The 144,179-nt window shown below is 45.6% G+C and overlaps 2 protein-coding genes and 1 pseudogene across 5 annotated transcripts; 1 reads left to right on the top strand and 2 right to left on the bottom strand.

Moving 5' to 3' along the window:
* Positions 1–6,934: 6,934 nt before the first annotated feature.
* atp23 (ATP23 metallopeptidase and ATP synthase assembly factor homolog) lies at positions 6,935–35,327 on the bottom strand. 3 transcript variants are annotated; one of them, XM_086009407.1, is made up of 6 exons: positions 35,056–35,324; positions 28,466–28,511; positions 26,457–26,538; positions 16,297–16,434; positions 12,189–12,272; positions 6,935–10,637 (listed from the first exon to the last, which is right to left on the bottom strand). In XM_086009407.1, the coding sequence occupies exons 1-6, from the start codon at positions 35,204–35,206 to the stop codon at positions 10,434–10,436; spliced, it is 705 nt and encodes a 234-aa protein (XP_085865533.1). In that variant the 5' UTR covers positions 35,207–35,324; the 3' UTR covers positions 6,935–10,433. The 3 variants fall into 3 exon arrangements, with proteins under 3 accessions (XP_085865533.1, XP_085865535.1, XP_085865534.1); XM_086009409.1 differs by having other exon boundaries at positions 35,084–35,163; XM_086009408.1 differs by lacking the exon at positions 16,297–16,434 and having other exon boundaries at positions 35,056–35,327.
* A 5,825-nt stretch (positions 35,328–41,152) lies between these two features.
* On the top strand, positions 41,153–95,057 carry rpap3 (RNA polymerase II associated protein 3). Of its 2 annotated transcripts, XM_086009404.1 has the most exons (16): positions 41,154–41,362; positions 48,309–48,449; positions 51,112–51,213; positions 55,363–55,490; positions 58,706–58,827; positions 59,072–59,142; positions 61,699–61,827; positions 63,349–63,476; positions 64,774–64,895; positions 65,775–65,845; positions 67,416–67,523; positions 79,612–79,865; positions 86,030–86,231; positions 89,875–89,972; positions 92,860–92,960; positions 94,502–95,057. In XM_086009404.1, the coding sequence occupies exons 1-16, from the start codon at positions 41,201–41,203 to the stop codon at positions 94,585–94,587; spliced, it is 2,025 nt and encodes a 674-aa protein (XP_085865530.1). In that variant the 5' UTR covers positions 41,154–41,200; the 3' UTR covers positions 94,588–95,057. The 2 variants fall into 2 exon arrangements, with proteins under 2 accessions (XP_085865531.1, XP_085865530.1); XM_086009405.1 differs by lacking the exon at positions 48,309–48,449 and having other exon boundaries at positions 41,153–41,362.
* A 4,304-nt stretch (positions 95,058–99,361) lies between these two features.
* LOC147106360 (G protein-coupled receptor 61-like) lies at positions 99,362–100,651 on the bottom strand (annotated as a pseudogene).
* Between the last annotated feature and the right edge of the window lie 43,528 nt (positions 100,652–144,179).

Raw genomic sequence — 144,179 nt, 5'->3', positions numbered from 1 at the left:
CCACTGGTTCCCCTTTATCCACCCTATATGTTACTTCCTCAAAGAACTCCAGCAAATTTGTCAAACATGACTTCCCCTTCATAAAACCATGCTGACTTTGTCCTATTAAATGATGATTATCCAAATGTCCTGTTACTGTCTCCTTAATAATGGACTCCAAAATTTTACCTACCACAGATGTTAGGCTAACCGGTCTATAGTTTCCAGCCTTCTGTCTACTGCCCTTTTTAAATAAGGGTGTTACATTAGCAGTTTTCCGGTCTGCCGGGACCTTTGCTGAGTCCAGGGAGTTTTGGAAAATTATTACCAATGCATCCACAATCCCTACCGCCACTTCCCTCAAGACCCTAGGATGTAAGCCATCAGGTCCAGGTGATTTATCCGCCTTGAGTCCCATTATTTTACCGAGTACCACTTCCTTAGTGATTTTGATCGTGTTTAGCTCCTCCCCCCCTATAGCCCCCTGTTTGTCCAGTGTTGGGATATTCTTAGTGTCTTCTACTGTAAAGACTGATATAAAATATTCATTCAGTGTTTTTGCCATCTCCATATTTCCCACCATTAATTTCCCCACTAAAAATTTGGCGGAGAAATGGGAGAAGCCCCGAGGAAATTTTCCCCCTTGGTATCCAGCGGCAATGTAGAGACACTGGGGGCAAAATTCGTCTTGCGCAGTAGAGCAAAATGGGCAATAGCGAATTGGCTGCCCAATTTAGACTCCGCCCTTTTTCTTTTCCCTTGTCGGGGGAGTCAGGGAGTATGCCATTCAGCCCGCCCCATACCACCCACTCAGCAGAAAGTCGGTGCCCGGGAATAAACAATAACTGTCACCTCCTCCTCCACCCCACTACTGAGCAGATAATCGAACCCTGGGTAAATGTCAATTTTCTCTCCTTGTCTTTTTTCCACCCCCTGATCAGGGAGCGCCAACATGGATTTGCAAAGGATCAGTCATATCTAACTTTATTGAATTTTTTGAGGAAAGTAACTAAAGTAGTGGACGGGGAAATGTCTATGGATGTAGTTTATATGGCCTTCCAGAAGGCATTCGATAAGGTTCCGCAATAGCTAAAATTAAAGCTCATGGAATTGAAGACAAATTGTTGACCGATTATAATCAGGGATGCTCAAGAGGGCAGAATTAGAGGAGCGCAGATATCTCGGGGGGGGGGGGGTGGTTGTGGGGCTGAAGGAGATTACAGAGATAGGGAGGGGTGAGGCCATGGAGGGATTTGAAAACAACAATGAGAATTTTGAAATTGAGGCGTTGCTTAACTGGGAGCCAATGTAGGTCAGCGAGCACAGGGGTGATGGGTGAACGGGACTTGGTGCGAGTTAGGACACGGGCAGCTGAGTTTTGGATGACCTCAAGTTTAGTAGGGTAGAAAGTGGGAGGCCAGCCAGGAGTGCATTGGAATAGTCAAGTCTGGAGGTAACAAAGGCATGGATGAGGGTTTCACCAACAGACGAGGTGAGGCAAGGGCGGAGACAGGCGATGTTACGGAGATGGAAATAGATGGTCTTAGTTATGCCATGGATATGTAGTTGGAAGCTCATTTCAGGGTCAAATATGACACCAAGGTTGCAAACAGTGTGGTTCAGCCTCAGACAGATGTTAGGGAGAGGGTAGGAGTCAGCGGCTAAGGGACGGAGTTTGTGGCAGGGACCGAAAACAATAGCTTCGGTCTTCCCAATATTTAATTGGAGAAAATTTCAGAACTTGATGTTGGACAAGCAGTCTGACAATTTAGAGACTGTGGAGCGGTCGAGAGAAGTGGTGGTGAGGTAGAGCTGGGTGTCATCAGCGTACATGTGAAAACTGACGCTGTGTTTTCGGATGATGTCGCCAAGGGGCAGCATGTAGATGAGAAATAGGAGGGGGCCAAGGATAGATCCTTGGGGGACCCCAGAGGTAACGATGTGGGAGCAGGAAGAGAAGCCGTTGCAGGTGATTCTCTGACTACGATTAGATAGATAAGAATGGAACCAGGCGAGTGCAGTCCCACCCAGCTGGATGACGGCAGAGAGGTGTTGGAGAAGGATGGAGTGGTCAACCATGTCAAAGGCTGCAGACAAGTCAAGAAGGACGAGGAGGGGTAGTTTACCTTTGTCACAGTCACAAAGGATGTCATTTGTGACTCTGATGAGAGCCGTTTTGGTACTGTGGCAAGGGCAGAAACCTGATTGGAGGGATTCAAACATGGAGTTGCAGGAAAGATGGGCATGGATTTGGGAGGCGACAATACGTTCAAGGGCTTTGGAGAGGAAAGGGAGGTTGGAAATGGGGCGGTAATTTGCAAGGACGGAGGGGTCAAGGGTTGGTTTTTAAGGAGAGGAGAGATGACGGCAGATTTGAGGGAGAGGGGACAGTACCTGAGGAGAGAGAACTGTTAACAATGTCAGCGAACATGGGAGCCAGAAAAGGAAGTTGGGTGGTGAGCAGTTTGTTGGGAATAGGGTCAAGGGAGCAGGACGTGGGTCTCATGGACAAGGTGAGCACCGAGAGGTCATGAGGGGAGATCAGAGAGAAATTGGAAAAAGATGTGAGTTCAGGCTTGTATTCCATGGAATATAGGTTAAGGAGTGATTTGCTTGAGGTTTTTATGATTTTTAAAGAAATTGAAATGAGAGAGAGAAACTTTTTTCCGCTGGTGGGGGAGTCAAGGACAAGGAGACATCACCTTAAAATCAGAGCCAGGCCATTTAAGAGAGAAGTTAGGAAACACTTCTTCACACAAAGGGTAATAGAAGTGTGGCACTCTCTCCTACAAAAATATAGCTCAATTAACTATTTTAAATCTGAGATCGATCGCCAAGGGATATGGAGCCAAGGCGGGTGGACAGAGTTAGGCTCTGGATCAGCCATGATCTAATGGAATGGCAAAACAGGCTCGAGGGGTTGAATGGCCTACTCCTGTTCCTATGTCTATTCCTGCCCCTTTTCCCATTTAATTTGCCCTCTCCCATCCACCTTCCCCTTCCTCTCACTCTCCGTTCTTGCCTCTCCCCTTCCCTTCCTCTCTCCATCCTCCTCTCTCCTCTCCTTCTGTCTCTCCGCTCCTCCCACTCTCCTCTGGTCCTCATCCTTCCCATCTGCCTTCTCCCCCTTCCTCCCATCTGGACCCAATTATTCCTCACCCTCGAACTGTACCTGACCTAAATATTGCATTTGGTCTTGACCCCTCCATGCAATGACCTGGGAGATCGACTAATATTCATGTACAGTAAACTCTTGTTTAAATGGCACTTTATCATCCGGAATACTTTAATAACCGGGAAAATAGATATATCTCAATACAAAACAACACCTCAATAACCGGTAATCTTGCCGAATCCATCCAGCACTCGTTTTGCTGAGTCCGAGTCTCCCGCGGTGGCCGAGTTAGTCAGTGGTGATGGTGAGTGGAAAAGCAGCACCGTGGTAGGTATACCTCTCTGTTATCCAGAATTTTTCATCAACCGGCACCACCCTGGTCCCATAGGTGCCGGATAAGAAAGAGTTTACTGTATATATCACATTATTCGAATATATTTTGTCTGTCACACCTGTCTCTATGAAATTTTCTTTCTGTTTCACACAAAATTTTAAAAATAGATAGAAAGCCAATCATTTACAATGTACAGAACAGAAACCTTACCGATGCTGGAGCCAGAATGTCTGTACGCTCTGCTTGACCTTAGCAACCACACTTAAAAAAAGAAAGTAAGTCAGTTAATTAATGCTATGTGCTTCTGACCTGTAGCTAAGTACTTTCCAATCTGCAAAGTTCTCTAACCAAAGAACGGTGGCACAGTGGGGGCAGCATGGTGGCACAGTGGTTAGCACTGTTGCTTCACAGCGCCAGGGACCCGGGTTCGAATCCGGCCTCGGGTGACTGTCTGTGTGGAGTTTGCACATTCTCCCCGTGTTTGTGTGGGTTTTCTCCGGGTGCTCCGGTTTCCTCCCACAGTCCAAAGATGTGCGGGTTAGGTTGATTGGCTATGATAAATTGACCCTTAGTGTTAGGGGGATTAAATATGTGGGGTTACGGGGATAGGGTGGGATATGTGTTGGTGTAGGGGTTACGGGGATTGGGTGGGATATGTGTCGGTGCAGGCTCGATGGGCCGAAATGGCCTCTATCTGCACTGTGGGGTTTCTGTGATTCTGTGAATAATTAAACTCTGACCTGCAACAATTAGACATGGCCTGGAATTTGCGGTCAGCGACAGCGATCGTCACTGACCTCGAAGAAAGCTGCCTGTGGCCTGTGGCAAAAACTTTGGCTTTCTCGACGTTAATTTGGTTGTAGCGCTGTCTATAGGGAATCTCCAGCGTCCAGTGATGTCAACAAGCTGGCTAAGTAGCCAATCACATTGAAGAATTCTTACCGACAGCAAACCATGAAATAAAAAGCAGGTTTTATCATTCACTTTAAAACAGTTTTTACAGAGAGCAAAATAAAGATTGGAACATACACATGGGGTTAAGGTAGAAGCTGAAACATCATAAAAAAACTTTTAACATTAAAAAAAATATATTTATAATTTTAAAAATCTAATCATTTTTATCATAATGAAGAAATTTGACATTCCACAAATATAAAATTCATTTTCCAGGGCCAGAACAGTTGTTCAGCAGTAGTTATTACTCAGTACACCACTAAAAACCCAGTTACACCTCATCGAACAAGGCTTAACTTTTTATGGAGTTTTTAACGATCTTAGAATGGAAAAGGGGAAATTTTCGTCAGTTCAAGTGATTTCACTGATTGCCGGCTCTGGCGGAGCAGGGAATGACTGACCGCAACTTCAGGATTTCGGCGTTTATCTGCACATGTGCAAAATCCTGAAGTTATGGTCAATTTCAGAGGGGTAATGATGGCAAACGCTGACAATGTGTCATCATTACCACCGCAAAATCCAGGCCACATTGTGTCTTAAAGGGATATTGTTCCACTTTAGCGTCAGAAAAATAACATTATACATTACACGGTATAGCATTCTTGTACTTATAAAACAACAGACAGTCTGATTTACTGTGAGCAATGCTGCAAACCCATTAGTATAGAAGATTAGATGGTTTTTATTTTAACTTTATAGATGACCATGTCCTACTCAAGACTTCATTGCTTGTGATTTACTCGGTTATCTCACTCATTGAAAGAAGATTCACATAACAAACCACTATACACCACTAAATATAGCAACTTTTAGTCTTCTCCCATCTCCTTGATTCAGATTCATAATTATCCATCAGGAACTGATTGATCAGAAGTTCAGAAAATGACAGTTTTAATTCCTTCAAAAGCTTCTGTGCAGTGTTCAATTGAACAGCCCAGTTGAGAATTGATAAAACTCATTCAACAAAGTTAAGTTTGAAGTTCAGACTGTTGGAACTCCAAATTCAAAGCCTTTTGGTCAGTAGTCGAGCACTTAATGAGATTCGTTCACCACTTGAATTGCTGGGCCAGCTTGTGTGCAGTTGCTTTTAGAATACATTAAAACTCAGCCATCAGAATATCCTCTAGGATTCTCAAGAAACATTCAGAATTGGAACTATATGAAAAATATTATTCATCTCAAGCACATTACAATATAAAATGAAAAGTTAAAACTTTGAATTACTAGGTATACTATATATATAGCACATGTAGAGCGAGCCTCTGTCTCAGTGGTAGCATTCCTGCTCGAGGCAGAAGATGTAAGATTCAAACCTCGCTCCAGATAGTCCTGGTGAGCAAGGACTGGAGCTCCGGCTCTGAATTCTGGGCTGACATCCAGCAGGATACTCATGTCTAGTGGGTATGAGTAGCTCCCCCTCATTGTATGGATCGTGGGATCCCATAAAACCCTCCGGCTGTATAGGACTTACCACCCTAGTGGCTGGTATACAGATGACTATGGCCACGGAAGGAGTGTTCATGTTGTGGCCTGTCAGACTGTTATTCAGCCTGCAAATCCTTCCTACTGCTTCACACTATCCTCCAAGGGAAGAGTGCGAATATATGAAAACAACAATAAGGTGCTTAATAAAATCCAACAAGAAGAAAATCTGGACTACACTTCTGCCAGTTATATGATGGTATTATCTTTCACTGATTACATCAGGAAGCCTTTTAAAGTTCTGAAATCTCATCAATAGTGCTTGTCACAGAAATTAAGGCAACATATGATCATTCATTTCAATCATTATCCATTAAAAACAGTTTATAGTCTGCAAGAAGCAGGTGTCGAGGTGTCAGTGAAAGCCGTTAGGATTCTTAAATTCGATCTTTCGTCTTGTGCTTTATGAAGCAATCTGGAATTGACAGAAGAGTATGGGAAAGTGACCAAAGAGGAAGTCAATTTTGAGGAGGCTTTTGAAGGTGGGGAGAGACAAAGGGGTTTGGGAAGTGAGCTCCAGCAATCGGAGGTGTGATGGCTGACGACTCTGCCTTGATGGTGAACCATAGGGATGAGGGCAAGGGAACGAGAGGGTGCTGCACAGTAATCCACAATTAGAATTGCAGAGGGTATGAGCGGAGATAAAAACTAGAGGCGATTGCAAAGTAAGAATAGAGTGAGGCCCTGCAAGGATTTATAGATGAGGAAGATTATTTTGAAACCAAAAAGTTTGGGAGAATGGGGAAACTATTGGAGGTTACTGATGGGGCTAAATGTAGAGCCCTAATGGCCATCCCTGCTGGATTGGGTAACTCCATATAAATGAAGATCCAACTTGGGATGTTCCTGCTCTGAATAATCATAGTACTCATTACAATTTCAAGGATCTCTCAATGATTTTAAGAACAGTTTCTTATCCCCTTATGATCACTAAGGTGTACCTTTTAATTTATCCTTGCAGGGCTGGCTAACCCCAAGGATTGTAGTAATCTTCTTACTGGACTAAATGTAGTCTTGTACTACACCATTGCACTCCCTTGGAGTAGGTGGATATAAAAACACATGAGGTATTCAGGCTAAAAGTGCTAATTTTTTTAATACAATTTATTTACAATTAAACAGTTATGAAGCACCAGACATAAAAAGCAAATATAAAACACAAGACAACTACGAATTTCAGAATGGAAAAATCAGCTTTTCTTCCCCAGAATACAGGAAACCTCAGCTATTCATATTAATGTGGCCGTTAGCAATTTACGTCATCAGACAAAACTGTTCGACAATCAAAGGAAGCTATCAGGTCTTTTAATTAAACCAAGGAACAAAGTAAATTAAAATTTCTAACAGTACATTTACCCACTGAGCTATAAGGGTGACCTGCACAGCATAGGACCTATTTCTTTTACCTCCTTACATGCCTCCCATGCACCAACTACAGCCAAGAGGGAGAACAATAATCTGCTCCTCAGTCTCCATTAACGGCAGTCTTCAGGAACTGTTAAGAATGTCCCACTGCAGTGCAGACTCCCCTCCTTCACCTTGTGGGAAGATGCACCTCACCACAGCAGTATGGTTGAAATCAGTGAATCAGCAATGTGGTGGATTGTTGCTGCAAACCCACATCCTACCACTTTAATGTGGAGATATATCAACTCCTTGGATATCAGCACCAATTATTGTTCACTTTTTTTTTAAATTCATTCACGGGACGTGGGCATCGCTGACAAGGCCAGCATTTATTGCCTATGCCTAATTGCCCTCGAGAAGGTGGTGGTGAGCCGCTTTATACAACTGAGTGGCTTGCTAGGCCATGTCAGAGGGCAGTTAAGAGTCAACCACATTGCTGTGGGTCTGGAGTCACAGATAGGCCAGACTGGGTAAGGACGGCAGATTTCTTTCCCTAAAGAACATTAGTGAACCAGATGGGTTTTTTATGACAATCTAGTAAGTTCATGGTCACCATTCCTAGCTGATAAGGGAATTAGGGGTTACGGGGAGCAGGCAGGGAAGTGGAGGTGAGTCTAGGTTCGGATCAGCCATGATCCTATTGAATGGCGGAGCAGGCCCGAGGGGCCGTGTGGCCTACTCCTGCTCCTACTTCTTATGTTCGTATTACTGATACTAGCTTTTTATTCCAGATTAACAGGATTTAAATTCCCCAGCTGGCGTGGTAGGATTTGAACTCATATCTCCGGATCATTAGTCCAGCCCTCTGGATTACTAGTCCCGTATGCTACCATAACCACTATGCTACCGTACCCCTCGATGACAAAGGTTTTGCTCCAGAATCTTGTGAAGCTTCACCAAGCAAAACTTTTGTCAACAAGTGAGCAACGACTGGTGCGGATGTCCGGGGAGGGGGGGGGGGGACAAAAATTAATGTTTTTTAATGTGTGGGATTGGGGAAGATCATGACTTTTAAAGAGTATCAAACCTCCAAAAGAGTCAATTTTTCAGTGATTTTTCTCAGTTACATGATGAGCATATCTTCAAGGTATGAACGATGATCTTATCCTGGTCCCAATGGGTAACTGCAAGGTAGTTCATTTCCAAATCACTGTGTAATTTTCTACATATACGGCAGATACAATGATAATGGCCTTTCTATGCTGCTACCTGTATCATTAGAAAAGAGAAATACCATATACAAAATTGATCAACATTTTGGGAACCCATAAATGAGAATAAAATAGAACTGCACATATGGAATGGAGTTTTATAGTAGAAGTGGTCATGTTTACATTTAAAAAAATTAAATTGCTTCTCTCTCCTGTCCAACAATTAAATGTGAAATGGAATTGCCGGAAAAACATGTATGCAAATATATTAATCATGGCTACATATAAAAGTCAAGGAATATTAGTTATGAAGTTACACGTTTTACCTGTCTAACATTTCAAATAGCCACTGATTACAATCTTATAGAGATATACACAGGTAGCCTAGTTGCACGATACAGCAATAGATCAATACATGGTGACTGCAAAATACACTTTAATATTGCTGTAGTTCTTTGAATCGTACATGTGCTTGGTCATATATCTCCTCTTCTCTTCTTAGGCAGTCCCTCGGAACCGAGGATGACTTGCTTCCACATTTAAAATGAGTTCGCAGGTGACTGATGAGTCCAGCGCGGGACCTACAGTCTCTGTCACAGGTGGGGCAGACGGTGGTTGAAGGGGCGGGTGGGTGGGGTGCTTGGGTTGACGTGCGCTCCTTGCGCTGCCTGCGCTTGGCTTCCGCTTGCTCCCGGCGAAGAGACTCGAGGTGTTCGGCGCCTTCCCGGATGCTTCTCCTCCACTTTGTGCGGTCTTGGGCCAGGGATTCCCAGGTGTCAGTGGGGATGTTGCACTTTTTCAAGGAGGCTTTGAGGGTGTCCTTGAAGTGTTTCCACTGCCCACCTGGGGCTTGGTCATATATAGCGTTACCAATACCTACAACTTCTCATACAGCAGACTTGTTGTACAACTTGCTTGTCCATGTTTGCAGTTAAATTATTTAAATTTTTCTGGCTCTACATAATGTAGAAGAATGTCCAGATTTAACTTAAAATATGGACAAATAAGCTGGCAGCCGGCAATTCACAGTATTAACATGGGGGCGAGTAGTTGCTCCCTCTAAGTTGGTGCCTATGTCCCCAGGGTCTTATTCACTATTTATACTAAAAATAAATTCATCCAAGTTTTTACACTGGTTTACTTTTTCCTTTCTCGGTCGAATCTTCCTCTCTTGAAGACAGCCACTCCTGGTGGAACGTTCTTTATGGACATCGGCAACCCTCTGGCGTCTTGTGGAAGTTGTCATTCTTCTTTGGTGAGCCTACACATGGAGTGTTGACAGGCTATTTGACCGTGTGCAGCATCACATCCAAGTGAGATTTCTTTTTTCCCTCTACCCATCCCGCCCAGGTCCACACGCTTGGCATACAAGCACGCAGGAGTGAAAACCCTGACCAACTTCAGGACTGGTACAAATTTTTGTCTGCCCGTTGCTGCCTCAGAGTGAGCGCAGTTAATTCAGCCAGCCCAGGGAACCAAACCCAGGACTTCCCTTCCCTGTATGGTTCAGTATCACACCTTGTAATACTTTTGCTCATTGAGCTGTCACAGAGTTGTGGTTTGACATTTAAAAGGGTCAATATAATGACTGTTTAAGCTTATATTAACAAGGTTAAGCAAATATCAGTTTGCTTGGATTGGCACTTTAAACAATGCAAGTCCTTTGAAGTCACTTTCAATTATATTACGCTATTTAATTTAGATTATTTTGTGGCAATTATAGTCGGAATATGCAAAACTGGGACATGAGCACCACAAAGTGGAACTACTTTAGTGAAACCAAAAGATTAAAATGTGACATGGTCAAAATAAACTGAATTCACACCCAGTCAAATACAAATGTTTTGCTTCTTTCTATTAACAAGTTGATTGAACAAGTAATTCAGGGAAATTCTCTCATTTGTAAAACACAACAATAATTGATTTTACCAACTATAGCTTGTGTAATAAGGTTCGTAGACTTTTATTACAAATTAATTGTAACGCATTTACCAGGAGGTCTGACATCTTCTCAAAGATTCGAGTAATATCGATTCCGGTTCTGAAAATCCCGATGGGCATATTTTGCGTCCTTTTTATTGTGTGGAATCCTTCCAAAAGGTTCGTGGTCATTAAAGCAGCTATCAAAAACGTCATCAACAGCTTTTTCTGCAGTTTCTTGACTGACTTTGCGAACAGCTAGTATGGAACGACAGGCTCGCTCACGCACGCATTTCTGGGTGAAAAAGCACAGGCTAATGTCGGGAGTCTTATTGCAAACCAATTACACAGCACAATGCAAGCAAAATACTACGCACAAACAAAAAGGTGAACTGGATCCCTTTCCGTAGGGACTAAATGGTGTGTTCTGTATATTATTTTAGAAGATATCTCATCACTTTAAACAAATTAAGTTTGTGGATTCGTGCTCCCTCCTCCCCCAGCACATTGCAAGTTACACAACTGTAACGAGCGCAGGTTCATGCCCACTCCTCCACAGCATGAAACTTTATCTGGTCAAGAGGAATTGGCCTGCGCACAATGCTGCTTTTCTACCTGTCCCTCGGAGGTGTGCAAGAGTGGCCAAGGGTGATGAACCTGACATCCTTCTCTCCATCAGAGAGAGCAAGCACCCAGTCTCTACAGGACACCCCTTTCCCAATCAGGTGATAATAATATTCACAATATTGTGCCACCAATTTTAGTTTGAAAATACAGGTGTAATGTAATACAGGTAGACTATCCTTTATCCGAAAACCTCGGGACCAGCCGAGTTTCGGATAAAGGAGAATTTCGGATTTCGGAAGGTGGGTCGGCGGGGGTCCGCGGGGGGTCGTGCGCACGACTTACGCTGACGCTCAGCGTAAGTCAGTCGGGGTCGGCGGGGGTCGGGGCCGGCGGGGTACGCGGGGGGGGGGGGGTCGGCGGTTGTCGGGGCCGGCGGGGTCCGCGGGAGGGTCGGCGGTTGTCGGGGCCGGCGGGGTCGGCGGTTGTCGGGGCCGGCGGGGTCGGCGGTTGTCGGGGCCGGCGGAGGGGTCGGCGGTTGTCGGGGCCGGCGGGGTCCACGGGGGGGTCGGCAGTTGTCGGGGCCGGCGGGGTCCGCGGGGGGGTCGGGGCCGGCGGGGGGGTCGGCGGGGGGTCGTGCGCACGACTTACCCTTTATCCGAACTTCCAAAACTGGAACCCTCTAAAAACCCGTTCGTACGCACGACTTGCGCTGAACGAAAAAACCTTCGGTTTTTAGAGGGTTTCGGTTTTCGGAAGTCCGGATAAAGGGTAGTCTACCTGTACATATTTTGTTTTCCCATATACTATACATTGGCACGTAACAGTCTAATCCATAATTATCTTGTTAAACATGGATCAACCATTAAACTTTGTTACCAGATGACGAAACAAAAGTGGTCTTGAGTGTTTTTCTTCCCTCTTGCCAAGGCTAAATACATGTGGTAGAATAAACAGAGCAGTCTAAATGTAGCTGTTGAATACAGTTACATTTAGAATATGATGTTTATAAGGGGAAGAATATACACAATTAACCTCTTGCAATTCTCTCATCACCGAGTGCAAACACCTTTAAAAGCTAGACACCAAGGATTCTATCTAAATATCATCGCCAGGAATCTCCACAGGGATTTTCCCCGATTGGCTTCGTCAGAAGAGCAGTGGAAACCCCAGGCAGATGTGTAAGCGGGATTTCTGCCAAAGTTACTGTGGTCGTTCGGGGAAATCCCTGATGAAATTTCTGGCACCCGTGTGAAATGTTACACAGTATTTTCGCACTCACTTGATGGTGTTGCTTTAGACCAAAATGGAATCTGCTCAATTCGTTCCCAAAGGTACATTCGCCACTGAGATTAGCAGCTCGAATCTGTTGAAAATGTAAAGGTCAATCCATATAATAGAAGGCTAGCATCTAGCATGACTGTCATTGCTCAAAAGTATCACACATGCAAAATGCATTTCACACTTGCACCTGCTCGGTGCACATATACTCAGAAAACAGCCACAAATCAGCAGGTAAGGAAGCTCACAACGAACAAATAACAGGTTTGTTTTTTAAAACGAAGAGCGAGTCCTTTCTCATTGGTTTCTTCTGATTTAATAATCTGTCCGCCGCCCAAGAGAGGAAGCCTCGAAATTCCAAGTAGTTGTCAATCTAGAGCATCAGGAGACCAATGAATCATTGGTAGCGGGAGGAAGGGTGCTACGTCACATTTTATTTAACACAAACTTTCCTGACCAATAGTAATTAGCCTCTAATTAACCTCAGGATGTGCCTATTTATAGGCCTAGAAATTGGGTTGGGGCGCCAAAGTGGCGCAAAAGTCGCCTGGGCGCAGAATTTAGCGCAGCGTTCGAGGCTTTAGCGATTGTCAGATATTCAGTTCCATTGCCCCTAGAGGGAGACGGGGCGAGGCTCGAGGCGCTCCGCGTCCCTCTTAGGGCGCTGAAACTGAATATCGTAGCGCAACGTGCCGCAGCGTGTGGCACGCTGCGGTACTGCAGGCCTTCCTCCCATTGTTAAGTGGGAGGGGCCTGCAACAGCGCGATCCCCGCTCGCGAGTGCCGGCAAACGAGCCCGGCACCAAGGAGAAGTGCCGGGCTCTCGGGAAACAGCCGGCAATGCCGCGGGGGGGGGGGGGGGACGGAGGTGCTGGCAGGCGGCCGCCCCGCACCTCCACCTTAACTTGCGCCGCTGCCGACACAGTAAGGCCCCGTGAACCGGGCGCGGGTAGCGAACGGCGCAACTGCGGCATTCGCTACCAAATATCGCGAACGGGGCGCTGCGCACACCGATGACGTCATCGGTGGCGGCGCAGCGCAAATGGCTAACGCCACCATTAGTGCCCCTGCTGAATATCGCGGGAGGCGCAGCCAGTGGCGCTACAGCCACTGACTGCCTCTTTAGGCACTAACAGGTGGTGCTACTCACCCAATTTTTCCCCCATAGTATTTTCCCACTGGAACCAGTTGAGCAGGCAGCAGATCAGATTTCTGTCTGGCCTAGTTAGATGTTGTGACTTTCAATTGACAGGTCAGTTTAAACACAACTCCAATTCAGCAGGACACAACCTTCCTCAGGGCAGTCGGGAAAGAGATAGCTGGATATAAACATCTCAACAACAAATTGCATTTATGATGTAGAAAAACATCCCTGTATTATTTCATATATATTTGAATCCAATTGTATGGTCCTGCCAATATAAACCAGCATATGCTCTGACATGCCATAAGCAACAACATAGGAGATCCGCTAGTATGAGAAAATGGGCCTGAATTTGCGATTGGAGGCTTCCCGCGGGCGGATGTCTCTGATCATCAAAAAATCTATGCATTTACCTGGCGGTCCAGGGAGATGCGGAGGTTTGCGATCCTGGGCCTCTCCTGGTAGAAATGTGTAGAGGTTCACATATCCCAGGGGTGCAGGCGGTTCGCAAGCATCCCTGGGATCATGTGGGCCGGCCCAACCAATGAAAGAAGGGAATCCCCCTTCATACTTATGGGAGTTCTGTACGTACCGAACTGTCCTAATTATGAATGGGGACGACTTAAAATATACACGAACACATGAAATAAATTTTTAAACATCACATATATAAAATTAATTAAAATGGCGTTTTATTAAATATTTAAAACAAAAATTTAATTTGTTGAAATTTTTTAAATTATGTTTTAACGGTGCTAAATATAAATTTACCTTATTAGACAGGGTTTTTAATGTATAAGTGACTGATAACATTTAATTTATCTATTTTTTGAAACTTTTATGCTGGTAAAAGCAGGTCTTACGTCTACTTTTACCAGGCGTAAGAATTTCACGGCCTTTCAGCGAGCGGAGGTTGGGCAAATAGCGCAACTCTCCACCCGCAGAGGCCCATCTCCCGGGGATACGGAGGATCTGTCAAGATTCTTGACAGATCGCAAGTGCCGGGTTTCAGCACATGTGTTTCGCATGCCCAAACCCGGAACTTGCGCGGCCCCTACGGGCGCATGCGCACCTCGTATGTACCCGTAGGGATCGCAAAATATGGCCCACTATGTTTACTTTAAGGTTCAGATTTTTTTTTTTTTTTTTTTTTTTAATATCCTCCTCAATTTGGGGCTTCTTGGAGCACTCCCAGTCTCTCAGAGAATGCAACAAATCTACTTCCTTGTCTCCTGGATTCACTGGGATGAAGAGTAAATAAAGAGAAATTGTTTCCAACGGTTGAAGGATCGATAACCAGAGGGCAGAGATTAAAGGTGACTGGCTAACAAGAAGCAACACGACAACGAGTGGTTAAGATTTGGAACGCACTGCCTGATAGGGTGGTGGATACAGATTCAATAGTCGCCTTCAAAATGGAATTGGATAAATACTAGAAGGAGAAAAAATTGCAAGGATATGGGGAAAGAGCGGGGGAGTGGGACTTAGTGGATTGTTCTTCGAAAGAGCTGGCACAGACTCGATGGGCCAAATGGCCTCCTTCTGTGCTGTACGTGACGGGAAGCTATAGTTATTTGGAGAGACTTGAGATACTGGGACTATGGAGCAAGGAATGCCAAGAGGAAATTTAATAGATGTTTTTAAAATTATAAAGTGTTTTGACAGAGTGAAGGCTATTTCTTCTGGTTGGAGAGCCTCCAACGAGAAGTGATCAATTTAAAATGGTTACTGGGAGTGAGGAGTATAGTTAGAAGAAATGTCATTACAGACGCTTGTTGCCAGGTGGAATACTTTGCCACAAAGAGTAATTGAGGTGGACTCCATGCCATATTTTAAGGGAAAATTAGATAAATATTTAAAACAGAGGAAGATACAGGGCTATGAAGAGAGCAGATTAGTGGGGTTATTTTGGTTTGCTCTGGTAAAGAGCTGGCACCGACATGATGAGCTGAATGGTCTCCTTCTGTACTGTATACTTTTCTGGTCCTTCCAATGTTGCTCATGGCCCAGTTAACAGAAGATGTGCAAAAATCCCCAAATATCTGAGATTTTGGAAGAGTAGGAAGAGGAGACCTAATGGAGAGATGCCAGACAAGTCTGGCTACACCACCCTCACACCTGCATCTATGGACCGAGGTTCACACACCTCGCTTTGGCAGAGGATTAATGCATGCAGAGGCTCCAATTACCGATGGAGGCCATGACAGCAGAATTGATGGACAAAATTCTGTCTAGATTTGCACCAATTCTTAGCCATTGAGGACTAAATTATGATAGCAGATGAAAACCGGCCCCTACGTATCCTAAATAATACAAAAAGCAAGCTTACACCACCTTAAAAAACATTCACTCCCTCCACCACCGGCGTACCGTGTCTGCAGTGTACTATCTACAAGATGCACTGCAGCAACTCGCCAAGGCTTCTTCGGCAGCACCTCCCAAATCCACGATTTCTACCACCTAGAAGGACAAGGGCAGCAGGCACATGGGAACACCATCACCTGCAAGTTCCCCTCCAAGTCACACACCATCCTGACTTAGAAGTATATCGCCGATCCTTCATCGTCGCTGGGTCAAAATCCTGGAACTCCCTCCCTAACAGCACTGTGGGAGTACCTTCACCACACAGACTGCAGCGGTTCAAGAAGACGGCTCACCACCACCTTCTCAAGGGCAATTAGGGATGGGCAATAAATGCTGGCCTTGCCAGCGACGCCCACATCCCATGAATGAATAAGTTAAAAACACCGAAACCAATGCCAGGCAGAAGATATGTACTTAGCAAATATAACTAGAGCACGCCCGCTTCACCGTTCTTCCGAAAAAACGGGAGTGTTACAAATTGAGGATTTCAAAAACAAGGAAAAAGAAACTGTGAAAGAAATCCCGCTTTAAATAAGGTACCATTCATAATAGCTACCAAACCCTGAGAATTTTATCCTCCCCTCCCACAGGGTAATCTTACCTCTGAGCAGGCCAGGTGCTTTATATTGTGGAACCAATCCACATGTGCGCGGCAGTGATCAAAGGTATGTATTAACTCATGGGTCACCACCCGGTTCATGTGCTGTTGCTGGTGGATATTATTCTGGCATAGAACAATCTTGAATTCAAAAACACAAGAAAGGCATGATAGAAAGTCTTCAACTGTACTGTAAAATGGTGCGATAACTTGGTCAATTATTACAGCCCTCCGGTAAACGGTGTACAACATCCAGGACTTTTAAAATGTTATCCATCACAACATAGAAACATAGAAGATAGGAGCAGGAGTAGGCCATTCGGCCCCTCGAGCCTGCTTCGCCATTCAATGCGATCATGGCTGATCATCCAAATTCAGTACCCTGTCCCTGCCTTCTCCCCATACCTCTTGATCCCTTTAGCCTTAAGAAATATATCCAACTCCTTCTTGAATATATTTAATGAATTGGCCTCTACTGCCTTCTGTGGTAGAGAATTCCACAGGTTCACCACTCTCTGGGTGAAGAAATTCCTCCTCATTTCTGTCCTAAATGGCCTACCCCTTATCCTTAGACTGTGACCCCTGGTTCTGGACTCCCTGACCATCGGGAACATCCTTCCTGCATCTAGTCTGTCCAGTCCTGTCAGAATTTTATAAGTTTCAATGAGATCCCCTCTCATTCTTCTAAACTCCAGCGAGTACAAGCCCAATCGACCCAATCTCTCCTCATACGTCATTCCTGCCATCCCAGGTATCAGCCTGGTGAATCTTCGCTGAACTCCTTCCATGGCAAGAACATCTTTCCTCAGATAAGGCGACCAAAACTGCACACAATACTCAAGATGTGGTCTCACCAAGGCCCTGTACAACTGCAGCAAGACATCCTTGTTCCTGTACTCAAACCCTCTCGCTACGAAGGCCAACATACCATTTGCCTTCTTAGCCGCCTGCTGCAGCTGCATGCTTACCTTCAGCGACTGGTGCACAAGGACACCCAGGTCTCGTTGCACATCCCCTTCTCCCAATCTATTGCCATTCAGATAATAATCTGCCTTCCTGTTTTTGACACCAAAGTGGATAACCTCACATTTATCCACGTTATATTGCATCTGCCATGCTTCTGCCCAATCACCCAACCAGTCCAAATCATCCTGTAGTTTCTCGGCATCCTCCTCACAGCACACATGCCCACCCAGCTTTGTGTCATCTGCAAATTAGGAGATATTACATCTAGTTCCCTTGTCTAGATCATTAATATATATTGTGAACAGCTGGGGTCCTAGGACCGATTCCTGCGGTACCCCACTAGTCACTGCCTGCCACTCGGAAAAAGACCCGTTTATTCCAACTCTTTGCTTTCTGTCTGCCAACCAGTTCTCTATCCAAGTCAATACCTTGCCCCCAATCCCATGTGCCTTAACTTTACACGGTAATCTCTTATGCGGGACCTTATCGAAAGCCTTCTGAAAGTCCAAGTACACCACATCCACTGGTTCTCCCTTATCTATTCTACCAGTTACATCCTCAAAAAATTCCAGTAGATTAGTCAAGCACGATTTACCCTTTGTAAATCCATGTTGACTTTGTCCGATCCTGTCACTGTTTTCCAAGTGCTCTGCTATTACATCTTTTATAATGGACTCTAGCATTTTCCCCACTACCGATGTCAGGCTTACCGGTCTGTAATTCCCCATTTTCTCTCCACCACCTTTTTTAAATAGTGGGGTAACATTAGCTACCCTCCAATCCATGGGTACTGTTCCAGAGTCCATCGAATGTTGGAAGATGACCAGCAATGCATCTACTATTTCTAGGGCCACTTCCTTAAGTACCCTAGGATGTAGATTATCAGGCCCTGGGGATTTATCGGCCTTCAATCCCATCAATTTCCCTAACACCGTTTCCCTACAAATACTGATTTCTTTCAGTTCCTCCCTTTCATCAGACCCTATGTTCCCCGACATCTCTGGGAAGTTATTTGTGTCCTCCTTTGTGAAGACAGAACCAAAATATGTATTTAATTGGTCTGCCATTTCTTTGTTCCCCATTATAAATTCCCCTGATTCTGACTGCAAGGGACCTACGCTTGACTTCACATATCTATATATAAAAGCTTTTACAGTCAGTTTTTATGTTCCCTGCAAGCTTACTCTCATATTCTATTTTCCCCTTCTGAATTAATCCCTTTGTCCTCCTTTGTTGAATCCTAATCTGCTCCCAATCCTCAGGTTTCCTGCTTTTTCTGGCCAATTTATATGTCCTCTCCTTGGATCTTATGCTATCCCTAATTACCCTTGTTAACCACGGTTGAGTCACCTTTTTTGTTTTATTTTTATGCCAAACTGTGATGAACAAATTCTGTAGTTTATCCATGCGGTCTTTGAATGTTTGCCATTGCCTATCCACTGTCAACCCTTTGAGTGACATTCCCCAACACTTTACTGTGCTTCAAAACTGTGGGGAATAAAGTGTAACACAATATGGCAGAAGCTTCAAGGTTACTTGAGTACAAAACCATGTAAGTTAGAATGTTTTCAGTTTATATGCAATGAAATTATTACATAAGAAAGACCAAGTTATCCGCAGGCATATTTTAATAATCAAATAATCTAACACAAAGGAAGATGGTTGTGGTGGTTGGAGGTCAATCATCACAGCCCCAGGACATCACTGCAGGAGTTCCTCAGGGCAGTGTCCTAGACCCAACCATCTTCAGCTGCTTCATCAATGACCTTCCCTCCAACATAAGGTCAGAAATGGGGATGTTCGCTGATGACTGCACAGTGTTCAGCACCATTCACAACTCCTCAGATAATGAAGCAGTCCATGCCCGCATGCAACAAGACCTGGACGACGTTCAGACTTGGGCTGATAAGTGGCAGGTAAAATTCGCACCACACAAGTGCCAGGTAATGACTATCTCCAACAAGCGAGAGTCTAACCACCGCCCCTTGATATTCAACGGCATTACCATTGCAGAATCCCCCACCATAAACATCCTGGGGGTCACCATTGACCAGAAACTTAACTGGACCAGCCACATAAATACTGTGGCAACAAGAGCAGGTCAGAGGCTAGGTATTCTGCGGTGAGTGTCTCACCTCCTGACTCCCCAAAGCCTTTCCACCATCTACAAGGCACAAGTAAGGAGTGTGATGGAATACTCTCCATTTGCCTGGATGAGTGCAGCTCCAACAACTCAAGAAGCTCAACACCATCCCAGACAAAGCAGCCTGCTTGATTGGCACCCCATCCACCACCTTAAACATTCACTCCCTCCACCACCGGCGCACCGTGGCTGCAGTGTGCACCATCTACAAGATGCACTGCAGTAACTCGCCAAGGCTTCTTCTGCAGCATCTCCCAAACCCGCGACCCTCTTCTACCTAGAAGGACAAGGGCAGCAGGCGCATGGGAACACCACCACCTCCAAGTTCCCCTTCAAGTCACACACCATCCTGACTTGGAAGTACATCGCCGTTCCTTCATCGTCGCTGGGTCAAAATCCTGGAACTCCCTCCCTAACAGCATTGTGGGAGTACCTTCACCGCACGGACTGTAGCGGTTCAAGAAGACGGCTCACCACCACCTTCTCAAGGGCAATTAGGAATGGGCAATAAATGCTGGCCTTGCCAGCGATGCCACATCCCATGAACGAATAAAAAAAATTATTAAGCAGACTAGCTAGCAGCTTGCATTAAAAGCCTGCATTCTTTAAGTGAGCTCACCAGATCAGCAGAAAACACTGTGAAAGCGCCTAAACTGGCACAGTTCGGACAAGAGCAAAAGTGAGTCATCTAAAAATAATTACACTGGATATTCCACCTCATGGGGCCTAAAGCAGTTGATTCTCTGCACTGCCTACAGGACCTCAAAGGTAGTAATCTCCGGCGGGAATCCTGAGCGGCAGAGCCGGGTATAAAAGTCCCAGAGACCAGGTAAGGCCTCACAGCGTCGGCGGGAATCCTGAGCGGCAGAGCGGGGTATAAAAGTCCCAGAGACCAGGTAAGGCCTCACAGCGTCGGCGGGAATCCTGAGCGGCAGAGCGGGGTATAAAAGTCCCAGAGACCAGGTAGGTTTACCAGTCTCCAGTCTCTGAACTCGGAGGGAAGGAGAGAGGTAAAAAGTAATCCAAGTGTGACGTCACCAGGAAGCGGGTAAGTGATTGGTTGGTGAGTATTTCTCCCTTTTAAGCTTAAATCTCTTTGGTTTATAGTTTCTAAGGTGTGATATACACCATCTAGAATCGGGGCAGAGGATATTTAAGAATAATATTAATAAATTTAATTAATTACATAGAATGGGAGATCAGGCGATGTGTTGCTGCTGCAATATGTGGGAGCTGGTGAACACCATTGATGCTCATGGTGATCACATTTGCAGTAAGTGTTGGCTGCTCGAGGAACTCCGGCTCCGTGTTGAAGAGCTGGAGACCGAGCTTCAAACACTGAGACACATCAGGGAGGGGGAGAGTTACCTGGACTCTGTGTATCACGAGGTAGTCACACCAATTAGATTAATTAATTCAGATGTAGTCCGTGGCCAGGGTCAGGACGGTGTGACTAGAAGTGAGGCAGGTACGGGGATCCAGGAGGTAGTGTTGGAGGAGCCGCAGCCCTTGCACTTGTCCAACAGGTTCGAGGCTCTTACTCCCTGTGGGGACAGGAGCAGGGACTGCAGGGAGGATGAGCAACCTGGCCACAGCACCGTGGAGCAGGGGGCCATTCAAGTGGGGGGAGTTAAAAGAAATGTTGTAGTGGTAGGGGATAGTATCGTTAGGGGGATAGATAGAGTTCTTTGCAGCCGAGAGCGAGAGTCCCGAAGGCTGTGTTGCCTGCCCGGTGCCAGGGTTAAGGACATCTCCTCTGGGCTGGAGAGAAACTTGGAGTGGGAGGGGGAGGATCCAGTTGTCGTGGTCCATGTTGGTACCAACGACATAGATAGGACAAGGAAGGAGGTTCTGCTGAGGGAGTTTGAGCAGCTAGGGGCCAAATTAAAAAGCAGAACCACAAGGGTAATAATCTCTGGATTATTACCTGAGCCACGAGCGAATTTGGCTAGGACAAATAAAATTAGAGAGTTAAATGCGTGGCTCAAAGACTGGTGTGAGAGAAATGGGTTTTGCTTCCTGGGACACTGGCACCAGTACTGGGGCAGGAGGGAGCTGTTCCGTTGGGACGGGCTTCACTTGGCCAGTGCTGGAACTAGAGTCCTGGCGGATCATATAATTAGGGCTGTAGAGAGGGCTTTAAACTAACTAGTGGGGGGGGAGGTTCCTAGAGAGCAAATAATAAAAATGACAACAGAGAAGGTAATAGACTTAGGTAGCAGTGGGAAAATTAAAAACCAGAGCGTGTCAGGAAGGTATGGAGTAAAAGGTAAAGTAATAAAAAGGGCAAAAGCAGGAACTAAGTGTCACAAAACATCTTTGAAAGTTCTCTATCTGAATGCACGTAGCATTCGTAACAAAATAGATGAGTTAATGGCACAAATAACTACATATGGGTATGATCTTGTGGCCATTACAGAAACATGGCTGCAGGGTGACAATGCCTGGGAATTAAACATACCAGGTTATTTAACGATCAGGAAGGACAGGCAGGAAGGAAGGGGAGGTGGGGTGGCTATGTTAATAAAGGAAGGAATCACTGTAATACAGAGAAATGATATTGGGTCAAAAGATCAGGATAATGAAACAGTTTGGGTGGAGGTAAGGAATAATAAGGGGAAAAAAACACTAGTGGGCGTAGTCTATAGGCCTCCGAACAGTGGCAACTCTGTTGGACGGAATATCAATCAGGAAATAGTTGAGGCTTGTAATAAAGGGAACATCTATAATTATGGGGGATTTCACCTATCATATTAAGTGGACAAATCAAATTGGGCAGAGCAGCCTTGAGGATGAGTTCATTGAGTGTATTAGGGATGGGTTTCTTGAGCAGTATGTAACTGAACCGACCAGGGGGCAAGCAACCTTAGATCTGGTCCTGTGTAACGAGACAGGATTAATTAAAAATGTCCTAGTAAAGGATCCCCTTGGAATGAGTGACCATAACATGGTTGAATTCCATATTCAATTAGAGGGCGAGAAGGTTGGATCTCAAACAAGCGTGCTAAGCTTGAATAAAGGAGACTATGAAGGTATGAGAGCGGAATTGAGTAGAGTGGATTGGGAAAATAGATTAAAGGTTAAGACGATACATGATCAGTGGTGTACATTCAAGGAGTTATTTTACAACTTCCAAAAAAAAATATTCCACTGAGAAGAAAAGGGTGTAAAAGAAAAGACAGCCATCCGTGGCTAAGTAAAGAAATTAAGGATAGTATTCGACTAAAAACAAGGGCATATAAGGTAGCCAAATCTAGTGGGAGGATAGAGGATTGAGAAAACTTTAAAAGACAGCAAAAAATAACAAAAAGATTGATTAAGAAAGGGAAGATAGATTATGAAAGTAAATTAGCAAAAAATATAAAAACAGATAGTAAGAGTTTTTATAGTTACATAAAAAGAAAAAGGGTGGCTAAAGTAAATGTTGGTCCCTTAGAGGATGAGACCGGGAAATTGATGGTGGGAAATATGGAGATGGCAAAAACACTGAATGAATATTTTACATCAGTCTTTACAGTAGAAGACACTAAGAATATCCCAACACTGGACAAACAGGGGGCTAAAGGGGGGGAGGAGCTAAACACGATCAAAATCACTAAGGAAGTGGTACTCGGTAAAATAATGGGACTCAAGGCGGATAAATCACCTGGACCTGATGGCTTACATCCTAGGGTCTTGAGGGAAGTGGCAGTAGGGATTGTGGATGCATTGGTAATAATTTTCCAAAACTCCCTGGACTCGGCAAAGGTCCCGGCAGACTGGAAAACTGCTAATGTAACACCCTTATTTAAAAAGGGCAGTAGACAGAAGGCTGGAAACTATAGACCGTTTAGCCTAACATCTGTGGTAGGTAAAATTTTGGAGTCCATTATTAAGGAGACAGTAACAGGACATTTGGATAATCATAATTTAATAGGACAAAGTCAGCATGGTTTTATGAAGGGGAAGTCATGTTTGACAAATTTGCTGGAGTTCTTTGAGGAAGTAACATATAGGGTGGATAAAGGGGAACCAGTGGACGTAGTGTATTTAGACTTCCAAAAGGCATTTGACAAGGTGCCACACAAAAGATTATTGCTTAAGATAAAAAATCACGGGATTGGGGGTAATATTCTGGCATGGATAGAGCATTGGCTATCTAACAGAAGGCAGAGAGTTGGGATAAATGGTTCATTCTCAGACTGGCAATCAGTAACTAGTGGTGTTCCGCAGGGGTCAGTGCTGGGTCCCCAACTCTTTACAATCTATATTAACGATTTGGAGGAGGGGACCGAGTGTAACATATCAAAGTTTGCAGATGATACTAAGATGGGAGGGAAAGTAGTGAGTGAGGAGGACATAAAAAACCTGCAAGGGGACATCGACAGGCTAAGTAAGTGAGCAGAGATTTGGCAGATGGAATACAATACTGGAAAGTGTGAGGTTATGCACTTTGGCAGGAAAAATTGTAGAGCAAGTTATTATCTTAATGGAAAGAAACTGGAAATTACTGAAGTACAAAGGGATCTGGGGGTCCTGGTGCACGAAACTCAAAAGGTTAGTATGCAGGTGCAGCAAGTGATTAAGAAGGCCAATGGAAATAGTTCAGGTACAGTTGAGGTACATTCCCACTAGGGGGAAAGGCAGGGCAACTAAGGTCAGGGCTCCCCGGATGACGAAAGAGATAGGGAATACGATGAAGCAGAAAAAGAGTGCGTATGACAGATGTTAGGTTGCAAATACATCTGAGAATCAGGTTATATATAGAAAGGTCAGAGGAGAAGTGAAAAAGAAAATAAGAGGGGCAAAGAGAGGGTAAGAGAATATAAAAGGTAATCCAAAAGTCTTCTGTGGGCATATAAATAGTAAAAGGGTAGTAAAAGGAGGGGTGGGGCCGATTAGGGACCAAAAAGGAGACCTACACATGGAGGCAGAGGGTATGGCTGAGGTACTAAATGAGTATTTTGCATCTGTCTTCACCAAGGAAGAGGATGCTGCTATAGACATAATGAAAGGAGGAGGTAGTGGAGATACTTGATAGGATAAAAATTGATAAAGAGGTATTAGAAAGGCTGGTTGTACGTAAAGTAGATAAATCACCAGGAGTGGATGGGATGCTGAGGGAATTAAGGGAGGAAATCGCAGAGGTCCTGGCCATAACATTTGAATCCTCCTTAGATACGGGGGTGGTGCCAGAGGACTGGAGAATTGCAAATGTTACACCATTGTTCAAAAAAGGGTGTAAAGATAAACCCAGCAACTACAGGCCAGTCAGTTTGACCTCTGTAGTGGGGAAGCTTTTAGAAACAGTAATCAGGGACAAAATTAACAGTCACTTGGATAGGTGTGGATTAATTAAGGAAAGCCAGCATGGATTTGTTAAAGGCAAATCATCTTTAACTAACTTGATTGAGTTCTTTGATGAGGTAACAGAGGGTTGATGAGGGCAATGCGGTTGATGTACATGAATTTCCAAAAGGCGTTCGATAAAGTGTCTAATAGGCTTGCCAACAAAGTTGAAGCCCATGGAATAAAATTGACAGTGGCAGCATGGATACGGATAGGAAAGTGATAGGACACAGAGAGTAGTGGTGAACGGTTGTTTTTCGGACTGGAGAAAGTTATACAGTGGCGTTCCCCAGGGGTTGGTTCTAGGACCACTGCCTTTGTTGATATATATTAATGACTTAGACATGGGTGTACAGGGCACAATTTCAAAATTTGCAGATGACACAAAACTTGGAAGTATAGTGAACAGTGAGGAAGAGAGTGATAGATTTCAGGAAGACATAGACAGGCTGGTGAAATGGGTGGACAAGTGGCAGATGAAATTTAATGCAGAAAAGTGTGAAGTGGTACATTTTGGTAGAAAGAATGAGGAGAGGACATATATTTAAATGGTACAATCCTGAAGTGGGTGCATGAACAGAGAGACCTGGGGGTATATGTGCACAAATCGTTGGAAGGTGGCAGGGCAGGTTGAGACAGCAGTTAAAACGGCTTACAGGATCCTGGGCTTCATAAATAGAGGTATAGCGTACAAAAGTGTGGAAATTATGATGAATCTGAATAAAACACTGGTTCAGCCCCAACTGGAGTACTGTGTCCAATTCTGGGCACCGCACTTTAGGAAGGATGTGAAGGCCTTAGAGATGGTGCAGAAAAGATTTACAAGAACAATTCCAGGGATGAGGGACTTCAGTTACGTGGATAGACTGGAGAAGCTGCGGTTGTTCTCCTTGGAGCAGAGAAGATTGAGAGGAGATTTGATAGATTTGAAATTGTGCCCTGTACACCCACATCAAAATCATGAGGGGTCTAGACAGAGTAGATAGAGAGGAACTGTCCCCATTGGCGGAAGGGTCGAGAACCAGAGGACACAGATTTAAGGTGATTGGCAAAAGAACCAAAGGCGACGTAAGAAAAAACTTTTTACTCAGCGAGTGGTTAGGATCTGGAATGCACTGCCTGAAAGGGCGGTAGAGGCAGACTCAATCATGACTTTCAAAAGGGAATTGGATAAGTACCTGAAATAAAAACATTTGCAGGGCTACGGGGAAAGGGCGGGGGAGTGGGACTGGCTGAGGTGCTCTTGCAGAGAGCTGGCACGGGCTCGACGGGCCGAATGGCCTTCTTCCTTGCTGTAACCATTCTATGATTCTAAACTGGGGTTGTTCTCCTTACAACAGAGAAGGTGAAGAGAAAATGTGATAGAGGTGTTCAAAATCATGAAGGGTTTGATAGAGTAAATAAGGAGAAACTGTTTCCAGTGGCAGAAGGGTCGGTGACCAGAGGACACAGATTGAAGGTGATTGGCAAAAGAACCAGAGGCGACATGAGGAAACATTTTTTCATGCAGCGAGTTGTGATCTGGAACGGGCTGTCTGAAAGGGTCATGGAAGTAAATTCAATAGTAACATTGAAAAGAGAATTGGATAAATACTTGAAGGGAAAACATTTACAGGGCTATGGGGAAAGAGCAGGGGAGTGGGACTAATTGGATAGCTCTTGTAAAGAGCTGGCACAGACATGATAGGCCAAATGGCCTCCTTCTGTGCTGTATAGGTACACTCACCTGTGATATTTCAGCATCAAAACCTCCACTGACTGATCCATCACAGTCTTCGCAGGAAAAGTGACGATCCTTATAAACAGTGCTGAAGACACAAAATATTGTAAATATCATTTGGGTGCTCTTGCTATAGTTATCTAAAGCAAAAGCAAAATACTGCGGATGCTGGAAATCTGAAACAAAAACAGAAATGCTGGAAATACTCAGCAGCTCAGGGAGCACCCGTGGAGAGAGAAACAGAGTTAATGTTTCAGGTCAATGACCTTACATCAGAACTGGAAGATGTTAGAAATGAACAGCTTTTTAAGCAAGTACAGATCTGGGGAAGGGGGGGGGCAGCTATTCTGCATAACCATTTACAGCTCCAATCTATTATTTCTTTACTTGTCCCATTATCACTCCCTTTTGTCTTGCTCCATCATCCCGTTTTCCATTTAATCACTCCTACCCTCCATGTTATCACAGATGTTCCCCTTTTGTTCTTTTCATGCCTCCCCCGCCCCTCTTTTCCCTGGCTCTGAATTTGCTTAAAAGTTGCTCATCTCCAACTTCTTCCAGTTCTGACAAAAGGTCATCGACCTGAAACTCTCTTTCTCTCCGCAGATGCTGCCTGACCTGCTGAGTGTTTCCAGCATTTTCTGTTTTTATTACAGTCATCTAAAGATTTACTATGTTTGCGGAGGAATAGTGACGACATTCTGGGGAGTTGGGTTATTATACTGTGAAGGCTTTCTTCAGATCAAGGAATTCCTGTGCATGGCTACAACCTAAATGGAGTTTCCTGGTCAATATTAAGTTGCATCAATTGCCTATGTCCTTTTTTTATTATAAAGAAGATTTTTATCATTAAAAGGAACCAGGGAAAGTATAACACATAGGGGGGAAAATTGGCTCGCGCCCCCTTTGGGGTGCTAGCGTCGCCTCGAAAAAGTTACTGCCCCTGCAACCGAAAGTCAATGGTAGCATCCCAAGTAGGAGGCGGGGCGTTACTGGAAGCGCTCCCCCTCCCTCTCGGGGCGCTACCATGGAATACGTGCAGCAGCGGCAGGAAGCCTGGTTAAAGGGGAGGGGTCCAGCTGGACCACTGGGGAGCAGGGTGCCGGCAAAATAGCCTGGCACTCAAGAGGAGTGCCGGGCTGCCCGATCGCGGAGGAGGCGAAAGGGGGCAGGTGCTGGCAGGCGGCCCAAGAAAAAATGCCCTTTAATTATCGCCGCCTAGCCGGAAGAACGCCCCCCTGACCCTGTCGGACATAGGTCAGGGGGCGCGAGTCGAAGTTTGCGGCTGGGGTGCAAGTGAGTGCACGGCGATGATGTCATCGCTGGAGGCACAGCGCCACGAGGCACTACCGGCTACCGCCGCCGCTAACCTCCCGCTGAATTTCACGGGAGGCGTTAGCGGCGCCGCGCCCGGGCACTAGTTGCTTTGCGCCCCGTTAGCGCCCCCTTGGGGGCACTAACGAGGCGCAAAGCAACCGAAATTTCCCCCCCCGTATAGTTTGAATAAAAAAGACAGTAACAACTGTTTGTACAGACGATGGCCACCCTGCAACATATACACAGAATGACAGGGTTGAATAAGGTAGTATAAACACACATGGGCCGTGCAGATGGCCTCCCATTGCTCCTCTAACTTGCCGTGATGCACGTATGCCTCCTGAATTAGGTAGCTGCTTACCAGATTCAAAGCCATTAAAACACAGCAGTTTCTCGTCAGACGGGAGAATGGATAAGGAATCCTCCAGTGTAATCAGGAGCTAACAACGGCTGTTGGAGCACTTTTACCATAAGAGTCATATTTTGTGTACAGCTCCTTGATGATATGCATCTTACAATTAATCTGCACTCCCGTCTCTTTGCAATTCTGTGCTTTTGCGTATTAAATGCATTGGAATCAACTTAATAGTCATAAACAATGGTTGAATAGCAAATTTCAGTATAAGTTTAGAATAACGTAGACAAACAAGAGTTTGATGGATGTTAAAAAGCAGCTTAATTTGGAAGATTAAACTTACCATCCTGAACTTTTCATGGCATCTATGAGAAGTTTTGCGTACGGACCTGCAGAAATCAGATTATAATGTTGAACGTGTATACAAACTGACCATTAACTTGGATTTAGAAACTTAACACAAATTGATCAAACGTGCAGTGATTCTAAAAATGACAGCTCGGGAACTACAAAATTAGTTGGACAAAATACGGCAGAACAATGGCAGGTGAAATTTAATGCATGCAAATATTAAACATCAGAAGAAAAAATGGGCAACATAAGTACTCTTTGGATGACGTTGAGATAGCCAAGGATGAAGTTGAAAGAAATCTAAGGCCTAGAAATTGGCCTGAGGCGCCCAAGCGGCGCAAGGTTCGCCTGGGCGCTGGAATTTGCGCCGCAATCGCCGCATTAGCGATCGCCGTAAATTCAGTTGAAGTGCCCCTAGAGGGAGACGGGGCGCGGCTCGAGGCGCTCCGCGTCCCTCTTAGGGCGCTGAAAGTGAATTTCGCAGCGCCACACGCTGCGGCACGGCGCGCTGCGGTACTGCAGGCCTTCCTCCCACTGTTAAGGGGGAGGGGCCTGCAACAGCGCGAGCCCTGATCGCGAGTGCCGGCAAAAGAGCCCAGCACCAAGGAGAAGTGCCGGGCTCTCGGGAAACATCTGGCAATGCCGCGGGGGGGGGGGGTCAGGAGGCCGGGGACGGAGGTGCTGGCAGGCGGCCGCCGAAAAAGCGGCCACCCCGCACCTCCACCTTAACTTGCGTCTCTGCCGGCGCAGCAAGGCCCCGTGAACCGGGCGCGGCTAGCGAACGGCGCTACAGCAGCGTTCGCTACCAAATATCGTGATCGGGGCGCGAATGGGGCGCTGCGCACACCGATGACGTCATCGGTGGCGGCGCAGCGCAAAAGGCTAACGCCACCATTAGCGCCCCTGCTGAATATCGCAGGAGGCGCAGCCAGTGGCGCTACAGCCACTGCCTGCCTCTTTAGGCGCTAACAGGTGGCGCTACTCACCCAATTTCTCCCCCCTATGTGTTTTGGTAGATTCGGTATTTACAAGTAAAATTTTCCCCCAAGTCACTTACAACGGCACTTTCAAACTCCCAACTGTCGAGGCTTTGACCCTCCATTCGCCACAATACTTCTGCAGCTACCGATCTGCTCAATCATGCCCTCACCTCCACCTTTGATGGCCTTTGTCCCCTTACTCTGTCCCACACTGGTTGTTCCCACTGGTGCAGCCCACATCTTCACTCCCTTAAGTCCAAGATGATCCTACCCACTCCTGAGACTTAGAAATACCGGAGTAGCTCCCTGGACCAGCAATTTGTTTTCCCTGTAAAATAAATCTTGTTTCCAAGAACCTTAGAGGAAGCTCAGTTTGTTGGGCAAGGGGAAGGGAGGGATGTGGCAGAGGCAGCGGAACGGATGGTCTCTGTTTTTGTGACACAGTTGTCCGTGAGCTCCTCGCACTTGCTGGAGGTGAGGGGGCAGATTTGAACGTTTATGGTGCACAATTGGTGAATCATCCTGGAATGCAAAGATACCCCGGCTTCTTTTTGGCCTTGGAGGAGAATGCAGCACAGATTGACTGGAATGATACCGGGACTAAAAGGGTTAAATTACAATGACGGGTTGCATAGACTAGGCTTGTATTCCCTTAAGTATAGAAGATTAAGGGGAGATTTGATTGAGGTGTTTAAGATGATTAAAGGAGTTGATAGAGAGAAACTATTTCCTCTGGTGGGGGGAGTCCAGAACAAGGGGACATAATCTTAAAATTAGAGCCAGGCTGTTCAGGGGCGATGTCAGGAAGCACTTCTTCACACAAAGGGTAGTGGGAATCTGGAACTCTCGCCCCCAAAAAACTGTTGAAGCTGGGTCAATTGAAAATTTCAAAAAACTGAGATTGATAGATTTTTGTTAAGCAAGGGTATTAAGGGTTACAGACCAAGGTGGGTAGATGGAGTCAAGGTACAGATCAGCAATGATCCAACTGAATGGCAGTTCAGGCTCACGAGTTCCAGATTTCCACTACCCTTTGTGTGAGGAAGTGCTTTCTGACATCACCCCTGAATGGCCGACTCCTACACCTATGTTCCGAACCACCAACCATCTCCTTAAACACCGCTCCCCTGCCCCCTCACCTCCAACAAGTGCGAGGAGCTCACGGACAACTTTGTCACAAAAACAGAGACCATCCGTTCCGCTGCTTCTGCCACGTCCCTCCCTTCCCCTTGCCCAACAAACTGAGCTTCCTCTAAGGTTCGTGGAAACAAGATTTATTTCACAGGGAAAATAAACTGCTGGTCCAGGGAGCTACTCCGGTATTTCTAAGTCTCAGGAGTGGGTAGGATCATGTAGATGGCCATACCTTGACATTGTTTGCTATTGTAATATCACAAGCATCTCAAAGCAGACTTGGCGCAGCCCCTAATTTTCCCAGAATGTGGCTGGCTCAACTGCAGAGACTTGTGGAGGTGCTAAATGCACTATTGGAGGCCCGTTGAATAGGATATTAAGCTGAGGCCCATTCTGCCTGTCCCAGTCGTTGAGGTGGAACATTAAAGATCCTGTGCAACTATTTCAAGAAACGCAGGGAGTCCTCCTGGTGTCCTTGCAATACTCCTCCCTCAGGCAATGGCCCCAAAAACACAGATTAATTGGTCATTCATCTCAAGGCGGCTGGAGAAATGCTACTGCACTTCGAAATAATTCATCATATAAAGCATTTTGAGAGCAATTTAACATAACAGAATTGCAAGTGAGTTGACAAGTATTCATCACAGTCTTACTGCCATATGCAAATAATCATTAACCCAGGGAGAGTTAATGATCATGCCAACTCAATGATATGCATTAATTCCACTTCTAGTTGCGATGTTCAGTGACTCCTACAAGCCTATTTCTCCACCGATCTCAGTTTAAACCATAGCTGATAAAACAGGACCACACGAGCTGTGTTCAGGACAATCACAATTTCTTTGAAACATTCTAATTTTTTTTAAAACAGAGGGTCTATTGACACCACAGTCGATCTGCTTAATCACCAATGTCGCCATGACTATTGACAATGCATGATTTGGCGTTAAGGTTTAGGATTCGGGTTAGGGTCGGGGATTTGGGGTTAGTGGCTAAGATTAGGGTTAACGTTAGGACTACGGGTTGGTATCAAGGTCAGAAACCGCTACGGACAACGCGTGATTTGGTGTTGGTAAGCAATGTTTCCTGTAAGCTGCACAGCCTCGCAGCGCTCCAGGGACGCCTCGTAGCTGGCTTTTCAATGAGAAAAACCGCACATGGGGATATGCAGCCGAGACAGGTAAATGGAGCTGTGGTACAGATCAGCTATGATCTAAGTGAATGGCGGAACAGGCTCGAGGGGCTGACTAGCCGATTCCTATACCTGTTTTCCTATGACAGTATGCACAATAGGCTTCAGCTGTCTACTTAGTTCATCAGTCACTTTGATCCTGGGCAACTGAAAGAAATAAGAGCGGTGTTTTGCTGTAAAACTGTCATGAGATCGGTCTGATTAGAAAATGTTGTTCTGTGACAGTATCGGGATTTTGAATAGCCTGCGCAGCCTGTTAAAGGGGCCGCGCGACACCAAACAACATTTTTAAAAAATTCGTTCATGGGATGTGGGTATCACTGGCAAGGCCAGCATTTATTGCCCATCCCCAGTTGCCCTTGAGAAGGTGGTGGTGAGCCACCTTCTTGAACCGCTGCAGTCCGTGTGGTGAAGGTGCTCCCACAGTGCTGTTAGGTAGGGAGTTCCAGGATTTTGACCCAGCGACGATGAAGGATCGGCGATATATTTTCAAGTCAGGATGGTGTGTGACTTGGAGGGGAACTTGCAGGTGATGGTGTTACCATGTGCCTGCTTGCTGCCCTTGTCCTTCTAGGTGGTAGAGATCACGGGTTTGGGAGGTGCTGCCGAAAAAGCCTTGGCAAGTTGCTGCAGTGTAGATGGTACACACTGCAGCCACAGTACGCTGGTGGTGGAGGGAGTGAATATTTAAGTTGGTGGATGGGGTGCCAATCAAGCGGGCTGCTTTGTCCTGGATGATGTTTCATCACACTCCTGACTTGTGCCTTGTAGATGATGGAAAGGTTTTAGGGAGCCAGGAGGTGAGACACTCGCTGCAGAATACCTAGCCTCTGACCTGCTGTTGTTGCCACAGTATTTATGTAGCTGGTCCAGTTAAGTTTCTGGTCAATAGTTACCCCCAGGATATTGCTGGTGGGGAATTCGGCTATTATAATGCCACTGAATGTCAAGTGGTGGTGGTTAGACTCTCACTTGTTGGAGATAGTCATTGCCTGGCACTTGTGTGGCACGAACGTTACCTGCCACTTATCAGCCCAAGCCTGAACGTCATCCAGGTCTTGCTGCATGCGGGCATGGACTGCTTCATTATCTGAGGAGTTGCGAATGGCACTGAACACTGTGCAGTCATCAGGAAACATCCCCACTTACAGGGAACATTGCTAGCAAGGGTCAGTGGTTCGAGAGTAGGTGTTGCGATTAGGGTTCGAATTAGTGGTTAACATTAGGGCTACGGGAAACTAGGGGCCATAAATGCAAGAAAGTTTATAATAAACCCAACAGGGAGATTTCTTTACTCAGAGAGTGGTTAGAATGTGGAATTCGCTACCACAGGAAGTGAGGCAAATAGCTTGGGTGCTCTCAAAAGGAGACTAGACGAGTACATGAAAGAAAAGGGAATAGAAAGATATGCTGAAAGGCTGAGATGAGGTAGATAGAATGGGATGAGACCAACGTTCCCTCGAAGCTGCGTGGCTGCCTGTCGGTCCCAAGCAGCCCGGGACCGGCTTTTCCAATGTGAAATTTCACGCTAGCGTGCAACTTTGAATGGGCTGCACAGCCCGCTAAAGGGACCGCGCACCCAAATTTAAAATTAGTGAGAACATTGGATGAGACTCGTGCAGTATAAACACCAGCACGAACGAGTTGGGCCGAATGGCCTGTTTCTGTGCTGTATATTCTATGTAAAGTTTGAACCCACTATTGACAGCGCCGTTCCCACTAACTAGATGAGTACATGAGAGAAAAAGGAATAGAAAGATAAGCTGAAAGGCTTACATAGGATATATGGCACAGAAACAGGCCATTTGGCCCAATCAGTTTATGCTCCACCCGAGCCTCCTCCCGTCTTTCCTCATCTAACCCCATCAGCAAAGCCCTCTATTCCCTTCTCCCTCATATGCTTGTCTAGCCTCCCTGTAAATGCATCTATACTATTCGCTTCAACTACTCCCTGTGGTAGCAGGTTCCACATTTTCACCACTCTCTGGGTAAAGAGGTTTCTTCTGAATTCCCTATTAGATTTCTTGGTGACTATCTTATATTGATGGCCTGTAATTTTGCTCACCACATGTGGAAACATTCTCTCTGTATCTACTCTATCAAAACCTTTCATAATTTTAAAGACCTCTATTAGGTCACCCCTCAGCCTTCTTTTTTCAAGCAAAAAGAGACCCAGCCTGTTCATCCTTTCCTGAAAGGTATACCCTCGCATTTCTGGTATCATCCTTCTAAATCTTCTCTGCACCCTCTCCAGTGCCTCTATATCCTTTTTATATGGCAAACAGAATTGTACACAGTACTCCGAGTGTGGTCTAACCAAGGTTCGATACAAGTTTAGCAGAACTAGAAATAAACCCTAGTGCTTGATTTGATTTTTTCATAGCCTTGTTAACCTGTGTCACTACTTTTAGTGATTTGTGTATTTATACTCCAAGATCCCACTGTACTTCTACTCCACTTAGATTCATAGCCGAGATGAGATAGATGGAATGGGAGGAGACTTATAGAATCATAGAATGGTTACAGCACAGAAGGCCATTCGGCACATCAAGGCCGTGCCAGCACTCTTACAAGAGCACTTCAGCTCGTCCCACTCCACTGCCCACCACCCATTCGCCATAGCCTTGCAAATTTTTTTCCTTCAGGTACTTATCCAATTCCCTTTTGAAAACCACAATTGAGTCTGCCTCCACCACCTTTTGAAAGAAAGACTTGTATTGATATAGCACCTTTCGCGACCACCAGTTTCAAAGCGTTTTACAGTACTTGTAAAATGGAGTCATGGTGGGAAACGCGGCAGCCAATTTGCACACAGCAAGCTCCCACAAACAGCAATGTGATAATGACCAGATAATCTGTTTTTGTTATGTTGATTGAGGGATAAATATTGGCCAGGACACCGGAGAGAACTCCCCTGCTCTTCTTTGAGATAGTGCCATGGGATCTTTTACATCCGCCTGAGAGCAGATGGGGCCTCGGTTTAGCATCTCATCTGAAAGACGGCACCTCCGACAGTGCAGCACTCCCTCAGCACTGCACTGGAGTGGAGTGGAGTGTCAGCCTAGATTTTTGTGCTCAAGTCCCTGGAGCGGGAATTGAACCCACAACCTTCTACAGAGGCGAGTGTCCTACCCACTGAGCCATGGAAACTCCCTTTTGAGGAACAGGGTTCAGTGACAGTGGGCCTTTAAAGGCACAAGTTTACTGCTGTGCTGTTGGTATAAACAGAAAGGCTCTCCGGGGTGAAAGGAGCTGGCCCGCCGGCTCGGCACTCACTGGTGTCCAAGGCCATCTTCAGCATCACCTGGCACTTGTGGTTGAAGGTGAAGATGCTTTGCGCCACCAGGCCTTTCCTCGGTCCCCCAGTCTGGTGCTCAGGAAATAAACTGTAACCGTAATCCTCCTCCTTGTCCCGGTCTTTATCCATCGAAATCGGCGGCTTTTATACAGTGAAAATCAAAAATGTTGACCGGGATTCCCGAACAAACGCTCCGCGGAGGTCGAGCGGCGCGCTGCCATTGAAGGGGTGAAAGGTCAAACTAATCCAAAATTTAAAAAAAATTGATATATTTTATTTATTATGCCCGCCCTGTGGCTCAAAATGTTATCTTTTTCAAAAGAATGTTTATTTTTTTTAAAGCGTATTTTTAAATTGGACATTTACCCGATGCGCATGCGTGTATTTGGCTGGGGGGGGGCGGTGCGACTAGTGCGCATGCGTGTATTTAGCTGGAGGCCGTGCGATTGGTGCGCATGCGTATATTTAGCTGAGGCGGTGCGATTGGTGCGCATGCGTGTATTTAGCTGGAGGCGGTGCGATTGGTGCGCATGCGTGTATTTGGCTGGGGGGGGTGCGATTGGTGCGCATGCGTGTCTCTGGCATGACTGCGCTGCTATTGATGCGCATGCGTGTGTTTGGCCGCCGGTTGGGGGCGGGGAGAGATGCGATTGGCGGCTGCTCAGCTCGTCAGCCAGTGACGTGCCCCAGCGCGGGCTCGATAGACCGGTTTCAGGATGATGTCAACAGCGGGGCACGCTGGGATACGAGGAGACTTCCGGGAGGACAGATTTTTTTTTAAATGCGATCAGAAATTACACTGACACCCCTCTTCTAGAAAGAGAGACTTGCATTTATATAGCGCTTTTCACGACCTCAGGACGTTACAAAGCGCTTTACAGCCAATTAAGTACTTTTTGACCAGTAGTCGCTGTTGTAATTGAGGAAACGCAGCAGCCAATTTGCGCACAGCAAGCTCCAACAAACAGTAATGTGACAACGACCAGATAATCTGTTTTAGCGCTGTTGATTGAGGGGTAAATATTGGCTAGGGCACAGGAGAGAACTCCCCTGCTCTTCTTAGAAATAGTGCCATGGGATCCTTTACGTCCAGCTGAGAGAGCAGATGGGGCCTCGGTATAATGTCTCATCCAAAAGACAGCACCGCCAACAGTGCAGCACTCCCTCAGTACTGCACTGGTGTGTCAGCCTAGATTTGTGTGCTCAAATCTCTGGAGCGGGACTTGAATCTACAACCTTTTGACTCAGGGTATTACCAACTGAGCCACAGCTGACATTGCTGTTTGTGGGAGCTTGCTGTGTGCAAAGTGGCTGCTGCGTATCCTACACCACAACAGTGACTACACTTCAAAAAGTACTTTCTCATTTCAGCTTATGTCAGGAGTGTTCATGCTTTTTGCTTTTTTTTGTGTGGCCCACAGTTGCTACTACTGAGCCACTGGAGCCATCTATAATCATAGAGTCAGAGTCATAATGGCAAAGTAGGAGGACATTCAGCCCATCAAGTCCATGCTGACTCTCTGTAGAGCAATCCAGTCAGTCCCATTCCCCCGCTCTATCCCCGTGCCCTGCAAGTTTATTTCTCGCAAGTGCCTATTCAGTTTACCCTTGAAAACCTTGAGTGTCTCCGCTTCCACCACTTATGTCGGCAGCGAATTCCAGGTCCTCACCACTCGCTGCGTAAAAAAGTTTTTCCTCACGTCCCTCCTGTATCTCTTGCCCAAAACCTTAAATCTGTGTCCCCTAGTCCTTGTACCATCAACTAGTGGGAACAGCCTTTCCCCGTCTAGCCTATCCAAACCAGTCATAATCTTGTAGACCTCTATCAAATCACCCCTCAACCTCCTTTGCTCTAATGAAAACAAATCCAGTTTCTCCAACCTGTCCTTGTAGCTAAGATCCCTCATCCCCGGAACCATTCTGGTAAATCTCCTCTGCATCCTCTCAAGTGCCTTCACATCCTTCCTAAAGTGTGGTGACCAGAACTGGACATGATACTCCAGTTGTGGCCTAACCAGCGCTTCATAAATGTTCAGCATAACTTCTCTACTTTTGTACTCAATGCCTCTATTTATGAAGCCCAAGATCCCATATGCTTTGCTAACCACTCTCAATATGTCCCACCACCTTGAGGGACCTATGCACATTAACTCCCAGGTCCCTCTGTCCCTGCACACTCTTTAAAACTGTGCCATAAAGTGTATATTGCATCTCCCTGTTCCTTCTGCCAAAATGCATCACCTCACACTTCTCTGTATTAAATTCCATTTGCCACTTGTCTGCCCATTCTGCTAGCCTTTCTATGTCCTGTTCTAGTCGATTGGCACCATCCTCACTTTGCCACACCCCCCAAGTTTGGTGTCATCGGCAAATTTAGAAATTCTACTCTGTATTCCAATATCCAAGTCATTTATATATATCAAAAAAGCAATGGCCCTAGCACTGACCCTTGGGGAACACCACTGTCTACTATCCTCCAGTCTGAAACACAGCCATTTCCCACAACTCGCTGTTTTCTGTCCTTAAGTCAATTCCAAGCTGCCACTGACCCACCTATTCCATGAGCCTCAATTTTGTTAACCAGCCTTCTATGTGGTACTTTGTCAAACGCCTTCCTAAAATCCATGTCAACAACATCCATTGCATTCCCTTCACCAATCTTCCCTGTTACTTCATCAAAAAATTCAATTAGATTAGTCAAATCCATGTTGGCTCTCCTTAATTAGCTTAAACCTCTCCAAGTGCCCATTAATTTTTTCCTTGATTATTGTTTCTAAAACTTTACCCATCACTGATGTTAAACTGACCGGCCTGTAGTTACTAGGATTGTCCTTACACCTGTTCTTGAACAATGGTGTCACATCTGCCACTTTCCAATCCTCAAGCACCTCCCCGGCATCTAGGGAAGATTGGAAAATTATGGCAAGCCCTTCTGCTATCTCCTCCCCCAATTCCCTTAGCAACCTGGGATGCAAGCCATCTGGACCAGGCGACTTATCCACTCTAAGGATACCCAGTCTTTCTAGTACATCCGTTCTATCAATTTTCACCCCTTCCATTGTTTCTACCTTTTCCAGTTCTACCGATATTTTGTCAGCATCCACCTCTTTAGTAAACACTGATACAAAGTACTCATTGAGGATTCTACTCTTGTCCTGTGCCTCTAAGCATATATCACCTTCTTTGTCCCTAATAGGTCCCGCCTCTTACTACCTGCTTACTGTTTACATGCTGGGAGAAGGTTTTTGGGTTCCCTTTTATGTTAACCGCCATTCCACTCACATATTCTCTCTTTGCCAATCTTATTTTCATCTTCACTTCCCCTCTCAACTTATTGTATTTGGTCTGGTTCTCCCTTGAAGAATTCACCTGACATTCATCATACACCCTCTTTTTTTGTTTCATCATCTTCTCTATCTCCCTCATCATCCAAGGAGCCCTTGCTTTGGTTCCCTTACCCTTCCCTCTTGTTGGAATGTATCTAGCCTGTACTTGGAACATCTCCTCCTTAAAGATCACCCATTGTTCTGTTACAGTTTTTCCTGTCAGTCTTTGGTTCCATTTTACCCTGGCTAGATCCTTCCGCATTCCTTGAAGTTAGCCCTATTCCAGTTTAGAAGTTCCACTCTAGATTGTTCCTTGCTCCTCTCCATTGCTAATCTAAATCTTATGATCCAATGATCACTCATACCCAAGTGTTCTCCCACAGACATTTTTTCGACCTGGCCCACTTCATTCTCCAGCACCAGATCCAGCAATGCCTTCTTCCTAGTTGGGCCAAGAACATATTGGTCAAGAAAATTCTCCTGAACACATTTCAGAAATTCCTCCCCCTCCTTTCCCTTTACCCTAGCATTATCCCAATCGGTATTTGGGTAATTAAAGTCCCCCAATATCACCATTCTATAGCTCTTGCATATCTCTGCGATTTCCCTGCAGATTTGCTCCTCTACCTCCCTCTCACTATCTGGAGGCTTATAGAATACCCCCAATAGCGTGATCATACCCTTTTTGCTCCTCAACTCTAACCAAATGGAGTCTGTCCTTGTCCCCTCAAGAACACCCTCTCTTTCGAACACTACAATGCCTTCATTAATCAGCACTGCCACCCCACCTCCCTTTTTTCCTTCCCTATCTTTGCTGAACACCTTGTACCCTTGAATATTAAGTGGCCAGGCCTCACCATTTTTAAGCCACATTTCCGTTATTGCCACAACATCATATTGCCACATGGCTAATTGTGCTTGTAGCTCACCAACCTTATTCACCACACTTTGTGCGTTTACATACATGCATTCTAAACCCATTTTTGAATTTTTCATAGTCTTTCTTAGTCTGCTCCTATCTAATATGGTACTACTTCCGCCTCCAGCACTACCTTCCCCTCCAGTACCATCCAACACACTCACTCTTCCATGCACCCCATTCCTCCCCTCTACTCCTACATGCTGGTGCCCATCCCCCTGCCAAGCTAGCTTCAACCCTCCCCAAAAGCACTAGCAAACCTCCCTGTGAGAATATTGGTCCTGGCTCTGTTGAGATGTAACCTGTCCGGCTTGTACAGGTACCACCTTCCCCAGAAATGGTCCCAGTGCCTCAGGAATCTAAAGCCCTCCCTCCTGTACCATCTCTCCAGCCACGCATTCATCTGTTCTATCCTCCTATTCCTGTAATAACTAGCACATTTTACCAGGAGTAATCCAGAGATTACTACCTTTGAGGTCCTGCTTTTTCATCTCTTTCCTAGCTCCCTATAGTCTGCCTCCAGGACCTCATCCCTCTTTCTGCCTATGTCGTTGGTACCGATATGGACAACAACCTCTGGCTGTTCACCCTCCCTCCTCAGAGTGTCCTGCAGCCGCTCAGTGACACCCTTGATCCTGGCACCAGGGAGGCAACATACCATCCTGGAATCACATTTGCATCCACAGAAACATATCTGTTCCCCTAACCAATTAATCCCCTATCACTACTGTTCTTCCACTCTTCTTCCTCCCCTCCTGTACAGCTGAGCCATCCATGGTGCCGTGGCCTTGGCTCTGGCTGCTCTCCCCAGAGGAGCCATCACGATCACCAGTTTCCAGAACTGTGAACCGGTTAGCGAGTGAGATGCACTCTGGGGACTCCTGCCCTACCTGCCTGGTCCTCCTTCTCTGTTTGGTGGTCACCCATTCCCTCTCTGCCTGCACATTCTGAGGCTGCGGGGTGACCACTTCTAGAAATGTGCTTTCCAAGTATTTCTCAGCCTCGCGGGTGCACTGTAGTGATTTCATATGCCGCTCAACCTCCGAAACCCGGAGCTTGAATTGCTGCCTTTGGCGACACTTCCTGCAAACTTGGTCGTCCACGTTTTATGCTGTGTGGGATTGGGGAAGATCATGACTTTTAAGAGTATAAAATCCCCAAAGGAGTCAATTTTTCAGTGATATTTCTCAGTTATATGATGATCATATCCTCAAGGTATGAACAATGATCGTATCCTGGTCTTGATTTGAACTGACGTCTCCGGATTATTAGTCCAGGCCTCTGGATTTCTAGTGCAGTAACATAAACGCTATGCTAATACAAAAGCAAAATACTGCGGATGCGGGAAATCTGAAATAAAAACAGAAAATGTGAGAAATACTCAACAGGTCAGGCAGCGTCTGTGGAGTTAACTCTGTTTCTCTCACCTGGGGCTCTGCTTGTGTTCCCTTTCTTGCTTCTTCATTCCAAAGCTGTCAGCATCTGGTCTCTGGGGAATTGCATAAAGAGTAAAGTTTATATCACTAAAATGAGCCTGAGAGAGTCCAGAGCATGAACAGACGAGTTAACCCTGTTTCTCTCTCCACAGATGCTGCCTGACCTGCTGAGTATTTCCAGCATTTTCTGTTTTTAACCACTCCCTGATTCTCTCTCATTCTCTCTGGCTCATTCTAGTGATATAAACTTTACTCTTTATGCAATTCCCCAGAGACCTGATGCTGACAACTTTGGCATGAAGAAGCAAGAGAGGGAAGGTGGGTGGCACAAGCAGTGCTCCAGGTGATGCCCAACCTGCTGAAGCCCTTTCCTGCACCAAGATGGCGGGGCCGGCGTGACGTATTTCCGACGCGCCGTGGCAGCTTCCGGTCGGTCGGCGCCATGTCGGGAGTGAACAAGTCGCTGGAGCTGCAAGTGCAGGTGCGGCAGAACACCGAGGAGCTGCGGGACTTCATGAGGGAGTTGGACGGCTGGGAGAAAGAAATCAAGGAAAAGGACGACCACCTCCGGCGGCAGAGCGGCCAGGCGCCGGACGCAGCCTCGGTGCGTAGCGTGGGCTGAGGGCCGACCGCCCGCCTGCTCCCTCCCCTTCTCTTCCCCTCCCAGCCTCACTCGTCAGCTTTTTAAACCCGTTTCCAAAGAAGAACTTAAAGTGGATCATTTATGGCTTTTGTTCCCCCCCCCCCCCCCCCCCCCATCCTCCACTTTTGGGACGTCTTTAAGGCCCCTTCTCCCCTCTCAAGTGGACTGTAAAAGATCCCCTGGCATTATTTCCAAGAAAAGCAAGGGAGTTATCCTCCCCCCCCCCCGGTAAGAGAGAGCGCATAAAATCTAGGCTGACACTCCATTGCAGTGCAGAGCAAGTGCTGCGCTGTCAGAGGTGCTGTCTTTTGGATGAGACATTAACCCTCTCAGGTGGACGTAAACGATCCCACGGCCACTATTTCGAAGAAGAGCAGGGGCGTTATCCCCGGTGTCCTGGCCAATGCTTCTCCCCCAACCAACATAACCAAAAAATAGATTATCTGGTCATTATCACATTGTTGTCAGTGGGAGCTTGCTGTGTGCAAATTGGCTGCTGCGTTTCCCACATTACAACAGTGATTCCACCTCAAAGGTACTTCATTGGCTGTAAAGTGCTTTGATGCATCTGGTGGTCGTGAATGGCACTATATAAATGCAAGTCTTTCTTTCTGGTGTCCTGGCCAATATTTATCCCTCAATCAGCATCACCAAAACAGATTATCTGGTCGTCATATTGCTGTTTGTGGGAGCTTGTGCGCACAGTGGCTACACTTTTAAAATGTACTTAATTGGCTGTAAAGTGCTTTGGGATGTCCCAAAGTTGTAAAAAGCACTTGGAAAAGAAAGAACTTTAATTTCTCTCATGCCTTTCATGAATTCCAATTGTCCCAAAATGCTTTACAGCCAATGAAGTACTTGTGAAATGTTGTTACTGTTGTAATGTAGGAAATGCAACAGCCAATTTGTGCACAGCAAGCTCCCACAAGCAGCAATGAAATAAGGACTAGAATATCTGCTAAAGGTGTCTTGTATAATGGGGAAAGCTTATTATGGGATGTCTAGTTTGGCTCTCCATTCGATGGCCTCCTGAGATGCCGAGTGCAGAAATGAGGTGCCTCCTGCAACAGAACTTAGTGGGCAGGTTGATGCGATGTGTTCCATGGTCTGGGACTCATGGCCACAGTCGTACGTCGGTTCATCCCTCGTCGGCCACTCATGGAGCAAGTGGCTGTGTCCTCCATGCCCTGTGCGGATTGGGTTGAGCTCTGTCCACTGTCTTGGAGGGAGGTTGAAGCCAGGGACCTCTGCTGTTGGGTCAGCGATGAGGTGCTGGTTCTTTATGTTGTTTGCGTCCCACGATTCTGTCTATCTGGATAGTGGGTCGATACCACCTGCATGAATATTGGCTGCGGTTTCCCAGAAAGGCCAGCGCGATTTTAAGTGCTTCCATGGTGGGTTTTTCAAGTCTATGCGAATGGGAAGGTTGCTGTTGCTCGTGATTTTTTCCATCTCGTGGTGGCGCCATGGTGAATGGCAGTCGGGGCAATGTGGGACATCATCGGGAGCCACTCCATTGGATTGGACTTGAGCGTCCCCGACACCAACCACCGGACGCCCCAAAGCTTTACAGCCAATGAAGCACTTTTTGAAGTGGAGTTACTGTTGTAATGTAGGAAATGCAGCAGCCAATTTGCGCACAGCAAGCTCCCACAATTAGCAATGTGATAATGACCAGATATTCTGTTTTTGTTCTGTTGATTGAGGGATAAATATTGGCCCAGGACACCGGGGAGAACTCCCCTGTTACTCTTCGAAATAGTGCCATGGGATTTTTACGTCCACTTGAGAGCAGATGGGATCTTGGTTTAATGTCTCATCTGAAAGACGGCACCTCCAACAGTGCAGCACTCCCTCTGCATTGCACTGGATTGTCGGCCTAGATTTTTGTGCTTCAGTCTCTGTTTTCCCCCATGATGTTCTAGCGAGTTTCTGGACCAGATTCGCCTGGATTTTACTTATTGGCTGATGGTGAGATGAGGCCAATAGGTGAGAGTCCTGTCCAGGCATATTGGGTGGGTTCATGGGTAAGCCGCCTTCCGCAGAAGGAAACGTTGAGTTCTTTCCCGGCATCATTGTTGTTCAGATGGAACGATGACACAACTGTTCTTTTAAGTGATCTTGGTTGAAGGATTGATATTGGCCAGGACACTGGGTAGAACTCCTTGCTTTTAAATCATAGAATCATTAGAAATTTACGGCACAGAAAGAGGCTATTGGCCCATTGCGTCCGTGCCAGCCGAAAGAGCTTTTTGAAGTGTAGTCACTGTTGTAACGGAGGAAATGCGGCAGCAGATTTGCACACCGCAAGCTCCCACAAACAGCAATGTGATAATGACCAGATAATCTGTCCCGCTTAATCCGATTATCCAGCTCTTGGTCCGTAGCCCTGCAGGTTAGGGCACTTCAAGTGCATATCCAAGTACTTTTTAAATGTGATGAGGGTTTCTTGAACCGTTGCAGTCTGTGTGATGAAGGTACTCCCACAGTGCTGTTAGGGGGGGGGGGGAGTTCCAGGATTTTGACCCAGTGACGATGAAGGATCGGTGATATACTTCCAGGTCAGGACTTGGAGGGGAACTTAGAAGTGGTGGTGTTCCCATGCGCCTGCTGCCCTTGTCCTAGGTGGTAGAGGTCGCAGGTTTGGGAGGTGCTGCCGAAGAAGCCTTGGCGAGTTGCTGCAGTGCCTCTTGTAGATGGTACACACTGCAGCCACGGTACGCCGGTGGTGGAGGGAGTGGATGTTTATGGTGGTGGATGGGGTGCCAATCAAGTGGGCTGCTTTGTCCCGGGTGGTGTCAAGCTTTTTGAGTGTTGTTGGAGTTGCACTCCTCCAGGCAAGTGGAGAGTATTTCCATCACACTCCTTACTTGTGCCTTGTAGATGGTGGAAATGCTTTGGAGAGTTAGAAGGCGGGACACTCGCCACACAATACCCAGCCTCTGACCTGCTCCTGTTACCACAATATTTATGTAGCTGGTCCAGTTAAGTTTCTGGTCAATGGTGACCCCCAGGATGTTGATGGTGAGGGATTTGGCGATGGTAATGCCATTGAATGTCAAGGGGCAGTGGTTAAATACTCACTTGTTGGAGATAGTCATTGCCTGGCACTTCTGTGGCGCGAATGTTACCTGCCACTTACCAGCCCAAGCCTGAACGTCGTCCAGGTCTTGTTGCATGTGGGCATGGACTGCTTCATTAACTGAGGAGTTGTGAATGGCACTGAGCACTGTGCAGTCATCAGCGAACATCCCCATTTCTGACAGTGGCCCTGAAATTAGGATCGGGAGCTTGCCGCGCGTGCAAGCCCTCGATCTGCACTCACCCGGCGCGCCGACATCTGAAGCCCGGGCCTGCTTGCATTTCCTGTCACTGGCCCGGTTCAGATGTCGGTGCGCTGTGCTTACCTGATCCAGCGGCGTAGTTAGTGCGATGTGCCGGCTGGGATCAGGTGAGCACTGTGCAGCCAATCAGGGGAGGGGAAACTCATTCATGAGTTTGACAGTAAGAGCTGTCAAACTCATGAAAACTCCTGGCCCCAAAACACTACTTAAACCTGAAAGAAAATTTAAAAAAAACATTGCACTATTTAAATGAACTATAAAGAACTCTGAAAAACTATTTTAAACAATAATTTTAAAATTTGAAAAAAAAAGTATTAAAAAAATCGGGGCTAAAACTAAACTTACCTTACTGTAAATAACAAAGCTGTGGAAAAAAATTTTCTCAATTGTACTAAAAGTCCACTTACCTGAAAAACTAAGTACTTACGTGTGGTTTTTCAATGCGTAAAGACCGGAGGCCTTTACACACGCGCAACTCTGGGGATTAAAAAAAAAAAAAAAAGGAATTTCACTGCGCACGCGCTGCCTGTGCAGTCGCGCGCATTCTGCCTCTTAACCCCTTGGGTCAGAGGACAGGAAATGCCGGTTTTCAGCGCATGCGCTGTGCATGCTGAAAACCGGCAATTCCTCCGGGCATATGTGTGAGTACCCCGTCCGTACTCGCGCGTTGTGCCCGGAATTACTGGGCCGTTATGTTGGAGGGAAGGTCATTGATGAAGCACCTGAAGATGGTTGGGCCTAGGACACTGCCCTGAGGAACTCCTACAGCGATGTCCTGGGGCTGTGATGATTGGCCTTCAACCATCACAATCATCTTTGTGCTAGGTGAGAGTCCCCGCCCCCCCCGATTCCCATTGACTTCAGTTTCACTCGGGCTCCTTGATGTCAAGGTGTCAAGGGCAGTCACTCTCACCTCACCTCTGGAATTCTGCGCCTTTGTCTATGTTTGGACCAAGGCTGTAATGAGGTCGGGAGCCGAGTGGTCTTGGCAGAACCCAACCTGAGAATCAGTGAGCAGGTTATGGGTGAGTAAGTGCTGCTTGATAGCACTGTTGATGACACCTTCCATCACTTTGCTGATGACTGAGAGTAGACTGATGGGGCAGTAATTGGCCGGGTTGGATTTGTCCTGCTCTTTGTGGACAGGACATACCTTGGCAGTTTTCCACATTGTCGGATAGATGCCAGTGTTGTAGCTGTACTGGAACAGCTTGGCTAGAGGCACGGCTAGTTCTGGAGCACAAGTCTTCAGCACGACAGCCGGGATGTTGTCGGGGCCCATAGCCTTTGCTGTATCCAGTGCGCTCAGCCGTTTCTTGATATCACATGGAGTGAATCGAATTGGCTGAAGACTGGCTTCTGTGATTGTGGGGACCGCAGGAGTCGGCCGATATGGATCATCCACTCGGCACTTCTGGCTGAAGATGGTTGCAAACACTTCAGCCTTGTCTTTTACACTCACGTGCTGAGGATGGGGATATTCATGGAGCCTCCTCCTCCCCTTAGATGTTTAATGGTCTACCACCATTCATGACTGGATGTGGCAGGACTGCAGAGCTTTGATTTGATCCGTTGATTGTGGGGTCGCTTAGCCCTGTCTATAGTTGCTTCCGCTTTTTAGCATGCATGTAGTCCTGTGGTGCAGCTTCCCCAGGTTGGCACCTCATTTTTAGGTACACCTGGTGCTGCTCCTAGCATGCTCTTCTACACTTCTTATTGAACCAGGATTGGTCGCCTGGCTTGATGGTAATGGTAGAGTGAGGGATATGCCGGGCCATGAGGTTACAGATTGTGGTGGAATACAATTCTGCTGCTGCTGATGGCCCACATGGATGCCCAGTTTTGAGCTGCTAGATCTGTTCTGAATCTATCCCATTTAGCACGGTGGTAGTGCCACACAACACGATGGAGGGTGTCCTCAGTGTGAAGATGGGACTTCGTCTCCACAATGACAGTACGGGTAGCAGTGACCACCGCACAGTCATGGACAGATGCATCTGTGATTGGTGGGGACGAGATCAAGTAGGTTTTTCCCTCTTGTTAGTTCTCTCACCACCTGTCGCAGGCCCAGAGTGGCAGCTATGTCCTTCACGACTCAGCCAGCTTGGTCAGTAGTGGTGCTACCGAGCCACTCTTGGCGATGGACATTGGAAGTCCCCCACCCAGAGTACATTCTGTGCCCTTGCTACCCTCAATGCTTCTTCCAAGTGGTGTTCAACATGGAGGAGCACTGATTCACCAGCTGAGGGAGGGCAGTAGGTGGTAATCAGCAGGAGGTTTCCTTGCCCATGCTTGACCTGAAGCCACGAGACTTCATCCTCAATATTGACCCTTCTGCTAATGGAAATAGGTCCTTCCTATCCACTCTATCCAGGCCCCTCATAATTTTATACACCTCAATTAGGTCTCCCCTCAGCCTCCTCTGTTCCAAAGAAAACAACCCCAGCCTATCCAATCTTTCCTCATAGCTAAAATTCTCCAGTCCTGGCAACATCCTCGTAAATCTCCTCTGTACCCCTTCTGGTGCAATCACATCTTTCCTGTAATGTGGTGACCAGAACTGCACACTGAACTCTAGCTGTGGCCTAGTTAGTGTTTTATACAGTTCAAGCATAACCTCCCAGCTCTTATATTCTCTGCCTCGACTAATAAAGGATAGTATCCCTTATGTCGTCTTAACCACCTTGCCTACCTGGCCTGCTATCTTCAGGGATCTGTGAACATGCACTCCAAGGTCCCTCAGTTCGCTCTTGGAAATAATCCTATGGGCTCTTTTACGTCCGCCTGAGAGGGCAGACGTGGCCTCAGTTTAATGTCTCCTCCGAAAGACGGCGCCTCTGACCGTACAGCACTCCCTCCGTACTACATTGACGTGTCGGACCAGATTTTCTGCTCAAGTCGTTGGAGCGGGGTTTGAAGCCGCAACCTTTGACCCAGCGGTGAGGGTGCTTCTACCGAGCCACAGCTGGCGCTTGGCGCATAACCTTTTGTGTTGCTTAAACTGCTGTGAATAATGGTGCAGTTATCTGTAATTTATGTATTAATTACCGATCGATATATTAATGCATTTAATATTTGCTTTGTGTCTGCACTGTTAATTTGGGCTGTCACATATCTGTGACAGTGTGTGGCTGTGGCTTCTACCATTGGTCTGTTCTTCAGGAGCTGCAAACCTCCCCTTTCTAGCATCGCTGATACATTCTGAGGGGAATTCACTTTGTCCTGACTTTCTGTGAGCAGATGCCATTATTGAAGGTGCCTCTTGGGAGCCATCCCGATCTGGGAGAGTTGAGCCACGTTGGTGGTCCTGTGTTGGTCTCTGGTCAGCTGCAGTGGAGTTTACTCGCTGGTGTCCAAATGCTGGTTAAGTTTTACATCTTGCTAAAGAGCAGCTGGGATTGTTTGCTCTCCAAAAGCTTTAAGAATTGTTTCTCACTTGAGCTGCATTGTAGTTTATATCGGTGTGAAATCAAATCGTGTTTGCATCAAAATAAAGCGTGTAGCATTAGTAGAGTGAGTGTATTTGGTTAAATGTGACTCCTTGTACTTTTTAACATTTACAGACTTTACCACCGATAAGAAATCGAGATTATAAGAAAAAGACAAATAAAAAGACTGTATCTAGGAACAATAGAAAGAACGAGGAAAAGAAAGCAACCAGAATAAAATCTCACGACTATAAATCTTGGGAGAAATTTGATGTGGTAAGTTTTCAGTTTATTTTTGACAGTGAACATAAGAACATAAGACTAGGGAGCAGGAGTAGGTCATTTGGCCCCTCGAGCCTGCTCCGCCATTCAATAGGATCATGGCTGATCTGATCTTGGCCTCAACTCCACTTCCCGGCCCGCTCCCCATAACCCTCGTCTCCCTTACCTTTCAAAAATCTAAATCTAAGTGATGTATTTCAGCATGATTTACATTATTGCCATTGTTTTTGCAAACCCGTTCATGGAGATGGTCCCTTTTAATGGCAGTGTATCTAACACAATATGTTACGTGGCAGTCCACTTTTATTAGACTTGTTTAGGCTCTAAAACAAATAGACTACAGAATAAATAAACAACAGCAAGAAGTAATACAGTAGCTTGGACTTGTTGTTTAAACAGAACTTTTAACTCACTTCTGCCTTGGGTACAAAAATAACGAGATGTAATACTTTTTTAAAATTCATTGATGGGATGTGGGCGTCGCTGGCTAGGCCTGCATTTAGTGCCCATCCCTAATTGCCCTTGAGAAGATGGTGGTGAGCCGCCTTCTTGAACTGCTGCAGTCCATATGGTGTAGGTACACCCACAATGCTGTTAGGAAGGGAGTTCCAGGATTTTGGCCCCGCGACAGTGAAGGAACGGCGATACAGGTCCAAGTCCGGATGGTGTGTGGCTTGGAGGGGAACTTGTAGGTGGTGATGTTCCCATGCGTCTGCTGCCCTTGTCCTTCTAAGTGGTAGAGGTTGCGGGTTTAGAAGGTGCTGTTGAAGGAGCTTTGGCGAGTTGCTGCAGTGCATCTTGTAGATGGTACACACTGCAGCCACAGTGCGCCGGTGGTGGAGGGAGTGAATGTTGAAGGTGGTGGATGGAGTGCCAATCAAGCGGGCTGCTTTATCCTGAATGGTGTCGAGCTTCTTGAGTGTTGTTGGAGCTGCACTCATCCGGGCAAGTGGAGAGTATTCCATCACACTCCTGACTTGTGCCTTGTAGATGGTGGAAAGGCTTTGGGGAGTCAGGAGGTGAGACACTCGCCGCAGAATTCCCAGCCTCTGGCCTGCTCTTGTAGCCACAGTATTTATATGGCTGGTCCAGTTCAGTTTCTGATCAATGGTAACCCCCAGGATGTTGATAGTGGGGGATTCAGCGATGGTAATGCCATTGAATGTCAAGGGGAGATGGCTAGAGTCTTGCTTTTTGGTGATGGTCATTGCCTGGCACTTGTGTGGTGCGAATGTTACTTGCCACTTGTCAGCCCAAGTCTGAATGTTGTCCAGGTCTTGCTGCATATGGACACGGACTGCGTCAGTATCTGACGAGTCTCGAATGATGCTGAACAGTGCAATCATCAGCGAACATCCCCACTTCTGACCTTATGATGGAGGGAAGGTCATTGATGAAACAGCTGAAGATGGTTGGGCCTAGGACACTGCCCTGAGGAACTCCTGCAGTGATGTCATGTGATTGAGATGAATGACCTCCAACAACCACAGCCAACTTCCTTTGTGCTAGGTATGATTCCAACCAATGGAGAGTTTTCCCCTTGATTCCCATTGACTTCAGTTTTGCTAGGGCTCCTTGATGCCACACTCGATCAACTGCTGCCTTGATGTTAAGGGCAGTCACTCTCACCTCCCCTCTTGAGTTCAGCTCTTTTGTCCATGTTTGGACCAAGGCTGTAATGAGGTCAGGAGCTGAGTGGCCCTGGCGGAACCCAAACTGGGTGTCAGTTAGCAGGTTATTGCTGAGTAAGTGCCGCTTGATAGCACTGTCGACGACACCTTCCATCACCTTTCTAATAAAGCTGGTCTAGTGTTCATGCTGTAACTCTTCTACATGAGATGGCACATGGAGCTGCATGGGAGCATCTCCACATGCACTGCAGTACATTAGTGAGCAGGGTCTTTGGGATTATAACCCTGCCTATCCCTTTAGATTTCCGAGTCCAGAGAGTGAATGACAGAAGTGTGATACACTGAGATGGTGCCTTTCCTAAAGTACCTCTCCATTGACAGAGTGGGAACATTGATGTGATTTTTTTTTCCCCTCCTCATTCTCCATGTCCCTCAACCCTGGAATGTTGAGCCCAGATGTGGTACCCCTGCAGCTTTCTTGGCAGAAGCTAGCTCAACCTGTGCCAAGGATCAAACTAGGGATTATCCTGGCCCAGAAGCAAAATACTGTGGATGCTGGAAATCTGAAATAAAAACAGAAAATGCTGGAAATACTCAACAGGTCAGGCAGCATCTGTGGAGAGAGAAACAAAGTTAACGTTTCAGGAAGGGTCATCGCCCCGAAACGTTAACTCTGTTTCTCTCTCCACAGATGCTGCCTGACCTGCTGAGTATTTCCAGCATTTCCTGTTTCTTTTTCAGATTATCCTGGCCCAATGGGTCAGCGCCCACACCATATGATACATTTATGCATCGAGTTATTGGTGCTATTTCTTGGAATATAAAACACCAAATACCCACAAACTATGATATATTTGTTTTTAAACTATATTGTGGTTGTCAATTACCTTGCTATAAAGCAATTAACATTTGATATTTGTCAACTTCAGCTTTAATTAAAAAAAAACTCTAGCAATGACGTGAAGGGTCAAATATTAGCCGCCCTTGGGGATTAAATTAAGCTTGGATTTCTTCTTTTACATTAGGACAAAATACTGGAAGAACTAGATAAAAATGACAGTACTCCAGAGCCCGACACAGAAGACGAGGAAATAGATGTCGAGAAAGCTCTTGCTGAGAAAGGAAAGGTATGTCACAAAGATCTCTCGATAACCACATGTGAACACCTAGTAGGGAGACACAAAGTTCTGCTGGATGAATGTCATCTGTAATGTCAAGTGTTTGCTTTATATTTCAATTGGTAGGAATAGTTTAAAGCTTATTGTGATCAGGATTACAAATTGGCGCTGCTTAGTCTCTGGTAGTTAAAAAAAAAAAAAAAGTGAATGCAATCTACATTTGCTGTAGGTACTTTGTCACTTAAAACTGAAAGTCTCGGGGGCGGAATGTCGCCCACTCGCCTCTGAGTCAGAAGGTTGTGGGTTCAAGTCCCACTCCAGGGACTTCACATAAAGCTAGGCTGACACTCCAGTGCAGTGCTGAGGGAGTGCTGCACTGTCAGAGGTGCCGTCTTTCAGATGAGACGCTAAACTGAGGGCCCTGTCTGCTCTCTCAGGTGGGCGTAAAAGATTCCATGGCACTATTTCGAAGAAGAGCAGGGGAGTTATCCCTGCTGGCCAATATTTATCCCTCAATCAACATAACAAAAAAGCAGATTATCTGGTCATTATCATATTGCTGTTTGTGGGAGCTTGCTGTGTGCAAATTGGCTGCTGCGTTTCCCACACTACAACAGTGACTACACTCCAAAAGTACTTCATTGGCTGTAAAGTGCTTTGAGACGTCCGGTGGTCGTGAAAGGCGCTATATAAATGTAAGTTTTTCTTTTCTTCCAACAAAAAGGCCATTTGTTTTATTAAAAAAAAAATGAATGCATTATTAATTAAAAATAAGATAAAAATGCCTAAGGAAACCCAATAAGAAGTGGGGCTCACAGGGAGCACAGGTTAGGAAATGGACAGAAAATCACAGACTGCACGCGTGCACTTTCCCAGCCTGCGCTCCTTGTAAGTGAGATTCCTCAACGGAGTATCTGATTGCCGATTTATCCCTAATAGGTCAGGAAAGATTTGCTTGGCAGGTTTGTCGTCAGTCAGTTGCTAGTCATTCTTCGCGAACTCAGATGCTGATATGATATTCAACCGTATAAGACAAACCAGTACTCAACCTTTGATCTATACACGGGTGTGTGATTGTAGTGTTGAAAATCTGCTGCTTCCTGAAAATAACTACCGTCAGCAAGAAAGAAAGAAGAAACAAAGAAAATGCATTTATACAGCGTCTTTCACGACCTCAGGAAGTCCCAATGTGCTTCACAGCCAATGAAGTACTTTAGAAGTGTAATCGCTGTTGTAATATAGGGAAATGCAGCAGCCAATTTGCGCTCAGCAACATCCCATAGCAAAGAGATAAAGACTAGACAATCTTTTTATTTTAGTGATGTTGGTTGAAGGATAAATATTGGCCAGGACACGGGAGAACAACCTTGCTCTTCTTTGAAATAGTGCCATGGGATCTTTTACATGAGCGAGCAGACGGGGCTTCGGTTTAACATTTCATCTGAAAGATGGCACTTCTGACCGTGCATCACTCCCTCAGTACTGCACTGAAGTGCCAGTCCACATTGTGTTCAAGATGAGACGTGAACCCACAACCTTTTGAGAAGCGCGAGTGCTACCTCTGAGAAGGAGCCGCTGAGTAGGTCATCTGATCAGGTCTTTTCCAATCAGGTGATCTGCCGTGCCTACAGAGTCTTCTGACAGTGGGTGATCTCCAACACTTTAGATTTTCTGTTGAGCTGCAGGGTGGGGGAAAGACTAGTGTTATTTCTACCAGCATTACTTGTAGTGGGTGTTGCACTGCCTGCGATTTGTGCTAGGACTCTCTCCAGTTCTTGGTTATCGGGGAGGGGAAAATTTCCCAAAACATTTTGCAAAATGCTTCTAATTGGGGTTACTCAGTGCTCATGAAGGTGCTGTCATCTAAAGTTAAGTGCTAAAGAAAATAAATACTTGCATTTATATAGTGCCTTTCACGACCTCTGGACGTTCCAAAGCAGTTTATAACCAATTCAGTACTTTTTTGTTTGAAGTGTAGTCACTGTTGTAATGTAGGAAATGCGGCAACCCGTTTGCGCACAGCAAAGTCCCACAAACAGCTCTATGATAATAACCAGATAATCTGTTGTTTAGTGATGTTGATTGAGGGATAAATATTGGCCAGGACACACTGCTGCCCCGTTATACTAAATTAGTCACATAACATGACATTCACAGCACCACCTACAGGAGCAGAATCTTGAGACCACTCTCTGTTTTTCATCTATTATAGATTATTATTGCCTATGTTGAGCATCTTTTAATGTAGAAGCTCAGTCCCAAAGCATTTCACAGAATCACAGAAACCCCACAGTGCAGATAGAGGCCATTTCGGCCCATCGAGCCTGCACTGACACATATCCCACCCGATCCCCGTAACCCCTGCACCAACACATATCCCACCCTATCCCCGTAACCCCACGTATTTAATCCCCCTAACACTAAGGGTCAATTTATCATAGCCAATCAACCTAACCCGCACATCTTTGGACTGTGGGAGGAAACCGGAGCACCCGGAGGAAACCCACGCGAACACGGGGAGAATGTGCAAACTCCACACAGACAGTCACCCGAGGCCAGATTCGAACCCGGGTCCCTGGCGCTGTGAGGCAACAGTGCTAACCACTATGCCACCGTTCTACTGACAAAGTATGCAATATTGGGTCATTAGAAATATGGTGGGAAAACAAAACTACACTGTTTGAAGCTGTGATGCCCCTAACTCTTCCAGAATTTTTTCTATCACATCCATCTTGTATTTTCTGACACCGCAAAACAGTTTCAACTGATTCCTTTGAGGTTCATAGAATCATAGAATGGTTACAGCACGGAAGAAGGCCATTCAGCCCATCGAGCCCGTGCCGGCTCTCTGCAAGAGCACCTCAGCTAGTCCCACTCCCCGCCCTTTCCCTGTAGCCCTGCAAATGTTTTTATTTCAGGTACTTACCCAACTCCCTTTTGAAAGCCGTGATTGAGTCTGCCTCCACCACCCTTTCAGGCAGTGCATTCCAGATCCTAACCACTCGCTGAGTAAAAAAGTTTTTTCTTTTTCTTATGTCGCCTTTGGTTCTTCTGCCAATCCCCTTAAATCTGTGTCCTCTGGTTCTCGACCCTTCTGCCAATGAGAACAGTTTCTCTCTCTCTACTCTGTCCAGACCCCTCATGATTTTGAACAGCTCTATCAAATCTCCTCTCCGCCTTCTCTGCTCCAAGGAGAACAACCCCAGCTTGTCCAGTCTATCCACGTAACTGAAGTCCCTCATCCCTGGAATCATTCTCGTAAGTCTTTTCTGCACCCTCTCTAAGGCCTTTACATCCTTCCTAAAGTGTGGTGCCCAGAATTGGACACAATATTCCAGTTGAGGCCGAAAGAGTGTTTAAACAGGTTCATCATAATTGCCATGCTTTTGTACTCTATATACCTCTATTCATGAAGCCCAGGATTCTGTAAGCTTTTTTAACTGCTTTCTCAACCTGCCCTGCCACCTTCAATGATTTGTGCACATATACCCCCAGGTCTCTCTGTTCATGCACCCCCTTTAGAATTGTACCCTTTAGTTTATATTTCCTCTCCTCATTCTTTCTACCAAAATGTATCACTTCATACTTTTCTGCATTAAATTTCACATGCCACGTGTCCGCCCATTCCACCAGCCTGTCTGTCCTCCTTGAAGTCTATCACTCGCCTCACTGTTCACTATACTTCCAAGGTTTGTGTCATCTGCAAATTTTGAAATTGTGCCCTGTACACCCGCATCCAAGTCATTAATATATATCAAGACAAGCAGTGGTCCTAGTGCTGACCCCTGGGGAACACCACTGTATACCTTCCTCCAGTCCAAAAAACAACCATTCACCACTACTCTCTGTTTCCTGTCACTTAGCCAATTTTGTATCCATGCTGTCACTGACACTTTTATTCCATGGGCTTCAACTTTGTTGGCAAGCCTATTATGTGGCACTTTGTTGAACTTTGTTATAAGTTAACAACATTAGTTCGATGTTGCAGTTAGCACCTTGATGTGAACAAATACTTTAATCAGGCTGGCCACAACCTCGCATGTGGAGATAGTGTCCTCTTGTTATCCTCCTATCAGTTTGCATCTGTGGATCAAACACTTGCTTGCCAGAGCAGATGAAGTTGGACCTGATAAGTATACTTGTCTTTTTTCGTGACAGGGTAATAATTACTTCAAAGAAGGGAAATATGATGAAGCAATAGAATGTTACACTAGAGCCATGGCACTGGATCCATATAACCCGGTCTTTCCTACAAATCGTGCATCGACTTTCTTAAAAACGAAAAAGTAAGTATAGCAATGAAAGTATGAGCCTCTATAAGAAGGAATTTGTTTATTGCTAAAGAATTGTTTTGTATTCCACATGGCTATCCCTTGAAACCGTTCTGTTACTGAAGTATAAGTAGAATATGCTATTTGTTTTTTAACTAGCAGTGCAGCTCAGTTCATGATTAGCTGGCCTTCATAGCGAGAGGGTTTGAGTACAGGAGCAAGGATGTCTTGCTGCAGTTGTACAGGGCCTTGGTGAGACCACACCTTGAGTATTGTGTGCAGTTTTGGTCGCCTTATCTGAGGAAGGATGTTCTTGCCATGGAGGGAGTGCAGCGAAGATTCACCAGGCTGATACCTGGGATGGCAGGAATGACGCATGAAGAGAGATTGGGTCGATTGGGCTTATATTCGCTAGAGTTTAGAAGAATGAGAGGGGATCTTATTGAAACTTATAAAATTCTAACAGGACTAGACAGACTAGATGCAGGAAGGATGTTCCCGATGGCGGGGGAGTCCAGAACCAGGGGTCACAGTCTTAAGGATAAGGGGTAAGCCATTTAGGACCGAGGTGAGGAGGAATTTCTTCACCCAGAGAGTGGTGCACCTGTGGAATTCTCTACCACAGAAGGCAGTTGAGGCCAATTCATTAAATGTATTCAAGAAGGAGTTGGATATATTTCTTAAGGCTAAAGGGATCAAGGGATATGGGGAGAAAGCAGGGACAGGGTACTGAATTTGGATGATCAACCATGATCGCATTGAATGGCGGCGCAGGCTCGAGGGGCCGAATGGCCTACTCCTGCTCCTATCTTCTATGTTTCTAGTTTGGCTATAAGGTACACTTGGAATACATTCTTATTTCATAAACCGATCTCAGTGCTTTATAGTTAATACAAACCATACAATTAAAATTTTCCAGTGTAGTTATACACAAGTCCTTAGTGTTGATTAAGACTGTGCACTGAACTATAGAAAGTATACATTGAGCCCTGATGTTGAAATCCTTGTCACCTAAGAGTGCTTATTTGAATATTAAAGCATAGAGTCTTGCAATCTTGTCTATCTGCATCTTTGGCTTACTTCAGTAAAATCCTCATCCAAGCCTTTGTTGCCTGCAGACTTGACTTCTTCAATGTTCGCCATGCCTGACTGCCCAGCTGCACGCTGCATCAATTCTACCTTGTCCAGAACACTCCCACCTGCATTCTGTCCCTGAGTGATTCCAGCTTCCATCACCTTTGCCCTTGTTGAACTCTATTTGATCCACATCCCCCAACACATTGAATTTAAAATTCTTGCCCTTGTTAACAAATCCCTCCACGACCTCGCCCCAGCCAGCCTCCTCCAGCCCAGGTGGCAGTTTGTGGTCTCGGCTCTTTCCTCTTTTGCATTTCTCATCTCCCTCGTTTCTGCCTTTGGTGTCGAAGCCTTCAGTTGTCTTGGCACCATACAGACTGCAACTCTCTAGAATCTTGCCACCTCTCTCCCAACCTTTTAATACATGTTGAAAACTTACCTTTTCAGGCACCCCCTCGTCTCCTTTTGAAGCACTTAATTAACTCAAAAGTAAATAAGGCAAGAATTAGTAATTTACAAATTCTGTCCACATTTGTAAAGTGTTCTTTTCTATTAATGCAGACTTCTGCTACTGCTTGGTGTTTGTTTTCACCTCTGAAAATGTCTTGAGAATTTTTACTATGTTAAAGGCACTGTATAATAAATGCATATACAGGAAACTTTCTGGTATCCGACACTGACGGGACTGAGCTGGTGCCGTTAGATCAAAACTGCCGTATAATCCAGCCCTAATGTTGAAACATAGAGCTTTTCAGCTCCGTGAGAATCAACAAACCCTGTTGCTTAGCAACAGCTTCAAAACAGTCGGCTGCAGCTGCAAGTGTCTCTAGCTGAAGCTGTTGCTTAGCTACAGACCTTGCAGAGCCTGACTGGGGGGGGAAAAAAAAAGCAACGAGAAGTAAAAAAAACCTATAGAAAACGGCTCCTGAATTTTGCTGGTAGATAGAGCTTTCCGGACTTTTAACCTCCGGTTAGACGAAAGTTTCCTGTAGTTACTTTGTTAGTGATTGGTCCAGATAATTTCACAAAAGCTTTTGTCTTTGAGCTAAATGAGCTTCCCCTTCCCTCGATTTGTGAATTATTCCTTTTAAGTTCATGTGTTTTGCTTGGTATTTGTTTTTTTTTTCTTCCCCATTTCCTGTAACTCCCCACGTCCCATCATTCCATTAACTTGCTTCAAGGGCTCTGCCAATGCTGTTGATTTACAGGCTGCTATGGCACAGAACATGATGTGTCCTTCCTTTTACCTTTCTGTTGAGAGATTTCTGCCCTATGCTCTGCTCCTCTTATTAATTTTATGACTGAGATTAGTAACTTGCTGCATAGGGAATTGAGCATGCTGCAGTGTGGTGACACTTGGGAGCAGCGCCACTATATGGCCCCATTTGCTTTTTGACCTTTTTTAATTAGCAACAACTTGTATTTATACAGCGATGTTAACATAGTAAAATGTCCCAAGGCGCTTCACAGGAGCGTTATCAAACAAAGTTTGACACCGAGCCACATAAGGAGATATTAGTGCAGATGACTTCAACGAGGACAGAGAGGTTTAGGGAGGGAATTCCAGAGCTTAGGGCCTAGGCAGCTGAAGGCACGGCCGCCAATGGCGGAGCGATTAAAATCGGTGATACCCAAGGGACCAGAATTGGAGGAGTGTAGATACCTCTGAGGGTTGTAGGGCTGGAGGAGGTTAGAGATAGGGAGGGGCGAGGCCATGGAGGGATTTGAAAACAAGGATGAGAAAATTGAGGCGTCGTTTAACTGGAAGCCAATGTAGGTCAGCGAACACGGGTGATGGATGAACGGGACTTGGTGTGAGTTAGGACACGTGCAGCAGAGTTTTAGATGACCTCAAGTTTATGCGGTGTAGAATGTGGGAGGCCGGCCAGGAGTGCGTTGGAATAGTCAAGTCTAGAGGTAACAAAGGCATGGATGAGGGTTTCAGCAGCAGCTGAGCTGAGGCCGGGGCGGAGTTGGGCGATGTTAGAGGTGAAAATAGGCGGTCTTAGTTATGGCGCAGATATGTGGTCAGTAGCTCATCTTGGTCAAATATGACTCCAAGGTTGCGCACAGTCTGGTTTAGCCTCAGACAGTTGTGTAGAAACATTAATTGTAGAATGAGCTGTGGTGTAACGAGTCTGTTTCTGATGTAGGTACGCTGTTGCAGAATCAGATTGCAATTTGGCCATTGCACTGGACAATTCCTTCTTGAAAGCTTACCTTCGAAGAGGTGCTGCTCGTTTTAATCTGAAAAACTTTCAGGGTGCAAAAGAAGGTTGGTAATTTTCAACAAATTCGATGAACAATTGTAAGTGCTGTCTATAAAGCTCTTCCTGATTCTATTTAGAGTTTAATCCTTTGAGGACTGAAGTACCCATTGCTTCCTGTCTTTAAAAAAAAAAACGAAATACAGATTTGAATTTTCAATTCGTCATACTTTTTTAAAAAAGATGTACAGCCCTTAAATATTGTATTTTTAGGTTTCTACTGACTTCATTTATTTTCCTCTAACACTTCAGATTTTGAAATGGTGTTAAACTTGGATGCGGAAAATTTTGAAGCGTGCAGTGAACTCAGAAAAGTGAATGAGGTAAAATTTAATTCATTAGTTCAAACATTCTGCCCACATTTGAAAGACATTCTATTGTGTACATTTTTTTAATTCAGATTTATAGCATTTCAGTAAAACCTTCAACAAAATCTCAATTTTTCTTGCGAGCATCATTAAACTGAAGAACGTTACAGTTGTGGAAAATTATAGTTGATATATTTGTAAAAGGGCATCTGTCGCCTTGTCGAGATGGGCTTCTACATGCGGTTGTTAAAGCATATGGTGAAGTTCTGCTATTTTAAGCTTAAAAGCTGTGGGGATTCGAAACCACACCTGGGAATGGATAAGCAATTGCCCGAAGGGTAGGTAAACAGCAGGTGCTTGAAGGAGTTATAGTGGGGTGGGGAATGGACTGGATGCAGTACCCTCGGAACCTGACTTGCACACGGTTTTTAAATGTTGCATTAATGATTTGGATTCAGAAGGTCAATGCGTACTGAAACCTGGGGGCCTCGAGTTGCTGCATTCTCCAGGTTTTGTTGTGTACCTGAACATTCTCTGAAGAGGCTAAACGAATGCATTGGTGTCACTCTGCATGTTGCACTGGTGGACTGCAGCTCGTAAATACAACAGATGTTATTATCCTGATAAATTTATACTTGAAAGTTTTTTCCCCTTTACTTATTGGGCGCATTACTTTCCTCCTTCCACTGTTGCACTTTCTTGTATAACTTGACCATGAAGACTGTCAGCTGAGCCCAACCCTAAACATTGCCTGAGACCATGTATACAGTGTTTGAGGGGTAGCTGAATGGTGATAGGGATGGAGATCACAATGGGAAAGGTCTCGTGCAAGCTGCTCACCGGCTTTTCCATTGTAAATACCGCGCATCAATGTTCCCTTTAAGCCGCGCAGCACTCTGGAAGACCTGTGCAGCTGGCTCACCGGCTTTTAAATGCAAAAACTGCGCATGCGCGGATTTTTGAATTGGCCGCGCAGCCTGTTAAAGGGGCCGCGCGGCTCAAAACAAAATTACAGGGAACATTGCCGCGCATGCGTGAAATTTAAAGGGACCACGCACTAAAAGAAACAGGCCACGCAGAACAAAGCACAACTTGCAGGGAACAATGATGGAGTCCATTTTATTTCCTCCCTAACCTAGGATGCCGAAGCCATTTCACAGCACCTCTGCTGTTCTGGCTGAGATCAGCTAACCTGGCAGAGGCTGAAAATTGAACTTTGGATCTGGTCTCCATAGCTTGGTGCTACACTGCATGCTGCCATGGTGTCATCACAAATTTAGAAATTGTGTTTTTGATTCCAGAGTCTAAATCGTTAATATAAATTGTGAACAACAGTGGTCCCAGCACTGATCCTTGTGGAACACCACTACCCACCTTCTGCCACTGTGCTTGGTGAAGGTACTCCCACAGTGCTGTTAGGGAGGGAGTTCCAGGATTTTGACCCAGCGACGATGAAGGAATGGCGATGTATTTCCAAGTCAGGATGGTGTGTGACTTGGAGGGGAACTTGGAGGTGGTGGTGTTCCCATGCGCCTGCTGCCCTTTCCCTTCTGGGTGGCAGAGGTCGTGGGTAATCACTTTTTACATTGTCCCAAGTGCATCCCTTGCTGTTTACCCATGTGTGTTTAGAAGGGTACGCTAATATAATGGTTGCGATTGGACTAGCAACCCAAGGGTCATGAGTTCAATCTCAACAAGGCAGGCTGTGAAATTGAATTCAATAAATCTGGTAATTTGTGGGCTGATGTGAGATTTTTGTAAAAAACAAATTAGCTCACTATTGTCCTTCAGGGAAGGGAACATGCCACTCCGACTTGGTCTGGCCCACATAGGGCTTCAGTCCGGTACTACGTGGTTGACTTTTAATGCCACCTGAAGTGGCCTGACAAGCCACAAGAAGGAGGCCTACTATCACTTTCTCATGAACATTGGAAATTGGAATCTTGCCAGTGTTGCCCACATCCTAAGACCGAATATAAAAAAAGGCTTTGTCAGTGCATATAGGGTCAATAACGCCTGTGGGATATGAACAATTTTATGGTGGGGGCTGGGGAAGGGTGTGATGACCATTGTGACTGGCACCAGCCCAGCTTTCTCAACTGTCCTCCTTCCCTCCAGGCAGTTTTAGTCAAGTTGGCAGTCCCAGTTTAAATCTTCCTCTTTTTTCTCTCCCATTGTGCAGATTTATAACATTTACATTTCCTAATATAAAAAGTGTGTGCAAATTCTTTTAAAGTTGGGGTTAGATGAAAAAGGGCGGTTCCGCTTAGCTAGATTGTGTGGGAGCGGAGATGCTTCCCCATGGAAGCATTCAACGCTCATTGTTGTCTTGCACACTTCTCGGGCCTCTCGATGCCCCCACCCGCTTCCAGTTAGAGAATGGTGTGTGTTGCCTAAGGGTGGAGAAGAATGTGATTTGTTGTATTTCTTTTTGTGGAAAAATACAGCCTAAATTCAAATTAGAAAATAAGTACGAGGGTGAATTCACTGATGTGCAGAGAGCATGGGATGAGTGGATTTTTTTATGGCCTTTTTATGCAATTTAATAAATGTACTTGTCTTTCTTGCCAGGCTCTAGCATCACAACAACATAATAAGGATCAGAATCAATCGGACAAAAATGAAGAAATGGATGCTAATGAAGAAAAGAAACTGACTGAAACACGAGCAAAACAGCAGGCAATTTTTGAGAAAGACTTGGTATGTTTGTGTCTGGAACTAGATGTAATATCTCCAAGTTTGCAGACTACACAAAGCTGGGTGGGCGTGTGTGCTGTGAGGAGGATGCCGAGAAACTCCAGGATGATTTGGACAGGTTGGGTGATTGGGCAGAAGCATGGCTGATGCAATATAACGTGGATAAATGCGAGGTTATCCACTTTGGTGTCAAAAACAGGAAGGCAGATTATTATCTGAATGGCAATAGATTGGGAGAAGGGGAAGTGCAACGAGACCTGGGTGTCCTTGTGCACCAGTCGCTGAAGGTAAGCATGCAGGTGCAGCAGGCGGTTAAGGAGGCAAATGGTATGTTGGCCTTCGTAGCGAGAGGGTTTGAGTACAGGAACAAGGATGTCTTGCTGCAGTTGTACAGGGCCTTGGTGAGACCACATCTTGAGTATTGTGTGCAGTTTTGGTCACCTTATCTGAGGAAGGATGTTCTTGCCATGGAGGGAGTGCAGCGAAGATTCACCAGGCTGATACCTGGGATGGCAGGAATGATGTATGAGGAGAGATTGGGTCGATTGGGCTTATACTCGCTGGAGTTTAGAAGAATGAGAGGGGATCTCATTGAAACTTATAAAATTCTGACAGGACTGGACAGACTAGATGCAGGAAGGATGTTCCCGATGGTCGGGGAGTCCAGAACCAGGGGTCACAGTCTAAGGATAAGGGGTAAGCCATTTAGGACTGAGGTGAGGAGGGATTTCTTCACCCAGAGAGTGGTGAACCTGTGGAATTCTCTACCACAGAAGGCAGTAGAGGCCAATTCATTAAATATATTCAAGAAGGAGTTGGATATATTTCTTAAGGCTAAAGGGATCAAGGGGTATGGGGAGAAAGCAGGGACCAGGTACTGAATTTGGATGATCAGCCATGATCGCATTGAATGGCGGAGCAGGCTCGAGGGGCCGAATGGCCGACTCCTGCTCCTATCTTCTATGTTTCTATGTGTCCAGTAATTAAAAGGGCTTAAAATGCCAGCCAGAATAAGATACAAATATGGCTCGGGTTAACTGGTCAGGCAACTGTAATGCCTTGGTTATGCCGCATTTTTCTTGTCGATCAGCTAGCTGAGAAGTTGGCTGTAGTTTGACCTCTGATTTGCCATGGGAAACATTGATTGATGAGTTCTGAATCTGCGCTGGTGAAGAGATCAAATAGTTGTGCTGGCTTCAGGCTGACACCAATTTAAAACACATCACAAATGCACTGTGTAATCCAGGTCCACTAATCTACCCTCAACGTGTCCGTAGACTCTGTCCAAATTATAGCACGGGGTCTCAGTCGACCTTTGGCGTAAGTGACGGTTGAAGTTACAGGAAAGCCCGGTCGGAATTATATAGCATTTAACAGCATCTGTAGGTAGTGATGATGATCCTGCAATTTTTGAATCATGTAGATTTTTGATCTGATGTACATTCTGTCCATTCCCACTGTTAGAAATTGGTCATCTTAATATTATAGCTTTCAGTTTTTATAAACGTAATGGTTTCATTACAGGGCAACGAGTACTTTAAGCAAGGAAATTATTTAGAAGCAATTGAATGCTATACCAGAGGGATGGCAGCAGATGGCACCAATGCACTTTTACCAGCTAATCGGGCCATGGCTTATCTTAAGCTTGAAAAGTAAGTTTTGTTTTGGAGGTGTAAGATATTACTGAATTTAATAAAGTATGTATCAAATGAAATTTAATTAAGTTACACCATTCAATATTTCAGTATAAATGTTCAGTATTTAATCTTCCATATGAAGCTGTATAATCACATAGTTAAAACGATTTGATAACTGGTTGGTGATTTTAATGTTTTAATTGAACATAAGGCATTTTCAAATGAATCCATATTAACTGCTGATCTTCATTAAGTACAATAGCATTCTATGACTGAGGTGTTAGCAACAATTCAGGCAGTGGCTTTCTGAGTTGCAATATTATAGTTTATTGATGCTTGGGTGCAGTAATCCAGTCAAATTCTGAATGGTAATTTATTAGAAAGACGTGCATTTATATAGCGCCTTTCACGACCACCGGACGTCTCGAAGCGCTTTACAGCCAATGAAGTACTTTTGAAGTGTAGTCACTGTTGTAATGTGGGAAATGCGGCAGCCAATTTGCGCACAGCAAGCTCCCACGAACAGCAATGTGATGATGACCAGATAACCTGTTTTTGTTATGTTGATTGACGGATAAATATTGGCCAGGACACTGGGGAGAACTCCCCTGCTCCTCTTCGAAATAGTGCCAGGGGATCTTTTACGTCCACCTGAGAGAGCAGACAGGACCTCAGTTTAACATCTCATCCGAAAGACGGTAGTAGGTAGTTCTTTAACCAGGTATTTGTAATACATGTACATAAATCAGTGCACACACGTATTTGTTTTCTTTATACAAGTTGGAGTCAGTGGTTTGGGGGAGGATGTGGAAGGGAAACAGTGTTTAGTGTCATGCGTTTGACTCAGTCAGCACTGACACGAGTTCTGCCCCCTCAACTGGACCTGATTTACCCGAGTTCTGATTTTTGAATTCCAAAATTTGGGCAATCTTTGTTCCAAGCAAAACAGATTTTAGTCACAAAACATGCACCTTTTTGTAGTTGTTCATTGTAGCGAACCATAGTGTGAAGCCTAACTTGTCCTATGTTTTTAGGGGCCACTGTAGTAACTAGATTGTAGTTTGAAATGGTAGTTTTGTTCAATTCTATTATAATTAACGTCCCAGCTTAATGTGGCAATATATTGTTACTTCGAAAGTGAAGGAGACTTTAAATCTGTAAACATACAAAATGTTGAAATGGAATATGCTAAATACTGCAATTGAATACCTTGGCATGTGCAGTATGTTCCTAACTTCACATTAATGAAAGCAGTGTGTGTTTTCAGAACCAATTGTTCATGACTGTTCTGAGCCAGTTATAAATATTTTAGATTTGCAGAGGCAGAAGCTGACTGTAGCCAGGCAATCTCACTGGATGATACTTACTCCAAAGCATTTGCACGAAGGGCCACTGCCCAAATGTGCCTTGGGAAGATGAAGGAAGCGAAAGAAGGTGAGATTGGTACAAAGCTTGCACAACAGATTTTTTTTTTAATGCGTTGTTGGAGAAAATCATGAAAAGCGTTTGTAACTTCTTTTGATTATTATCTTGAACAGAAATCAACAGGTAGTCTTGTATTTTATATTGAAGGATGGAGGAGTGGGATAATACTCAGGAGAGGAGGAGTAACACTTTGAAATTAATGTTGTTATACTGCACCTGTTCCTCACTGCTACGATTTTGAGAGTAATGGAGGCTGACAGTGGCATTTTACACTTCCCTGCCCTCGCAGCTGTCAAATGTGGTCTAAAGACTGCCGCGTATGCGGAACGACACATGCACAGAGCTCATCTTACCAATGTCTAAATGCTGATTACATTTTTAAGAGCTGAATGGCCCTTTGGCTCTCCGCTCACGTTAATACTTTGTAAATGTGTTCCTTTTAAACTGCCTGAGCACTTCATGAAATAACCTAAGACGATCAGCTTATGATTGTAAATCCATGATGATAACTCATTCATAATAGAACTGAAATCTTTCTTATGGCCCATATTTTATGAACATTGTATATTATATTCAGCCCAATGCAAGCATAATCTTCAGTGGTGATCTCTCTTAAATCTATCATTTTTATTATTTTTTTTGTTTGATATTCTAGTGTAAAGCAGTGTTTCATGTAAATTTGGTCGCTATTTTTGGTGACGTTTTGCTTTACGGGGTATATTTTATTCTGTTTGCGAATATTGGAACAAATGTTTGTGCGTGAACCAAGTGCTTTATACTTGTGCTGACTTTTCCACTGACCTAAGCGAACAAAGAAAATTGCACCCTCGACTTTATCGGTCATTTTGACAGTTTTTTTGTATTGCCTTTTTAATTATTTTGCGTTAGATTTTGAAATGCTACTGATGTTGGAACCAGGGAACAAGCAAGCTTTAACTGAACTTGGAAAAATAAACAAGGTAAATATGAAATTATTCAGTTACCTTGTGTTAAGATTAGATGGGCGAATGAAACCATTTAATAAGAGCATTTTGGAAACCAGCACCCTGCTAAAGTGAAATAAGGAGCAAAGAATAATAAGATTTGTAAGAATCTATTGGACATATCGGCCACTCTCGAATTTGAGTTGTATTTACAAGAAAAATATCGCTTCTGCCCACGTTTTCATCGGCCTGGATTTTGCGGTGGGTAATGATGGCGGACTGTCAACGTTCGCCATCATTACCCCTCTGAAACTGACCGTAACTTCAGGATTTAGCAATCCTGAACTTGCGGTCAGCAATTCACTGCTCCAACACAGGCTGCGCTGTGGACCCTCCACCCCCATAGCTGGAAAACAGTGGAAATGACAAAAACCTAAGCTTGTCTGCACTAATATTGCTGTTAAACACCCCATTATACGTTGAGCCTTGTTTAAATAGGTGTAACTGGGGTTTTAACAGCGTATTGACTGTTAAACAACCGTTCTGGCCCTGAAAAACTAATCTTTTATTTGTGGACTCTCAAATTTCTCCATTATGATAAAAGTTACTAGATTTTTAGTTTGTTCATGATATTTCAGCTTCTACCTTAACACCATGTGTATGTCCCAATCTTTATTTTGCTCTCTGCAACATTTTATTTTAAAGTGCAGAAAATCAGTGCTGTTTTTTACTTCCTGGTTTTCTTGTCTGAGAATTCTTCAGTGTGATTGGCTGCTTAGACGGCTTGATGCCGTCACTGCTGCACTACGCTAGGAATCCTCTTTTCACAGCCCTACAATCAATTACGCGTCAAGGAAGCCAAAGTTCTCGTCACAGAGATCGCAAGATCTCGTGGGCAGCCTTCTTGGAGGTCAGCAGCGATCGCTGTCACTTTGCCACTGACCGCAAATTACGGGCTATTATATTAAAAGGTAGCTGCCTGGGGAGTGCATGTGGATGAGCCGCAAGCAGCAATATAAGGTTCAAACTATTTCACCAAAATAGAATAAGATGCTCAGTGCGAATTGGTGGGTTGGGTGGTGGTGGGGGAAGGAGAATGAGAAGGAGGAGAAAAATTAAGCATAATAAGCAGGTGGAAGCTCTCATTTGTGAAAATTATAGCCATGCATCAAACTCATCAGAAACACATAAATTAAAAGATTAGGTTATTTGAGCATAGTAAGGCTAATTGTCCTTGAATTTCAAGTAGGCAGGTTGAGAGGTTGCTGCACATTGATTAAGCCTTTAATTAAATGCTTTATTTTGTTTAACTTTGTTTTTGGAATTGTATAGGAACATGCAAGGTAGGGTGGGTGAAGAAAAATTACAAAAAAAATGGAGCTCTATGTATGACCCAAGAATTGTGCAATAGCCTAGTGGTAATAGTACTGGACTAGTGACCCAGAGGTTTGAGTTTGAATTCCAGCATGGCAAGTTGTGAAATTGAATTCAATGGATCTGATAAAATTGTGGACCAGCACCAGAAAATGACCAGGAAAATTGTCATTGTTGTAAAAACCCAACTGCTCTGTAAGGTGAATTTCAAATATTTAACCTTGTGTTTAAGGAATTGGCTTTGCAAGGGGCCACAGCACGCCAGAAATCTTCAGCAAGCAAAGAGGAAGGTCGGAGACTAATCAAACCAATCGATAAACCACCACATCTAAGATCTACTGTAAGTCTTGAACCGTCAAAGTTTAGTTTCGAAGGTGTTCATGTTTACTAATTGTAGTTTTATATATGCGGGAATTGCATGTACATGGACCAACTTGGGTGTCTCCTTAACTTGATTACTTTTTAAATTGACTGACATTTTTTATTTCCAATTTTGTAAATGAGTACAAAACATCCACTCACAACATGCGGAGCAAATCAAAGTACAATTACTGAAATTTATAAAGAACTAGCATTGATCATTATTGGAGGAAATCTCAAGTAACGTTATCAAGTGCAGTAGTCAGAAAGTTCCCTTGCCTGTATAACCAAAAAGCTTAGTTATTACCTTTTCTGATAGAATTATTGTATAATAGCATTGGAATATATTCAGTAAGTAAAGACAATAAAACAGGGTTCCACTTGAGGGTTTTTTTTCAGCATGTTTTGTCTTTTTAAAAAAAAATTACATTTGGTTTAGAGATGCTTTTTTGGAAAAAGAAGATAATTGGAAAATGTCAGCAACCCTTCTAGAATCTTGTCTAATCTCGCACCTATAATTTGGAAAAAAAAAATTGAACAAAATTTACCATGGCAAGATGCCAGGTGAACAGTACTATTGATATCTAAGTAATGTAAATCTCTTTTCAAGTCTTTATAGTTATCTGAGATCATTAGGGTGTTGGTTTTATTGCACTTGATGGGATGTAAAAAATATTCCCAATTTATTTCATATAGCCTGGTGTGCATTTCTTGTCTGTTACACTTCTGTCACACCAAGTCTCGCACTAAACCTTTGGTATTATACTTCATAGAAAGTATAACGAATCTCTCAAAAACACCAAATCTCTCAAAAACACCAAATACCAGAGTCAGGATGTTTACAGCCTTTTAGTTATCTCTTTGAACCTGTGTTTACTTAATTGAAGTCTTAATTGGACACATGCCTACATTTTACATGGTGTATTGTCCAGGACCAAATAGAACACTTCCTCTTACTTGCTGTGAGTAACCCTATCGGAACTTTGCCAGTAATATTCTAAACGCGGTCTGTCTGAATCGCATTTCCCATCCCATTACAGTTTCACGTGTTACACTCAAATTTCTGTCACATTTTCCAAAAAAAAGACAAGTCACTTGACTCGGGAGCCAGAATATGTCTTCACTTCTGAATGACATTACCAATCATAATTCAAAAGAAATTCAATAACCTGGCACCCGAAGAGCAGTTAAACTTTGACCTCACCGTTGGCAGGATTGGGACTTTATGGCCTTAAAAGGGACATCTTGGCTGCAGAATAATGCACTCCATATTTCACGGCATAATGTGGTCTTTATAAACCAGAGCTAGTATATTGTGCTTAAAATCTGAATCCTCAGTTGTAACGCTTCAGATGTTACTTTGTTTTGCATCTGTAACCATTTTTAAATGATGTACACTTCTCAGCTGCAACTGAAACTGACTTGCACCTTCCAGCCGACACAGTTCCCTGGATACACAACAATTAAGCTCGGATCAGAAGCCAATTAGACTTTGTGGCGTTAAAATATTGCAAAGTAATTACAGCACATAAACAGGCCATTCGGCCCAACAGGTACATGCCGATGTTTATGCTCCACATGAGCCTCCTCACCCATCTTCATCTAATCCCGTCAACATATCCTTCTATTCCTTTCTCCCTCGTGCTTATCTAGCTTCCCCTTGAATGCATCTATGCTATTCAGGGGCACAGCTTCATCTTGCTAGTAGAATATAACATTGTGCAATGCATGATATAACATTTCTTCTGTCCTTATAAAACAGCATATCATCTGACTTGCAGTGATCAATGCCATATGAACCCCATTAAAACTTTGGTGCCTTTGATTCTGCCATTGGGATAAGAAACCAGATGTTCTGTGCTGTGTATTTACATCCACAGGATTGAACCTGCCTCAATTCTTTTCACATTCAACTTTTGCACTTAGGGAAACATTCAGCCCATCAATGTAACCTGCATTTGAAGGCAGATGCTTGAAATGAAAAGGTAGTGTGCTAACCCTCAACTATTTGGCTGCAGGCATGATTCAAATAGTTAAAAAGAAAGAAAAGAAAGATGTATTTAAAATATTTAAAAACCTAATGAAAGGAATTAATTGGATAGAGATGATTTAAGTTCTTCGACCAGAACAAAAAGATCTGACTCTTTAATCTACATTTTGAGAATGGAGTGTGGTGCAGCACGAACACTGGTTTATTTAAATCAGTTTTTTTTTAATGTAAAATGGGTGGGTATTTGATTTAAGTTTGATTGAGTTGGCACTGACTCAGAAGGGAGATGAAATTGTCCATGTTTGCCAAATATCTCTTCATTCCTGCCTTTTATGGTTTTCTACTGCTGTGAAAATGTGATTACACAAAGCAGCCAGCTAGCACAGTCTGTGCTGCAGTAGTGCCTAAGTTACACCCTGACATTTGTAGGTCCGGTACAAATCAGTATGAAGGTTTAGAGTGGGGATTTGCTTTCAGTCATTCCTGAACACAAAATGGGCTTTGGCTCACAGTGCAATTATTTCACTTCAAAGAGAAAACACAGTGTGTTCCTGCAGTACATCAAAAGATGTTTTTTTTCAAATTGTCCTTCACGAGTTACATTTATCCTGGCAGTTTTTTTTTTGTAATGTTCTTGAAATACAAAACTAGGTTTTTGTTTGCGGCAAGCAAAGAAAAGTTGCGATGTATAAATTATTTTGTGTGTTGCAATGCAAGTTAGAAATAGAAAAGAATACATAATAGTTGTATTTAATTAGATTCCAGTAGGCTTTGATCACTAATTAAAATATGTTTTTCCCTCCTCCACCCCGATGCTTCAAAACAAGCAGTAGCTAACTTGAAGTCCAAGCTTTATCCCAAGATCCACCATTGCAATTGTTTGTGTTGCTTCTGTGTGAAAGATATCTTCGGTGGAGTTCATTGTTCTTTTAATTGGCTGATCACGTGAGGAGCCTAGGCAGCGGAATTAGAATTGTGCACACTTCTTGAAAATGTCGATCCCAGTGCACACTAACAGTGCATTTTTAGGGTTTGGGTCTGGTCCCTTAGAAAAATTGTAATTTTTACATTTCTAATGTTTTTGTTTAACTTCACAACCTCTATTTTCCTATAACTTTTTAAATTAAGAATCTAAAACATTTAGTTTTTTCTATGTTCAACAGACCATCACTTATCCAAAAGCCACCTCAATTTTTTCTTTCACCGAGGTGTTTGCCTCCCACTTTCGTGGAGGCATTTTTCCCGTCCAGTTCAGACCCTCTCTCATGTCCCCAAAAGCTACCTTAATGGCCATTCCTCTTCAAAGGCACTCTTCCCCCTCCAAGTTCACAGATGTGCTCGCTCCCTCCAATCCTCACCCTGCAGTTCCCAAAAATGCACACGTTGCCAACACACCTCTCTCACTCTTCTCTTTTCCCCCATATCTCGCTCTCTCTCGCGCTCTCTCTCGCGCTCTCTCTCGCGCTCTCTCTCGCGCTCTCTCTCGCGCTCTCTCTCGCGCTCTCTCTCGCGCTCTCTCTCGCGCTCTCGCTCGCGCTCTCGCTCGCTCTCTCGCTCGCTCTCTCTCTCTCTCTCTCTCTCTAACTCACCCACTCCTCCACCACAAAGTTCACAGACACTCTACCAATGTTCCCGCTAATTTTTTTGGGTGCGCGGCCCATTCACATTACCGGGCGTGCAAGGTTATTCCATTACAATGCCGTTGAGCGGCCTGCGCGAGACCTGCACATTGCTGTGCAGCAGCACACTTAACAGGAACATTGACTCTACCTCCTTGATGATCTGCTGCTGTTTATCGGTGCAGCTCCTTCTGCTATTGCACCTTTCCAGGTTGGACTCTATGCTGCAGGTGAGAATTCCTGATTTATCACAAGACCAGAAATTCCCACTTGGCGTACAGAAGTTAGTTCCAGCACGGAGCAACAATGTCCAATATGAGTTGCAGCCGGGGACAACAGCTAGACCATCAGTGAATGGAGCCCAGCGATTTCTCCCCTGGGGCTAGCAGATCCACTGCTGCAGTCAGGAATTGAGCTTCCAGCAGTTGATTTGCCAATCCATAGATTAAAAAAAATCAATTTATTTGTGTACACTGCATCTGCCTGTCTGCACTTCTAGGTGTCTCAAGTTTTTGCAGAGCCTCTCATTCACTGAAGTAATTGGAATCACTGTTCTTTTGTGATGGTGAATTGCCAGAAGAGTGTCTTTCATCTTCCTACGTGGCCCCTTTCAGTATGAAAGCCAAAAGCCATTGATCTTCATTACTCCAGCAGATAAAATGGATTCAGTGAAATCAATATTGTGCATCTTTAGCCTTGATGATTTTTGTCTGCTAATGATTACATTTTAAAGTTCCTTCGTAATCCTTTCTTCTGCTGTGGCATCACTAAAAGCTGAAGTTCACAAGACAACACTGGCATTGCTCTACAGTTGCATCTTGGGAGACCTCGCAGGGATGGCAATCTACTTCCCATTTTGGCATTTTAAATTTATAGTTGAACCATCTTGCATCCAAGTTGCTACAAACAAAACTGCATGGCCCTTAATTATATTTATCATAAAAATCCAGGTGCACTTACTGAAAGAGCACTTGTTAAAACTGACTTATGTGGAACGTTTGCACTGCTGCTGGTGATGTCCTTACAGATGTGCAGACTGTTCTAAACCTTGTAGTTTTCTTAAGTGTCTCATTGTTGTAATACTGCTATTATAGCACTTTGGCAGTGATAGGAAAGAGTTGAGAAATGGCTTTTTCTTTCAAGCTTTGCTGTGTGATTGTAGAAATTCAGCTGACATTTATAAAGGCCAAGCGGCAGTAATTGATTTGAACCTTGCAAACCTGCTGCTGAGGTGTAGGGTACATGTCTGGGCTAGGATTCCCACTCCAGAATACTGCTCTCTGCTGAAAAATATGTAAGCAGGCACCTGGTAAGGACAGGGTGTGCTTGGCTTGTCTATGCTGTGCTGGTGATTGATTAAATAACCAACCGATACTTGCTGCCCATACCCTCCTGTACGAATAGTTACTTGAGTGACGTACTGAAGTGCAATTGGCACTTGTGGAATCAGCATGAGAACAGTGTGTACACAAGATAGCTCGAGGACAAGAAAAAAATCACAAACAAAACACATCCATCTAGTATCAACTCTCCCATTTTAAACATCCCTAATCTTTTTGTCTCCACTTCACTACTTGGCAGGTTTACCAAAAATCTGAGTAGTCAGGGATGAATGGAGAAACCTGAAGAATAAAAGGATTTTAAAAGTTTCATTAGAGAAAGTTAAAACGACATGCATTGCATTTTAACGTGAATTGGCAGTGATTCAAACTGAGGCAGATCTGTTCAGCATTTTTATTTTTCCATTAATTGGTGGGAAACCAAATCGGTGTTAAAAGTACAACTGGTCTGACTGGCTTGAGTGTTTCTCAAACTCTAAATACCTTGTGTAGACAGCATCAATAAGTCCCGAAATAAAAACAAAATGCTGGAAATACTCAGCAGGCAAGGCAGATCTGTGGAGAGAGAAACAGAGTTAACGTTTCAGGTTGATGACCTTTCGTCAGAACTGGAAAAAGATAGACATCTCTAACTTTTTCCAGTTCTGACGAAAGATCCTCGACCTGAAACGTGAACTCTGTTTCTCGCTCCACAGATGCTGCCTGACCTGCTGAGTATTTCCAGCATTTTGTTTTTATTTCAGATTTCCAGCATCCACAGTATTTTGCTTTTGTATCAATAAGTCCTGACTTGCTTCAGCTAACATGGATTGAACACGGCAACCAGTTGCCCTTTTTAGCAAACTGGCAATAAGGGTGTTTGAGCCCAGCAGCCTTTATTTGAAAGCTGAAAAGATAACTCATACATGCATTGGAGCGGGTGCAGAGAAGAGGATCAAGATTAATTGCAATTGTAAAAGAACTGGGCTATGAGGAAAAATTTAAAGAAGCTCTAGCTTTGCAATCTAGAAAGACGGTGGTTGATGCGACCTCACTGAGACGCACAGAATACTGAACGGTGTAGATTAATGTAAACCTAGAATATTATTTCAAATTGAGCGAAGAAAGTAGGACAAGATGGCATTTAAATTTGTAAAAGAAAATTTAAACACACTGACTACTCAGATTTTTGGTAAACCTGCCAAGTAATGAAGTGGTGACCAAAAGATTCGGGATGTTTAAACTGGGAGAGTTGATACTAGATGGATGTGTTTTGTTAAGTGATTTTTTTCTTGTCCATGAGTTTTTTTGTATACACACTGTTCTAATGCTGATGTGAATTTGGAAATGCTTACATTGGGCACTGATTGTTGGATTTATTGATAGGACTGCCAATTAATCGCAGTTAACTTCTGCCATTCACGTGTTCATTTTTTTGCAGATTCCTTTTTTTAATGCGCGTTAATCGTGGAAATTAACTGCCATCAGTTGACTGCCCTATTTATATATAATTAAATGTTAATGAACTGGAAGAAAACTTGCATTTTAATTTACATTAGAGACATTTTGACTGGCCAGGCCTCATGGTACAGAACAGCTGCATTCCTTGCTGGCAACAGCCTAATGCTATTTCATTTTGCAGCTTTTAGCAAAATAGGGAGGCGGAGAGATCTCCAACGTTGATCACTGTATATATCATAGTAAGATAGAGGCAAAGGTCTTGGCACCTGCTTTGAGTGTCCCAAGATACAATCGGCCTCTTATTTTCTTTTTCTGGTCGAACTGTTTAGTAGTAATGATTAACCCCATTAGCAGACCTATCAATTAAATATGCGATTTAAACCAAAAATAAGGTGTCAACCTTGGGTCAGTGGTAGCGCTCTCTCCTGAGTCTGAGGTTGTGGGTTCAAGTCTAAACCTATATAAAACACTAGTTTGGCCCCAGCTGAAGTATTGTGTCCAATTCTGGGCACCACGTTTTAGGAAGGATATAGAAGAGATTTACAAGAATGGTTCCAGGGATGAGGGAATACAGTTGTGTTCATAAACTAGAGATGCAAATTAGAGTTTGCTCTCCTTGGAGCAGAGAAGGCTAAGAGGAGATTTGATGGAGGTGTTTAAAATCATGAAGGATTTAGATAGAGTAAATAAAGAGAAACTGTTTCCAGTGGCTGAAGGGTCGATAATGAGAGGGCACAGATTCAAGGTGATTGGCAAAAGAACCAGAAGTGACATGAGGAAAAACTGTTTTACGCAGAGTGGTTAGGAGTTGGAATGCACTGCCTGATAAGGGTGGTGGATACAGATTCAATAGTTGCCTTCAAAAAGGAATTGGATAAATTCTTGGAGAAAAAATTGCAGGGATATGAGGAAAGAGCAGGGAGTGGGACTAATTGGATTGCTCTTCGAAAGAGCCGGCGCAGACTTGATGGGCTGAAAGGCAGCCTTCTGTGATTCTATCAGTCCCGCTCCGGAGACCTGAGCACATAATCTAGGCTGACACTTCTGTGCAGTATTGAGGGAGCGCTGCGCTGTCGGAGGCGCCGTCTTTCAGCTGGGATGTTAAACTGAGGTCCCAGCTGCCATCTCGGGTGGCATAAAAGACCCCACACTATTCAAAGAGGAGCGGGGGACTTTTCCCTGGTGTCCTGGCCGACGTCTATCCCACAACCAACACCCAAAACAGATACAAAAGCACAATACTGCGGATGCTGGAAATCTGAAATAAAAACAGAAAACGCTGGAAATACTCAGCAGGTCAGGCAGCATCTGTGGAGAGAGAAACAGAGTTGACGTTTCAGATCGATGGCCCTTCATTTGGCCGTTTATTTCATTGCTGTTTGGGAGTTTGCTGTGCATAAATTGGCTGCTGCATTTCCTACAGGTCACTACACTTCAGAAGTACTTAATTGGTTGTAAAGCGCTTTGGGACGTCCTGAGGTCGTGAAAGGCATTACATAAATTCAATTTTTTGTTTCCTCCTGTCTTCCCTTCCTTCCTTCAGTGAGATTAACATTTTTAATTGCGAAATTAATTGTGATTCATTTTTTAAATTGCTTGACAACCCTAGTAGAATTTTTTGCAGTGCAAAAGCACAAACTAATTAGACATCTAAATATAGGCTCATAATTAGTCCTTCATATTTAATTATTTTTTGTGTGTTTACTAAATGTCAAGGAAATCTTTCATTTTCAGTACATGGTCCTTTTCAGTGCCAAAAGCTACATGTGGTACACCACTGATTTACTTTAATCCAATTTTCTGTACTAGAAATGGATATGCTTTAACCCTGTTTCTATCAGTAAACATATTTTTGGTGTGTTGCAAGTCTCTTTACATTTAGATAAATAAATCCAAAGCCCCATGTATTGACAGATGGTGCAAGTTGCGTGTTGCTTTTCCCTCCATGGAACCAGAAATTCTGTGGTTCGGAGTGATGGGGTGCAGGTTAGATTTCCCCCACACTGCTGAGGTATCGGTCCTGGTGTCCAGCAATCTCCCACCGAGAAATAAGGATACAGGAAACTGTTCTATCCGGCACCGACGGGACCGAGCTGTTGCCGATGTATCAAAACTGTCGGACATACAAAGTTAATGTTGAAGCATACAGAGATTGTCATCTCCGTATCTGACAACAAACACTGTTGCTTAGCAACAGCTTCAAACAGTCGGCCCGTACCTTGGAAGCGTCTCTGTAGCTTAGCAACAGCTTCAGAGAGACTTTCCAAAGCCTGACTGTTGGGGGAAAAAAAAAAGCCACGAGAAGAAAAACAACCTAGCAGAACGGCTCCTGATTTCTGTTGGTAGATCGAGGTTTCTGGACATACAACCTCTGGATAAACCAAAGTCTCCTGTAGTTGGAGAATGTCTCATTCCCAGTTCATTCTTGCTCTCCTGGCAGCTTGTTCACAGGTGTTAGCTGAAATCGGGAGAGCAGAGGATGCAGCAAAGGACTTGCGAAAGGATGTTGAGAGCAGGTTCTCCGACCAAGCAGTGATTTTCGGAAGCCTAAATTTAGTTAGCGCGGGAAGAGAAATTAGGAGGTGTGATTAAAATTGGAGAGAGAAGTAGAGAGGTTTAGTGATGGAGTTCAAGAGTAAGGAGCTTGACTGCAAGCTTTGCCACCGGTGGTTGGGCGAAGGGAAAGGGTGATGCATAAGATGCATAAAAGGCTAGAGTCGGTAGTCCAAAAGGAAGAGATGTAAGGCAAGCAGAGGTAGGGTGATGCAAAGCTGTGGAGAATTTTGAAGACGAGAATGATGATTTAATGTGTTGGGGGTACAGGGAGCTAGCATAGGTTAGCAAGAATGAAAGTGATGGACAAGGGGGGCATAAGATGTAGGAGCAAGAGTAGGTCATTTGGCCCCTCGAGCCATTCAATAAGATCATGGCTGATCTGATCTTGGCCTCAACTCCACTTCCCTGCCCACTCCCCATAACCCTTGACTCCCTTATCGTTCAAAAATCTGTCTATCTCCGCCTTAAATATATTCAATGACCCAGCCTCCACAGCTCTCTGGGGAAGAGAATTCCAAAGATTCACAACCCTCTGAGAAGAAATAGTACAGGAGTGATATATATGGCATTGGCTAGGTGTTCACATTTATGCAAGGTGGAGGATGGAAGGCTACCGAGTAGGTCACCGGAGAAGCCAAGTCTAGAGGTGATGTTCCTAGGCAATAAAAGGCAGGCAATGTTATGGAGATGGCAATGTTCCCTCTTTTTTTGGTGTATGGTCCCTTTAACTGGCTGCGCAGCCCATTCAAATTTTCACGCATGCGTGGTTTCTCCCATATAAAAGCTGGTGAGCGGGATGCGTGGGACTTCCAGACTGCTGCGCGACCGCACAGTTTAGCGGGAATATTGGGAGGTGGACGTGGGTGGTCTTTGTGATGGAGAGGGTATAGGGTTGAATAGGATGCCACGGTTGTGAACAGTCTGGTTTAGCCTGAGCCAGTGGCCAGCGAGGGAGAATGGAGTCGGTGCGAGAGTAGAGTTTGTGCCTTTGGTCATCCCAATGTTTGAGCTGGAGGACATTGGGATGACCAAAGGCTGGATATCAGACAAGTACTCTGACAGCACAGACAGTAGAGGGATCAAGGGAGGTGATTGAGAGGTAGAGCTGAGTGTCATCAGAGTACATGTGGAAGCGGACCCCATGTTGCTAAGGGCAGCATGAAGAGGAGGGAGCAAAGCTGCATCCTTGTGGGTATATAAGGTGACGTTGCTGGAGTGACAAGCGGTTGATATCTATCTGATGACAGACATAGTATTGTTAAGAGTGGGATCAAGCAAGGGCAGTCCCACCGAGCTGGACAATGGCGAAGAGGCATTGGAGGAGAATGATGTGCGTGACCATGTCAACGGTTGCAGAGAGATTGAGAGAGAATAACACACCACGGTCACAGTAACAGAGGATGTCATTTGTAATTTTGGTGATGGCCACTTTGGTGGTGTGGAAGGGGTAGATTGGAGGGATTGAAACGGAGTTTCAGGAGAGATGGGCACAGACCTGGGAGGCAGCAAGATGTGTAAGAACTTTGGAAAGGGAGGTTGGAAATGGGGGGGGGGAAATGGAGTTGATGGAGCAGGAGATGCCTCACTCTCTCATGAGAGGGCAAGGATGGGGGAGATGGGAGAGCAAGGAGAGAGAGAGAGAGAGAGAGTGTTAAGGCTAGGGTAGGAGGAGTTGGGTTGGAATTTTGGCTTGGAAGTGCTGGGGAGTATCAGACAGATGAAAAGATGGTCACTTTCTTGGTGAAGAAGAAATCAATGAGCTCCTCACACTTGTTAAGAGAGAGAAGGCAATGATTAGAAGGATTTAAGGAGGCAATTGGTTGTGGAGAAAATAAGCCAGGGGCTATCTTTGCTTCCCAGGATGATTCTAGAGTAGTGAGCTTGATGCGGCCCAGCCGGTTATGCTCCAGCCAAGCTCAAGACTGCACTCTTGCCCTTGAAGTGAAGGGGGCTGTACCAGGGAATGGGAGAATGTGAAGGTTTTGCTGGGGACAAAGGCATCAAAGATTGAGTTGAGGGAGTGGTTGAGCATAGCAGCAGCTGCAGAGGTATTGTGACAAATGGAAGGCCAAGTGTCATGAAAGCCATAGAGAATGTTAACACTTAAATCACAACTTTCCAAGTTGTCTTGTAGGATACTTCGGATCAGAGCAAGGGCCTTGAAGCTCACACCAGAATTATCCCAGTCTGCTAGCTGAACAACATGAAACGGATAAATCTGATATAAAGTGGTACCGAACTGTACTTTCTGAAGATTTTCTGATTGTGTTTTTGATTTACAGTTTGCTATTGCAGAAGACTAGCCATAAAAGTATTCTTTCACATCAGCACAGCCAATTCATTTATATTCGAATTGGAAGTCAGTGACATTGTATTAATCACAGAAAATGACTATTCAAATGCTTTTGATGTGTAGTACTTCAGAACATTGTGTAATTCATCCTGGTTTGTGAAATCACTGAGGTCTCTTTCGCTAAACCTGCTGGAAAGTCTACCTGACCACTTGATATTGTACAACTTGCAGCTCATTTGTACCCAAACTATGGCACCTCACTCACTGCCCAGAGACTGCTCTGCGTAGAGATAAATTTATAGAGCCGTCAATAAAAATTATTGTCAGTCATCTGATGGTAAAATATATTTGTTTCATTCAAAGTGTTGCTGAGTAAGGAGATTGATGCGAGAAGCTTGTAACATGTGAATGACTATTTTCAATTAAAATTTTGTTTTCACTATTTTAGAGCATGTCTGAAGTCGGTGGTTTCTGAAACACTAAAAATTGATTGTCCTGAGAGTTTAAAAGAGGAGGTAAACAGTGGCTCGTTGGAGGCTCAAACCACCTGTTTAAACCAGAAATGTATAAATTAGAATGCCTTGCGAATGTAATTGAGTTAGTGGGTGAAGTTAATTCTGATTGCTGTACATTTTAACTTTCTGAAAAATTTACTTTTCCGAAATATTGGACTTGTATAATTAAGATAACGAGTTGGACATTTTTGCTGATAACTTAAGCATCTTGTAGCAATCTGTGTTTAGGTTAAATTCTTGATTAACCAAATTTCCTCACAACACCATACATTTAATTTGTCTTAATTTTTTTTTTTTATATATGTTCTTTTCAAGAAACCCCTAATAAGAGTTGCCATTGAAGAAGTTGGAGATAAAATGACCAATATTAAGACGAAGGCAGCTGCAGTCTCCTTCCCCTCTGATCTTGCAGCGAAGCGATCATCTGCGTTACCAGATGCAGAAGAGACCAGCAAGATTCAGGAAATAACCGCCCATGGTGACTCCGCTGTGGCAGTTGCTGAAGCGCCCAGTGCCAAAATACTTAAAATTGAAGAAAGTGGGGGCTTTCCATTAATTTCTAGCAAAAGGTATGTTGGCATTTACTACAACAAAACTTCAGTACAGTTTTTTAAGTTGTCTTTATTTGAAGACAGCAAGTTCTACTGGGGTTAAGTTCAATAGGTGCTGGTCTCTCCCTTTCCCCAGTTCCTCACTCAAGTGGCCATTCTTCATGTGGGTCAAGAGCCCGAGATAGTGAGTGTTGAGCGGGTAGTTGGCTGTGATGGCTATTGTAGCTGAACCAGACTTTCTACTTGCCTGATGCCCATGTGTGCTTTGCCAGCAAAAATGACAGGACCGTGAGAACTCAAGTAGCCTTTTTTTCTCCCCACTCCCTTTCCAACTTGGAGATGCTGAGCCCATGTAGTAAAGCACCCGCTGCAACTACATGACAACCTTGGATGAGATCCGCTAACTCACTGTAGACTAGGGACCATAATCTTGGTCTGCGTGGTTCAGTGCACTAACCCACTGAGCTTTCTGAGCAATGATGCAAGTTATTTTTTAAAAGCATCTAACCGTGTGGTTCTGTTGATCTATAAAGCAAGTGGCTCAGTGGTAGCACTCTCGCCTCAGTCCGAAACCCCCGAGTGGGTTCAATCCTACTGAAGATACTTGAACGCATAATCTAGGTTGACGCTTCAAGCAAACATATGAACCTTCTATTTAAAAGCTGTGCCTTTTTGTCAGGGTGCAATTTCTTTTTCTGTCTCTTGAACTTTGAAAGGATGGCTATCCCTAAAGTGAGTAAACCAAATCAAAAGCGTTCCTTGTAAGGAATTCAGTTTTCCTGTAAAGACACATTGATAGAATTTCCAGCTTCACTTCCTACATGGTTTTAGGTCGTGCTGTCATTTTAATGTGCTGCTAAGTAACCGATTGAATGAAATGTATTTTTTTTAAATTAGCAAACGTGCATTGATATATTTTAGTACAATGTTGTAAGTTGCTGATTTAAGCAAACGACGACGAGAGTTCTTAGGACCATGAATGAAAATATTATTGTGCATAGCTGCATATTAATTGTCATAAAGCTGCTGGCAAATGATCTTCAGTAGAGTTTGCTTTTAATTCACTAGTCGTTTATACAATTTCTTTTGGATACTGCATTGTGTAAGCTGGATGACTTGGTTTCCATTATCTCTGAAAACTGCGATCTAAGACATGAACTGATAATTAAAAAATAAATTGCTTTACCTGCCTTTAAGTTCTGATGAAGGATCTCTTTTGCAAAATGGAAACTTATAATTTTTCGGGTGTTGATGTACCTGTTGTGTATTTCCAGCATTTTTAGTTTTTATTCACAATGTATAAATTGCCTCGGTTGTTTCCTATTTCATTTCTGTAGGGATATCTTGTGACCTCTAGAGAATGATGGATTAGCAAAACTTTTGGAACCAAAGTGACGTTTGTATTTGTATTCTGTCGTTGGAAAGAAGGGTTTTGCGCCCGTTTTCTCTGAGAAACTCTTCTCCTGTCTTTTCATTTCCCACATCCCTTCTTAACTGAGAGGATGGATAGGCAGATGACTTTGCTCCTGGGCTGATGGGTGTTCTGTAGCCAACCACTAGGAACTGTACGCACATACTCCTAATGATTCCCTGACCCCATCCCAGGCTCATTCCTTCCTGTGGGAATTTTCAGAATCTCGCTAGGTAGCACAGTGGACACAGGCAATTCTGGCGTTACAGAAATCTAGGAACAGGAATAGGCTATTTAGCCCCTCGAGCCTATTCTGCCATTCAATGGGATCATGGCTGATCTGTGCCCTAACTCCATATGTTTATTTAAGTGAACCAGAATCCTCATGGTGCAGCAACACACTGCACTACCAGATTAGTATCCGGCTGGTTCAGTTTGACACCATACTCGCCTCTGTAAAGGTTGAGAGTTGAAACTCCACTTCAAGTCTTATGCACATAATTGAGGCTGAGACTTGAGTACCATACTGAGGGAATGGCGCATGTTGTTCAGATGAGGCATTGAAGCAAAGTCCCAGCTGCCTGTTCCAGTGATTCAGGTGGGCATTAAAGTACCCATGGACCATATTTGGAGAAGAGCGGCGAGTTCTCCCAATCACCTGGTCAACATTTTTCCCTCAACCAACATCTCCAAAAATGCATTAACTGGCTATTCAGCTTGTTTGCTGTTTGTGAGACCTTGTATATAAATTGGCTGCCATATTTGTAAAACAAAAGTCAGTGGATGTGAAGCAGTTTGGAATGTTTTGAGGATGTGGTCCAGTGGAATATGCACAAGTGTTTTCTCGAGTAACAGAAACACAGAAGATAGGAGCAGGAGTAGGCCATTCGGCCCCTCGAGCCTGCTCCGCCATTCAATGAGATCATGGCTGATCATCCAAATTCAGTACCCTGTTCGTGCCTTCTCTCCATATCCCTTGATCCCTTTAGCCTTAAGAAATATATCCAACTCCTTCTTGAATATATTTAATGAATTGGCCTCTACTGCCTTCTTTGGCAGAGAATTCCACAGGTTCACCACTCTCTGGGTGAAGAAATTCCTCCTCCTCCTCTCTGTCCTAAATGGCTTACCCCTTATCCTTAGACTGTGATCCCTAGTTCTGGACTCCCCGACCATCGGGAACATCCTTCCAGCATCTAGTCAGTCTAGTCCTGTTAGAATTTTATAAGTTTCGATGAGATCCCCTCTCATTCTTCTAAACTCCAGCGAGTACAAGCCCAATCGACCCAATCTCTCCTCATACGTCATTCCTGCCATCCCAGGTATCAGCCTGGTGAATCTTCGCTGCTCTCCTTCCGTGGCAAGAACATCCTTCCTCAGATAAGGCGACCAAAACTGCACACAATACTCAAGGTGTGGCCTCACCAAGGCCCTGTACAACTGCAGCAAGACATCCTTGTTCCTGTACTCAAACCCTCTCGCTACGAAGGCCAACATACCATTTGCCGCCTTAACCGCCTGCTGCACCTGCATGCTTACTTTCAGTGACTGGTGCACAAGGACGCCCAGGTCTCGTTGCACATCCCCTTCTCCCAATCTATTGCCATTTAGATAATCTGCCTTTCTGTTTTTGACACCAAAGTGGATAACCTCGCATTTATCCACGTTATATTGCTTCTGCCCAATCATCCAACCTGTCCAAATCATACTGGAGTTTCTCGGCATCCTCCTCACAACACGCTTGCCCACCCCACTTTGTGTCGTCTGCAAATTTGGAGATATTACATCTAGTTCCCTCGTCCAGATCATTAATATATATTGTGAATAGCTGGGGTCCAAGGACCGATCCCTGCGGTACTCCACTAGTCACTGCCTGCCACTCGGAAAAAGAGCCGTTTATTCCAACTCTTTGCTTTCTGTCTGCCAACCAGTTCTCTATCCAAGTCAATACCTTGCCCCCAATCCCATGTGCCTTAATTTTACACACTAATCTCTTATGCGGGACCTTATCGAAAGCCTTTTGAAAATCCAAATACACCACATCCACTGGTTCTCCCTTATCTATTTTACCAGTTACATCCTCAAAAAATTCCAGTAGATTAGTCAAGCACGATTTACCTTTTGTAAAGCCATGTTGACTTTGTAATTAAAAAAGGGAAGGGGAAAAGATAAACAATTAATCCCGTGTTTCAGGGTTTGAGCCACCTTTTTTTCCCTTTTCAGCCAGTTCAATCTCTGCAACTTTTGCTGTAGAATCTACTCGCACACAAGAACCAAATATCTTAATTTTGTCTGTATCTGTACTAGTGTTAACAATCAGAATTTTCGTATTACCCAGTTGGATGGTCGTGGGAGCTGCTTGTCTGTTTAGTAACAGATATGTTTTTTTATTAATTGTAAGAGACACTTACTTTTGAAACAAAACTATATAAGCCAATATCAAGTTTTATTTTTAACTTTCTTGTTAAAGGCCTAGGTAAATTGACGACTGTACAACGGATCTATTACCAACTATTTTTTTCCTGTATTGATGGATTTGGAACCAAAGGGCCCCGTTGTCTTAAAATTTAGTTATTTGTGCATTTGCAATGGAAGGGTCAATACTTCATTGTTTAGTTCCCTTGGAAACTGTGCTTGACAGTCATTTACATAGATTAGCTCAGCTATCTAATTAAATCCATTTTAACAGATCTATTACTGAAATAGTTTCCTTTTGAAGTTTTTGTTGGTAATTACTTCAGAAACTATAATTCTATTTTTAACACATGTGAAGCATATTGTTGCATTCTGTGATTAGAAGCTGTGTCTTTTGAATATTGCTTTGAGTACCCAGTGGTGGCACTTAGAAAGAATGCAGTCTTCCAACTACACAAGGCTTGCCTGCTACTAGGAAATTAATGTCATGAAAGTTGATTTTTTTTTAAAAAAACTAATCCAATGACACTTTTTTAGGATACACAGTCAATGGTAATTATGAGAAGTGTAGCTTTAAAAGGGATTTAATTCTATCTGATTTTTGTTGCATGTTTTTACGTGGTATTGCAGTAACCATTAGTTGGACCTTTATTCTTTAATAAAATAGGATGTTCAGAAATAATCTTTATTCATAATGTACAATACAGCAGAGAAAGAATTCCATTCACTTCTGCATACATCTCGTTGCACCAAGCTTCACCAAGACTTTGAAAGGGACTGAAGACATCCAGGCTGCCGTTTCCATTGTAACGCACAGAAAGCGGTTTCTTGAACTGAAACCTTGACTTGCTGATTATGAAGGAGGTGACCTTCTCATTGCTGTCCATCTTTGCACATGTTAGCATTATTCTCCCCTTACTTACCTTGCCACTCTCATATCTCTCCAGAGAAGTCAAAAACCTGTCAGGCAGCATATGCCAGAAAAGGCCTGTCTGCAATTAAAAATATCTAGCTCATGCTCTAAGAGGAACGTTCTCTCCTACCAGACACTTTCTGGGCTGGTGGCATTTGCTTTACTGCAGATGACTGAGAGTTTTCCACCACCACATCCAGCCATCAGTGACCTTGAAGTCTTCCATGCCAAGTTGTTGGGTCAGCAGCTATCTTTTCTGCTCTGGCAACTTTTTTTTTATTCGTTTATGGGATCTGGGCATCGCTGGCAAGGCCAGCATTTGTTGCCCTCGAAGGTGGTGATGAGCTGCCTTCTAGAACCGCTGCAGTCCGTGTGGTAATCAGGACACTTTGTCATCACGCCTGTCAAGCAAGCCAATGTTGTCTGGTTCACATCCTAGTGAATGGGCTGCTGTACATGCTTCGAATGCCATCTCGTTGTCGCACTTTTGCTTGTTAATTTTTAGGCTTTATCCAGATATTTCTCTCGTGCTCTGCAGCAAGGACTGCTCATGCACTCCTGCTGTGTGAACATAAACACTTGTCTGTCGCACATGCCGAATTTCTGCACTTTTAGAACAAGTATAACAGAAAAACAGGGATGTGAAGGTATAAAGAAAAATATATTTGAAAAATTTATCTAAGCATAAGAATCTTTTGGTTTCTGTTGTTTCAATTTTATTTTTTTCTCCATTTTTCTCTTGATTGTTATCTCTTCCCCTTTTTTTTAATTACAAATGCATTCTCCTTGTGCTGTTGTCTGCTGAGATGGCAGCCAGGAACCTATCACTGGAATCTGCCAATGCAGCTTTCTGACCAGCATTACAAGGCTTTGAATGTAAAGGAGGGTGGCTCCTATTTTTGCACGCCCTTTTTTTTTTTTAACCCTCCCCTGCTTCATCACATTGCATAGTGAGGTCAGGGAGTCATGAAATGAAGCTATGTGCTGTCACTCTGTGATGCTGCATGTTGAGTTGGTTGGATATTAATGTTGAAAATCTATTTATATGCTGTGGCTTAAAATGACTCACCAAGCAAGCTGTGGTCCCCAAGCTCTCTCCCAGAACAAAAGCAAAAGAATCGTGTAGATTAACGTCAGACCAGCTAAAATTTTCTTCCCCTTTCTTTAGAATGGACATAGTGTGCTACCCTAACTATCATTGTCTATTCTATCCTTATGTCTTTGACCCCCACATACATAGGACCCTGATCACGTCTGGCTTTTTGTGGAGGAGATCCAATAGCGAATATTGTTTTTAAAGTTATTTTGAAATATTTAAGTATGGAAAAACTAAACTGAATGGTATGAAACCTAGTAGTATGGTTTTAATTGTTGGCTGTGTTTTTAACAGATTGTATTGATCTCCAAGCAGTTTTACTTAATAAAACTGTCATTCTTTTTCAGACATCGTACTGGTGTGTCAGACAAGCAACCAGTTGCAGCTGAAGCTACTGCTGTAGAGAGCTCGGCAGAAATGAAGAAAGCTGAAGCCACTTTGTTTCCCCACTCTGTGACTATCCCTCTTGCTCCTGCCAACTCCTTTCAGCTTGAAGCAGACCTCCGCAAACTGAAAAATTATCCAGAAGTGGTGCATAAATATTTAAAGGTAAATCTAGCAGCATTTCATCCATATCTGTTTGTGAAACTGTTTCTTGTATGCCCATTTCAAATTTAAAATGTCTTTCGGTAGTAATTATTTCAAGAAATGTGTCTGGATTTGTAAAAAATGATCTGGGGTAGAGGAGATTAAGAGTGGTCTAACAGAAGTACATCAAAATTACAAAAAGGATTTGCGAAGGTAAACAGTGAAAGATTACATTCATTGGTCAATCAGTCGGCAACAATAGCACAAATTTAGGATTAATACTAAAAGCGTAAAGGGGGAGTTATTTTTGAATCCCAGAGGTTTTTGGAATGCATTACCACAAGTGGCTGTTGAAGCCAATTCATCCATCAAGTTTAAGAGGGAGTTAGATATAAACACTTGAAGAAAAATATATTAAGAGGGGCAGAAAAAGCGGACTAGGTGGCTGCAGTGTGGAGCTGGCAGAGGAACGGAAATGGCGGCTGTCCATGCTACAATTTCTGATTCTTCAGCTTGTAGTTAAATTGTTTATGTATAAAACTTCTGTTACTGACCAGTATATTATACTAAATAACAACAGAAATTGCTGGAAAAACTCAGCAGGTCAGGCAACATCCGTGAAGAGAAATTTGAGTTGACGTTTCGGGTCGAAACCCTTCTTCAAAACTGGAAAGAAAAGAAAATAGATCGAAGGCAGGGCTGCGATCGAACAAAAGAAGTAAAAGAGACAATAAAAGGTATTCGAAACCAGACGAGATGGTAATAGGCCAGTGGAGACAAAAGACAGCTGAGATTAGGTGTGAAGTGTACTGGCAGGATAGGAGACAGCTGCCAGGTGGGAGAGAGAAACAAAAGGAAAGGGGGGGGGGGGTGGAAGAAGACCCAAAACAAAGGGGTGGAAAAAATTATAAGTAAAAAAGTAATAGGGGCCGAGGTTATGATCTGAAATTATTGAACTCGATATTTAGCCCGGAAGGCTGCAAAGTGCCTAATCGGAAGATGAGGTGCTGTTCCTCGAGTTTACGTTGAGCTTCCGTGGAACAGTACAAGAGGCCAAGGACGGTGAGGTCCGAGTGGGAATGGAGCGGTGAATTAAAATGACAGGCGACCGGAAGCTCGGGGTTACCCTTACGGACTGAACTAGTTGACTGTTCCACAACCTTTCACTGATTTAAATTTTTTTTTTAATGTGTTTATATGTGTGTATATCTTTGTATAATTTTTATTGTAATAGTGACCATTAAAGATTTTAGCGTTCGACTACATAGGAAACATGTAGATTAGGTATGCGGCTTCCTGATGTGCTTGTTGGGTGGCGTGTCCCATGTTAAATTTGTGTAAATTTCAAGCTGCCATGTGGAACTGCTGCTGGCAGTGAGGACCAACACTGACCTGCAGAATACGCATGTGCTCATATATCCTCATTTATTTAAACTCATTCCAGTATTGGGAATTTGCTGCTTTTGGGTGAGTGGGGTTAAAACCTTCATAGGAAATTGTGGATCATCCAGCATCACTTCTGGTTGACAAATGCAGCAAATCTGTAGTTTTGATCCGAGCTTGAAAGTTCCCCTTAATGATTTCCTAGCCGAGAATTAATTGAAAAACAAAAACACTTAACATGCGTGTGTGTCCTTACCCACGCCAAGGCCGTCCTCACCGAGCTCCCCGTGCCCCAGACTTGTAAAATCCTCATCATCAAATGCCTCCATGATCTTGCCCTAGCCAACATCATCAATTTCCGACAGCTGCACATCCCTGCACACACCCTGTGCTCCTCTGACAGCAGTCTTCCTGTTTTCATGCTTTGCAATCAGTGGCTACACCTTTATCTGCAATACCCCAGCCATCTGGAAATCTTTCCTCCAATGTCGTCACTCACCTCCCTGCTTTTAGAAGCCTCTCAAAGGCTTTTCTCTCCAACTGTTCCTTAACCAACTCCCCCCCGCCCCCCCCATCCTAATCAGACAGCTTTTTCTTTTGTATTTCTTCCGCTCCTGCCTAGTGTTTTTTATTTGGATTTTAAGGAGTAAACTTAAGTGTTTGATAATTGTGTGTGCTTAATTATTCAATTTAATGATTTTTAATTAGTTCATTTTGAAAATGAACTTTATAACATTCTGTTATGAATAAGAACTTGTGCTTTGACTGGATGTGTTGAAGGAACTCGATCTTGTGTTTCGATGTGAAGAACTTCCTCCCTGAATGACTAATCAGTGTTTTTTTCCCCCTTCACATTTTTTTTATCCATGGACTCCTTGCAGACGATAGTTGCCCTTTGGGGGTGATTTTATCAATGGGGACGTGATGGAGGCGGGACTGCTGCTTGTCGGGTTTTAGTCCCGCCTCCATCGACGTCCGGCCAACCCACGCTATTTTCCCTTGATCAACCTTGTTAAGCCCACCCAGCGGGCTTCGCAGGCCAATTAAGGGAAAGCCGGTGACCGAGGACGTCAGCGAGTGACATTTCATCTTGTCAAGATTTTTTGACAGATGAATGTCATCGTTTGACAGCTCTGTGAAGCTGTCAAACACTGACTATCTGTCTTCTAAGTTGAGTCCTTTACTCAAGACTCACTTAGAAAGCCTTCCTGAGCAGAAAGCAGAGGCTGATGTATTTAAGAATGCAGCAGCCATTCTGCTTTCTCTGCCATGGAGATGAGGCAGCTCCGCAGCCTAAAGGGATGAAGCCTGGAGGAAGAAGCAAAGGTAAGTAATCTGATTAAAACACTTTGAGTCACCTCACGCACTTACCTTTCCACACTTGCACAGCGCACTTTTCGGCCCCGCAGACCCACGCCTCGCTAACCCTGGCAAGGTTCGGAGCTGTCGGGAAGCCCACACTTTAAGGCTCAAAATAGGGATTAGCCAAAAAACTGCCTGTTAACTACCTGTTAACAGGCAGTTAATTGGCACTAATTCCCTTCCTGCCTCGGAAACGGGACCCGGCGCGGGTCAGGCACCCGCCTCCTGGGAAGATGGCACAGAGGCGGGTTGGGGGCGTGATGGGTACCCGCTCCCAGATTCTGGCATTTTCCCGGCAGTCCTGCCTCCCCAGGGCTGGGAAAATCACCTCCTTGATTACTACACCCAACTGGCCACTATCTGTGAGAGAGGTTTTCGTGCATGGAATTTCAGACATCTAGATACCCAAGGCAAAATTTGTATGTGAGCCTTGATGGTGAACATTGGTCGCTAACAGCCGGGGGGTTGTAGTGGGTGGGGAGAGTGGTAGGTGCCATCACCGCACAGCCCAAACCTCATTGCCCATCCACCATGTACACTTCCAGGAGTGGTTATTGAATAGCAATCGGAAGCAGGAGCCATGGCTTCGTCCTCCCTAACAAGGGACCTCCGATTGAATCTTGGACCACCTTGGTCCGTATAACTGAGCTGCTCACGAGATAATCTTTTGGAACTATCGGGGAAGTCGCCAAGTGCTTTTTAAAAAGTTAAACCTGAACTTTCAACTGATTCCAGCAGAAGTGCCAGTTGGTAAACGTTTACTTCCCTGAACACGATTTGAAATTTTTTTTTTAAATGTTTAACCTTAACTTTCAACTGATTCCAGCAGAAGAATTGGTTTTAGAGCTGATGTAAATGTTCACTTTCTACCCAGTGCAATATTTTGATGTGTTTTTTATTTTATTACCCCTGTGAATAGCAAATTGAGCCCTCTTTTTATCCACAACTGTTTCAAAAGTCTCTGGAACCTGACATTTTGAATCACATTTTAAGAATCCTTCATGATGCATACACCAGGTAAGCAATATTTAAGTTTATAGTTTACCCAGTCAGAATATAGTTTAGTATAGTTAGACTGTGAATGACGGTGACTCATAAACCTCATACTGCAGGAGCTTAATGAAGGCACACGTATTGTCAGGAAATGCACTGAGTTTACATGATTCATCTGAATATATAGCGCTTCCACTGGATAGAATATTGCCCCCCTCTCCTCGTCAAAAGCCACCTCTTTGATCAAGCTTTCGGTCTCTCCTAATATCTCCTTCATTGGCTCGGCATCCATTTTTGTTTATAACTTTTAATAACACTCCTTGGGACAATTTTCTATGTTAAAGGTGCTATATAAATGCAAATTGTTGTAGTTCATTTTTGTGGCTACTAAATAAGTGCAGCTTTTCAAATCTTTCCTGCTGCAAGGCATTACAAGGCGTTCCACTTATTCTGCACGAACCAGAATTGGTTCTTTCGGGGCCTATCTCTTATCATCTGGAATTGGTATTTTTGCCCAAAACATGAAACGTCATTATGTAACAAAGCAGCTTCCTATGAATATTGATCTAAAAACAGCATCGTAACTTTGGGAGTTGGGCCTCAACTGACTTCCAAGTGCGCTGGCACCAGGAAGTATAATGTCACTCTGGGAGATAGTCGTGCAGCACTTGGGGTTCACACCTGATTTTACGAGTGCCCAAGCTGTTCCTCGGCGGTATCCCACCAGCACTCTTGATGTTTTAAAATTAGCCACGCAGTGAATAGGGCTCCATGACATGCTGCCAGCAGGCACTGACTTTACTGTGAACTGGTACTAGTCCAGCTGGTTCAAAGTGTGACGCTATAATCCAGTTTAATGGTCACAATATATCTTGCCTTTGTTTGGTAAAGTAATATTCAAGAGACTTAAAACACGCAGTTTAAAAATACATTTACTGGGTGTAAATGTTAACTGGAACAGCATTAGGGTTGCAAAGATCTTGTAGCAGAAGCAAAAGTGGGTGCTTCAGTATCCTTTCATACGCTAATAATTTTATGTGCTGCCGAAGCTGAAAATATAAACACTTCAACGATGATGTCAGACTTTTCTGTAGCAAAATGGATGGCTAGTTTTGATGTGAATTTTGGTTTAAGTTAATCGCTTTGCTAAATGCAGCAGCTAAATCAAAGAAAGCACTTTCAAGAGCCCACTTAGCTGAGTTCGCAGCTGCTTTCTTGAACTTCACTGTAGACCCTTGGTTAGTTCCTGAAGTGTGCATTCCAGTTTTTGCAATTCTTGTCACTGAATAATCAGTAAGCATATGTAACCCAACACTACAGAGGCACGCCCACATTGTTAACACCGCAGTCTGGTGTGCGGCTATGTCCGTTGGTCATTAACTGTACTTGATGTTTTTGACCAGATCACCCGCGGTTATTCCAGCTGAGTTCGGAGGCAGCAACTTTATAACAATAGACATTTTCTCAGCAAAGTGGGAGGGGGAATAGTTACAGGAAGTGCCGACTGTATGCAAAACTTCAATATACATTGGTAAAGATTTTTTTAAGAGAGTTGAGGCAGAGCAGAATTTTTAAAAATAAAGTTGAGCCCCAGTGACTGGCGAAAATGACATGACATTTCAGCCAGGCAATGAAGATCTGAAATCAAAACCTGATTTTAAAAACCTTACATTATGATTGTGGTGTAACTCTTCTAATCAAACATAAGTTATACATGCATTTCTCACCGCACTTGTTATACCTATCAGTTGGTAAAAACCATGGCTTTTTTTTCTATTTGGTGCCAAGATAATCACCGATTCAGAATGTCCAAGCGGTGCAGAATTTATTTTTAAGCTTAATACGCCATAATCTAATGTTCTAGTCCTCGGGCAATGAACTTGCCCAGTATAAGGGCAGTTAAGACCATAAAAAGTAACTTAATTCCTAAAACTATAAGCAGTTTTTTTTATCATTTCCAGGTAATTGTTGCTTTGTTCTCATGTTCTATGTTTTTATTTTTTAAATTGCATTAAAAGTTTGGAAATTTTCCAGTCCTGTGAGTTTGCACATTTTATTTGCCCATTCTGCAAAGGGCACAAGCTCGCATGGCACAACTGCTAATATAGCATTACGTTGGCAGTGTCATTCCAGAGAGACCACAAGAATAGTGGGTGTGAAAAATGGAAATGCCCCACTTTTGCAGTAAAGTTTTTCCTGGAGTTGACATCGAGATGTTGCTCCTGAGACGTGGTATTTCTAAGAAACCTTGTTCAAATTTAGCTTTATCCTGCACAAATTCTGGTGAATAATTGAGAAGGCAGGTAATAGAGGTTCACGTGCAACATCATGTTTTTAAAAGCCCACTTTTTTTTTTGCAGTGTATCCTATTAAATATGTATAGATACCACACTGTTTGCACATTGATCTGCAATTTTTCAGTTTTTTCCCAAGTTTTGTTCACATTGTAATAGAACCTTTTATACGTTTACGTCCCATATGGCCAAAATAATTATCCTAAGGCCTTTCATGAAAAATTTGGAATGCCAATTAGTTTTAAATTCAAAAAAATATCGTGGCTGTTAAATCAGAATATTGGCCATAGCCACTCAACACACTGCCATTGGCTGCTAAGGGCCTTATTCCTTAGCTATAGGAAAGTTTTAGTGACTTTATGCAGCACTGAATGTAAATTAAGTGCAATTTCCAGGAGTTGTGATTTACCAAATAAATTTTGCAACTGTCAAACATAATAACTAATACTGCACTTTGATTTCTAACACCATTTTAATGAAATCATGGAATGCTTTTTAAATTCACTGAATAATTTTAATTCAATGTGGAAATGTTATTACGACCTCCTGAGGTTCAAAGTAATCACAGTGATGAATCAAATTGGGAAAACCTTTTTCCTCTTGCATTGCATCTTCAGGTTTGAAGAACCTTCCCTAATCCTAGATGTCCTAAGGAACTTATCAAATGTAAAACGATTTGATATGGCAGTGATGTTTATGTCGGAATCTGAAAGAAAAGGTAAGCCATAGCTAACCAACAACAGTTTAAGAAGCAATCATTGTGATTCAGTTGATGTACTAGTGTACGATGACCTGATTACAATTACAGCTCTCTGCACAATGCGCTGCTAATCTTGGCATCTCCCATGATAATTTGGCCACACGGAGATGAAGCGTTTTCCCGCAGCCACCCTGGTCTTTAGCATCTCCAAGCATCATTAGAGAAGAGTCTAGTCAGAGGCTTGGGATGTGAGGTGGCAGAGAGCAACTGCTCACCCTTAAAAGAGTAAAAATGGGGAGGCTCATTAAAACAGGAAAATTACTCTGGTTTTGTCCACCTAGCCGTTTATTTAGACCACTTCACTTGAGCTGAAAATGGCACCGTTCTTTTGGATTATAACTGTGGAATGCATGAAAACCAAGCATTGTGGAGCTCAGCTCCCGAATGGGGCGACATTGGCTTAAGACTGGGCACCTTGTAAACTTTGTAATGTTATGAAAAAGCAGACACACTCACCTGTGCTGTCCTAAAATTAAAAATAGTTGCTGGTGGAGTATTTGTGCCCATGTACAAAGCTCTCTACTTGTGGTAGAGTATGAGTAGCAGCAAGGTGCAGCCTGTAATATAACACAGCTTATGAGATTGGTAGTACTGTATAACTGAAACCTTAAAGCAATAACTTAACATCTTAATTTGTTCGCCATACATTACCAATAAATCTAATCGCTGAACTGGGAAATCGCAGGGACAAGTCTTGCGATTTTAGCCCTCTGGATCCAGTATTATGCCATGCCATGATTATTTGCGATGTTCTGCTTTTACACACTGCATCGATCATTTGAAGCCATTTGATTTTTCCAGATTGGCATTATCCCATTAATCAGTTGTTAAGTCAAAGGCATTGATAGAAGTTCCCCAGAATCAAAGCATTGGTGCAGTAGGGGTCAAGTGTGATCTCTGGCCAAGCTTCAGTCACCCCTCCTAATTTCTTCTTTAGTGGTTCATCTGATTTACTTTATTGCCTTTGTGAAGGGTACAGCAGTGTAATGGTTATGTCACTGAATTAGTAATCCAGAGAACACCAGTTCAAATCCCACTATGGTAGTTTTATAATTTGAATTCAGCTTTAAAAATCTAGAGATATAAAGCTGGCGTCAGTGTGACCGTGAAACTGTCAAATTGTCATAAAACCCAACTGATTGACTGGAACCCAACTGGTTCATTAATGTCCTTTAGTAATGTTTGTTCTCGAGGACAACTAGAAATAGGCAATAAATGTCGGTCTTGCTCGCGATGCCCACATCCCGAGAATGATTTTTTTTTTGTGCCGTGGGACATTTTTCTGTAATTGAAGGCACTGTATAAATACATGTTGTTCTAAGTGATCAAAATGTTATTTTGGCTGCATTTTTTAATCAATTACACTAGTTCATATGCTGTAATAGATTTTGTCCCTTATGTTATTGCTGACTGAGCATAAGCTGTGCCAGTGCTTAATGATTGTCAATATAAAACAAAAGATAATTTTTTTCTCTTCTACTTCTGATTCCTTTTTCCAGTTGTAAAATACTTATTTGATCATCTAGAGAAATCTGGTGTTGAAGAAGGATCACTTAAAGCATTGAAGAGCAGATACAGTGTTTGAAACATCCCTCTAGCTTGTACAAGTCCTTTTGATTTACCCAAATTGGCTAAACTGACTTTTTTTTTATATTATTTCCCTCAATAACAACTATTTTAATATAAAGTTGTCCCATGTATGTACACAATATTTCTCCTGATCTGTACTTCCCTGGTCAATCCCCCTTCTCAGCTGGCAAGGATGGATCATCTGGGCTTTACAGTTTTATTTTATCACTACAGATAATACCATTGAGCAGCCATTAGGAGATCTGTTTTTGGCATGTTAGCCACATTTATCTTCAATCTCAAGCCCAGCTGAGACTGAGGAACCTTGTCCAAGGGAGGTAGCTTTGGGATTTGAGGGAACTGATTGAGGATAAGGATTATTGACTGCTTGAGCTACTGAGCCACACTTTTTTTGTTGTAAAGAATTCTTCTCGTTTTTTCTTGATTTTGTTTTTCCATGGCAAATTAAATCCAATATTGACTTGACTTTTTTTCCTGTTTCATTTGTTATATTTCTGTGTACAGATTTGTGCGCGATCTCGTGTAATTCATTTCAAAGTGTTTGAGAGACTTATTTAAAACAGTTGTTAATAAACTAGTCTTCGAGAACTTTTGTCTAATATTATCAGGACTCCTATCAATTATTTGATGCAAGTAAAAATAAAAACAAACATGCAGAAAATATGCCAATTTGAGAGATTTTTAACTGAGCATTGTTACCCAGTTAGGCTGCATCATATGCTAAATGTTACCTGTAATTTGAAATGTACAAACACTAAGAATAACTGTTTTACTGTACTTGTTGCATATTCTATTTTCCATTCCTTTTGTAGTTGCTTTCGTTCCCCTGTAGCTCGGTTATAAAAGGCTTTTGAACTAGTTGAAAAGAATTCCTTTTTAACAATTCCATGCAGTAATAATGTACGTACCAGTGTACCGTCTGTTAATTGAAACAGATGGTACAATGACCTAACCATTCCTAGAGGTCATTGTGGAGACTGAGCGAATGCTCCAGGATAAAACACGATAGCGGCCGCACCAAATGTTCCACTACAAGAGGATTTTGAATAATCGTGCAATATTAATGGGAACTCATTTGGAGGCATTAAATGTAACATACTCATGAATGTCAGAATCACTACAATAGCGAGAATCTTGTCATGGTTGCTGGTAGTACAGAATGTGCCGAAGAACCCCGTGCGAACAAACTAAGTTATTTCTAAAATGGAAGCTTCAATATTAATATTTTAAACTTAACAATTTCCTTTAAAAAATAAATAACCACATACTGGAAGGAATAATTCCCCAACTCCACTAATCCAAATGTTTTACCTAGCATTATTAGTAGTCTATGTAATTCTTTATCTGGGCTTTGTGGGAGCTGCAGGGAAGAGTCAACTGCAATGATGTTCACTCCGTTGGGTAAACTCAGCCATTCTGATTGGGAAGAAACTGCCAGCACTAACAAGCTAGGTGTTAAACTTGTTTACCCTTGCACCAGCAGCACATTTTTCTTTACCATTGAGATTTACTTTGTGTAACGGATCCTTGAGTATTCTTCATGAAATGTATTTAAATCACGAGGCAACGTTCTCCAAAGTGGAGTTGATCAGAATTTGGATTTCAGACCATAATCTGAATATAAATGGACTGATAAATCTTCGGGTCTACACAGGACTTGACATTGCAAGCAAATGGTCCCAGGCAGCAACCTTCCTTTTACCAGGCAGTTTTCAGACCCTGCACTAAAAGACAATTTCTCTCGTGGAAAGACAGATGCCAGCAGGAATTGCTGACGGTGATGGATGGCAACTGCCATCTTTTCTTGATGCATTATTATTATTTGGCTAATCTTTCTGCTCAGTAGTGACCATAACCCAAGGGTGATGGTCAGTCAGACCCCTGTAAATATTATTGAGCTGCTGGTTTTAACTTCAGAATGTGTTTTTTTGGATACAAGTTGCAAATCCTACCTCCATACCTGATTTCAGTGGGCTGGGGGTGGACATCTCCAGAACTGATGTCTACAAGGGCTATATACTCCGCTTGAGTCCATTTAAACTCAGCTGCCTGTCGCTAGAGGTTTTGTCTGAGCATCCACTTAATTGATTTTGGATGTGTAATACCACAATATTGAGGTTCATAAGTAAACAGCTAACTGATTCTAATTGATGTGCCAAATACACACTATGTTGGTCTTTGATGTTACAAGCACCCAGAAATATTCAGCTCAATATCTGATTGATACAGGTCATACATTGACTGACTCTTTAAAATGCAAACGATGCTTGCGTCTGCGCTCACTCGGAGGCCGAACTCCAAACCATCGTAAACACCTTCACCGAAGCATAGGCCTTACACTAAACATCCGTAAGACAAAGGTCCTCTACCAACCTGCCCCCCGCCGCACAGTGCTGCCCCCCCGATTATCAAAATCCACGACAAGGCCTTGGACAACATGGACCACTTTCCATACCTCGGGAGCCTACTGTCAACAAGGGCAGACGTCGACGACAAAGTCCAACACCGCCTTCAGTGTGCCAGTGCAGCTTTCGGTCGCCTGAGGAAGAGAGTGTTTGAAGACCAGGACCTCAAACGTGGCACTAAGCTCATGGCCTACAGGGCAGCAGTGATACCTGCCCTGCTCTATGCCTCAGAGACATGGACCATGTACAGCAGGCACCTCAAACCACTGGAGAGGTAGCACCAACGCTGCCTCCGCAAGATCCTGCAAATCCATTGGCAGGATAGGCGCATCAACGTCCGTGTTCTTGCTCAGGCCAACATCCCCAGCATCGAAGCGCTGACCATGCTCAATCAGCTCCAATGGGTGGGTTACATTGTCCGCATGCCCCATACGAGACTCCCAAAACAAGCGTTCTACTCAACGCTCCGGCACGGCAAGAGAGCCCTAGGTGGGCAGAGGAAACGCTTCAAAGCCTCCTTGAAAAAGTGCAACATCCCCACCGACACCTGGGAATCCCTGGCCCAAGACTGCACAAAATGGAGGACAAGCATCCGGGAAAGCGCCGGACACCTCGAGTCTCTTCGCCGGAAGCCAAGCGCAAGGAGCGCACGTCAACCCAAGCACCCCACCCACCCACCCCTTCAACCACCGTCTGCCCCAGCTGTGACAGAGACTGTAGGTCCCGCATTAGACTCATCAGTCACCTGAGCAGCTGGGGAAAATTAATTAAATTTGGAATAAAAAGCTGGTATCAGTAAAAGTGACCATGAAGCTGTTGGATTGTGGTAAAAACCCAACTGCTTCCCTCATGTTCTTTTAGGGAAGGAAATCTGCTGCCCTTACCTGCCTTGGCCTACTTGTGCCTCCAGACCCCCGCCAATGTGGTTGACTCCTCTCTGCCCTCTGAAATGGCCCAGCAAGCCACTTAGTTATATTCAAGAAGGTGGCTCAGCAACAGCTTCTCGAGGGCAATTAGGGATGGGCAATAAATGCCCTGCCTTGCCAACGACATCCACATCCCGTGAATGAATTTTAAAAATCTATTTTAAGTGCATACCCGTTTCTTTATTAGTACCGTTTTATTGTGTATCTACCTGTATTGAAGAATTCCTGGTTCATTTCATTTTTTTTTGCGGAATTCGATCGACCATGTCCTTGGATTACAAGTGCAGGTACACAGTGCGCTGCACGATGTCCCCTTCCTATTAAATCTGGGTCCAGTGATTTTACACTCTGGAAAATCACAACGGTAATTGTTTTACTGCACTTACATCTTTCATAATTATAACCTGGGACAACAGAAAGTGAGCTCGATGCGGTTAAGGAACTCGGGCTTCAGCCTTGAAAGGGCCAAATAAAACCGAGAATGCGAATTCGATTAATTACTTGAGTTTATTTCGACATTTACAGAAAAGTGCAGAGTTCCTAAGTCAGTGCTGTTGGAACTGAGGCGTACAGTTGTCAGTGCTGAAAGCATAAATTCACAACACAACGATGAATCAAAAGCCGAACCGACAGTGAAAGGAATGAGGACACGGTGTAATCATTTGTGCTTTTCTGCATTCTGATACTGGACCACAATCTTTGTTCCAGACACAGATCCTGTTGCAGCAACTGTTACAACGATTACCAGGTGAGATAGACTCGTCATTGCCCGGAAAAGAGGGATTAGGAAAACACTGCCACACAACGTTCTCCCAAAAGTATGTTCCAAAGTCATCCCAAGGGCTGGCTGAAAATAATGAGGTCCCTTTGACTCCTCCCGGGCTATTTAATCGCTGTAGTACAGTGTGTGTTTTTAAATGAGATATTTAATCTCAATATGAATCATATTTATATCTGTTGCTATCTCGAAAATTACATTTTTAAAATGAGGGGTCAGTGCTCCATTGATATGAATTTGATAGGTGGGAGTAGGAAACTACTTTTAATCAAAAGATATTCCAATCTGATATTTAGTACAAGATTCACGTCAATACTTGTAAAAAAAAGTTTTAAATCTATCTTCCTGTGTCTCAGTACATTACAACAGTGACTACACATCAAAAAGTACTTCATTGACTGTAAAGAGCTTTGGGATGTCCTGAGGTCGTGAAGGGGCATCGACCTGAAACGTAAATCCTGTTTCTCTCTCCACAGATGCTGCCTGACCTGCTGAGTATTGCCAGCATTTTTCTGGTTGTATTTCAGATTTCCAACATCCGCAGGATTTTGCTTTTAGATAATTGCAAGTCCCTCCGAGTGCGGCCAGCTTTCAGTGCCTGCCAGGTGCCAATGGTAATCGGCCAGTGCCAGGACACACATAGGCTTTGGTGGACCTCCATCATCGCCTGCCTTCTGTCGATGGAAGGGTTAACGAGGGCCGCCCCCCACCTCCCGCTGAAGTCCTTCGCGCCCCCCTGGCCCCAGTGATTTTGGTGCCTGGTGTGAAGGGTGGCTGCTTGCTCCGGCTGGGAGGGCTCGGCGATCTCCTCGGGGGACCTGCCCGGGGATTCGCAGACTCTGCGCGCTGTGGTGGCCAGGGCTGGACGCCCGGCGGACAAGTCGTCCTCTGCAAGAACTGCAGGAAGTTCTCCTCCGCCGACCCCCTCGTGGCTGGAGAGCCCCAACCGGTCGTCCTCGGGTTGTGTCAAGAAGCATCTGGGCCACCTGGTGAACAGCGCGGCCCTGATCTGGCGATTGAGGCAACCGTGGAAGAAAGGGTTGAGGGTGAAGGAGGAATAGGCGAGCCAGGTGACCACTGTCTCCCAGGCAGTTGACACTGCTTTGCTGTGCATCACCGTGTGAAGGTGATAAGCAAAGTAGGGCAGCCAGCAAGCGAGGAACTGGCCTCCTATGATCAGCAGGGTGGCCTGCAGCCTTCCTTCCTCCCAATCTCCTGCCCGGGGAGTGCCTTGGGGTTCTGGCCCTTCTCACCATGCTGGTCCCAGGTCTCTGCCGAGGGGGCGCTGCCCAGGAGGGCTGGAGAGCGGCCACCTTGAAGACGCTGCAATAGACGGTGAAGATCAGCAGCGCCGGCAGCACGAAGCAGAAGAGGCTGAAGAGGATGGCGAAGGCTTTGCCCCAGTGAAGGGAGCAGCGGCGGCTGGCGTCCCCTGGGCTGGGAGGTCCAAGCCAGCAGCGGCATCAGGGAGGCGAGGGTCCCCTGGCTCCAGATCAGCAGCAGGGCGGAGGCGGCCAGGCTGAAGGTCATCTTCACCTCGTACCTCAGAGGGTGCACCATGTAGTAATAGCGCTCGACATTGATCGCCGCCCTGGTCAGGATGGAGACGCCGCTCAGACAGATGCCCAGGGACCTGTAGGTCCGGCACAGGGAGCCATCGCCGCCCAGCAGACCAGCGCTGGAGACCATGCCCAGGGGCATGAGGGTGAGGGCGGACAGCAGGTCCACCAGGCACAGGTGCAGGACGAAGAGGAACTTCCTGAGCTGCAGGGTCTTCAGGATCACGGCGATCACCGTCAGGTTGCCGGCCATGCCCAGCCCGGTGATGAGCAGCATGAGGACCAGAGCCACCGACTGGCCAAGAGTCTGCACGCCCAGCCGGTGAGACAGGGCTGGGCTGCCCTCGCTCAGGTTCAGCGGCCGCTCACTGCCCCAGCCTTGGCCGTCCATCTCCCGAGCCAGGCTCTGAGGAGATCCAGGAGGGAGCTGTGAGCATCTCTGGAGACACTCCTCCCCCTTCCCCAGCCCCTCCCTCACCTGCTTTCTCAACCCGGCATTTAATGCATTTCCCTGCCACCTAAAGAGCATTCGAGCTCTTTACCAATTGGCCCATGCCATGCATGTTCAAGAGGCAAGAGAGGGGGAAAGAACGCACCTCCCAGATCCACTTTCACGGTAACCCAGTGCAGCGAACATCAATGGGAGCGAGAAGGTCACATCGCTCCCAACAGATCCTTTCTGGATTCACCCCGAGACAAGACGCGCACGAGATTTACTTCCATATATATATATATTTTAAAAATAATTAAGGAACACCGAAGACTTTCTATTATTCCCAAATTCTCTGCAATCCTCATTGATACGAGTTCTGAGGCATTGCGAGCGTTCAATTTCTAAATGTCGATTACGAGTGTCACCTTCACAGGAGCATCGTGTGCCAGTGTATATAGGAAATAAATATATGAACGGTGAAACTTCGTCGTGATCAGTGCATTCGATAGATCCCACTGCAGATAACCCCCCCCCCCCCGAACCTCCAATAGTGTGGGGCGAGGCGAAGAAGGTATACTGATTCAGTAGCCCCTTTTGAGTTAGCAATAATTATATTCAACTGTGAACTAGCTATATAAGATGATTTAATTTAGGGTATTGTATTGTTATCAAAAATGATGTAAAGATGTTTCATGTGTGCAATTGTTCATTTGGGTTCTAATTTGGTTAGTCAGACATTAAGATGCATTTACACTGCCGCCCTTCCTGTCACTGCCGAGTGCTTGCCCACTGCCACTTAAAGTTGTACCAGTGATTTTGAGTCAGCTGCCAAGGGTATATGGAGCCCTGACACAACTTTGCAGTCCTGATGACGACGCACTGCCGTCACAGCAGCTCGCACTCGGGGATTCCCACTACACTCCGTTGATCTGAATTATGCCTCGGAAAACCCGAACTTCTCGAAGCAGAGATGGCGAGATCTTTGCACGAAGCTTAATTCGGGGTCCGCGGCCGAGCGCCTTTGCTTTCGCCGCTGACCGCAAATTCCGGGCCAATGCCTTTTTACTAGTCTTTTGTACATCACCATCGCTAAAATTCAGCCTCCCCGCTGTTTATTTCTGACCTTTTGTTTAGCAACTGCAATTGTAAACTTTTGCAATGCCATATTAGCAGTCCGACCAACTAAAAGCAAAATGGTCACAGTTAACGTCATCTTGAAATGTTTGTCACTTTGAAAATAATTAAGTTCTAACTCTTAAAAAAGGATAAATTAAGGAATACCTAATAATCAAATATATTATTGATGTATCTGATTTGTGATCTAAATGGAAAGCAAATACTGAGTGTCTGCACTCAAGATGTAGGTCCTCTGCTTTCTCCACAGAAGTGGCCTGACCTGTTGAGTGTTTCCTGCATTTTCTGTGTTTGTTTCAGATTTCCAACACTTTTCCGTTTTTTTGCTCTATTTTGTAGGCCAGAATAATTTTCGTTTATGTCAGTCTTGGCTTAGTGGTAGCACTCTCGCCTGAGTCAGAAGTAAAACAAAGAAAGACTTGCATTTATATAGCACCTTTCACAACCTCAGGACATCCCAAAGTGCTTTACAGCCATTGGAGTACTTTTGAAGTGTAGTCGCTATTGTAATGTAGGAAACGCAGCAGCCAATTTGCGCACAGCAAGGTCCCACAATGATATCACACAAACAGCAATGTGATAATGACCAGATAATCTCTTTTTAGTGATGTTGATTGAGGGATAAATATTGGCCAGGACACTGAGGAGAACTCCCCTGCTCTTCTTCGAAGTAGTGCCATGGGATCTTTTATGTTCACCTGAGAGAGCAGACTGGGCCTCGGTTGAACGCCTCATCTGAAAGACAGCACCTCTGATAATGCAGCACTCCCTGGATTATTTGTGCTCAAGTCTCCTGGAGTGGGACTTTGAACCCACAACCTTCTGACTGAGGCGAGAATGCTATCAACTGTACCACAACTGATACATACCATGGCAGTCCTCTGTCAGCCTTGGCTAAGAGGTAGCACTCACACCTCTGAGTCAGAGGTCGTGGGTTCAAGCTATATAGACGCGAGCTCATAATCCAGGCTGACACTTCAGTGTAGTACTGAGGGGGTGCTGCACAGTCTTTTGGATGAGACATTAAATCGAGGGCCAGTCTGCCCCCTCAGGTGAATGCGAAAGATCCCCTGGCACTATTCCAAGAAGAGCCGGGGAATTTTCCTGGTGTCCTGGCCAGTTTTTATCCCTCAACCAAACAACACTAAAAAAAAGATTATCTGGTCATTATCTCATTGATGTTTATGGGACCTTGCTGTGTGCAAATTGGCTGCTGCATTTCCCTATATTACAACAGTGACTACACTTCAAAAGTACTTCATTGGCTGTAAAGGGCTTTGGGACGTCCGGTGGTCATGAAAGACGCTGTAGAAATACAAGTCCTTCCCTTTGCAGATGCACTGTATTCCCCGTTTTGTCTGTAGTCTCTATACCATACTGTTTGTACTCAACTCAGTTCACCTTTGCCAGCATTGATTTATTATCAAACTTCAGATGAATAACATTTTCCTTGGTTTTGATCCTTCTTGCTTCCTTCATTGTCGCCCAGAGGTACAGGTGTTTGAGAAATGAAGCAGATTTTTAAATTATTCTTTCAACTGACAATGTAGCGATTTATGACGTTAATTATTTCTCGGAGGTCGAACTCCAAACCATTGTAAACACCTTCACCGAAGCATACGAGAGCATGGGCCTTACACTAAACATCCGTAAGACAAAGGTCCTCTACCAACCTGCCCCCGCCACACAGTGCTGCCCCCCGATTATCAAAATCCACGACAAGGCCTTGGACAACGTGGACCACTTTCCATACCTCAGGAACCTACTGTCAACAAGGGCAGATGTCGACGACGAAATCCAACACCGCCTTCAGTGTTCCAGTGCAGCCTTCGGGCGCCTGAGGAAGAGAGTGTTTGAAGACCAGGACCTCAAACCCGGCACTAAGCTCATGGTCTACAGGGCAGCAGTGATACCTGCCCTGCTGTATGCCTCAGAGACATGGACCATGTACAGCAGGCACCTCAAAGCACCGGAGAGGTACCACCAACGCTGCCTCCGCAAGATCCTGCAAATCCATTGGCAGGATAGGCGCACCAACGTCAGTGTTCTTGCTCAGGCCAACATCCCCAGCATCGAAGCTCTGACCATGCTCAATCAGCTCCGATGGACGGGTCACATTGTCCGCATACCCGATACGAGACTCCCAAAACAAGCGCTCTACTCGGAGCTCCGGCATGGCAAGAGAGCCCCAGGTGGGCAGAGGAAATGCTTCAAGGACACCCTCAAAGCCTCCTTGAAAAAGTGTAACATCCCCATCGACACCTGGGAATCCCTGGCCCAAGACCGCACAAAGTGGAGGAGAAGCATCCGGGAAGGCACCGAACACCTCGAGTCTCATCGCCGGGAGCAAGCAGAAGCCAAGCGCAGGCAGCGCAAGGAGCGCACATCAACCCAAGCACCCCACCCACCCGCCCCTTCAACCACCGTCTGCCCCACCTGTGACAGAGACTGTAGGTCCCGCATTGGACTCATCAGTCACATGCGAGCTCATTTTTAATGTGGAAGCAAGCCATCCTCGGTTCCGAGGGACTGCCTAAGAAGAAGTAATTATTTCTAATCAGCACGTGACTCCACTTCAGCGGGAGATCAACATTCTCTGCTCACCTTCTCCACCACCTGGCCAATCTTTCTCTATGTGGAGCATTACTTTAGTGGATAAATCAATACTGTAATTTAGCCTTTGGTTTTGCAACCAGTGCTGTTGCACAGTCACATTTGATAGTGGAGTTTATTTGATGAATAATACTGTTGCTTATATCTCTCATGTTGGAGTCACCAACCTTCATCCTGCTTTTCACTGCGGCACCAGTAGCCCATTGTCAAATTCCAAAGGAAATTTAGGGAACGTGAATGCCGGGCAGTAAGTTAAGTACCATGTTTAAAGAGCTTTGCTTCTCCCTGGCTGGAACTCTAATTGTCCTACCTAACTGAAAGCTCTACACATGCCTGGATGTTTATAGAGAATGAAGGAGCAAGTCCCTGAACTCTAAACACTCAAATTAAGGTCAGGCAGGTTTACAATGTACCCAGGAACTCCAAATGTACCCCTTGCGCACTTTGTGAAACACATTTGACAGTCAATTGAATTTAAACTCAGTGTGATGTTAAACCCTGGTGGTTTTGGTCTCCCTCTTCCAGGATGTCTTATTCCACTTTATTTTAGAGTCAGGTCAGTCCCTTACTCTGTACAGTATTTACACTGGAAATTTAGTGGCAATGCAAAGCAAACATCACTTTGCACCCATGTCATGCAAATACTCCCTCATTCACATTTATCTCAAACATACTCTGTTGAATGTATGTCTGTTAAGTATGTGAAGAATGGTTTTTAAATGTTTACCTCTGCTGCTCTTTAGTGTAAAATCTGCTATTAAAGCTCACTTAATAGAGATATGTAGGTGGTTTGCTTTGGTGGTTCGAATCACCCCTCCTACTTAGTTCTATACGACAGGAATTACGGCGAACAGGATTGGAACACAGACAAGCTTTTCGGACTCAACCGTACGGTGTTTAATAAGGTTTACACACACATCCGCCTCCAGTAGGTAAAATGCCTGGTGGTGTAAAACAAACAGTACATACAACAATACAACTTGGCCCATCGAACAGGCTCCTGTCTCGTATTAAGACACCTAAAATCACACTGTGTTGCTATACAGAGTATAACATAGACTTGTCCCACAAACCCCGGAACATACACTATATAATACACACAGAACCTCCCCACTAAACCCCTCTGGATTGGTTGGGACACACAACACCCCCTCACACAATACCGGTGGTCTTAAGGATGCGTGGGCTTGGACAATGCTCACCTCGATTGTCCGTTTTCTTGCTCGCTGCTTCCCTGTGTACAGCGTGTCTCCTGGTTCCGTATCGCCGATGCAGTATCCAAGTCCCAGTTTCGAGGTTCGTTCCTACAGTCGAAGAGCAAGGCGAGGCTCTTGTCACTTGTGGTGGTTTCTTCTCTCCGTCTCGGACGGAGTGCTCGGTTCTTGGTTCAGAGAATGAGGGCACGTGAAGGCGAGAGCAAGTGAGAGAGAGCGAGATTGGCCAAAGCTGCCTTCTCTTACACCCTAAAAGTTCATTAAGGTGATGTCTTTTAAATCACCCTTCTTTGTCTGGTTCCCGCCTTTTCGAGTCTGGGCCTTCCCCCAACTCTTGTATTCCAATAAACACCCAGTAATCCAAACCACAGGACATGTACAGGGCTGGGGGATGGAAGGCAATTCCTTATCTTGTCTCCCCCTCCCTGTGGTACATATTTGATGTGATTTAGTCTTACTGCTGATGTGTTTTGCCCACGGTTAAAGTGTTTTTCATTGAGGCCAGGAAGCCCATTGTTCCAGCGAAACTGGCATTATCCAATTGAAGATCCATCGAAACCCATTAAAACACGACGTCTCATTGTCCAAAGTTAAATCATCTATTCACCGTTAAATCACCTATCGAGACTCTCATTGTCCAAAGTAAATGTCTTTTCCAAAGTTAAATTGAAACTCACAGGTGTGCCTGTGCTTCTAGGTCCAACTGCACCGCGCTCCTACCACTGGGCCAAACAGGCTGCTGGTCGATCAGCAGTAACAATCATACAAAATGAAAAAATCCTTGGAGCCTGCGCTGATGCTTACAGATATCAGAACATAAATTACAAGAATGCAGTACTGTTTTTCTTTTCAATAATTGTTTTGCATTCATACACACGGTTCTGCATAGCATTGTCTCCAAATGCCAGGAGATTTAAAACTCCTTGCCTCTGAGTCAGCAGGTTGTGGGTTCAAGTCCCACTCCAGAGACTTGAGCACAAAAATCTAGGCTGACACTCAGTGCAGTCAGTGCAGTGCTGAGGGGGTGTTGCACTGTCGGAGTGCTGCACTGTCTGATATTTTCAATAAGCTATTCCCAATTTGCCCACAAATCTCTGCCAAAGACCGTATAAAGGAACATAAATATAACATACAGTTACTGGTTGCAAGTTTTCTCAAAATAACATCAAGCATAAACTTCCAACATAATGAACCTGATATGAATAATTTGGAGTGATTATGATAAATATTGTAAAATTGTACGGCTATTTTATTCCACGCAGGGAGAGATAGCGTTTGGTTTCGATGGTAGCAATGACATACCGTAGCTTTTTAAAAAGCTAAACAAAGATTTAGGTAGCAAAATAAATTTATAGTTATTAAGCTGAAAGGGTATCCATGGACATCCAGATGGCTAGCAACACAAGGTGTCCTGTATTGGTCTTCGCACCATACTGAAGGCAGATGTTTGTGATATAACCGATGCGGAAACACCGAGGCTTGGGTCAATAGCTCCTGGAAAGCTTACATACATACACACATATCCAGGTGCCTCAGTGCCTAAGCTTATTTGTTTGTAGAGAGATAAGCAGATGCTGCGGAAGCTCTGCACCGTTAACTGGTGGGACCACCATTCGATGGCGTATGTTGTGTGCCCATCCATGCTGTGTTCAGGAGGACGATAGCAATGCCCTCACACACTTTATGATATATTGTGCTGCTCGTCATGCTGGTTGGAAGGAGATCCACCGCGGTACTTTCTGTCTACCCTGGTGGGAGCTCTAACCTGCATTTAACAATTTCCTAATGACCACCTGATAACTATCCTTTTAGAAGAAGGTACATGGGAGGAAAAATTGGGTATAGCCCATTTTGGGGCGCTAATATTGTAGAGCAATCCAGTCAGTCCCATTCCCCCGCTCTTTACTCTTATACTCAAATCCTCTTGTAATAAAGGCCAACATACCATTTGTTTTCCTAATTGCTTGATGTACCTGCAGGTTAACTTTCAGTGATTCGTGTACACCATTTGCACCGCGTGTTGGGCGAGTTCACTGGCTTGTGGATTATCTCGGTAAATTATTTTTTGATTGAAACCTGAGAGCCGGGCGGGAAAATCACTTTGTCTCCCTTCATTTATCGTCAGCTTCCTGGAGCCATTTTCAGAGCTTGGGGCTTGGACCAGGGTCTGCCTCCTCCTGAGATCGGGATACTTTATTCTTTTCCGGGGAGGGCAAGCGAGTAGATTAAAAACAATTAACCGAGAGGGAGAGGTCCAAGTGGAGAGAGCGGCCCAAAAAATATGCAGAAAGGAATCCAAGCAGCACCGGGGAGAGTCTCAGCCGGAATTGGGGGTTCACTGGTGACGGAGAGCGTGACAATTGTTTGCTGTTTTTGCCGGGAATGGCAGTCTACAGGAGCGGGTGGGAACGAGCATCAGTGTCGGTGGCCTCGGGGTCCGGGTCTTCTTGCAAGCCTTTGCCCCCCCTCTCCCGGTGGTTTGTTCCGGCGGCCTTGTGGGGAGGTAGGGGTTAAGGGTGGAGTGGACGAGGTGCGAGGAGGTGGTGTGAAAGAGTGGAAAAGAGCAGTGTTGTTGGGCGGGGTTCGGGGGGTGGTGGAGCTGTGACAGTCAGTCCCTGTTCCCTTGGCCAGGGGGAAATCAGCTGGGGCGCTCACTTTCAATTCCGATGGGGTGGGTGTTGTGTGCGACGTATACGTACAGGAATTGGCTCCGTAGTGATTCCTGTCAGCTGTGGCTCAGTGGGTGGCATCCTCACCTCTGAGTCAGAAGGTTGTGGGTTCAAGTCCCACTCCAGAGACTTGAGCACAAAAATCTAGGCTGACACTTGATGTGCCTCAATGAATCCGAGACTCGACGTTAACGGAGCAAAGCAAGGCTTTTATTAACTAAGAAAGTAATACACAGTGGAGAAGTGTCTCCCATCCAAAGATCTGCTGCACTGCCTGTGAGGCAGTGCAGCCTGCTTAAGTAGTGGCCAGGTATGGGCGGAGCCCTACACACAATACAGTACTGGTGGGGAAATGAAACTGAAACTAAACTAAACACAGAGAATACAGTGCCTGAGAACACAGAGAATACAGTGCCTGATGAACGGCATATTTCATCACAACACTCCAGTGCAGCGCTGAGGGAGTGCAGCATTGTCGGAGGTGCTATTTTTCAGATGAGATGTTAAACCGAGGCCCCGTCTGCCCTATCAGGTGGACATAAAAGGTTCCATGAGAACTGGTTTAAGTGTAGCTGGCACAGACAGTGTCAGTTGTGGCTCAGTTGGTAGCACTCCCGCCTCCGAGTGCCGCACTCTGTCGGAGGTGCCGTCTTTTGGATGAGATGTTAAACCGAGGCCCCATCTACTCTCTCAGGTAGACCTAAAAGATCCCATGGCACTATTTGGAAGAAGAGCAGGGGAGTTATCCCAGGTGTCCTGGTCAATATTTATCCCTCAATCAACGTAACAAAAACAGATTATCTGGTCATTATCACATTGCTGTTTGTGGGAGCTTGCTGTGCGCAAATTGGCTGCCACGTTTCCCACATTACAACAGTGACTCTAACCATCTCCCCTTGACATTCAATGGCATTACCATCACTGAATCCCCCACTATCAATATCCTGGGGGTTACCATTGATCAGAAACTGAACTGGACCAGCCATATAAATACTGTGGCTACAAGAGCAGGCCAGAGGCTGGGAATTCTGCGGTGAGTGTCTCACCTCCTGACTCCCCAAAGCCTTTCCACCATCTACAAGGCACAAGTCAGGAGTGTGATGGAATACTCTCCACTTGCCTGGATGAATGCAGCTCCAACAACACTCAAGAAGCTCGACACCATTCAGGATAAAGTAGCCCGCTTGATTGGCACTCCATCCACCACCTTCAACATTCACTCCCTCCACCACCGGCGCACTGTGGCTGCAGTGTGTACCATCTACAAGATGCACTGCAGCAACTCGCCAAAGCTCCTTCAACAGCACCTTCCAAACCCGCGACCTCTAACACTTAGAAGGACAAGGGCAGCAGATGCATGGGAACATCACCACCTACAAGTTCCCCTCCAAGCCACACACCATCCGGACTTGGACCTGTATCGCCGATCCTTCACTGTCGCTGGGCCAAAATCCTGGAACTCCCTTCCTAACAGCATTGTGGGTGTACCTACACCATATGGACTGCAGCGGTTCAAGAAGGTGGCTCACCACCATCTTCTCAAGGGCAATTAGGGATGGGCACTAAATGCAGGCCTAGCCAGCGACGCCCACATCCCATCAATGAATAAAAAAAAACTACACTCCAAAAAAGTACTTCATTGGCTGTAAAGCGCTTTGAGATGTCCGGTGGTCGTGAAAGGCGCTATAGAAATGCAAGTCTTTCTTTCTTTTAACCCTCGTGAAGAACAGCCACTTGGATAATGAATTAGAGGGCAGCAGAGCTGGAGCCCAATACCCTTGGGAGAAGGGGGTGAGAAATCTGATCTCTGGCATCGCTTTTGTATCACTGCAATACTTTTTGTGTGCATGTATGTCAAGGAGGGAGCAATCTGGTTTATCTCCATGCGTACTGCAAATTGATGGGTCTGAGTTGTGCTATGATTCCACAGTACTGTACCGGGTTCCTATTACTAGAAGCAATTTCTTTTTATTGAGCTGCAGCAGGAGAGCTTCCCGCCAGTAATTGGTTAGTGACGGTCGAATGCGCTTCCTGTCCGGGAGCAAAGGTCAGCGAGGGGTCGGGTTGGGAAAAAAAATAGCAACTCATGATTTCTTACCAAATCTCGTGATTTTTAAGCGTTTGTCTCATGATGTTTGAAATGGTGGGGTTGGCATTACTGTCGCGTCCTGCTACAATGTTAGGCTAAAAGAGGCAGAACATGAAGATTTTAAAAACATGCAGCTGATTAAAATCGGGATTGTCGCAGACACTCCCTCACTTTCCCTTTATGTAAATCTCCTGATTCTATCTCTTCTCTTCAGTACATCTCACACCATTTCTACTCTGTATTTCTTTCTTTCTTTCTTTCTTTCCTGTACTCTGCATATTGGCCTGTATTTTCCGATGCCTACGGGTGTGTACGAGCTGTGTACCCACCCGTAGGGACATCAGAAATGCCGGTTTCAGGCATGCACTGCGCATGCGCTGAAAACCGGCATTTCCGATCTGTCAGGAATGCTCTTGACAGATCGGACGCCTGTCCTGGAGAAGGGCCTCTGCGGGGGGAGAGTGCTGCTTTCTGGAGAACCTCTGCCCGCAGAAAACCCTTAGAAATCTTATGCCTGTGAAAAGCAGGGGCATAAGGCTTGCTTTTACCAGCATAAGAGTTTAAAAAAGTAAAAAGAATATTTTTTTTCACTCATTTATAAGTTAAGTGAGTCCCAGTTTGGCATAAAAATAAAACAAAAAAGTTGACTCTACCGTGGCTAACAAGGGAAATTAGGGATAGCATAAGATCCAAGGAGAGGACATATAAATTGGCCAGAAAAAGCAGTAAACCTGAGGATTGGGAGCAGTTTAGGATTCAACAAAGGAGGACAAAGGGATTAATTAAGAAAGGGAAAATAGAGTATGAGAGTAAGCTTGCACGGAACATAAAAACTGACTGTAAAAGCTTTTATAGATATGTGAAGAGAAAAAGATTGGTGAAGTCAAGCTTAGGTCCCTTGCAGTCAGAATCTGGGGAATTTATAATGGGGAACAAAGAAATGGCAGACCAATTAAATACATATTTTGGTTCTGTCTTCACAAAGGAGGACACAAATAACCTCCCAGAGATGTCGGGGAACATAGGGTCTAATGAGAGGGAGGAACTGAAAGAAATCAGCATTTGTAGGGAAATGGTGTTGGGGAAATTGACGGGATTGAAGGCCGATAAATCCCCAGGGCCTGATAATCTACATCCTAGGGTACTTAAGGAAGTGGCCCTAGAAATAGTAGATGCATTGCTGGTCATCTTCCAAAATTCGATCGACTCTGGAACAGTACCCATGGATTGGAGGGTAGCTGATGTTACCCCACTATTCAAAAAAAGTGGTAAAGAAAAAATGGGGAAGTATAGACCAGTAAGCCTGACATCGGTAGTGGGGAAAATGCTAGAGTCCATTATAAAAGATGTAATAGCAGAGCACTTGGAAAACAGTGACAGGATCGGACAAAGTCAACATGGATTTACCAAAGGTAAATCGTGCTTGACTAATCTACTGGAATTTTTTGAGGATGTAACTGGTAAAATAGATAAGGGAGAACCAGTGGATGTGGTGTATTTGGACTTTCAGAAGGCTTTCAATAAGGTCCTGCATAAGAGATTAGCGTGTAAAGTTAAGGCACATGGGATTGGGGGCAAGGTATTGACTTGGATAGAGAACTGGTTGGCAGACAGAAAGCAAAGAGTTGGAATAAATGGGTCTTTTTCCGAGTGGCAGGCAGTGACTAGTGGGGTACCGCAGGGATTGGTCCTAGGACCCCAGCTATTCACAATATATATTAATGATTTAGACGAGGGAACTAGATGTAATATCTCCAAGTTTGCAGACGACACAAAGCCGGGTGGGCGTCTGTGCTGTGAGGAGGATGCCGAGAAGCTCCAGTATGATTTGGACAGGTTGGGTGATTGGGCAGAAGCATGGCAGATGCAATATAATGTAGATAAATGCGAGGTTATCCACTTTGGTGTCAAAAACAGGAGGGCAGATTATTATCTGAATGGCAATATATTGGGAGAAGGGGAAGTGTAACGAGACCTGGGTGTCCTTGTGCACCAGTCGCTGAAGGTAAGCATGCAGGTGCAGTAGGCGGTTAAGAAGGCAAATGGTATGTTGGCCTTCGTAGCGAGAGGGTTCGAGTACAGGAACAAGGATGTCTTGCTGCAGTTGTATAGGGCCTTGGTGAGACCACATCTTGAGTTTTGGTCACCTTATCTGAGGAAGGATGTTCTTGCCATGGAGGGAGTGCAGCGAAGATACACCAGGCTGATACCTGGGATAGCAGGAATGACGTATGAGGAGAGATTGGGTCGATTGGGCTTCTTGAGGAGGCTGAAGGGATGTAATCTGTCACCCCCGATCCTCTCTAACTTCTACCGCTGCACTAGAGAGAGCATCCTGACAAACTGTATCACGGTATGGTACGGCAGCTGTAGCTCCCATGACAGGAAAGCCCTGCAGCGGGTAGTCAAAACTGCCCAATGCATTACCGGCACCCGGCTACCGACCATAGAACATATATATCAGAAACGCTGCCTACGGAGGGCACGGTCCATCATCAAAGACCCTACCCACCCCAGCCACAGTCTGTTCGCCCTCCTACCATCTGGAAGACGCTACAGATGCATTCGCACCCGTACGACCAGATTTAGGAACAGCTTCTTTCCCAGGGCTGTCATCCTACTGAACTCCACAAATAAACACTAAAGCCTGCACATCTGCCGATGCACTTTATTATGGTCATATTTATGCTAATATATATGTACAAATGTATGTTGAAATGTTTAAGTGTCCTAATCCAAATTGTACACTCTCGGGAGCCGCAAGCCTACATTTCGTTGTACTGCACTTGTGCACTAACAATGACAATAAAAAAGTTGATTTGATTTGATTTGATTTGTATACTCGCTGGAGTTTAGAAGAATGAGAGAGGATCTCATTGAAACTTATAAAATTCTAACAGGACTAGACAGACTAAATGCAGGAAGGATGTCCCCAGAACCAGGGGTCACAGTCTAAAGATAAGGGGTAAGCCATTTAGGACAGAGATGAGGAGGAATTTCTTCAACCAGAGAGTGGTGAACCTGTGGAATTCTCTACCACACAAGGCAGTTGAGGCCAATTCATTAAATATATTCAAGAAGGAATTAGATATACTTCTTAAGGCTAAAGGGATCAAGGGATATGGGGAGAAGGCAGGGACAGGGTACTGAATTTGGATGATCAGTCATGATCTCATTAAATGGCGGAGCAGGCTCGAGGGACCGAATGGCCTACTCCTGCTCCTATCTTCTATGTTTCTATGTCTATGTTTCTAAGGATAAGGGTAAGCCATTTAGGGCTGAGATGAGGAGTAATTTCTTCACCCAGAGAGTGGTGAACCTGTGGAATTCTCTACCACAGAAGGCAGTTAAGGCCAACTTATTAAATATATTAAAGAAGGAGTTAGATATATTTCTTAAAGCTAAAGCGATCAAGGGATATGCGGAGAAGGCAGGGACTGAGTACTGAATTTGAATGATCAGCGATGATCTCATTGAATGGCGGAGCAGGCTCGAGGGGCCGAATGGCCTACTCCTGCTCCTATCTTCTATGTTTCTATAGCCACTCAGAGGGCTAAGCTGATTTTTGCAATGTAAATTTCACAAGGAAGTCTTTATGACAGAGACTTGTCCCAAAGGTATTGAGATGTAAACAATCACAATATAATACAGTAGTTGCAAATCAGGGAAAGTCGAAGGTTCAGCTTGACTCTCCAGCAGTTTGTAATTCATGTAAAGGACAGGAACAATGTAAAAATAAAAAGCATATGGAAATGTTTATCAAAATACATCTAACGCGGTGTTACACAACAACAACACGTTTCAAAGTAGAAGCACTTCATGGAGGCGTAATCAAAAATCATCACTTTACCGTGAGAGTTGCTGGATAATGGTCAGCTCAGGACCGCTTGTTGATTTTTTTCCACTCCCTTGGCCAGGGGCATTGAAGTCGGTTGCAGTGGTCTCAGAACCATTTCCACTGAGCTCAGCTCACTCAGCGCAGACTGGGAATCACGCCTACACGAGTTGCGTGCTCCAGTACCGCAGGCAAGCGCAGTTAGCCTCTGAGCCACTGGGACTGCCCAGTGTAGAATCCTCTAAATTTGCACAGAATGTGCCAAAATGATATAAAGCAATCACTGTGCAGGATAATTGTTTTAAATTTACTTTTAATTTACAGTTTAAATTAAAGCTAGAACGAGATGCACATTACAGTGTTATGCTTCGCCTCAAGGAACTATGCCGTTTCCTTAAATGAAAAATGACTAAAAGGGATTTGTTGCGATGATAGCTGCTCAAAATCATTATTGATTTCAACTTTAATTTCAAATGGGGAGACTGTGAGCAGAATTTTATTTTGGAGGCAGGTAGGGAGGGGGGGGGGAGGGTGGGTGTGGGCTGGAAAGCGGTCAGGAAACCCGGGGCAACGGGTTACCCGCAGGCCCCGTCAAATTTATCGGCAGGGCCTGATTAGCATTTCAAAGTTATGTCTTCTTTGTGGAATCTTGGCTTTTATTGCAAGGGGGATGGAGTATAAAAACAGGGAAGTCTTGCTTCAGTTATACAGGGTACTGGTGAGGCCACACCTGGAATACTGCGTGCAGTTTTGGTTTCCATATTTAAGAAAAGATATACTTGCTCTCGAGGCGGTTCAGAGAAGGTTCACTCGGTTGATTCCAGAGATGAGGGGGCTGACATATGAGGAAAGGTTGAGTGGGTTGGGACTCTACTCATTGGAGTTCAGAAGAATGAGAGGCGATCTTATCGAAACATAAATGATTGTGAGGGGGCTTGATCGGGTGGATGCGGTGAGGATGTTTCCACTGATGGGTGAGACTAGAACTAGGGGGCATAATCTTAGAATAAGGGGCTGCCCTTTCAAAACTGAGATGAGGAGAAACTTCTTCACTCAGAGGGTAGTAAATCTATGGAATTTGCTACCCCAGAGAGCTGTGGAAGCTGCAACATTAAATAAATTAAAAATGGAGATAGATATTTTCCTAGCAGATAAGGGAATTAGGGGTTATGGGGAGAGGGCAGGGAAGTGGACGTGAGTCTAGATTCAGATCAGCCATGATCCTATTGAACGGCGGAGCAGGCCCGAGGGGCTGTATGGCCTACTCCTGCTCCTATTTCTTATGTTCTTATGTTCCTGCTGGTTGGATGGAGAGGCTGGCAGGTGGGTAGGCCTGTGACACTAAGCCACAGAGAGGAGGGAGGGATCGGGAGGGTGATGGTGGGAGGCCAGAGGAGGATCGGGGCCAGAGGAGGATCAGGGCCAGAGGATCGGGGCCAGACAAGGATCGGGGCCAGAGGAGGATCGGGGCCGGGGGAGGATCGGGGCCAGAGGAGGATTGGGGCCGGGGGAGGATCGGGGCCAGAGGAGGATCGGGGCCAGAGGAGGATCGGGGTCAGAGGAGGATCGGGGCCAGAGGAGGATCGGGGCCAGAGGAGGATTGGGGCCAGAGGATCGGGGCCAGAGGAGGATCGGGGCCAGAGGAGGATCGGGGCCAGAGGAGGATCGGGGGCTGGGGGGTCGGAGAGGCTGGCAGGTGGGTAGGCCTGTGACACTATGCCGCAGAGAGGAGGGAGGGATCAGGAGTGTGATGGTGGGAGGCCAGAGGAGGATCGGGGCCAGAGGAGGATTGGGGCCAGAGGATCGGGACCAGAAGAGGATCGGGGCCAGAGGAAGATTGGGGCCAGAGGTGGATCGGGGCCAGAAGAATGGGGCCAGAGGAGGATCGGGGGATCAGGGGCTGGAGGATCGGGGCCAGAGGAGGATCGGGGGCTGGGGGATCGGGGGCCGGAGGATCGGGGCCAGAGGAGGATCAGGGCCAGAGGAGGATCAAGGCCAGAGGAGGATCGGGGCCAGAGGTTCGGGGACAGAGGAGGATTGGGGCCAGAGGATAGGGGCCAGAGGAGGATCAGGGCCAGAGGAGGATCGGGGCCAGAGGAGGATCGGGGCCAGAGGAGGATCAGGGCCAGAGGATCGGGGCCAGAGCAGGATCGGGGCCAGAGGAGGATCAGGGCCAGAGGATCGGGGCAAGAGGATTGGGGCCAGAGGATCGGGGCCAGAGGAGAATCGGGAGCTGGGCGATCGGGGGCCGGAGGATCGGGGCCAGAGGAGGATCAGGGCCAGAGGAGGATCGGGGCCAGAGGTTCGGGGCCAGAGGATCGGGGCCAGAGGAGGATTGGGGCCAGAGGATCGGGGCCAGGGGAGGATCGGGGCCAGAGGAGGATCAGGGCCAGAGGAGGATCAGGTCCAGAGAATCGGGGCCAGAGGAAGATCGGGGATCGGGGGCCGGAGGATCAGGGCCAGAGGAGGATTGGGGCTGGAGGATCAGGGCCAGAGGAAGATCGGGGGCCGGAGGATCAGGTCCAGAGGAGGATCGGGGCTGGAGGATCAGGGCCAGAGGAGGATCAGGGCCAGAGGAGGATCTGGGCCAGAGGAGGATCAGGGCCAGAGAATCGGGGCCAGAGGAAGATCGGGGATCGGGGGCCGGAGGATCAGGGCCAGAGGAGGATCGGGGCTGGAGGATCAGGGCCAGAGGAGGATCGGGGCCAGAGGAGGATCAGGGCCAGCGGAGGATCGGGGCCAGAGGAGGATCGGGGCCAGAGGAGGATCGGGGCCAGAGGAGGATCAGGGCCAGAGGATCGGGGCCAGAGGATCGGGGCCAGAGCAGGATCAGGGCCAGAGGAGGATCAGGGCCAGAGGATCGGGGCAAGAGGATTGGGGCCAGAGGATCGGGGCCAGAGGAGAATCGGGAGCTGGGCGATCGGGGGCCGGAGGATTGGGGCCAGAGGAGGATCAGGGCCAGAGGAGGATCAGGGCCAGAGGAGGATCGGGGCCAGAGGTTCGGGGCCAGAGGATTGGGGCCAGAGGATCTGGGCCAGAGGAGGATCGGGGCCAGAGGAGGATCAGGGCCAGAGGAGGATCAGGGCCAGAGAATCGGGGCCAGAGGAAGATCGGGGATCGGGGGCCGGAGGATCAGGGCCAGAGGAGGATCGGGGCTGGAGGATCAGGGCCAGAGGAAGATCAGGGGCCGGAGGATCAGGTCCAGAGGAGGATCGGGGCTGGAGGATCAGGGCCAGAGGAGGATCGGAGCCAGAGGAGGATCAGGGCCAGAGGAGGATCAGGGCCAGAGAATCGGGGCCAGAGGAAGATCGGGGATCGGGGGCCGGAGGATCAGGGCCAGAGGAGGATCGGGGCTGGAGGATCAGGGCCAGAGGAGGATCAGGGCCAGAGGAGGATCGGGGCCAGAGGAGGATCCGGGCCAATGGACGATCGGGGCCGGGGGATCGAGATGGGAGGTGGATCAGGGCCGGAGGGAGAAGGCCGGGAAGGCAATCGAAGGCCGGGAAGGCGATCGAAGGCCGGGAAGGCCAGAGAGGGGATCAGAGGCCTCCGGGCGGGGGGGCCGGCGGGGTGGGTGCGTGGTGTGGGGGGTGGGTGTGTAAGGGGGGAGATCGGAAACCTCGTGGGGGCAGGTCAGAGGCCTCGCAGGGGAGGTCGGGGGGAGATCAGAAGGGTCGAGGGGTTTTCTGACAATGGGGGGTGGGTGAGGCAGGAACGCTGGAAACCCGACCAGCCAGAGTTAAATTTGAAATGGTGGATCACCATGAGGCACGCCAATCTCATTAAAATATTTAAATTGGCGACCCGCCTCCTGGGAGCGGTTTGGCTGCCCGCCCTCCATCCCGCCTCCGTTAAAACCGGAAGTGGACGGGTTGGAGGCAGGTTTGGGTCGAGATTCAGTTTTTTAACTCTTTAACTTCCCACCCGAAACCTACCAACCCGTTTTTGGGGTTAACATTCACCCCCACGTATTTTAAATTTTGCAAAAGGAAGCACACAAAGAGAATCATAAACGATGAGTATAATTACAACAGTGACAGATAAAAGAATGAAGCAGAGCCGGTAATGAGTAACACAAATGTAGTACAATTAGAATGACTCTTTTGATTACTGAAATAGTTCTCCAGCTTTTAAAGTACACAGCTCTTTTATTTCATGTAATGGCTGCAGATGTGTGTGTGTGCACTTAGGTAAAGCCACATTTAGCAAAAGCAAATGTAATTAGCTTTTAGTGGGCAGAGGAGTCCTTTTTTTTTGTACATTAAGGCAAGGGACATCAACGCCACAGATGACAACTGCACTTGTTCAACAATGTGCCTCAACCCAGCCTTAGAAAAGTACCCCTTTAATTCCACACCAGCTATGTTCATTGCCAATTTGGGGCAAATTAAAGGTAATTTTCTGTGGTGAACTCACTTCCGTTCGGATTTTCCTAAGCCATTAAAGCGAGAAGCCTTTTAGTCGAGTCCATTACCCTTCTGTGTCTCTGTCCCAGTAAAATGAGGGTAGAAAAGATTTGCGTTACTATTTTTCTCTGTTGAGCTAACTGTTAAGCTCAGGAGACTATCCAAAAGATAGCCTTGTCTCTGTCCGTTTCCTCATTATCTTAAGTGATGATCTGGAAAGTAGGTGTCAGTGGTGGCTCAGTAGGCAGCATGAGTCAGAGGTTGTAGGTTCAGGTTCAGAGACTTCAACACAAAATTCAGACTGACACTTGTGCAGTATGGAGGGAGTGCTGCATTGTCGGAGGTGCTGTCTTTTGGATGAGACATTAAACCGAGACCACGTCTGCCCTCTCAGGTTGTCATAAAAGATCCCATGGCACTATTTCGAAGAAGAGCAAGGGAGTTCTCCCTGGTGTCCTGGCCAATATTTATCCCTCAACCAACACCTAAAAACAGATGAACCGGTCATTATTACATTGCTGTTAGTGGGAGCTTACTGTGCACAAATTGGCTACCGCATTTCCTACATTACAACAATGACTACACTTCACTGACATAAAGTGCTTTGGGATGTCCTGAGGTCGTGAAAGGCAAATGCAAGACTTACTTTTTTTTGAAAACAGAAAATGCTGGGACTAGGCAGCATATCAATAAGCACCCATAAAGGAAAAAAATGTCTTAACGTTTCAGGTAGAGAGTTCAGACAAAGGATCTTGACCAGCAATGTTAACCCATCTTTTCTATTTTCAGACACTGATGGACATGTTCTAATTTTTCTTTAATTTTCTGTTTTTTCTTTTGGATTTCCAACAGTTGCACTAAACAAAATCCGAACTGATAATATGTTTGGGGAATGGACAGTCTCCTTTCCACCATCTACAAGGCACAAGTAAGGAGTGTGATGGAAATCTCACCACTTGCCTGGATGAGTGCAACTCCAACAACACTCAAGAAGCTCGACACCATCCAAGACAAAGCAGCCCGCTTGATTGGCACCCCATCCACCACCTTAAACTTTCACTCCCTCCACCACCGGCGCACCGTGGCTGCAGTGTGTACCATCTGCAAGATGCACTGTGGCAACTCACCAAGGCTTCTTCAGCAGCACCTCCCAAACCCACGACCTCTTCCAACTAGAAGGACAAGGGCAGCAGGCACATGGGAACACCACCACCTCCAAGTTTCCCTCCAAGTCACACACCAACCTGACTTGGAAGTATATCGCCTGTCATAAATCGCAACTTCTACAAGAAGTAACTCAGGAAGTACTACTGAACGGCCAGCTGAGGGCGCCGTCCGAGGAGTATAAATACTCGGGCGTGGGCCCACCTTGGCCAGAGGCAATCTGGAAACAGGAAGCTAGTGACTACTAACTAGACCTCCATGTTTTGTTACAAGTCGATTAAAGCCTTGCTTTATGTACAACCAAGTGCGTAGTGAGTCTTTATTATGTCATCGCCGATCCTTCATCGTCGCTGGGTCAAAATCCTGGAACTCCCTCCCTAACAGCACTGTGGGAGTACCTTCACCACACGGACTGCAGCGGTTCAAGAAGGCGGCTCACCACCACCTTCTCAAGAGCAATTAGGGATGGGCAATAAATGCTGGCCTTGCCAATGACACCCACATCCCGTGAATGAACACATTTTAAAAAAATTTAAAAAGTAGCTCTCTAATGTGTACAATTTATTCTGGTGGTCAGCCTTCTTGGGTAAAAGTGAAAATATAGGTTTAGAGAATATTATGCCTGTTGCTGCTAGCCTCCTATCTGTGTTACCACAGTAAGGAGAAAAACATCCTTATTGGCCCGGAATTTGTGGTCCGGATGACAGCAAACTGGCACCATTCGCCGTCATTCCTCCTTTGAAACTGACCCCAAATTCAGGATTTGGCCGCATGCAGAAATCCTGAAGTTGCGGTCTGTCATTCACTGCTCCGACACAGGCTGCGCTATGTGCTGACCCACCCCCCCACCGCCCACCGCCACCCCCCCCGCCCCGAGTTGGCAATCAGTGAAATCTCACAAATCAGGGAAACTGATGAAAACTTCGGCTCTTCCGCAGTAATACCACTGTTAAATTCCCCACTAAAGGTTAGACCCAAAGAGATTCGGTGTAACTGGGGTTTTAACAGTGTATTGGCTGCTAAACAAAGGTGATGGCCCTGAAAAACTAATTTTAATTTTGTGCAGTGTCAAATTTATCCATTTTAATAAAAATGGAAATTTTAAGAAACTTTAAAAAAAGAATTTTAAAAAAAAGTTTGTGTATCTTTATTTCAGCTTTGCCTTTTCCCCATGTGAGACTCCCAATCTTTGTTTTGCTCTCTCTAACATTTTTTTAAAAGTTAGGGGAAAAATTGAGTATCGCCCCATTTGGGGCGCGACTATCGGCCGTGCGCAAAGTTTAGCACCTGGTGCTAATTGCCGCCTCCGACGGCAAACTTGGCTTTTATCGTCCCTGGAGGTGATTGGAGCGCTAAATCAGGCGCTACACACCTGTCTTAAGGCACAAAGGCCGAGGAGCGAGGCGCCAACTCAGAGCGCGGGTGCAGCGCAGGTGATGTCAGTTAGCCATGGAACACAGACACACTGGCGCCGGACAGTTCTTAAAGGGGAGGGTCGATCTTGCTCTCCAGCCACACCCTGCTCATTGGAGCCTTGAATCTCGGCCTGGAGAGACCTGTGCCTAAATCTTGCAGCCAAGGACTATGGAGAGGGTGAGAGAACGAGCTCAGTGCTTCAGCCAGCGGGCCTTGGAGGCTCTGGTTGGCGCGGTGGAGCGTAGAAGATTAATACTGTACCCAGAGAGTGGCAGGAGGCCTTTGCCGTGCGATTACAGAAGAGCGTGGAGGGAGGTGGCTCAGAGCGTCTCCTCCAGGAGCATGGTGCCCAGGACCCATACTCAATGTAGAAAAAAGTTCAACGACCTCACTCAGGTCGTCAGGGTGAGTGGCTTTTTTTCAATACCTCTCCATCCCTCCATCTCAACCTCACTCTATGGCCAGAGGGTCTTAAAACCCCAATGCCCAACACTCATCCAAGACATATGGCCCTCTCATGAAGCACACATGCACATTCCACACTTTGCATACAGTAAGGGCTATTCACCTATGGGAGGCACATCAGGCAAGACCATGGCTGCATACAGTAAGGGCTATTCACCTATGGGAGGCACATCAGGCAAGACCATGGCTGTATATTTATTCAGATGCCGTCCTTCTTCTTGCAGGCCAAGCTATCTCATAATAGGAGACAGCAGCAACGGACAGGTGGAGGGTAGCCTCAGCTGCAACCCCTCAACGATCTTGAGGAGTGCGTCCACAGGATTGTGGCAAAACGGGTGATCGGTCCCGTCGCCACTGGAGAGGCCGACCCCATTCTGGACAGCAATGATAAGGTCATCACCTTTTTGTCCTCTCTCCTTCCACTTGAACCTCAGAACACCAGCCTTTGACACTTTCAATCCAATTTACTAAATCACTGCACTCATTCCTCCCTTACTGCCACCCTGTCCTCATGCTAAAGCCACTCTTGTACCTCCCTGCTTTCAGATGGTGATTCACCAGGTGAGGAGACGGGCCCTCAAGCTGCCAGTGGGAGTGAAGCTGCAGGCGAGGAGGTAGATGAAGCTGGAGCATCAGCGCCACCCTCTCCCGAGGAAGCCCATGCCCACACTGGGAACATGCCTTCCCTGGAGGGGAGCACGGGGGAAGGGTCTGATGAGGGTGAAGCTCCAGAACCCAGCGGGCTGCAGCAACGAGATGGGGGTAGGGAAGCTCAGGGGCCTTCTTCCCGGAGGGAGAGTATGCCAGCAAGTCCTACTGCACTGGACGCAGAGGAGGAGCGGCTGATCGCTGAAATGAACACCCAGGCGGTGGACATGCACACTGAGCTCATGGGTGCAGTGGGAAGGGTGCCTGAATGCACTGAATCACTGGCAAGGAGTGTGGAGCACTTTGCTGTAGCACAGGCGGATGCCACGCAAATGTTTAGCCACTGGCTGCCATGACCCCATCTCTGACTGCTCTCATGCCATCCTCACTGGTTCGGACACATTTCCCCGGGGCTCTCACCGCGCCGCAGCAGGCCAGGAATCTGTGCTCCAGCAGATTGCTCTAGATGCTGAAGTGCTGCCCCATGGGAGTGCCAGTGTGTCGGTCAAGCAGGGAGTTGCTGTCCTCTCTCAAGATGACAACATTCCTGCTGCCACCACTGTCACTTCGCCACTGCACTTGCCACCGCCTGTAGGACAGTCTGCTGCTGCCCATGCAGAGTTGGTGCAGTCTGCAGCCAGGCCCTCCAGGCCCAGAGCTGGTCGAGGCCGTCCTTCCAGGACATCTGCAGTCTCAGGTTCTGACAATCAGCAGCTTTCCACCAGCTTTGCTGCAGCCACTGGGGTCCCATTACGGAGGAGCAGTAGGGTGGGAAGGGGAGAAGTGCGCAAGGGAAGGAGATCACCCTCGAAGGGCAAAAAGTAGGAAGTGTGACAAAATGTTGGTCATTTTTTTATTAAAGGCCGAGGTTCGTGGTCAAACTTTTGTTTAGTGTTTTGGACATTATCTCCAGGTTGAGAGAACCAGTTATGTTAATGACTGTTTTTTTGTGTTTCTTTCTATTAGTTTGTCATGAGGAAATGACACACTCAGAGTTTGTAAAATAAATAAGTTTTTGTATTCAAAATGTACATGTTTGGTCTTTGAAATCATTGCTGCCTTGGCCGGCTTAAGGGTTGCGGATTGGTTTCATTCATGTTGTTCTCAATGGCAGAAGCCATTTCCTCAGCAGGGGCCTAGAAGCGGCTTTGACGGACGGCCCTTCCAGTTTCTACATTGTGGGCCTCCCTCCCACCTTGGTGCTGCTGATGATCATCCTCCTCATCTTCCTCCTCCTCTTCTTCCTCCTCCTCTGGTGGTGCTCCAAGGCCTGGTGGCATTGGCTGGGACCTGAGGATTGCCAGGTTATGCAGCATGCGGCACACATCAATGAAGTGGGAGACTCGCTCAGGCGAGTACTGCAGGGCTCCTCCAGACAGCGGAACCGTTGCTTGAGCACGCCGATTGTGTGCTCAACGATGTTCCTGGTAGCGAGATGGCTCTCGTTCTACCACAGCTCAGCAGGGGTGTTGGGCGTATGGAGCGGTGTCATCAGCCAGGTGCACAGTGGATATCCCTTGTCCCCGAGAAACCAACCACCTGGGTGATGCGGTGCCTGGAAAAGTTCTGCCACAGTAGTCTGGTGCAGAATGTATGCATCATGGCTGCTGCCAGGATAACGGGCATTGACAGCGAGTATCAGCTGTCTGTGGTCACAGAGCAACTGCACGTTTAAGGAATGGAACCCCTTTCTGTTGCGGAAATCCTCTGCATTCCCATGCGGAGCACGCAAAGCCACAAGCATGCAGTCAATGGCGCCCTGCACCATGGGGAAGCCCGCTATCCTCGCAAAGCCCATAGCACGTTCATGCTGCTTGGCCAGGGTCATGGGGAAAGAGATGTACTCTTGTCTCCTTTTATAGAGGGCATTTGTGACCTGACGGATGCAGCAATGGACCGCGAACTGGGAGATATTGGCGATGTCCCCAGTAGCTGATTGAAATGAGCCGGTGGCATAAAAGTTGAGAGCCACTGTTATCTTCACTGCCACCAACAGAGACGTCCTGCTCCTCAGTTGAGGCTGCAGATCTGGCTGAAGCAGGTGGCAGAGCTCAGTGACCACCACCTTGCTGAAGTGCAGCCTGCGCAAACACTGCTCCTCAGGCATATTAATGTATGAGAATTGTTGGCGAAATACCCTGGGAGGGTATGGCCTCCTGTATAGAGGCCTGTTGGCCCTCCTCCATCTGGCCATGATTGCCACTCTCTCTCTGCGTCTCTGTGGCCTCCGAATCTGCTGGCGCAGGACGACACCCCCAATTAGTGTAGCCCCCATAGTCTCTTGGCAATCAAAGTAATGAAGGTCAAAAACCAAAGTACCTGCAAAGTTATGGTCAGAAGCCAAAACTACTTCACACAGCGTTGACTCACTGCAGAAGTCTCTCCTTCTCTCTCTCAAAATCTCTCTCTCTCTCTGAGTGAGTGGTGCAAAAATGTCTACCACACAAAAAGCCAGGAAGAAGCCCCCTTTAAATAGCGCCTCCCCAGCCCCACAGCAACTGGGAAGCGTTCCAGTCTACCTGTCGTTGGTTGCGCCAGGCGGAAAGGAGGGGCGCGTCACTCAATATTCTGTCCGGGGCGCCACACGGGCATTGCACGCTCAAATGACGTCAAGATCAGCGTGCGCAGGAGATCGGGGCGGTGTTCTTTAGCGCCGCCGCAAAATGTCCGGTCAATTTCGTGAGAGGTGCAGATATTGCCGCGCCCGGGCGCTAGTTGCTTTGCGCCCCATTAGCGCCCTCTTAAGGCGCTAACGGGAGGTGCAAACCAACTGAATTTTTCCCCCTTAGACTTTTAAGATCTTACACACTTCCTTGTTCGCATTCTGTGATAATTCTGTGTTTTGATTGGCTGCTTAGGCAGCTTGTTGACGTCACAACAGCTCACACTATGGGATCTCCGCTATAGTTGATTTGAACTACGTGTCGGAAAACCCAAACTCCTCGACACAGAGATCGCGAGATCTTTGTGCGAAATTTACTTCGGTGGCAGCAACCTTTGCTTCGCTGCTGACTGCAAATTCTGGGCCATTATCTAAATTCAAATGATGTTTAGACAGAAGGATAATACAAAGGGGGGAATTTTGTGGGGGATCAGTGGGCGCAATCGGTGGCGGGTCGAGTGGGAAATTTTTCTTGACAGCGGGTCGGGACACCGCTGTAAAGCCACCGCCACGCGCCTTTACCAAATGTCAGGTCTGTCAGCGCTGAGCAGACCCGACACGCAGCGGCGGGGGGTGAGGTGGCAATTAAAATCATTAGTGGCTTGTTTACAGCCACTTAACAATGGTTTTTTCCCTGCTTTTTGAATTTGACAGGACGCCCACCGGTTTCCCGCTGTGCCTAGACGTCATCTGTGAAGCTGAGGCGGGAGGTCACTGGCCATTGAATCAGCTGATGAGTTGACAGCTTCAAATGTCAAGTCAAAGTTCCCAGCTGATTGAGAAATCTTCCCTTAGCCACGAGCTTCTCTAAACTGCATTTCCACTACAGATTCAGAATGCTGCAAGTCTTTACACAAGTCTCCATCCAGCCTGACCTAATTACCTCTCTCACCATTGACAGATCACTTCTGTCATCTCTACTTCACCTGCCATCTATTCCATCAGAATCAGTGCACTTTATACTCTCTCACCTTGGTCCTCAGAACCCAACCACAATCAGCCCCAACACTAGCATCACCAGGCACACCAGCAGCACCAACAACATAACCAATCTTTTTCATCATCAACTGATGTTGCACAGGACACAGGGCATCAGAACCCATAGAAATATAGAAACATAGAAGATAGGAGCAGGAGTAGGCCATTCGGCCCCTCGAGCCCACTCCGCCATTTAATGAGATCATGGCTGATCATCCAAATTCAGTACCCTGTCCCTGCTTTCTCGCCATATCCCTTGATCCCTTTAGCCTTAAGAAATATATCCAACTCCTTCTTGAATGTATTTAATGAATTGGCCTCAACTGCCCTGTGTGGCAGAGAATTCCACAGGTTCACCACTCTCTGGGTGAAGAAATTCCTCCTCATCTCAGTCCTAAATGGCTTACCCCTTATCCTTAGACTGTAACCCCTGGTTTTGGACTACCCCGCCATCAGGAACATCCTTCCTGCATCTAGTCTGTCTAGTCCTGTTAGAATTTTATAAGTTTCAATGAGATCCCCTCTCATTCTTCTAAACTGTAGCAAATATAAGCCTAATCGACCCAATCTCTCCTCATATGTCATTCCTGCCATCCCAGGTATCAGTCTGGTGAACCTTCGCTGCACTCCCTCCATGGCAAGAACATCCTTCCTCAGATAAGGCGACCAAAACAGCACACAATACTCAAGGTGTGGTCTCACCAAGGCCCTGTACAACTGCAGCAAGACATCCTTGCTCCTGTACTCGAATCCTCTCGCTATGAAGGCCAACATACCATTTGCCTTCTTAACCGCCTGCTGCATCTGCATGCTTACCTTCAGCGACTGGTGCAGAAGGACACCCAGGTCTCGTTGCACTTCCCCTTTTCCCAATCTATTGCCATTCAGATAATAATCTGTCTTCCTGTTTTTGCCACCGAAGTGGATAACCTTGCATTTATCCACATTATACTGCATCTGCCATGCATCTGTCCAATCACCCAACCTGTGCAAATCGTACTGGAATTTCTCTGCATCCTCCTCACAGCACACACGCCCACCCAGCTTTGTGTCATCTGCAAACTTGGAGTTATTACATCTAGTTCCCCCGTCTAGATCATTTATATATATTGTGAATAGCTGGGGTCCTAGCACCGATCCCTGCGGTACCCCACTAGTCACTGCCTGCCACTCGGAAAAAGACCCATTTATTCCAACTCTTTGCTTCCTGTCTGCCAACCAGTTCTCTATCCAAGACAGTACCTTACCCCCAATCCCATGTGCTTTAACTAATCTCTTATGCGGGACCTTATCGAAAGCCTTCTGAAAGACCAAATACACCACATCCACTGGTTCTCCCTTATCTATTCTACCAGTTACATCCTCAAAAAATTCCAGTAGATAAGTCAAGCACGATTTACCTTTTGTAAATCCATGTTGACTTTGTCTGATCCTGTCACTGTTTTCCAAGTGCGCTGCTATTACATCTTTTATAATGGACTCTAGCATTTTCCCCACTACCGATGTCAGGCTTCCCAGTTTATAATTCCCCGTTTTCTCTCTACCACCCTTTTTAAATAGTGGGGTTACATTAGCTATCCTCCAATCCATGGGAACTGTTCCAGAGTCTATCAAATTTTGGAAGATGACCAGCAATGCATCTACTATTTCTAGGGCCACTTCCTTAAGTACCCTAGGATATAGATTATCAGGCCCTGGGGATTTATCGGCCTTCAATCCCATCAATTTCCCTAACACCATTTCCCTACAAATACTGATTTCATTCAATTCCTCCCTCTCATTAGACCCTATGTTCCCCAACATCTCTGGGAGGTTATTTGTGTCCTCCTTTGTGAAGACAGAACCAAAGTATGTATTTAATTTGTCCACCATTTTTTTGTTCCCCATTATAAATTCCCCTGATTCTGACTGCAAGAGACCTATGCTTGACTTCACCAATCTTTTTCTCTTCACATATCTATAGAAGCTTTTACAGTCAGTTTTTATGTTCTCTGCAAGCTTACTCTCATAATCTATTATCCCCCTCTTAATTAATCCTTTTGTCCTCCTTTGCTGAATCCTAAACTGCTCCCAATCCTCAGGTTTGCTGCTTTTTTTGGCCAAATTATATGTCCTCTCCTTGGATCTTATGCTATCCCTAATTTCCCTTGTTAGCCATGGTTGAGTCACCTTTTTGTTTTATTTTTATGCCAAACAGGGATGAACAAATTCTGTAGTTCATCCATGCGATCTTTAACTGTTTGCCATTGCCTATCCACCGTCAACCCTTTAAGTAGCGTTCCCCAATCCATCCTAGCCAACTCGTGCCTCATACCATTGTAGTTTCCTTTATTTAAATTCAGGTCCCTAGTCTCTGAGTCAACTTTTTCTCTCTCCATTTTAATGAAGAATTCTATCATATTATGATCGTTCCTCCCCAAGGGGCCTCGCACAACAAGATTGCTAATGAATCCTTTCCCATTACATAATACCCAGTCTAAGATGGCCTGATCTCTAGTTGGTTCCTCGACATATTGGTCCTGGAAACCATCCCGTATACACTCCAGGAATTCCTCCTCCACAGTATTGTTACTAATTTGGTTAGCCCAATCTATATGTAGATTAAAGTCACCCATGATAACTGCTGTGCCCTTATTGCACGTGTCTCTAATTTCCCATTTAATGCCATCACCAAACTCAGCCTTACTGTTTGGGGGTCTGTATACAACTCCCACTAACGTTTTCTGCCCCATGGTATTTCTGAGCTCTGCCCATACAGATTCTACATCATCAGAGCTAATATCCTTCCTTACTATTGTGTTAATCTCCTCTTTAACCAGCAATGCTAACCCACTTCCTTTTCCTTGTTTCCTGTCCTTCCTGAATATTGAATACCCCTGGATGTTGAATTCCCAGGGCCCGATTTTCTGGATCGTGCGAGAAATGTTCGGGTTCCCCGAATGTGGTGTTCCGACCCGGAAAAAAATGGGTCAGCCAGCTGGACGCAATTTTCCCTCAAGTGGCCAATTAAGTTCCAGCGTGTGGGCAGCCTTGCTAAGTGTCCATTTCCAGTCAGAAAGCCCCACAGTATGATGTCATAATTCGTGGTGCTTTCAAAGTGTCCAGCAAGCTTCTCCACCTCTGCAGGCTTCTCAACCACTCTTGCACAATGGCAGAGGAGCCTGCACCAGCTGCTGCCAGCGGCAGAGGCCGAGCTGCGGCCAAATTCAACGAGACGTCACTGCAGACCTTGGTGGATGGGGTAAGGGCCCCCAGGGAGGTCCTCTACCCTCGCTCAGGGAGGAAGAGGCCTGCCAAAGAGTCCAGGGCTGCCTGGATGGAGGTGGCAGCAGAGGTAAACTCTCTGGGAGTCACCCGTTGCACCTGGATGCAGTGCAGGAAGCGCTTCCATGACCTTCACCGCACAGGGAAAGCAAGTACGAAGCTTCCATCACCCTCAACCTGATCCCCATTGCCTTTCCCCAACAACACTCAGCTTCAGCAATCTCTTCCTCCACATCCCACTTCACAGTCACATCCATGCACCCTTACCCATTCCGTATCTCTCTATGCTCACATTCACATAACTATTCCACCATGCAGTCTTGTAAATAGTTTTAATGCCATCATTTTCCTGTACATAAAAAATATGGTGGCAGCTGCTGCAGTTATGGCGTCTGTCATTTGGCGAATGGGGATATCACATAGAGGCCTTAGGATAACTTGCAGATGTCAGCAAGCTCGTCAAATAGGTAGGAAAGTGTAGGCATAGGCCACTGTCCATGGTCAGTTAAGAAGCAGTGAGGCTGCAGTGTTTGATGTACCAGGCTACGCAAATCTGCCCAGGATGAGTGCGTTCCTTGCATTCCGCCCAGCAATGTTCTCACACACTGGTGCCGCTGGTTGGCGGGCTTCTGCAGGATGCTCATTTCCGTCCTCCTCCTTCTCAGCATCATCCTCATCCGAGGCGGCTCTGTGAGGAGCCTCTTGGTTCTGTGGAATCGGCAAGCCACGACGCTGTGCCATGTCGTGAAGCACACAGCATACCACGACGATTTTGGAGACCCTGGCTGATGAGTACTGTAGGGCTCCACCTGATCTATCGAGGCATCTGAAGCGCATCTTCAGCAATCCGATGGTTTGCTCGATAATGCATCTGGTGGTAATGTGGCTGGAGTTGTAGCGCTCCTCAGCTTCGCTGGCTGGTCTCCTCAACGGCGTCATTAGCCAAGAGTGCAGGGGATATCCCTTGTCTCCAAGTAGCCATCCTTGAAGTTCGTTTGGCAGACTGAATAGCGGAGGCACAGCAGACTGGCACAGTATGAAGGAGTCATGGCAGCTGCCAGGGAACCTGGCAGAAACATGCAAAATCACCTTCTTGTGGTCACACACCAGCTGAACGTTAAGGGAGTGGAAGCCCTTGCGGTTGACAAAAACTCCTGGATTGCGGTGGGGTGCCCTAAGGGCCACATGTGTGCAGTCAATGACGCCCTGCACCCTTGGAAAGTCTGCCAGCTGAGCTAATCCATGCGCTCGCGCCGTCACACTTGCGCGATCCCTGGTGAAATGGATGTGATTTTGCGCGAGGGCAAAGAGGGCATCGGTTACCTGCGTGATGCAACTGTGTGCGGCCGCCTGGGAGATGCTGCTGATGTCTGCTGCTGATCCCTGGAAGGAGCCTGAGGCATAAAAGTTGAGTGCGGTGGTGCCTTTGATGGCCACTGGTAAGTAGCGTGGACCTGGTGCTCTGGGCTCCAGGTCTTGCTGCAGCATTGTGCAGATGTCAGTCACAACCTCTCGCGAAAGTCGGAGCCGCCTCTGGCACTGCTGCTCAGTCATGTTAAGGTAGCTGACCCTGTATGTAGACCCTGTTTGGGGGCTATCTCCTGTGCCGACGGCCTTCCATGCACTGGCCCCTCCTGGCCTGTGCTGCCCCAGGTCGCTGAGCCGCAGCCTGCCGCTCCTGCTGGTGCTGCTGTTGTTGCTCGTGATGCTGTTGCTGGAGTTGCTCCAGCCTCCTCTGCTGTTGGAGATCCTCTGATGCCAGGAAGGGAAGGAACAAAAGGCCTCCCATGCATCTGGCAGATGCCTCCGTTGAGGAGGCGCTGAGTTAGGGTGGTGAGAGGGGCTTCCCAGGAGCTCACACTGGAGAAGTGTGTGAGGCTCCAACCTTCCACAGCTGTGCCTAAGCCTTCAAAAAGTTGCCCCAAGCCTGCAACAACAAGGTCCTGCAGCCTACAAATGCTGCCTGTTTAAATCTCTTCAGTCCTGATTGACCTGCAGCTGAAAGCAAGCAAGCCAACTCTGTTCATGCCAGGTTTCATCAGAGGTGTTCTCACCAGGCATGTTTTACATGGGGGAAGCCAGAAAATTGCAAGGGCCCTTGAAAATAGGTTTAAACATGCTAATAATTGGTCATTAGGCTCCCGCCGACCATTCCCGCCTGCGGCGGGCGGGACTGATTCGGGTCCCGCTGAAACACTGGGGTGAAAGTTGGGCGGGGCAGGGAATCGGGCGGGGGGTCGCGGCCCCCTATTTCTGTGATTTTCGGCCCCCGCCCACTGTGGTAAACCACTTTTATCGTTCACTATCGTTACACTATGGTTATCACTGTTTATATCGTTACACTATGGTTATCACTGTTTACACTGTTGTATCACTACACAAGGTCACCTCTTGTCACGCTGTTATACCTGGGCTGACCACAGCTGACTCCGCCCATGGCTCCGCCTGCTTGCCCAGGTATAAAGGTGGTCGACTGGCTGGTATTCCTCCTTGTTGGACCCGATCACCCACGAGGGTGGGCTCTGTTATTTAGCCAATAAAAACCTATAGTTACTTTCTTAACTCGTCGCTTTTCATTGAATGAATTGATAGGTATATCACCCACCTGAATACCCGCCCGACGGCTGGGAGAAAATCGGGGCCCCAGTCTTGGTCACCCTGGAGCCATGTCTCCGTAATCCCAATTATATCATAGCCATTTACATCTATTTGTGCAGCTAATTCATCCACCTTATTACGAATGCTCCTTGCATTAAGACACAAAGCGTTCAGGCTTGATTTTTTAACACTCTTAGTCCTTTTGGAATTCTTATTTACTGTGGCACTGTTGGATTTACACCCTTGATTTTTCTGCCTTCCACTTTTGCTTTTCTCCTTCCTGTCTTTTGTTTCTATCCTTGCTTCCCTTTCCTCTGTCTCCTTGCACAGGTTCCCAACCCCCTGCCCTTTTAGTTTAACCCCCCCCCCAACAGCACTAGCAAACACTCCCCCTGGGACATCAGCCCCGGTCCTGCCCAGGTACAAACCGTCCAGTTTGTACTGGTCCCACCTCCCCCAGAACCGGTTCCAATGTCCCAGGAATTTGAATCCCTCCCCCTTGCACCATTCCGCTCGCCACGTATTCATCTGAAATATCCTTCTATTTCTACTCTGACTAGCATGTGGCACTGGTAGCAATCCTGAGATTATTACCTTTGAGGTCCTATTTTTTAATTTACCTCCTAACTCCCTATATTCAGCTTTTAGGACCTCATCCCATTTTTTTTACCTATATTGTTGGTACCTATATGCACCACGACAACTGGCTGTTCACCCTCCCCCTCCAGAATGCCCTGCAGCCGCTCCGAGACATCCTTGATCCTTGCACCAGAGAGGCAACATACCATCCTGGGGTCTGGTTTGCGGCCGCAGAAACACCTATCTATTCCCCTTACAATAGAATCCCCTATCACTATAGCTCTCCTGCTCTTTTTCCTCCCGTCCTGTGTAGCAGGACCACCCATGGTGCCAGGAAGTTGGCTGCTGCTGCCTTCCTCTGATAAGCCATCTCCCTCAACAATATCCAAAGTGGTATATCTGTTTGAAAGGGGGATGGCCACAGGGGACCCCTGCACTACCTGCCTGCACCTACTACTCTGCCTGGTGGCCACCCATTCCCTTCCTGCTTGTGCAGCCTTTACCTGCGGTGTGACCAACTCCCTAAACGTGCTATCCACGATGTCCTCGGCATCGCAAATGCTCCAGTATGTATACATTCGCAGCTCCAGTGCCACAATGCGGTCTGTCAGTAGCTGCAGCTGGGTACACTTCCCGCACACATGGTCATCAGGGACACAGGAAGTGTCCCTGATTTCCCACATAGTGCAGGGGGAGCATGCCACGGGGCCGAGCTGTCCTGCCATGACTTACCCTTTAATTAATTTAAATTAATTTAAATCAAATCAATACCATTAATTACACTACAATTAAATGATATACTCAAGGGCCCTTGGTTACTAACACTCCCCGATACACAACAGAGACCTTAGAAACTATAACCACAAAAATTAAGACCTTCTAAATTTTATAAACTATTAATCTTAACTGTCAAACTATAGAGTTGTATAAATACTCACCTGGCCGTACTCACCCAATCAGCTGCTTCCTCTTGCCCACGTCACTTCTTGAATCGTGACGTGGCTCTGGAATGCCGCCACCGATCTGTGAGATTGGTAAGTCTCTGTAAAAAAGCCCGCGAAAGTGAGTTTAAGTACTCACTGTACCGCCGCTCTCTGCGCCTCTCGACACTGGCCTCTGAAAGAAATCCCGCGAAACCCGACCACATTGCCGCCCAGGATGCCAGGGATGTCCTCATCATGGCCAGATTTACTTCATTTGATGCTGTACACCTTTGCCTGCCACATGGTCCCATGGAAACCGGCTGATATCGCGTCATTAAATGAATTCATCAGACCCGCTTCCTTCAATTGTCCTGGAAACTCGCTGGGCGGGCTTAACAAGTCCAATCACGGTAAATTCATTCTACACAGTGGGCTGGAGCTGGCAGTGGGCCTGGGACCTACCACCGACCCGCCGAGGTTGGTAAAATCCAGCCCAAACTGATTGATCCTCCCCAACCTATCTAATTAATATAATTTGTCTGTATGCTCATAATATGGTCTGTTCATTATTTTATAGACCTCAATCAAATCACTCCTATGTCTATGCTTCTCTAAGGTATATAGACCTTAAGCTTATCTGGGTAGCAAAGGTGTTTTAAACTGGGATTCATTTTTGCAGCCCTCCTCTGAACTTTTTCCAAAGCTTCAATATCACCCACCTTGTGAGGGGACCAACACTGGACACAGTATTCTAAATGAGACCTAACCAAAGTCTTGTACAAGGACAAAATTCTATTTATAGTCTTATAATGAATGAACCTGTGAATGCAGCCCAACATACTATTTGCTTTTGCTATTTGTTTTCACGTCATTGGTCGTGAACCTTTAGAGAATCATGAACTATGATACGAGGGTCTTTTTTCTTTTACCGCAGGCTTCAGATCTGTTCGCTATAAGGTGTATGTATGTATAGTGTTGGTCCTGCCCGCATGCATAACACTGCACTTTTCTAAGTTAAATACGATTTGCCAAACTGGGGCCCATTCCCCCGACACACCGAGATCATCTTGCAATTGTTTAGTTTTCTCCACAGTTCTAGCACTTGCACACATCTTTGTGTTATCCATGTAGGATTGGTTCAGCCAAATCTAAAATACTGGTGGTGAAATCCATCTTGGCTGTTAGCACAAAACAGGTGATAGTGCTTCGGTGGCCCGTTATACACTCTGCCTTATTTTCTTTTGTTGGTCGCTTGGATACAACATGATGACAGGATTGGACTAGGCTGAGATGTACCTCATGGTGCAATACCTATTGGAAAAATTCAGTTGTTTGCGCCTCCCGTTAGCGCCTTAAGAGGGCGCTAATGGGGTGCAAAGGAAACAGCGCCCGGGCGCGGTGATATTTGCGCCGCTTGCAAAATTAACTAGACATTTTGCGGCAGCACTAAACACTACCGCCACAACCTCCTGCGCCGGTAGATCGTGACGTCAGTCGAGTGCGCAACGCCCCGGACCGGATATTGAGTGGCGCCCCCTGCCTTACCGCCTGCCGTTAGCAACGACAGGTTGAGGGGAGCATTTTGCAGTCAGGAAGGGACTGGGGGAGCACTATTTTAGGTGAACGCTTCCTGCCTTTTTTTGTTGGTGACATTTTTGCACCGCACATTCTGAGAGAGAGAGAGAGACTTCTGGAGAGATTCAACGCTGTGTGAAGGAGTTTTGAGTACTGAGCAGCACTTTGCAGGTTTATTTTGATTTGCCCTTCCTTGCTTTGCCAGCGCTCTGAGGTAGCGCCTCGCTCCTCGGCCTTTGCGCCTTAAGACAGGTGTGAAGCGCCTGGTTTAGCGCTCCAATCACCTCCAGGGGCGATAAAAGCCAAGTTTGCCGTCGGAGGCGATAATTAACAAAAGGCGCTAAACTTTGCGCACGGCCCATAATGGCGCCCCAAACGGGGCGATACTGAATTTTTCCCCCATTGCTTCTGGTTGTTTGTTGCAGATTCGCTGTCTTAAGGCCAAACATTCACAAATTGCTGGTGGCTGGTGAATTCTATATTGGTTTCTTTGAGAACCATGCTCACTGTCCAAATGAACCAGCTTTCTTCCGTGAACCTTATCTGTACTTTTCATGAGCTAATACAGAATACATGACGATTAGTTGATCATTGATGATTAGGTATCTGCTTTGTCAAGAGGCCTAATCCAGAATTTAAGCACAGAATCCAGGCCGACATCAATGCAGTACTGAGGGAATGCTGTACTATTGGAGGTGCCGTCATTTGGAAGAGATGCTAACCTGATGCCTTGTGCTCGTCATGCTGAAGGATCCGACGGCAGATGCACAAGTGCCAGTAGGTGTACACTGCTGCATCCTCTGCAAGGATCAATTGAGATAAATGTTCTGGGCTCTTAGTAGGTCAGTGGTAGGTAGACCCCCTGCCACAGGAGCTCGCTATTTTCAGCTGGAGCACCAGTCACCTCCTATATCTGGGAGTCTACCTGGCCGGCAAACTGGACCGGGCTGGAGGCGAACGTCACTGCACGTCTTGGATGCTGAACAGCGCTGGACAGAGGGAAATATTTCTCTCTTCCCCTTCCGAGTATGAGTGATGTGTTCAGATTGGTGCGCAAGTTAAAATGGTCACTGGCTAGAGCCAGCAATAATCTGGTTGTTGACCGCTGTCTGTTATGTTATTGGTTTGATGTGTTGAATGGATGAGTGCTTGAGTGAACTTAGTTAACAAAGATGCATTCTAAAATGGAAGTGAATCTGAATGTTCACATATTTGACCTTTGAGTTCAAAGGTTGTGGGTTGGATCTCCACTCCAGGACTAGGACACTAAATACTATGTAACACTGTGTAATACATTAATCTGTGCTGGCTTCTCAGTGCATTACTGAAAGAGTGCTCCATTACTGGAGGCTCTGTGTTTTGGATGCGATGTTAAACTGTGGCTCCATTTGCCATTTCAGCTGGACGTAAAGGTTTGCATGGCAATTTTGGAAGAGGAGCTGTGGAGTTTTACTGGTCTCCTAGTCACCATTTCCCCTGTCAACCAACACCACCCACCCCATCCTCCCACCCAAAAGTGAACAGATTAACCGACCACTTGATGTGCTTGCTGTGCACAAACTGTCAGTTGTTTCCTTATATAAAAGTGTCTATTTGAGGCCATGAAATACTTTGTGCCCCTGATGAAGGAGAGGGGGAAAGGGTTGTAAACCTGCAGCACTTATCACATCTCAGATGCCTGCAAGTGAATCACTGTCAAGTTTGGTGACTGCGCTGCAGGCAAGTCTGGCAGCCAATCAATGCACAGCATGGTCCCACAAATAGCAATGAGCTTAATGAACAGTGGATATTTGATGATGTTGGTGGTGTAGGACTCTCAAAATTCCCACATTTCCCAAATTATTAGATAAGGGACCCTGAAGGACAAGTTATTCAACAAGGGACCCTGAAGGACAAGTTATTAAATAAGGGAACCCTGAAGGACAATGGCTTTTGGACTTTATGGCAAGACCTGCAAGGTTAAAGCAGGGCCCTGCTCGCAGCATGTCAAGTTCAAAACTCAAAACTTGACATGCCTGGGCCTGTGGGAGACAGCTTTGATGTGTTATTTCAAAACCAGCAGCTGAAGGAGACAGAACACCCATTCTTCCCTTTAAAACAAATCAACTCAGGAAGAGACTTAATCTTGCACAAACCTAAAGCCCATTAAGCCTATGCATATATAATCGCCTACAGTTCGAACTAGCTACCAAGCCAGGAAGACACCGATTTACATTATGCATAAACAAACACCAAGACATTAAAAACCATTTAACAACGGGACAACCGCCCAAAAACCAGTTAAGGTGAATGACTATAATCACCTTAACGAGCCCGCCAAAAACCAGACAAAGAACTAACCCTGATTTGGCGCGCAGATAACAAACTCAAAAACAGTATAATTGTAGGCCCACCGGTAACCAAGGTCACATCACGAAAACGGCAGCTATCGACATGACACCAGAGGGGGCCAAGTGAAGCCAACAGGAAGGCTCACAGAACATCACGGCGAGGAGGCACGGTGGGGCAGGCTCGACCGAAGACGACTAGGCCATAACTGCAGCCTTACACGAAGACCGACCACGAGCACCGCAGTAACAAAGGGTCGGGTAAACCATACCTTCAGATCATTACCACCACACAGGTAATGATCTAGGCCAACGCGACCGAGCCAACACCGAAGACCGCCAACCGAACTCCAATCGCAACAAAACTCGACGACCAGACCACCACTGGAAGGACAAAACCTGAAGTTTTCCACTCTACAAGCTAAAGTACCCAACAAAAACTTTATTCCCTATCTCCAACGAAGGAAAGAAAGTACTTACCCAGACAAACCCACAACCGCGCCCTTACCGCATCTGCGGACTCCACCCAGCTGAAGAATCTTCGCAGATTCTAAGACTGTGACCACATGGCGATGGGAGGCCCCAAAGGACACAAAGAGCGAACCTCAAAAACGCAACCGGCTTAATTGACAGGATTCGAACTGTCAAGAAACCCCTATTGGTGAGCATAATCCCTGGCTCTTGTAGTACAATTTAGTTAGATATTGGGGGTGGGACAAGGGTAGGGGGATTATTAATGTGATTTTCCCTCGTTGTGCTGTGTGTTCCCCATTCTTAATTAAGTGTACTCTTGAATGTCTGTAACTACTCTAGTAATCTAAGTGTGTAATTTTATTGTGACTCTAAATAAAATACAGTTTTCTTGCACCAAACCAGTTGTCTGCTCCAATTTTATATCGCAGCCTGTACCTAAGTCCAGAGTCTAGAACCCAGGGGTGTGGGAGTGATTCGAACCGCTCAAAACCAGTCAGGGCAAAGCTGATCCCACACACCACCCCCTACAGCGGAGAGGAATGTTATCCTGGATAATAAGAGAGAATTGTTATGTTAATGCTATGTTGGGGCAGAAATTCGGATCGGGGGCTTGCCGCGCGTGCAAGCCCCCGATCTGCACTTACCCGACGCGCCTGCCGTTCACCTCCAGGGATGCCTGGAATTCCTTTTTGAAACAGAAGAATCCCGGGCAGCGTCTGACGTCACGCCGCCCAGGAGTGCAGCCAGCGCGAAGCCTGTAGCGCGCTGTGCAACTGAGACACGCCCCTTGAGGTCTCAGTTTAATAGGACACGCCCCCAATGTTTCTCACAAGCTGCTAAGCATTTTTACATGCAGAGCAGCATTTCAAATAGGTTTTTGGTATATTCATGAAGCTTTTGGTAACTTTTATAAACTTTTAAAAACGTTTACATTATTTTGAAGAATCTGAAGTAGTTTTAAACAGAATTAAAGCAATTTAAAGACTTTTAAAAGCCCTGAAAGAATTTTTTTCATTCCATTTATTTATTTAGCAACATTGTCGTCATATGTGTCTTCACACTGTTCCCTTTGGGGAACTGTATGAAGTGGTGGAAGGATTTATGGCCGTGATCAACGCTCCTTCTGTGACCGTAACCATCTTTGTACCAGCCATTAGGGTGGTTAGTCCTATGGCAGGAGGGTTTTACGGGCTCCCACAATCTATACGAGGAGGGGGGGCCACCCCACCCATGGACGCAAATATCCCACTGGATGTCAACCCAGAATTTAGAGCCGGAGCTCCGACTCCACTTGCCGGGACTGTCTGGAGCGGGGATCGAAACCCTACCCCGTCTGGCCCAGCGGCGGGGATCCTACCGCTACACCAAAGGCCCACTCCAATTAGCAACGTGAAATGGCTGGAATGAGCACAATTCACGGCATTAAAAGAACTCACAATTGAACTGATGATGACCTCAGCAATCTCAACGAGGTGGAGGCGCAGCGCCTGCTCATCATTGGTAATGAGAAGTCCAAGGCGCCGCAAAAAGGACAGATGATAGCTTGGTCTTTCAAGTGGCAGCATAGGGCTCCAGTCACGGGGAGGGAAAAGGCGCAGGAAACGTATGGGTGTCGCCTTTTGCGCGGAGTGGGCCTTTTGCGTAGCGGTAAGCATCCCCGCCGCTGGGCCAGAAGGAGTGGGGTTTCGAACCCCGCTCCAGACAGTCCCGGCAAGTGGAGTCGGAGCTCCAACTATAAATTCTGGGTGGATATCCAGCGGGATACTTGCGTCCGCGGGTGTGGGTGGCCCACCCCCCTCAGATGGGTTGTGGGAGCCCATAAAACCCTCATGCCATAGGACTAACCACCCTAATGGCTGGTATGAAGATGGTTATGGTCACGGAAGGAGCGTTAACGTGGCCAAAAATCCTTCCACCACTTCATACAGTTCCCGAAAGGGAACAGTGTGAGGATACGTACGACGATGACCTCTTGCGCAATGCACCTCCTTGGACCCTCAGTCGCAGATGCGAGGGGGCAAATCGTGCAATTGTTAAATTTTTCATTTTATTGACATGTAAAATGTTGGCCCAGTAATTCCGTTCCAAACGCGTGAGTACGGTCGGGGTACTCACGTGTCTGGCCGGAGGAAATGCTGGTTTTCAGCATGCACAGCGCATGCGGGGAAAACCGGCATTTCCTGTCCTCTGAACGAAGGGGTTCAGAGGTAGAACGCGTGCGACTGCACAGGCAGCGCATGCGCAGTAAAATTCGCCGGTTTCATTCATGCTTTCAGTGAGGTTAAGTCCTTACAACTTACACATGAAAAAAGCATGAGTACAGTTGCTCCAGAGGCTGCGGAGGAAGATATATTTTATCGTGGAGCTTCTGAAAGGCGATATTTTTGTTTGGGAAAGGGAGGAAAGTTATTTTAAGAAATGCTGAGGTAAGTTTTAAAGTTTATTTTTGTTTTTTAAAACGGGTTTTCAGTACTGTAGGTAGAAGGAGCAATTGTGGCTATGTGAATTGAATTTGCTGTGTTTATTAAATGTGAAAATGACTGCAACATTTTAAAGAAAGAAACTTTTCATCAGTAATATATTCTTTTAAGTAATTATGTATGTATGTCTGTATATATTCCTTTGCGTATATGTATGTAGATATTCCTTTACTTATGTGTATGAATGTATGTATTTAATTATGACTTTCAGAGAAAGTAACTTATTGGAAAATCATAATTAAATACATACATTCATACACATAAGTAAAGGAATATATACATACATACATATATGTAAAGGAATATATACGGACATACATACATAATTACTTAAAAGAATATATTACTGATGAAAAGTTTCTTTCTTAAAAATGTTGGAAATGTTACATTTTTTAGAACAGTCATTTTCACATTTAATAAACACAGCAAATTCAATTCACACAGCCACAATTGCTCCTTCTACCTACAGTACTGAAAACCCGTTAAAAAAAAAATTAAACTTTAAAACTTACCTCAGCATTTCTTAAAATAGCTTTCCTCCCTTTCCCAAACAAAAATATTGCCTTTCAGAAGCTCCACGATAAAATATATCTTCCTCCGCAGCCTCTGGAGCAACTTTACACATGCTTTTTTCATGTGTAAGTTGTAAGGACTTAACCTCACTGAATCCATGAATGAAATCGACGAAGTTCACTGCGCACGCGCTGCCTGTGCAGTCACACGCGCTGTGCCTCTGAACCCCTTCGTTCAGAGGACAGGAATTGCCGGTTTTCTCCACATGCGCTGTGCATGCTGAAAACCGGCATTTCCTCCGGCCAGACGCGTGAGTACCCCGACCGTACTCACGCGTTTGGAACGGAATTACTGGGCCGTTATCTCAATTTTCACCTGAACAGGCAAATATGGCCTTAGTGAATATGTTCTCTGAAATGCAGCAAGCCTGATAATGTAGCACCACACTGGAGTGTCAGACCAAGTTACGGGTCCCAGTAGTGGAGTGGGATCCGAACACACAACCTTGAGTTGCTACCAACTGTTACTAGATGGAGTGGGGGGGGGGGGGGGGGGAGGGGGCATAATATGGGATAAGGTTTGCTGAATTTTCAGCAGAGAGTATGTTTGGCATGTGACTTCAAATTGTAAAGGCAATGCCCTTGGATTATTACATTTAGGGTTATGTGTTCAGGCTATTTATTGGCCACTAATTGCAATTGACGATTCATATCTAGATTTTGGATTTGTCAACCATCTGCTGGTGTTTAAATAGATATGGCCTCTTTCTATGTCTTGCTGCTTCTCTTGAAGGAATGAACTCGTGTTTATTCCACAGGCATTGCAAGCTTGTTTGGACTTTGACCAAGCTGCCAATCTTCATGTGGTTGCAGAGCGGCTGGACAGTTTCTGAAAATTGTCAACTTTTGTCTTCTGCTCTTCTACCAGTTGCTTTTGGATCCTCTGCCAATGGTTTTTCAAGCGCATCCTCCTTCCCACTGCTCTTTTGGCATGATTGGTAGTACAGTTTGGGGTTTTCCTGAAAAAATGTTCTTTGACTGCAGTAAAGATAGTTTGCATGAGCAGAATGAGATGACCGGAAACTTGTTTGTACTTGGGGTAATGTGCCAAAATTACCAAGGAACCCTTAGCTACTGTATACTGATAATAACTGAGATTTCCTTGCCCCCACCACCCCCACCTCAGATGTTTATCTTCAAAGTTAACCCAGTCTTTTTTTAAATTCGTTTATGGGATGTGGGCATCGCTGGCAAGGCCAGCATTTATTGCCCATCCCTAATTGCTCTCGAGAAGGTGGTGGTGAGCCGCTGCCTTGAACTGCTGCAGTCCGTGTGGTGAAGGTACTCCCACAGTGCTGTTAGGGAGGGAGTTCCAGGATTTTGACCCAGCGACGATGAAGGATCGGCGATATACTTCTAAGTCAGGATGGTGTGTGACTTGGAGGGGAACCTGGAGCTGGTGGTGTTCCCAAGCGCCTGCTGCCCTTGTCCTTCTAGGTGGAAGAGGTCGCGGGTTTGGGAGGTGCTGCCGAAGAAGCCTTGGCGAGTTGATGCAGTGCATCTTGTAGATGGTACACACTGCAGCCACGGTATGCCAGTGGTGGAGGGAGTGAATGTTTAAAGTGGTAGATGGGGTGCCAATCAAGCGGACTGCTTTGTCCTGTACATTAAGTCATTGTTGCCAAATCCAGATTTCTTTCCTTCTGGAACATTGCATTTGTTAACTTTTTCTTGTACCTGTAGCCCTGTTGCTGCCATATTGCCCTGACAGACATGGACACTTTGTATTATGGAAGTTGCTGTTAGCTCACAAATAGTCCATTACCTTGAAAGTTCTTGGCTACTCCACAATCATCAGTATGGTGTTTGCTATGACATTTGCTCTAGGATGAATCATGTGCCACTGCACTGGATATCTCCTGCAATCTTTTGATGGAGTCTAGTGGAATGCTCTTCGAAACCAGCTACCATTAAACGACCTTTCCCCAAAACTATAAACTTGGTTATCTAATTTGTCCTTACTGCTCTCTGCTGTAGTTGTTGGCTCCGACTTGCACACTTCAATCTCTATTAATTCAATTGTTTCCCAAGGATCTGTTCCCTCTTCCCCTTTGTTCCTTGCTCGTACCTCCTCTCGTCCCAACCCATCATGATTTTGTCTGTCTCCTCCTCCTGTACTGCTAAAGCCTTTTCCTCTTCCATACCAAATGAAAGGTCGTTTTTCCTGTCAAGAGTACATAGACTTCAGCTTCTGTAGGAAGCTATCAGAGCTCAATGCTCTGCGCCCTATTTATGTAGGTCGTGCTTGTATTCTTGGGATAAGATCTAAATACTTACGCTGGTGAGCCTGTCCCATTTCCAGGCTTCTTAACATAACATCTTTGTCTTTTATTGATATCAGGTCTTATCTGAACTGTTCTGTTCCAAGCTCCACTATCCACTGCCTGTTCCGTCCCCCCGAATTTTGCTGCTCCCTGCATCCTTGCCATGTTGAAATGAACCATTATCTCATTGTCACTTTTTTTCTTTTTCCTCAGGACCTCAGCCATGGAACTATTGAGTCCAGCCTTCATTTCTTCCTATAATCTTCAGGCTTTTAAAGTGGTGTCGTCCACTTCCTCTATCCTGATTTTCTCACCTTTTCTCCTTTGCTTGTTTTGTTCAGACTCGGATGGAATTTTCTGGTGCAGGTCCGTGCGGGTGTGATTGGAGGCGGGTCAGGTGGGAAATTGGAAAAACCTTGGAGTGGGTCAGGAACCTGCCTTCATCCCGCCCCCTCGCGCCTTTCCCTCGGGCGCGTTTGCCAGCGCGGCAGCGACCCGAACGGCAGAGGCGGACGAGGTAATTGAGATCATTATGAGGTACTTGTCAGACCCTTAAACCTCTTTTTAGCCCTACCTTTCAAATTTCCCTGGATGGCCACGGGAATCATGCAGCTCGGGAACCACATCTGTGAACCTGAGGCGGAAGTTGAGTGGCCAGTGATCCAGTTCATTAGTGCATAAAAAGTACAATAAAAACTCTCACCTGTCACCTGGTCGCTTTCCTAAGGCAGATGCTGTTGCTGAGTTCATTGTCAGCACAGATTTAGCTTTCTAGTGGTTGCAAGTCTTTTCAACAAAGTCGGGATCCATTGTCACCTCATTGGTAAAGCCTATCACACCACTGACAGATTGCTTCTGACATCTCTACTTGACCTGCCATCTATTACACCAACAAGAACACCACCAACTTTCTCCTCAACCACCTGATGCTGCACAGGACAGAGGGCATCAGCGCAGGGCTGCACCGTGCCGGAGGTGATACCCCCAACACAGGGTGCACAGGATGAGCTTCCTCAGCATGACTGAGCAGCAGTGCCAAAGGAGGCTCAGGCTATTGGGCCAGGTCATCGCCAACATTTGCACATTGCTGGAGCAAGAACTGCAGCCCAGAGGAAGGGGTGGACATTCCTTACCAGT

The sequence above is a fragment of the Somniosus microcephalus genome, chromosome 16 (genome assembly GCF_052327205.1).
Source record: "Somniosus microcephalus isolate GS21.2 chromosome 16, FLI_Smic_1.0, whole genome shotgun sequence".
Lineage (NCBI taxonomy): Eukaryota > Metazoa > Chordata > Chondrichthyes > Squaliformes > Somniosidae > Somniosus > Somniosus microcephalus.
This window is presented reverse-complemented; position numbering and strand designations above follow the sequence as displayed.

Excerpts from the sequence above, each read along its gene's own strand:
- rpap3 (XM_086009404.1), top strand. The coding sequence starts at position 41,201 with ATGTCGGGAGTGAACAAGTCGCTGGAGCTGCAAGTGCAGGTGCGGCAG. Across the intron at positions 63,477-64,773 it reads GCTTATCTTAAGCTTGAAAA|ATTTGCAGAGGCAGAAGCTG; the intron begins GTAAGTTTTGTT and ends TAAATATTTTAG. Across the intron at positions 64,896-65,774 it reads GATGAAGGAAGCGAAAGAAG|ATTTTGAAATGCTACTGATG; the intron begins GTGAGATTGGTA and ends ATTTTGCGTTAG.
- atp23 (XM_086009407.1), bottom strand. The coding sequence starts at position 35,206 with ATGGATAAAGACCGGGACAAGGAGGAGGATTACGGTTACAGTTTATTT. Across the intron at positions 28,512-35,055 it reads GAAGATGGCCTTGGACACCA|GTCCGTACGCAAAACTTCTC; the intron begins GTGAGTGCCGAG and ends TGATTTCTGCAG. Across the intron at positions 26,539-28,465 it reads GCCATGAAAAGTTCAGGATG|CACTGTTTATAAGGATCGTC; the intron begins GTAAGTTTAATC and ends TTGTGTCTTCAG.